This window comes from Onychostruthus taczanowskii, unplaced genomic scaffold (genome assembly GCF_017590055.1).
Source record: "Onychostruthus taczanowskii isolate IOZ18803 unplaced genomic scaffold, ASM1759005v1 scaffold80, whole genome shotgun sequence".
In the NCBI taxonomy this organism is placed as follows: Eukaryota; Metazoa; Chordata; class Aves; order Passeriformes; family Passeridae; genus Onychostruthus; species Onychostruthus taczanowskii.
The window spans coordinates 135,954-272,887 of NW_024505893.1; the positions used below are offsets into that span (position 1 = coordinate 135,954).

The 136,934-nt window shown below is 49.0% G+C and overlaps 9 protein-coding genes across 13 annotated transcripts in view; 3 read left to right on the forward strand and 6 right to left on the reverse strand.

Annotated features, from left to right (window-relative positions):
* Window positions 1–5,870: 5,870 nt before the first annotated feature.
* ABHD12 (abhydrolase domain containing 12, lysophospholipase) lies at window positions 5,871–42,074 on the forward strand. Its single transcript, XM_041424070.1, has 13 exons — window positions 5,871–6,114; window positions 24,554–24,678; window positions 28,030–28,135; window positions 30,302–30,421; window positions 33,311–33,341; window positions 35,369–35,414; window positions 36,631–36,760; window positions 38,236–38,273; window positions 38,440–38,519; window positions 39,067–39,149; window positions 39,836–39,914; window positions 40,201–40,328; window positions 41,534–42,074. Exons 1-13 carry the CDS (start codon window positions 5,960–5,962, stop codon window positions 41,571–41,573), a joined length of 1,161 nt encoding a protein of 386 aa, XP_041280004.1. The 5' UTR covers window positions 5,871–5,959; the 3' UTR covers window positions 41,574–42,074.
* Window positions 42,075–43,987: 1,913 nt separating this feature from the next.
* On the reverse strand, window positions 43,988–61,043 carry LOC121346340 (glycogen phosphorylase, brain form). Its single transcript, XM_041424069.1, has 20 exons — window positions 60,726–61,043; window positions 58,391–58,492; window positions 56,456–56,534; window positions 55,485–55,588; window positions 54,042–54,173; window positions 51,863–51,974; window positions 51,392–51,474; window positions 50,345–50,488; window positions 49,928–50,020; window positions 49,670–49,816; window positions 49,387–49,550; window positions 48,975–49,089; window positions 48,181–48,282; window positions 47,900–48,047; window positions 47,335–47,393; window positions 46,502–46,643; window positions 45,971–46,178; window positions 45,461–45,595; window positions 45,286–45,352; window positions 43,988–45,049 (listed from the first exon to the last, which is right to left on the reverse strand). Exons 1-20 carry the CDS (start codon window positions 60,969–60,971, stop codon window positions 44,897–44,899), a joined length of 2,535 nt encoding a protein of 844 aa, XP_041280003.1. The 5' UTR covers window positions 60,972–61,043; the 3' UTR covers window positions 43,988–44,896.
* A 222-nt stretch (window positions 61,044–61,265) lies between these two features.
* Window positions 61,266–75,424, reverse strand: ENTPD6 (ectonucleoside triphosphate diphosphohydrolase 6). 5 transcript variants are annotated; one of them, XM_041424163.1, is made up of 15 exons: window positions 75,381–75,405; window positions 74,888–75,184; window positions 73,602–73,943; window positions 72,234–72,310; window positions 71,580–71,723; window positions 71,074–71,149; window positions 69,117–69,152; window positions 67,867–67,955; window positions 66,510–66,589; window positions 65,503–65,567; window positions 65,048–65,149; window positions 64,444–64,584; window positions 63,523–63,579; window positions 62,852–62,964; window positions 61,266–62,600 (listed from the first exon to the last, which is right to left on the reverse strand). In XM_041424163.1, the coding sequence occupies exons 3-15, from the start codon at window positions 73,858–73,860 to the stop codon at window positions 62,511–62,513; spliced, it is 1,329 nt and encodes a 442-aa protein (XP_041280097.1). In that variant the 5' UTR covers window positions 73,861–73,943; window positions 74,888–75,184; window positions 75,381–75,405; the 3' UTR covers window positions 61,266–62,510. The 5 variants fall into 5 exon arrangements, with proteins under 5 accessions (XP_041280097.1, XP_041280096.1, XP_041280094.1 ...); XM_041424162.1 differs by lacking the exon at window positions 74,888–75,184 and having other exon boundaries at window positions 75,381–75,424; XM_041424160.1 differs by lacking the exon at window positions 75,381–75,405 and having other exon boundaries at window positions 75,119–75,307.
* A 26,948-nt stretch (window positions 75,425–102,372) lies between these two features.
* On the forward strand, window positions 102,373–105,506 carry VSX1 (visual system homeobox 1). The gene is made up of 5 exons (XM_041424168.1): window positions 102,373–102,742; window positions 103,103–103,181; window positions 103,439–103,562; window positions 104,457–104,637; window positions 105,241–105,506. The coding sequence occupies exons 1-5, from the start codon at window positions 102,373–102,375 to the stop codon at window positions 105,504–105,506; spliced, it is 1,020 nt and encodes a 339-aa protein (XP_041280102.1).
* A 378-nt stretch (window positions 105,507–105,884) lies between these two features.
* On the forward strand, window positions 105,885–122,034 carry PEX6 (peroxisomal biogenesis factor 6). Its single transcript, XM_041424109.1, has 19 exons — window positions 105,885–106,010; window positions 107,126–107,229; window positions 109,043–109,385; window positions 109,459–109,619; window positions 109,917–110,000; window positions 110,678–110,780; window positions 110,931–111,067; window positions 111,143–111,254; window positions 113,855–114,063; window positions 114,207–114,399; window positions 114,756–114,832; window positions 114,916–115,048; window positions 117,234–117,439; window positions 117,536–117,597; window positions 118,038–118,146; window positions 118,844–118,960; window positions 119,493–119,570; window positions 120,967–121,106; window positions 121,415–122,034. Exons 1-19 carry the CDS (start codon window positions 105,885–105,887, stop codon window positions 121,549–121,551), a joined length of 2,631 nt encoding a protein of 876 aa, XP_041280043.1. The 3' UTR covers window positions 121,552–122,034.
* Window positions 122,035–123,322: 1,288 nt separating this feature from the next.
* On the reverse strand, window positions 123,323–125,596 carry GNMT (glycine N-methyltransferase). Its single transcript, XM_041424152.1, has 6 exons — window positions 125,325–125,596; window positions 125,061–125,188; window positions 124,643–124,756; window positions 123,998–124,140; window positions 123,724–123,845; window positions 123,323–123,629 (listed from the first exon to the last, which is right to left on the reverse strand). The coding sequence occupies exons 1-6, from the start codon at window positions 125,528–125,530 to the stop codon at window positions 123,458–123,460; spliced, it is 885 nt and encodes a 294-aa protein (XP_041280086.1). The 5' UTR covers window positions 125,531–125,596; the 3' UTR covers window positions 123,323–123,457.
* Window positions 125,597–125,869: 273 nt separating this feature from the next.
* CNPY3 (canopy FGF signaling regulator 3) lies at window positions 125,870–129,484 on the reverse strand. The gene is made up of 6 exons (XM_041424153.1): window positions 129,355–129,484; window positions 127,532–127,655; window positions 127,304–127,400; window positions 126,791–126,913; window positions 126,489–126,606; window positions 125,870–126,352 (listed from the first exon to the last, which is right to left on the reverse strand). Exons 1-6 carry the CDS (start codon window positions 129,455–129,457, stop codon window positions 126,147–126,149), a joined length of 771 nt encoding a protein of 256 aa, XP_041280087.1. The 5' UTR covers window positions 129,458–129,484; the 3' UTR covers window positions 125,870–126,146.
* Window positions 129,485–129,974: 490 nt separating this feature from the next.
* Window positions 129,975–131,210, reverse strand: PTCRA (pre T cell antigen receptor alpha). Its single transcript, XM_041424110.1, has 4 exons — window positions 131,159–131,210; window positions 130,714–131,025; window positions 130,442–130,477; window positions 129,975–130,084 (listed from the first exon to the last, which is right to left on the reverse strand). Exons 1-4 carry the CDS (start codon window positions 131,208–131,210, stop codon window positions 129,975–129,977), a joined length of 510 nt encoding a protein of 169 aa, XP_041280044.1.
* A 447-nt stretch (window positions 131,211–131,657) lies between these two features.
* Window positions 131,658–136,934, reverse strand: part of POLR1B (RNA polymerase I subunit B) — a 14,438-nt gene continuing 9,161 nt past the window's right edge. The window contains exons 11-15 of the mRNA XM_041424053.1: window positions 136,232–136,402; window positions 135,484–135,640; window positions 134,678–134,874; window positions 134,015–134,268; window positions 131,658–133,190 (exon numbers count right to left, since the gene is read on the reverse strand). Of these exons, the coding sequence (XP_041279987.1) occupies window positions 132,314–133,190; window positions 134,015–134,268; window positions 134,678–134,874; window positions 135,484–135,640; window positions 136,232–136,402 (1,656 nt within the window). The 3' untranslated portion in view covers window positions 131,658–132,313. The remainder of the gene's footprint in view (window positions 133,191–134,014; window positions 134,269–134,677; window positions 134,875–135,483; window positions 135,641–136,231; window positions 136,403–136,934) is intronic.

Sequence of the window (136,934 nt, forward strand, 5' to 3'; positions counted from 1 at the left end):
TGCGGGAGCGGCTCTTCCGGGGCAGCGGCCCGGGCGCGGGTTCGGGCTCGGCTCCTTCCCGCGGGAGAGACCCGGGACGTGCGGGGCTCCCCGGGACACCGCCAGCGCCTGCCCGGGGCTCTCGGGTCCCCGCTGCGTGCAGGTGGCTCCTGGAGAGCGGAAGGAAGAGTGTCTGGGCTCCTTGTCCTGCCCGGCTCTCCTGTGCATCGCTCGAGAAGGAGGAGCCCCAGCAGCCTGAGCCGGCCCCAGGGTCTGCACCCCACCTTTGCGGGGCGGGTGCTTGTTAGTGCTCCGATACACAGTTTTGGGGAGGCTGCCGGTGGGAATAAGGGGGCGAGTGAGGCTGGTGGATCCAAGGGTGAAAATGTGCCTGTAAGCACTGCAAGGCCCAGCACAGCCAGAGCTTTTGGCCGCTCATACGGAGAAAGCTGTTCCTGGGACAGGGGGTCAGGACCCTGCTCACATGGGCTGCCCGATTAGCTCACTGGCAGGTGGTCCTGCATCCTCACCGTGGGAGGATGGTGTCCAACAGCCTGCACATGTCACCTTCAAGCTGGTGGCTCAGTGGCAAGAAGCACTGGGTGGTATCAGAGGTGCTTCAGCAGGAGCACGGTCTTTTCAGTCCTTGGGTGAAGTAACCTGGCGTGGCATGTGGGGAAGAAGTTCCCTAAGAGTGTTTAGAAAGATCAGTGCATCAGCTTATTGTTAGCACGCTTATCATCTTCATTGACATCTGACAGTCACTGGCACTCCACAGGATCCCCAGGAGCAGAGCAAGGTCCTGGTTTCTATTGTTCTTCCTCTATGTCATGCACAAGTGACCCTGGCCACAGCCCCAGCATGACCATCTGGGTGCTTGTGAGCAGGAAACCGTGCCAGTGTGGGCAGGGAAAAGCCACTTGCTTGAAGATTTGTAGCTATCATAATTCCCTGTCAAAAGCTGTCACATGGAATTCTGGATTGGCTTTCCTTGGTCCTGGAGGTTGGTGAAATTCAGCTTCACTGAACTGGTATTTGGCCCCTGACTTTGTTCTGGTGTCAAGTGACTGATGTTTGTGCCTAACTTCTGTCTAACACTGTGGCCATCAAGATCATCTCCAAAAAGAAGACACTGGAAGAAAATCTCAGGAAATTCCTGCCCCACTGGATGCAGGCAGGGTGAGAAGGTGGCAGTATCAGGGGGCAGCAGGAGAAGCCCCTGAGCATCATGAAGTTCTGCAGGGCAGAGGGCAAATCTGAGGGTCTCCAGGGCATCAGGGGCTAAGGGGAAATGGGAGCACCCTTTGGGGAGCTTCATGGGCAGCAGTGCTACTGGGTGGCTCAATGGGGCAGGGTTTTTGAGGTTCAAAGGAGCAGGGAGTGGTTTGGGGAGTCCTGGGCATTGAGGGCACTGTGAGGCAAAGGGCAGGCATTCCAAGAGGCAGGGAGTTCTTGGGAGCTTTGAGAGGATGGAGGCGTGGTGGGCACTTTGTGGGGGACTGACAAGGGTCAGGGGAGCAGCGGTGGGCAAAGGGGATGGGGGTGCAAGGCAAAGGGGAGCCAGCGGGGGGCAGGGCCGTCCCATGCCAAGCCCGTGTGTCCCCGGATCCCGAAGGTCTCATCCCGCTGAGCCAAGGCTCAATAGGAAAAATTCATTATCTCCTCGTGGAGCCGGCCCCATCGGGGAGCATCCTAGAGCAGGGATGCTCCCAGCTGGGGAATCGTGTTCCCCAGCCCAGGTAGTGAAGGACTTCCTGGAAGCCCCTCTTCATCTCCACATCTCTGACTGCTGCACCGCACCCTTACCTATTTATTCTCCCTCCACACCACTGCTTACCAGTCCAGGCTCTCCTCCCCTCTCCTCATTTACCCACAGCTCCTTCCTTGCCTCCTGACCTCTCCTGCCCCACACCTTCCATCTGCCCCTGCCTGCCCACAGCACATGGTGCCTATTCTCTGCAGAGGGTTAAACCTGGAAAACATTTTCCTGGACAGTGAGGAAAACATGAGGGTCCCCATCTCCAGATTTTCCAGAAGGGTGGTACTGCAGAATGCCAGTGGGGAGTCCCTCGAGGTCTCGAACATCAGGGATTGCCCACCAAGGCAGCACTGAGCCAGAGCTTCTGCCAATCCTATACTTCTGCACGTACTGATATCCGGCAGGAGAAGCCCTGTGACCTCTTCCTGGCAAACACATGGAGTCCTGAGGTCATCTTCTGCACCCCGCTCTGGGGCTACAAGCCTTGTTATGCCACCAGCCTGCAGCACCTGCTGTGCCAGACCCAGCCGTCCTGTCTTGCCACAAAGTCAGCCCCTGACCTAGGACTGCAAGGTGGGGAGCTGGGAGCAGCTTGGGATAGGGAGGCATGTGGATTCTCCTGCCTTCAGGAAGGATGCATTCAGCATGAAAGGATGGCTCCATCTTCCATCTGAACTCTGCATAATTTTCTCTACATGGTCCAGCTAGGAGACATTTGGGCAAGCAGATGAAAGCTGTCCTAGCAGGTCTCTCTGCATTTCCAGAGCCTGCCTTCAGCAGCACATTGCAATGTCTGCTCTGCCTCAATTCACCTCTCCTTGGCTTTCATTCCCCTTTCAAGTACCATTTCAAAGAAGATGGCTCTGCCCCTTTTCTGATTTCTCTGCTGCTTTGAATATCCTTGTGCTCTCCAGAGACTTTTCTCACAGTGGTTTCCTAAGCAGAACTTTCTCCTGGTCTTTCCAGGTCCCTTCAGTATCTCCTGCTCTGGTTTCTGTCCTTTGAGATTTGTTTGAGCTCATCCACAGCCAAACACAGCTTTGATTCCTTCTCTTGAAAGTGTTACTTAGGATCAATGTTCATTTGCTGTCCTTTGCTTTCCATCAGTCTTCTTCATCTCCAGATCAGACTGGTAAATCCAGGTGCAACTGCCTCTGAAGAATACAGGATAGGAAGGAGCTTGACACTGGTGTAGTCCAGCAGGCTGTATCCTCGCCCCATGGTCTGTCTCCAGACCTCTTTGGGATCACTCCACACATACAGAGACTCTTTGGAATGCGTCCTTGCCCATAGCAATAGTTTCTACTAATGCTCTCTTGTAATCTTTGTTCATGCCTTGAGCTAAGAAATCCCAAATTCTTTCCCAACCTTTACTCTGACTTGATTTTCCTGTTCTTCCTGTACATGTTTTGTAGAACTACATGAAGTTCCTGGTAAGAAATCCTGTGTCAGCACATTTCCTCAGCTGTTTTGCATTGTTCAGATACAATATTTGTTGACCACAGATGGCAGAATTTCACCCTGGGTTGCTTATAACAGCAGCAGAAGTAAGGTTTGTAGTGGACTATTGCCTCAACTATCTCTCAAGTTAACCAGAATTCCACCATGGAGGTTAATTTGGAATTCCACCATGGGGGTTAATTTGGAATTCAGAATGGATCTAGTGCATTGATTTCTGGTGTGTGTGTGTGGTAATTTCTGAGGATAACTCACAGAAAGGCCCACTACTCTCTTTCAACAGATCAGAAGGGCAAGTACTGATCCCAAATGGAAGAACTTCTCCATACTGGTGGGATGACTCACACAACTGGAGTGCTGCAAGGGGTTCCTATAAACTCTTCATCCTGGAGAAAAGGAGGCTCAGGGGAGATCTTGCTGCTCTCTACATATTCCTGAAATGAGATTATAGTGAGGTGGGGGTTGGCCTCTTCTCCCAGGTCACAAGTGATAGGACAACAGGTAAGAGCCTCAAGTGCCATTTTCCTAGGGGAGGTTTAAAGTAGGAAAAATTCATCACTGAAAGGGTCAGGCTCTGGAATGGACTGCCCAGGGTGGAGTCACTATCCTGGAAATGTTCAAAGAATGTCTAAACGTGGCATCTGGGGACATGGTGAACATGGAGATGCTGAGCTAGTGGTTGGACTCAGTGATCCTGAGGGTCTTTTCCAACCCTAATGATCGTATGGTTCTACAATTCAATATTCTGTGTACCAGCAGCACAGAGGACATCACACAAAAAAAAAAAACAACAAAACAAAAAAACCCCAAACAAACAAACAAAAAACCAAACCAAACCAAAAAAAAAAACCCACAAAAAATCCCCAAAAAACAAAAAACAAACAAAAGAAAAAAAAAAAAAAAAAAAAAACCAAAAAGAAACAAAAAACCAAACCAAAAAAAAACCCCAACCCCCCCCAAAAAAAAACCACCCCAAAAACCTAGTGATTCCTTAATCTTAAATATCTTCTATGATGAGAGAGACCAAGCAAGCACCTGTTTATACACCTATGTAATTAAGGAAGGGAAGCATTTAGATATGCTGAGGTTAGATCAAGGGCTCCACAAGAAAATGCTTGTTTCTTTCTAGCACAGAGAAAAAGCCATCTGGTATTAAGACTCACCCCAAAAAGACTGACTTGTAAGTAATTTTCCTTAGTGGTCCCCAGTAGTAATCTTCACTTTGGGGCATTGAAGAGGATTTATGACAGCTGAGTCTATTCCCCTTGTTTCAAAGCCTGTGGAGCAGCTTGCAATTCCCTCCTCACAGCACTACAATGTCACTCCCAAGCCCCATACAGCCTTTGCTTTTGGAGTGGCCACCACTCATGGTGTTGTCACCAGACAAAGCTCCTGACAATGCTCAGTTGCAGAACTCAGTCTTCCCAATGAGACCTAGAAAATGGAACAAAATCAAATGGACAAGAACACAGCCCTTTGCTGCTCAAAGCATGCAAAAGTACAACCAGTCGTTTTGAAAGCCTGGCTGAAAATTTTCACAATTATTATCTTATCAAGACAAAATTTCTAAAAATCTAAATGTTAGGAGAAGCTTGTGGAAAAAAGATAAAACACATATCACTTAATTACACATTGCTTTCTGCTAGTTATCTGTGACTGCTGGATAGTACAGGCTGGTATTTTAATAATTGCTTCCTCCTTCTTGGTTCAGTACCTTCTGGGATTATTTAATTTATGCATTTCTCTGGAATCTGGGGTACAGGATCACTCGGCAACAATTCAGAAGAAATGCTTCTCATGCTAATTATTTTGCACACCCACTCTTTCTCTTCTTATGGATCTGTGTCTTTCTTAGCCTCGTGATGGCCACAGATGTAATTCCCTGACAGAATTACATTTTACCCAGTTGCAGTTGATTACAGGACAATTGCTAAGTTGGCTTTATTAATTTCATACTTCCTTTGGGAGTTCTACCAGGTGTCTTTGTGGCCCATAAATTGTGTCCACTATAAGCGGGTGTCCTTTTCCCAAATTTTTGTTAATGCCTCCCTAGATCTGAGATCACTGAAGCACCTCAAGACCTAAACTTTAACAAGGCAGTTAATTTTTCTAACACATGAAAAATCAGCTTTCTTGCTGACTAGGCTTAAAAGTATAGGAAGATCAAACATCTAAGACTTGCTTTTTTAAGAAAAATTTGACATATTCCACACCTTGCAGCATCCGCACAGAGCCAGGGAAGCTCTGTACCTTCCTTGCCTTGCCTGTGTGGTGCCTCTTTAGGCAGAAGTCAAGTGAGGATGTGCTTTCCAGTGGTATCATAGCACTTCTGTGCCATCCCAGAGCCTCCTCCCTGTCCCCGTTCCACTGCCGAGTCTATCAGCAGCGGGGCTCTGACTCTCCCCACATCCCTGAACCAGCCGTGCCGTATCTCCGTGCCCAGGGGCGTATGGCCGCCAGACCCTGGTCTCACGGCCCCACCGGACCAGGCGGGGCGCTCTCTCACGGCTCTGTCACGGGCCCGCAGAGCTCCCGCCCTCAGCGGCGCCGCCCCCGGTACCGCGGGCCCGCCCCGGCCCACAGCGAAATGGCGGCCGGGCTCGTGCCCGCAGTAGAGATGGCGCCGCTGCCGCTCCGAGGCGGGGATTGGCGGGGGCGGTGGAGGGGCGGCCGGGTAGTGCCGGGCAGGGCGCGCGGCGAGTGAGCGCGGCCCCGCTCCGCTGCCGCCGTCTCCGCCGCCGCCGCTGCCGCCCCCGCCCCGGCATGAGGAAACGCAACGAGTCGGTCACGGTGGAGCATGAGCGCGCCGCCGCCGCCTCCGCCGCGCCCGGGCCCCTCGACAAGGGCTGTAGCCTGAGGCGAAGCCTGCGCCTGCCTGCCTCCGCCGCCGCCGAGGGCATGAAGCGACCGCTGGGCAGGTGAGCGCCGCCGTCGCTCCGCCGGGCTTTGTTATCCCTGTGTCACCGTCTCGGGGGCACCGGGAGCCTGCCGGGGAGCGGGACGGCGGCGGGGCTGGGCTTTGCGAGCAGAGGGGAAGGGCCGAGGAGCCCGCGGGACGGACAGGTACGCGGGCCCGGGATGTTGCCCGGCTCAGCCCCGCTTCCCCGGATTTTCCCTGGCTTTCCCTGGTTTCCCTGTGTGCCAGGAGGGCAGGTGCCGGCCCCGCGCTGCCTTCCGTTGTCGGGGCAAAGGAGTGCTCGGAGAGCGGGGCGGTAGCGGGACCGGCCAAGGATGGGAGCGGCTTGGTGTTCGTACCTGGGCGCCGCCGCCTCCAGCACCCCGTGGAGCAGGCAGTTCTCCCGGAAAAAAAGGAAAAAAAGGCTATCACGAAATCCTTCCATCAGAGAGCGTATGTGGAGCAGCAGGGCCCTGCAGGTAGGATGTCTGCGGGTTTGGGAAGGAGCTGGTGGCTGTCAAAGTGATCTCTGTGCCCTAAATGAATCAGATTTAGGGGTCAGTAGGAGAAGCTGGCACGCGTGGCTGTTGGAGGGAGTTTAGCCGTGGCTTTTTGCCAGGTATGCTAACGTTTTAAACGTTCCGTGCATATTTATAGTGGGGAAATGGTTGTGTACCTTTCTAAAAAGACTGTAATAGAAGGTGCTTATCACCTGGGCCCTTCGTCGTGCTAGATTTTGGAGGGATGCTATACACGATGGAGACTTGCCTCCCTGGCCCTCTGCAGCTGCGAGTCAAGATGCAAGCTTTTAGTTTCCCCTAAACCAGTATGGTGGTGTTCTTTGTGTTTTGGAAGTGTGAAGAATGTGTAAAATAGCTGTGTGGTTTGGGTAGCTGAAACCGAATTGCTGTGCTTCAGCAATACATCAGCCAAATTTAAAAAAAAAAAAAAGGTGCTTATCAGTGCATTTCTAGTAAATGAGCTATTGTGGATGTTTCTCTGCTAAATTTTCTGAGGATTTTTTTTCTGTTCTCATAGACAAAATTAGCATTTGAAAAGAGCCTGTGGATACTTGTCATGTTCAAAGACAGAGGCTTTAAAATATGATTTCTCATATTGGGTAATAGCTATTTAATTTTGTGCCCTGGAGGTAAACCTTTGGGATGCTGTCACTGCTCTGTACATGTTATGACAAGCTTTTGGTAATTGAAAATGGCGCTGAGTTGATCTCTCAGTTTCCATGACTGTGCAGTGGATCAAACTGCGACAGTGCTCTGCTTTTATAACATTTTGAAATTTGGCACATCTATTCTCTTTGTCCAAGTGGATGTCTCCTAGACCAGTGGCACTCGAATGATGGCTTGCTGGCTTCTTCAGCATTATGAATGGCACTCAAGCACCTTCTACTCAAATGGAAATGCTCAGTCGGTGGTGAGCATTGAGGAAGCCCTAAGAGCACTGAGTGCAGGCTGTTGGCTTGGTCTGGCAGGCAGGTGCTTTGTGGATCCCAGACACAGCACAGCTGTATTGGGAGGGCCAGGCTAAAAATAGGGAAAGCACATCCTGTCTGCGAAAAATATTCTCGCTTTTATTTCTCCATTTACACATTTGAAAATGGTCAGCAGTCAAGCTTTCCTGGGTTTTCTCCATGTTCCGCTTTTGAAGCCTGTTTCAGAAATTCCTGAAGTCCTACATGGATTCTGGCCCTTCCTCCCTGCTTTCTGCCCCCCACCTCCCCCTGTTCTTTTTGGGTCAGGTACTGTATTCCACACAGCAGTGTTTCTCAAACTCGTGACATTGTAGGAAAATCTTGTTTGAAGCTGGCTTTTCCTTTTCCACATTTTGAAATACCTGTATTTCTGTGATGGATTTTTTTCTTTCATGCTGTCCTGTGTTGTCTGCCTTTCTTACTGACTTTCAGTGGACCTTCTCTGACTGTCTCACCTTGTGAGCCTTCAGACAGTGGTTTGCAGGCAAAGTGTCTGTGTCTGCCAGTACCTTCCAGCAGTGCTTTTTATGGGATAACAAACATACTGCTGAATCTGAGCGTGCAGGAAGGGGAGGTCCAGGCAGAAGAAGGTATGATGCCCAGAGATAAGGTTCTTGTCCAGACCAGTCACCCTGAGTCAGGCCAGACAGTCTTTTAGCTCCATATCCCTGCTTTGGTGGACAGCAGGGAGTGTTTAAGGAAGAACATGGGGGTATGCATGCAGTGACCTCCCCAGGGCAGTTACCCTGGCTGTGGTCAGTTATGTGGCCAACAAGTTGCTGTTACACCATCTAGATCATCATATTTTAATATGCAAGGTCATGCTGTTATTGCAGCATTCCTTATAGGGCTGGAAATAAGAGTAGTGTTTGATTGCTGTTTTCAATGGGCTACATCAGTTTTACTCCCCAGCTTGCCAAAGCTGTAAGGTGAAAATTCAGCTGCAAGGTTTCTTGGGTGGTGGAGGTGGCATAATATCTGAAATTGGAGATTTGTACCACAGCAGACTATTCTTAGCTTTCTCCTTGATGAAATAGTTAAAATCAACACATGAGTGCTGTGTTAGAGGGGAAGCTGGGCTGTCTGCATTCCGTGCCGCTGTTCTTTAGCCTCTGCAGGCTTGGGGAAGCAGAAGCAGCACATAGCTTTGGCTTCATCCTGTGGGTTTCCATCTCTTATTTGTAAATGATACAAGCCACTGGCTAGGAAGGCAAACCAATCCCCGGCAGAGTGGAGTGGCTGCGTAGCTCTGCAGCCAAGGGCTGATCATGTGGCATATTCCATGGGTCAGGAGCGCGGCCGGGGGGGCTGCAGAGGCAGCTGTGTCTGGAACTGCAGCACTGACCTGCAGGCTGTGGAGCAGCAGCAGGGCTGCTGTGTGCCCTTCTCCAGCACAGCTTTCCCTCCTCAGCAAAGGCTAAATAGCACCCTGGGTGATGTTTGTGGAATACAGTGCTGGATTACTACCGGCAGCAGTTTGTTCTTACGGCAGTATTTTTGAATTTTACCAGCACTGTGTTTGCCCCTCAGTTTTTGTTCGGTCGTACCATCACAATGTGCTCATTCATCCAGGAGCTGAAACTCATTCTAAAGAGGTGGCTGTGCATTTTGAGTGGCAACCAAAAAGTGTGTGCGTGTGCTTCAAACTGTAATGGAGATGGATATCTGATAAATAACATTTATGTGGCTTTGGCCAGTGCGTAGTGCAGTCGGTGTGGCTTTTCTTAAGTGGTTTACAACGAGAAATGTACAAATATAGGTATTTCCATTTTCTTCCATAGATAGCAGTAATATCTACTATGATGTTTACTTAAGCACTTTATAAGTTGCTCCTTTAAAAGTACATGAATTTTTTTTTTACAGGAGCTGTTTTGTCTGAAATTATTAAATGCAATAATGAAGTAAATAAATAATAAGCAGTGCTTGCTTTTCCTGGTATATGTGTTTTGTGTGGATGGCCATTCCTCTAATATTTCTGTTGTGAGGCGTTTTCCAGGTGACAGTGTTGGAAGTACTAGCTTGATATTAGGGTAGCATTGTGTTTTGGGTGCTTGCTGTGACTCATTTTTGTGGTCGGTGGCTGTGATGTTCTGAGGAAACATGTTTGAGCAGCCATAGATGTGGAAAACCTTTATGTGGGAGTACAGAGAACAGAGAAAATCAAATTAGCTTAATACTGGCATTAGATACCAGAGCAAATTCTCCTATCTTATTTCTGCTGAACCCTGATCTTGGTGATAAAAGGTCACATGCATGTTACCCTTCACTTCTGTGACCTCATGGTTATCTGATCCTCATTTAATCCCAATCAATAGCCAGACTAGAGGTGAAGTGTGAATTTTGCCATTCTCCAATTCTCCTACAAACACTTGTTTGCTACAAATGTTCTTGTCTCTCTCCATGCTGTGGAGCAGTGAAGTGCTTCAAATCCCATGTGTGTGAGCTTTTTTCCTTGATACTTTTGTGCTCTGCCTTGCTGGAGAAGCTACTGTCCTTTTGTCTGTCCCTGCTCCCTTTGCTGCTGGAGACCCCCCTGCTGCTGGCACAAGTCCCTGCAAGGGGCAGTTTTGGGACCCTTCTGCTGGTTGTCCAGCCTGTGCACCCCACAAGCTGGATGTTTTTGGGCTGACACTACAATTTGGTGCAGTTTCAGTTCCACTGTAGTCAGCCTTGTTCTTGTTGGTTGCGGTGCAGCTTGCTCTTGGGAGGCAGAAGGTTGCTTTTACAGCATTTCCTGGGTATTTTATGAAAATGCAGAGAGGTGCTGAAGGGAAGAGGGTGCAGCAGCCTGCTCGTGTCTTCCCCTCTGATGCAGCTGAATTTTCCTGGAACAGTGAGTGTGCTCAAGCGTGTCAAATGCGATGTGTGGTGACCCTTGGTGCCATCCTGCCCCAGCAGCTGAAGTGCTTTGTGCCTTCCCATGTCTCTTTGGATTTAACCAGTGGGATCTTCCCTCTGACAGAAAACTTGGCCTTCTCTGTTATCTGCCCCTCTGTCCTCTGAGTGCCCCATCCTTATATCTCTAGACCTGGCCTCCTTTCTTCTGATGTTACTTTTTTAGAAGCATTTGCAGAGTCTTTTATGATTATTCCAGTCTGTTCCATTGTAGCAGAGATGACAAATACTTGAATTGTTCTCCTGCAAGTTTTCATCAATATATTTAAGGGTTTTTTTTTCCTCAAGTGAATTTTATGCTATTGTCTCTCTTAATTGCTGTCTTCAGGTTAAACCAGTTACTTGTCAGGGCTTTCAAAAGAGGAAGGAGGCTGCCTGCATAGAGATATTTCATCAATCATGCTGCTTTTTCACCAATTCCACCTTCCTACTGGGTAACTGGCTCTATTTCAGTTTTTCTTGAGCAGAGTTCACAAAGGAGCTGTGAAATGGTTTCCAGTTGCTTGCCTGTTCTTTCTTTCATAGTAAATACAGGTTGAATCACAGTCCCTCCAATGGGTAAAATAGGAAAAAACAGTTTCCTTTGTGTGAGGACTTTTTTTAGCATGTGGGGCTCTTTTTTTGTTGTTGGTTGTATTGTTTTTTGGTTTTTGGTGGTTTTTTTTTCAGCTCCCTTGAAGAGCATGCACAACAATATTTTGCTCAGATATGTCAAAAATGGAGTTGTGTAACTTTTTCCATGTGTATGTCTGCCTTTTTAAAAATTTTTTAAAATTATTTATTTGAATGGTATTACAGTAGCTCAGCCTCCTGTTTTGTCCTGTGCATTGTCAGCCATTTTGGCAGCTGTGGCTGGGGAATGCCTCTGAATTGCTCCCAGGTTACCAATTTGGGCCAGTAGGTATTTGTTCTCTGCAGCATCTTCCCAGTTTGCTCATCTTTTCCAGCCATTATAATTCTCTTTCCTTGTGCTCATCTTCTCCCCACTCTTTCTCAATGACACATTAGTCATTCGGCAGAAATAGCAATATTTCCTGCAATGTGGGGAATTATTTGTTTTATTATTGTGGGTTGTTTTAATTTCATAAATATTTTTTTTTTTAGGATTTAAAGATTTGTGAAGCCACAGTGTTGACCTGTAGCAGTTGTGTGCCTCAGTGTGTTACTGTTACAGCCTATCTTTTATTCACCATTTTCATCACTGACTTTGGAGGTTTTTTTGATGTTAACTAGGTGTGGTTTACTCTCTTAAGCATCCTTTGAGACTCACAGCATCCTCCTGCAGGTCTCTCTGTATGACCTAAAATTTCTTTCTTTGGATCCAGTACCCATGAGCCTCTCTGGATTTTCTGTAATAGAGCAGAGCATTTTTTCTGCTGCATCTGCTCTGTTGTGTCTTTTAGTCTCTGAGCAGTTTGCTCAAGTCCCCCTGCTTCTCACAGAGCCCTGTGCTCAAGCAGGCGTGTTCAGGCTGAAGAGAGTTTGCCCTCTGGTTTTGTGTTGGTCTCCTTAAACTCCTGATTTCCTTGCGGTGCCATATTTCTGACATCATACTTGCCCCTGGGTTCAGTTGCTCTGCTTTGATGGCTTATGTCTGAATTAATAATTACCATGGTATTGCTAATTGCTACTACTTTACAGTACTTTCTGCTTGGGAGCTGTATGAATTGCCTCTCTTGTTTGATATACCTAAACTTCCCTTGGGTTTGGTAACTCCTGGGACCAGCAGGGCTTCCCAGTCATCTCTGGAGTGAAGGTGCCTGTGGAGATCAGGGTCTTCTCAGCATTGTCACGTTCTCTTCTGACCTTTCTGGCATGTGGTTGCTGAGCCAGAAATCAAGTTCTCTGCAGATGCAGCCACAGGTCACTGCAGTGAATCTGTAGATTTTCTCCAGGATGCAACGTAGACGCGTTTCTTTGTGGTGAAAACAACATTGTGGTGTTTTCATTAAAACTAATGATGGTGACATAATTTCCTCTCCAGAATCCCCTTTCTGCTGTATGTTCAAGAGGCCTGGTGTACCCCAGCAGGACTTGTGCTGTATTTGGAGAGTGCTGCCAGCTGAGTCTGGGCTCCTTTGAAAGGAGCAGTGCCTACTTAGGAGGCTGCAGCCAAGTTGCTTTATCCTCCTAGGCCTGAAGGGCAGGTCAGATTATTTTGGTAATCATGTCAGGATGCGAAATTAGTGAATTCTACAGCAATTCCCCTATAAAACCTGGGATTTTGTGAGCCCAGTGGGTAGCTGTGCTGTGTCCTGTTGTTGGAGCTCCAGCAGCAGCTGGCTTCTGGCATGGGGAGTGAGTGACTGCAAGCAAGGGAAGTTTACTAAGGATGTAATGTGAGAGCACTATGTTAATGTAGCCGTGACTGAATCAGTACCTCAAGAAGATTAAAAGAAAGTGCTTCAGCTGTATTAAAAGGGTAACAGGAGACCTAGGAGACTTTAAAGCCATTAGCCTGAGGTGGAGTCAGTGCAATTTAAATTGCAAGACTTAATTTGAAATTCAGTGGAAGAAGATTTAACAGCTATATATATATATATATATATATATACACACTAATGAAAGTAGATCTGTCCTGTGGAAGGACACTGTAAAATGTATAGGTTTGTCAAGATTACAGCCTGGTTGATCAAAGTATCAGCAGTAAAATTGTTTCTCCAAAGCACTTGACTTTGTACTGTAGTTTTATTGACATTGCTTGCACTGCTAATGGAAAGCGTGATATCTCTATTGAAAATTGGCTCAATGGAGAGAGAAACAACCGGGAAATTAGAGTGGGATTGATGCTTGAGTTCAAAGGTGTGCAATTTTGTATATCAATCATTCCAAGGATGAGCTGGTTATCAGTTACTATTGATAAACGTGGGAGGAGGAGAGGATTGATAAGCGTTGATGGATAGGGGAGTCAGCAGTTCAGAGCAGATGGCCAAATAGTGAAAAGGTCACCAGGACACAAGTAAAGCTGGCAGGATGGTGGGGAGAGAGGGTAGGGGTTGTAACAAGGACAGGAATGGTGGCAGAGTGTGAAGCTGTTCTAGGTAAGTCACCTCTGTAAGCTGTCATGTGTCCCTGGATATCCCTAACCCAGACAGTGAGGCTGCCACCTAGGCTGTGGACTTTTGCCTTGCTGGCACGCATCTCCTTCCTTCTCTCTTTCTCTCTGAGCAGCTGGTGAAACTAGTGCAACACTTGGCTTCAGAAATCTGCCTCTTTCTCATTGAAGGCAATTCAAACTTTCAAACAGAATTTCCTAATTTTAGACTCCATCACGTGCCTTGATCATTCACTGAGCTAACAGGAACCATGACTATTTACTTTCCAAATCAAAGTGTTTATTTAACCCAGATTTATGTCAAGATTGTAACTCTTACTGAGAAATAGAGCAATAGAAAAGATTGTTAGACTAGAAGATTAACTTCTAAAATGCAAACACTTGAAAACATTCGAGATAAGTCCCACAGCTGCCCATGTTCAAAACTATCTGTCCAATTTATACCCACTTAAAGTGGTTGTTAATTCCTCTTGAAAAAGAGATTAGTGTTGAGTAATAAGGGCCATAAGGTCATGCGAAGTCTCATCTCCCTTTTTGCTAAAAGTGTGCAGAATAAAGGATTTCATGTGGCATAACTGAACAAATGAATAAACTGAAGAATATGTGAATAACTGAAGAAACCCTTTAGGAAGGGTACTCTTCAGTGGCATTGTGCAAGCTTAGAGCAGAGAACAGAAAAAGCATTTAACCTATCCAGAGCCTGGTTTCCCTTCCCTGGGCAGTAAAGCTTCCCCTGGGGTGACTATTCTGAGACAGAGGAGCCTGCACTAATGAGGATGATGTAAACTGGAAACTTGGAGTCAGAGCTTCCAGGCTGCAGCATCCTTGCTTTTGGAGCAAAGTGTGTTCAAGGTGTTTAAGAACTGAATAGATGTTAAGGCTTCTTACAATGCTCAGGAAGGGAAGCCTGGCACTCTTTTCTCCCTTAATGCAGTCTGATTTAACTTTTTGTAAAGTTTTGATTAGTTTCAGAGCAGCTTCAGGAAGCAGGAATAAAGCTGACAATACAAGTTTTATACTGCTGAATGTGAAAATTGTGAATTGCACACAGTCATTGGAAATAGCCCGTTCTCTTGTTCTTGCAAATTCAGCAGAAATGCAGTGACTGACCTTTGCTTTCAGTTTCCGATAGCCTTGTGCTGTCTCTTAAAAAGCATTATTTTCCCCTTTCACTACCAGAGTAGGGAGCACATTTCATTTTAAACTCTGGCAGGCTGATGTGCAAGTGCTGCTTAGCACAGTTGGTCAGAGCACGGTGCTAATGACACCAGGGTTGTGGGTTCAGTCCCTCTATGGGCCATTTGCTCAGGAGTTGGACTTGATGATCCTTGTGGGTCCCTTCCAACTAGGAATATTCTGTGGGTCTGTTTCATTTCCCTGCAGTTAAGTAAAAACTCCAACACCTGGTTTTCACCTTGGAGTTTGTGTTTTTTGGTTGGCTCTTGAAGGTTTTGTAGTGTTAGCAATGGCTTTGGTTTTAATTGTCCTTAATCTTTTTAAGCCTTTGTCATTTTGGAATTCTTTCCTCCACGAGACAGCAGCTAGAGCTGGAATCCCCGAATAAAGCACAGATGAACACAGAAACAGATTAATCTGCCTGGCTATATGCAAAATGACCCCCTGTTCAAAGTATGTCAGGGCCAACAGCAGTTTTATATCTGCTCATACATCTGTTCTTTAGCTATGGCTGTTGTTTTATGGCCATGCACTGTTTGTTAAGCCTCCCTTTTTAAACGGGTCACAATTACAGAGGACACTGTGACTGCCAGCTGAATGTAACTGTGCTGGGCTGACAGTCAGCATATGTAATGTTTTGGCATTGTTTAATGTTCTTGTTTGCTTGTATGCTTCCAGCGGGGAACAGTTGGTCTATTGTAATCAAAATGTATTGCAAACGATGTGTTCTGAATCTAAAAGGTGGCAGTATCACTGCTAACACAAAAACATTCTTTTTCTTCAGGCTTCTAAGGAATGGCTTCTGATCTCTGCCAGCAAAAGTAGAGCTTTTTCAGCTGGAAAGTATAAGATGACCATTTTCATGTATTTGGAAGGAAAAATGTCTACAATACACCAATGAATCTTTTGCTCAGGTGATATAGATGAAAGCCAGAGCCACAGAGCCTGCTACTAGTGGTAATTCTCAGGCTGTGTGGCTGCCTCACAAGAACTGCTATGTGAAAAGATTATTTCATGCTTACAAAGTTGTGCTGCTTGGAGATACAGATCTGTTCCCTCACATGTATCCACAAGAACAAAGAGGGAACCTGGATTCTTGTTCTTGCTGCAAGGTTAACCCACGCTATGGTCTGTCGGGTTTACAGCGCGTTAACAAGCGGTAATTGGTGGTGGGGGAATTGGCTTGGCTCTACTGCGTGCTGCCTCAAGTATGATATGCATTCAGCAGGCAAATGGCTTTAAATGCAGGTTAGGAGCTGTGGTGGAGCGTTATGTGTCCGAGCTAGTTCTGCTCTTGAACCTCTGCTGGTGCACCTTGGTACTCCCCCCGTGAAGGTGAGTATGATTGTTGGGAGAAATGAGAATTTCCTGCTGCAATGAAAGCCAGACTCGGCTGGTCTCAAGCTTCTGTTTTGCGCTTCCAGTTGTGTTTCAGTGTTTTGGTGTTTATGTTCTGTTTTTACTGCTTTCATTAGCAGATAGCTAATGTGTTCCCCAGCTCACAGAGTAGTGAGAGGGCTATGCCTTTAATGTAAACCTGCTGTCAGCTGTGAAATGAGTAAAAAACTTAAGAATTCGGTAAACACTGTGGAGGGAGTGTACTTGCCACCGCCGTTGTATCTCAATGCCAAGCTCGACTAAAATCTAGTGTGGGTGACTTCAGACTTGATTAGTGTCAGCAGCATTGCTGGGGAGCTCTGGAGAAAGTATGTCCTTAGAATTTAAACAAGGGCTCCTACCAGAAAGGTTTGGGCACAAATGAAGCGGCTGTTGCAGAAGATGCATTCAGGAAAAGTCAACAACCTTAAAACCCTAATCCCCAAGCCTGCTCTTCTGTCCCAAAAGTCAGTTGTTCAGTTGCTGAGGGTTTAATTATTCATTGTTTGCTACATACTTAAAATGACAGTAGCATCTGCCCCTTCCTTTTTAAAATGTAGCTTTCAGGTTAATCTTGTCACATGCAGTTCACACTAATGCTAATACCGGTGTACCCAAACATTGAGAAATAACATAGTTGCTGCTTAGGCCATGCTGTCAGCATATATTTTAAATAAATTGGTGCTGTGTTGCCAAATGTTCAGCCCATTCTTGTCTCCTGCTCTGTGAAACATGTAGATTTCATGCAATTGGAATGTTGTTATCAAGACTGATGTTCCAAGCTCCTGTTCTTCAAAGGATGTGCCAATGCATAGTGATTTAATCAGACAAGGTGTGTTATTTCTGTATTTAGGGTAGTCATCTTAGACAGTGGTTGTGAAGAGGAGAGCCCAAGCCATGGCATTGGGAAGTGATGGGGTGCTGATGTTCCATGTCCCTGTCCTGTTAAATGTTTGTGAGAGCCTCGCTTAATTTGTTCTGCTTTGCAAGCGTGTTCCATGGACAAAGACGCATACATTACCTGCAAGCTGCTCTGCTATTTCTGCTCATTAATGCTGTACACTGACTTGCCTTTCCAAACTCCCTTCATGGGCTTGTTTTTGTTTTTTTCCTGCAGCGCTCTGAGTCCTGGCATAACCTTTGCTGGCATTTCAGTGCTATCGACCTGATCAGCAGTGCTTTCCTCTTACCCTGAGTGCTGATGCCACATTTCCCCCACTTGATGCATCAGGATCTTGATTCTTTCAGGTCCTACCCTGATCTTTCCTTCTTCTCCAAGATGAAATGTGGTTATGAGGGTCTCAGTAGCTGGAGCTTGACGGCCCCTCCTGAAAAAATTAATTGAGATGCTCTCATTTACTTTGCAGTTATATCTCTTGGAGGGACAGAGCTAAATTCTTGACTGGCTAGATGCTTCCTTCTTGCTGTTTACTGTTTTAAGTTAATACTTAACCACTTGATATTAATCAGAAGGAGGCACAGAAGCAGTCTGTGAGTCTGGGCTGTAAGAGGGGAACAAGGTAGTGAAGTAGGGGAATTTGTTTAAAGAGATTATCAAAAAGCTCAGCTTGCTTTTCTTTTGTCTTTTTGCTTATTTTTTAATGAAAACCCATAGGCTTTAAATTTGTTGCCTTTCCCTCACCTTATTAAGCCAATTATTCCTGTTAATTTGTCTTTTAATTTAAAGAGAAACAGCAGAACATCCCAAATCTTTGCTTCTGGGTACAGACTATGGAGTGCTGTAGCTTTTCTGGGGCTGGGTCTCTGCTGATGGAGGCTTGAATACCTTCCTTCATCCTAGTTTTTAAGGCAAATATTTAAGAAGGTTTGCTTAGTGTTTTATTCACCTCTCTCTCCCACTTTTCCATTGATGCAGATAGAAGCATTTAGCAGCTTTAGCCAGATTTTGAGGTTTGGGTAGCTTTTTCTGTTTCTGTCCAGTGGGCAAATTATTCAGATTTCTTTGTATTCTTGTAACCTTCTTATTTTCTGTGAAAAATCACTGTTCAGTGAGAATGCAGCCAGTCTGATTTGTTGCATGAACCTGGCAAACTTTAGCCCATTCAGCTCAGCTCAGGTTGTGAAGTGTGGGCTGTCACACTTTGCCAAGTGTTTGTGGGAGGAATTAAGTGGACAGCTGTGTAAGATACTCTGTCTTTTCTAGGATGAGGAGAAGAGACTGGGTGACTTCTTGGGATCTCCTGTAGCCTCTTTGCTGTTCCTGTATCTGTGACATGACTAAAACAGTCCCTGAGTTAAAATGCTTATTTTAAGTCAAGTGATGAACATTTTAGATGCCACAGTGATGAGAGCAGTAGGATCAGGTATAAACTTGCCTGTTGCATCTTCTGTACCTTTGATGGCATAGAATAATAGTATATCTTGTATTAATTGACTGATGCTTCCACACAACAGATCTCTTAATGCTTGGGTTTACATGCAGATGGATTTGTACTTGAATTATAGAAGTTATCAAAGAACAAATAAGGTACCTGGACTTTCCTACCTCATGCCAATAGCTGAAAGATCAGACTGTCTTTTGAAACATCAAAAAGCAAATCATGTCTTTCACAGATATGGCATGTGTCAGTAACAATTAATTCCACTGCTGGATGTCTGAAAAATTGCTGAGTCCTTTATCCTTATAAAAATATGCTCTGCATGGCTCTGTGCAATAGAGTACCTTCATTATTTTGAATAAGTGATACTTGTGTTTTAGCCCCAGCTGTCAACTCAGCACCATGCAGCTGCTTGGAATAATCACATTTTAAGACTAGTAGTTGTCTTCCTAAGAAATCCAGTGATTATTTAGGAAAACAAGCACCATCACTTTGAACATCCCTCCTTTCCTACTTCTTTGCCCAGCTGTGTATGCTGATCCATGATGCCATATGGTCTGGAATATCCCTTTGGGCAGCTGGGGTCAGCTGTTCCAGCTGTGTCCCCTCCCATCCTCTTGTACACCCCCAGCCTCCTTTCTGGTGGGGTAGTGCTCTACTGTAGTTTAGTTTTTGAAAGGGAGACTACAATATTTCTTCAGAAAGAGCAAAGGTTCAAGATTTTAAGGAACTTATTGTAAGAGATGGCAAAGGAATCTAGTAGAGGTAATTTTCTTTTTATTTTCCAGATCTTTCCAAGAGCACAAGTTTTCAGGAACCGGTTGAAACTAAAGTTCTCTGAGAATGCAGTTTACCATGCAGTTTTTGTACATGATATTTTAGTTGTTTTATGAAATAAGTTTGGATTAGGGGGGGAAAGAGCAATGCCTTTACATTTGTGTCTTGTTTCCAGGATTGGGATTTGACCTTTTTCAGATGTTTGCTTAATCCCTAGAATAGGAAGATGTGTTTGGAGGATTTGATTTTTCTCTTTGTGTTGTTTTGCAGAGAACTCATCCTGTTAAAGGGATCTTAGTGCCAAAGGGAGGGATCAGTCACTCAGATGCTTAGAGTTCTGGCAAATACTACTGTTTCCACTGGCTTTCGTGGATTCAGGGAAGATCTCTTTCAGGATTGGATGAATTTTCTATAATTCTATCTCCCGTTTCTCTATACAGTACCTACAGTGAAGCAGAATTAAGAGTTGTCTGCAGCTTTCATTGAGAATTCTCTATAGCAGTGCCCAAAATGAGTTGTGTTTGCCTGTTTGCCCATGCAGGTTTATTCACTGTGCACAGAAACCAGGAGAGGGCAAACCCCTGGACTTGAGCATCTTTTCAGTTTGCATTGAGCTGCACATAAAGCAGCTTTTGCAGCAAACCCATAGGGTAAAGAACTCATATTAATCTTATAGTGGAAAATGACATTGTTGAGTGTTGCTGCTCAAGCTGTCCAAATGCTGCTGGTACCAAGTCCAGATGGAGAGGGGAGACACTGCCTGTGAACTCAAATTCAGGAGCTGAGAGGCTGATAGGTTTCTTCCTTTTTCTGTTTTAACTTTTTGAGAAGGAACAAGTGAAATACAATGAAAGCTTAATTGGATTGGGTGGCTCAGGTGGTGGAGGAAAAAGAGGTTGGAGGATCCTTCAGGACCTGCAAGGGGGCCTGTGCAGCACCACTGTCCAGGCTTTCTGCAGAAAAGGAAGATGAGTCCTCTTAATGACCCTACCTGGGCTAGAAACCATCACTTGTTCTAAACAAGGCTAGCAAGGAAAGCTGGAAGGCTAGCCAGGGACCTGATGTGTGGGCTTTTGCATGACTGCTGTATTGTTTCTTTGTGTTTCTTTGTGCCCCTCTATGCCTTGGGACTCTGCTGCAGTTTCCAAATTGTAGAATAGGTTGTTTTTGATACAACTCTGTTTACCCCCCAAAAAATCACCCCAGTCCTTTAAATTTCCTTTGGTCCTCATTTTTTTGAATCTTTTGCTCATGTCTTTATCTGCCTCCTGATTTTATGCTCTGAGGGAACAAATGTATTGATTTGGGTTTTTTAATATGTTTCTGTTAGGAAAGTGGGGGGATATGTTCTTGTTATGCCATGTATTTTGTTTTTTTCCTCTACCACCCATAAAGTCACTTCTGTCACCTGGTGATCAGGAGGTACCTTGCGTGATCAAGCTCTTGGCTCTCCACATCCTGTGCTCTGAGTTCCTGCTGGGAGAGCTCTGCTGGTTTGGAGAGCTGGGGACACGAGGGGCTCCAGAGCCAGCCCGAGTGACAGCATTCACTGAACAAACAGAGCCTCATGCTCTGGTGTCTGCAGGGGTTTTGTTTCACTCTTGCCCCAGGCAGTCACAAAGGGCAGGTGGGCTGTGGGTGCATTTGTCTCTAGGTCCTTTAGGGACTGCAAGCACAGCCTGTGTGTGGTTCTGATAAATGTTGTCCTTGCTCTGCTGCAGCTCTGACGGGATCAGTTTTATTCTCTTGTTTCACCCTTGGCCTGCCCTTTCACCCTGGTAGCACATCTGATCAGGAGATGCTAATGGAAACACTCCTGGTGTAGAAATGATTCAGATGATCTGCAGGAGAAATTATTTTAATCTGAATCTGGATGCCACCAGGGCATGGCACAGGAGTGTGGTGGTTGGACATTGTTCATGAAAAACCTCCCAGGTTTGCTGGAGAGGAGGGGGCTGCACTCAGGAGAAGCTGTCACGAGGGGACCCCCAGCTTCTCCTTGCCAGCCAGATACTCACACTGTGCCCAAAGGCAAAATGTGCTTGTTCTGGGTGAATGTGGGACCTTCATCCAGGTGTAAGCCATGAGGAAAACCTTCTGTTTCTGATGTCACACTTCCAGGAAAGACTTCCTTCTGTCAGACTTAAGTAAGTCTGGAGAGGGAATGTGCTTTTCCATATTCACTTCAGCAAAGTGCATGAAGCAAAAACTACTTCATGTTTTGCCTGTGTTTGGACAGAACCCAGATGCTGGGAAAAAGCCTTTGGTAAAAGGGGAAAATGTGATGCAGGGGGGAAAATGTGATGCTGGGAATTTGATTTTATTTTGAGCTGACTTGGGATTGGTTGTTCTGTGTTGTTGTTTTGAGGTTTTTTACACATTGCTTTATATTGTTCCAGGAAATCAATTTCTGATATTCTTAAATATCTTCAGTTTGCAGCTTCTTATTTTCTACATCACTTGTATTTTCCAACTAAGACCTGCTGAGTTTTCTGGTGAAAAGATGGTGACAAGTATGTTGCTTTTGCCTGAGCACACCAAAATTTCCTTTTGCAGGGCACATATTTCCTGAAATAGCTTTTCTACCAAGCGATAGGAGTTTAATTTAGCTAAATTGCTCACCTGATAATTTCATAATGTCTGTACTTCAGCGTATATTCTTGGATTTATCAGGAGAAAAGCTGTCTGGTGGATAGGAGCTTTGCCCTGGTTACATTGTAAGTAGACATCTCCCTGGAGATGAGGTGTAAATGTCATGTTGCTCATTAGCATCTGACGTGGGGCATGGGAGCAGAGAAAGGGATGCCTCAGTTCAGTCTCCAAAAAGGAGAAACTGGAATCATTCCTGAGCTCTGACAGCCTTACCTGGGCCATGTGCTCCTCAGTGCTTTGTGTTCCTGGTTCCAGCTGGTGGCTGGGCTGTGGGAAGTGCTTTGCCACCCAGATCTCTGGGGAGCCCCTGTTTTGGCATGCTCTGGTTGTGCCTGGAGGAGTTACGACCTGCTCCTGTTGTCTTCCTAAGCGAGTAGGGTTTTTATTCTGTAGGAGAAATCCTGGCATATGCAAAATTCCCCTGGGAATTTTGGCTCTTTTTGCAGGATCTAGGCCCCAGGCAGGAAAACTTGCTGGAAAGCCCCATCCTGCCTGGCTGCTCCCCTGTACTTTGGTTGTTACTGGGAAGGATGTGAGGACAGAGTGTCTTGGTTTAAGGCAATTGAAGGCAGGGACACTCCAAAATGAGTTACCTCCTCTTTTAGCTTCAACCACTCCCTTTTTGCCAATAAGGAGAGATGAATGGGAGTAGATCTAAGTGAAAAAAGATAACTAGACAAAGTGTTTTAACAAAACCACACACTTTTCTCATTGAAGAGAGCTAAGTTACATTTCAGTTGCTCAGCAGTTAAATGTCAGCTATCCTGTAGTGATCCCCCTTTGTCTTCCACAAATCCATTCAAGGTGGTAGGTGCTGATGTAGAGGTAGCTGTGGAAAGCTGGGTTTAATCTGAGAGTAGGGAGCAATGATCAGCTCAGTGGTTAGCCCAAACCAAATGTTGTGTGGGTTTTTTACCCAAAGTTGTGGGCATAGGTGGGTCAGTCTGAGGCTTTGGTACTCACTACTGTTCTTCTAAAGCCCCTATTTTGTATAATTTCCTCTGCTAGTCCTTTGCTGTTTCTGCTTTTCTTACTTTGGGAAATTGGGCTTGAGGTGTGGAAATGTCACTGGAAGCCTTGATGGAGTTCTTTACCTCTTCATTGTCAAATTTGCAGTGGGAAGTATAAAAATCTGTTGAACCTTTCAACGTGGGTTTGTAGCAGCCACAGCTGGGTGACAGTTTCTTAGTAATAGATTTTTCCCCCTTTGAAAAATGACAGGTGCTTTAGCTTGTGAAGAAAAGGGCTTTAATTTTGGCAGTACGTGTTTCTGAAGTCCAGAACGTGGTTCCAGGGTGAGAGGAGGCAGACAGGCACTTGCAGGCATGTAGTAGTGTGGTGAAGGCAGGTTTTGGATGAATGAGAGGATATCCTCTTCCCTGTGAGCACCTCGGCAATCATGCCAAAAACTTAGGGGGAGATTGGAATGTCTCCATTTTTGCTGTGCTGAAAAAGTGTTCCTGAGAGTCTTGGCTTTTGGACCACAAAAGCTATTGAGATTTTGAAAATTTTGGTACATAATTAAACTATTTCCATCCCAGTTCTGTGTGTACATTCATTTTTCTTGCACAAATGTGTAAAAAACAGACCTTTAGGCTCTCTATTTGACAATTTCAACTAGCTGACAATGGGTAAACCCTCTTAGCTCTAGTCTAGAGCAAGTTTAGTGTGTCAGCTCCAAGAATTGCCAGATGGGAGATTAATAATTTCATGCCTTTTGGAAAGATTGTTCTCTGATTTCAGCTGCCTGCAGTTCCCAACACTGAGAACTGTTTGCTCACTGGCATGGAACATGATTCTTGCTCAAGACTGTCTGCTGAAAAGGAACAGAAATTGTGTTGCCTGAAGGCTTCCCATGGATTTTAGTTCTTGATTGCAGGGCTGATTGAGAAACCTCAGTGCACATGAAATGTTAGTCAACTAAATCATTACACATATGCCTTTATGTAAACATATGTGCATATATAGAACACATCTGAGCATGTATTTGGTAGTTATTCTGATACAATAAAGGGAATTTTGAGATATATTGCTTGATTAGCTGCTGTGTATTACTTGATTTTTTTTTTTTGTTAGTTTTTTTTGTTGATTAGGATTTTTTTTTTTTTGGTACCTTATTCTTAATAAGAGTACTCAAGAGAAAATAGAGATACGGTGTTGGGGCAATTCTTAGAGAATAATGCTGCAGTTTATGAAATTTATTATATATTTATCCTTTTAGCTGGACAAGGCAGAATGTCTGCTCCAGTCTGTACATGAGATCATGTGTAACTTTATCAGTCTCATTATACACAGTTCTTCAAAATATGTGAAAATCTAACTGAACAAAATCTGATAGTGATCTAAATGGAAGTATGGTTGGGTTACTTTTTGGAGATGAACATGTGATATGCATTCTATTGATTCTGAAATCTGCTAAGTTAGCAGGAAGAAAAGCTCTTGTTACAGAGTCTTTTAAAATGTAATCAGTAGGGAGTTTCTATTCCCTTTTTCTAAGCTGTATGTCATCAGCTGGTATTTTGGTTACTTCTGCTTCTCTCAAACAACTGAGGCTACACAAACTGTTTGAAGTTAGGTTTTGTTTAATGTGTAAATGACCAGATTTTCAAAACCACCAGGCACGCAGATCATTGTGAAAATTGCTTCATAAAAATTCTGCTGTATTCAAATCTGTCTTTCTATTTTTTTTTCTTTTATACAGGCGATACGGATTATGGTTTCGATTGAGGAAATTATTACTCTGGTTGCTGGGAGTGTACATAGCCATCCCATTTCTAGTAAAACTTTGCCCTGCTATTCAGGCAAAGCTGGTCTTCCTAAACTTTGGTAAGTGATGGGTGGGTCAGTGTGTGGGTGAGAGGACAAGGGGAGGGGTGTCTTGGGTTTGTTTGCTTTCACTTTCACCCTGCATGTGAGCAGCTTGTGAAGGACATGAACTTTCACAGGTTGTAAACTTCCCCAGACTGTGGTTTGGAAAGCTTTCTGTGTGGCCCTGGTGGTTGCTGTAGCATGTCTTTGTACAAATAGTGACCAAACTGAAGCCAATTTTCAGCCAAAAGAGTTTTCCTTCAGGAAAACTGTGTAGTATGTCAGATGTGTTTTTCTGAGGGGTTCCACACAGTTGTGTGAGTAGACAGCAAGCAAGTGAAATTAAACCCAGCAATCTAAATTTGTATTTAAATCTTGTATTTCATAATGACATTTTGAAAAATATCTTCCTCTCTGTCAAAGCTAGAAGGACCAACTATGGATACATTGTTTTTTACATAACTTGTTTAATTTTTGACTGCATGCTTTGCATCTTCTCACACCTTGGATCGTGGCTGCTGTGAAGTGTGCACGTGTGCAGGGCAGCTCTTGTGCTTTGATTGTCAGAACTGACGTCCACATAACCTGAATAGTGCAGGTTTCAGTGATTTTGCTTTTGCAGAGCTTTGTTAGGTCTCACCGAAGTTCCTGCCTCTGCTCATTGACAAGTGACCAAAATAATTGTCCTGTAGCCTGTTCTTGTTGCTGTGTTTGCCAGGTTTCCTCAGTATGGTCTACAACGTGTTTAGAGTCAGGACAGAGATCTCTAGGGAAATTGTCCAGAAACCTGCCCTGGAGGTGGATAGTCAGGAGTAGCATGGAGAATGGGCCAGCTTTTGAAGGAGTATTCTGCTCCAGTGGTTTTGGAAGTTCACCCCTGAACAAATACAAGACCTTGGTAACGTGGCAGAATATTTGGAAGAAAATCACCATGGCAGTTCCAAAAGGGGGGAAGTTGCTGCAATGTGTTGGGCCCTGGCTGCTAATTATTGGACTGCTCATCACATTGACTGCAGCTGAACCGGACTGAACCTGTGCCAGGAGCAGTTGGCCCTGCACAGAACAAGAAATCCAAGACCAAACCAGTTTGTGTAGTGAGTGATGAAGAGGAAGCAGGGCCCTCACAAGCAGAGGAAGAGGCAGGGCCAGAGATCCCTACCCTATCCCTACCCCCAGGTGAGCTGTGAGGTGAGTCCCTGGTTACCTGGCTGCTCCAAGGAAGCCAGGCAATTGGGTTCCTGTCCCAGGATGCAGGCATTGGCTGGGGATTGGGAAAAGACCAGGAACTTTCAGCCTCTGGAAGTGGCTCGTGTGGAGCATGAGGGAAAGATATCTTTGCAAGGATGACCTTTTAGTGCACTGAGACAAGTGGGACACCGTGGAGCAAGGTATCCAGTACATGAGAGAATCAGCTGTGCTGGAGGTGATCTGTAAGGATTCAAAGAAGGAGCAGTTCCTTGTGAACCCAGATGACATCCAGTGTACACAAACCGTGCGTTGGAAATTCCTCTGGAGCACACCAGCGTCATGTGTCAGCTCACTGGCACTGATGTGGAAAAGAGGAGACCAAAAGGTGGACAATTTGGTTCCCAAACTCCTGCTGTATGAAGGAAACATCTCCTCCCTGGTATGGGCTGAGTCTCATCTGTGAAAAGACTGTCCAAGGAATTAAAAGTTTAAATTAAAGGAGAAATTTAAGAGGACCAAATTAAGGAGGATGATCAGCAATTCAAGGAGGAAATGTCCCATGTCCTGCCAATACAGACCAGAGTCTCCACTGCTGAGAGCAGGCACATCCCTGCTTGGGAGAGAGGGTTCACACCACGAGGCACGCTGTGGTTTGACCTGCCATGGTGGTAAAATGTCAGTGATGCCACCATAATGCAATTTTCTTCATTCCTTCAGTAGCAGAATACAGGCCACAGTTTGCCTTCACCTGGAGAGGTGTACACCTGGAATTGACTGTCCCAGGAGTGGAAACAGTCTCCCTGTCTGCCATGGACTGATCCAGACTGCACTGTGAAAGGATGAGGCTCCAGAACACTTGCAGTACAGTGATGACATGGTCATTTGGGACAATACAGCAGAGGAAGTTTTTGAGAAAAGGGAGCAGATGATCCAGATCCTCCTCAAGGCCAGCTTTGCCACAGAACAAAGTAAGGTCAGGGGACCTGCCCAGGAGGCAAGATGGACATCATCAGATTCCAGAGGACATGGTCAACAGAATAGCAGCCATGTCCCCACCAACCAGCAAGAAGGAAATACAGCTTTCCTAGGAGCTTTGGGTTTTTGGGAGATGCATATCCCAGAGGACAGCCAGACTCTAAGCTCTCTGTCTTGTGACATGGAAGAAGAATGGTTCCAAGTGGGGCCCTGAAAAACAACAAGCTTTTGAACAGATCAAACAGGAGACTGCCCATGCAGTAGCTCTTGGGCCAGGCAGGACAGGACAAGATGTAAATACCGTGCTCAGCTGCTGGGAGGATGGTCCTTCCTGGAGTCTCTGGCAAAAGGTACCTGGAGAGACTCGAGGACAACCCCTGGCATTCTGGAGTTGGGGATACAAAGGATCTGAATTTCTGGCTGATGTTAGACACCACAAAGGCACAGAGAAGTTGCATGATTTTCCCAGAGCACTGGTAGAAGTGACTTGTGTGGATCCAAGAGGATCCACAGCCCTCATGAGGTGCAGCAGGTGGTGGTGCCATGCATGGCTTGTCTGGGACACTCCCAAATGCTTTTGCATAAGAGCAGACACTTGCACAGATAAAGATTTGCAGTCTGAGGGCCCACATTTGTCAGGTTAACATTGGCTGTTGTCTGCATTGGTTTTTATGTCTGTGTGAAGTTTAACAGTTTTTGAGAGGGTAAGTGAAGTGAGATTTAGCTGTCACCATTATCAGTATTTATTTTTGTGTCAATAGCACAAAAGCTTTGGTGTGTTAATGGCTGTACCACTGAATCTCAAGGAGACAGACTTCCTGGTTCTGCTGTAGTGGAGCTCCATTTTGTGGGAAAAGACTGAATCCAAATCAGCTAACCCACGCCACTGATGCAGCAGAGATTTATAAAGCAGACTGGACAGAGATGGTTAAATATTTCTCAAAGGAAGTTCTGTCTTCCCCACCTTCTCTTAATTTTAGCCTGTTCCCTGGTTTTTTGGTAGTTTCCTGTGTCTTCTTACCTTGCTCTCTTTGCTGTTCATGTTTTAAATCACAGCTGTAGCAAATTCATCCTTTTACACAAAAAGGTCTTCCCAGCACAGCAGACCAGTTAGTACAACTCTCCAGTGCTTTGGTTAAGCAGTTTTGTAAGAAAATAAATTACAATTAAAATGTTTTTTTTTTTTTCTTTCTTTTTTCATTTCAGTGAGGGTCCCATATTTCATTGACTTGAAAAGACCACAGGATCAAGGTTTAAACCACACCTGTAATTATTATTTGCAGCCAGAGGAGGATGTAACCATTGGAGTCTGGTAAGGAATCCAGTTCTGTGCAGTATGTGCCATGCATCTTTATCCTTCTCTTTGTTCTAGATGTTGCCTGTTCAAGTCTTTTTGCTGTGCATGCTCTCATTTGTGGATGTTTGTATTTTCCTCTGCCAAGTGACCGAGTTCCTGTTCAGAAGTATGCAAATCTCTGGGGCTCATCTGAGCTAGGATCAGTAATGCAGAAAACACAGTCAGACAACCTGTGCATTCAGAGAAACATCCAAATTTGGAATTATAAAGGTTACAGGTCTGCATCACTACAAAGATCCTGCCTCCAGATCACACCAGACCCATGGAGTTAGATGTTTTGTCATTCAACTCTGATTTGTATTTTGTTTTGTAAAATACATGTGGGGGAAGATATGAAAACAGATCAAAGTGTTCAGAGTAGGAGGAAGAAAATTCTGTTCATAAAACATATGTAAGATTTGGAGAGTGGGTGAGAACGGAACACACAGTTTACACTCTTCACAAAACAAGTGACAGTGTCAGAGCTCATTTGTCATTTCTTTCTCTCAGAGATGATTTTCTGGTCCCAGGTAAGGACAATTCATTTTAGCTCCTTGTTACCCTGGATTGTGTCAGGTATGGAGGGACGGGGGTGTTTGCTTAATGCAGACAGTGCTGTTCAGTTTGTGAAGTGCAGGATTTGGAGTTTTCAGTTGTCTGTGTAACTTAGATGTGTCCTTTAATGCAGTAGAGATTTTCTCTTCACTGGTACATCACCTTTAAATGGGATAGAGATGTTCTTGTAATTATCATTAGGATGTTTTCTTTCCTTTAAGTATATTCTAGTGAAAAATATGTTTAGAAACTTGAAAACTTCAGTCTTTCCAGGATAGCCTGATAAATAGTGGTTTGATTCTTCACTTGCACAATTAAAATTCTACATGTTAAGCTGTTAAATAAGTTTTTATTGCAGTCTTGAGATTTGTGTTTTGTTTGCCTTGCAAGTGTACTGTGTGTCTTTGCTAAAACAGAACTTTCAGCTTGTGGGGGCAATTCAGAGGCTGTCATTTATCTTGATATTTATGGAAAATTTTCACAAAAGTTTGGAACCTTGCTTTTAAAAGCCAGTGCAAGGTCTTGTGTTTGGTACATTTGTGAAACAAAGTCCTCAGCCTGCTTTGTTTGTAAGTTTGCAAAAGTCTTGGGGCAGAACAGTTGTATATTTGAGTCTCTCAGTTACTGAGGCTTTTTACCTCTTCAAGACCTTGGTGTCTGCTGGCTGCATGCGATCAAGTCCACTTTTGACATTGCTTTCCCCCTGCTGGTTTGTGCTCTGAGCTCTGCATTTGGGAGGATTGCTGTGGTGGGTGCAGGCTGCTCTGCCTTTCAGGTGAAAAGGTGTGTGAGTGCTCAAGTTACTTCTGATGGCTGTAAGCCAGCCCCCTTCTCACAACTCAGATGGTTGTGGGCATGTGCTTGCTTTGTGTTTGTATTCTGATTATCCAGTTTAATTGCCTGCCTTCTGTTCAGTCTGTCATTCCTCTTTCTGTTCCACCGCTGTTGAATTCTTTCTCACAGGCCACCTAGGTACATTGTCTGAAGAAGAACTGCTGGGAGTTAAAAATTCCTGCCTCTTGTAGATTGTAACTTTTTCAGCTAAAATGTTACACCTTCAAGAACCTTGTGCCTGGAAACAAAACATTTTATCTCCTCCTCAGAGCCTAGGCTCCTCCTTTTCCTCAGATTGGCTGGAAAGTCAGATATGCCTCTTAATCACTGAACATTCTTTCCAAGCCCAACTGCCTTTGATTATTCTGTACATCTGCTGACCTAGCAGTGAATCTTGTTTATGGTATATAAGTATGTTAATTGAAGTAATTAAGTGCCATAAAAGCTGAGGAACTGTGATTATTTTGCCAGAGCAGCAGGAAGTTCAGTAATTGTGCCTTTGAAGTTCAGTGCCTTGCATAGACAGCTCTACATTTTGAAGGCAGTGGTGATGGAGGTAAAATGTAGAAATAAGTGTAGCCACTGCCTTTACAATTTGACCATTTGTCAGCTAATTGGGACAGTTTTATGAACAGTGTGTGAGAGATGTGTATTCCTGAGTGGAGTTGAACAGAAAAAATCTCAGAGTTCAAGTGGCAGACACTTGAGTGTTGAGGAGCAGCAGGAAAGTGTAGATTTTCCTTCTGTTCACAGGCACACAGTCCCTGCAGCCTTATGGAAGAACGCCCGAGGGAAGGACCAGCTGTGGTTTGAAGAGGCTCTGGGCTCCAGCCACCCTGTAATCCTTTACCTGCACGGCAATGCAGGCACAAGGTGAGGCACAAAACACTGGTGGCTTTGTTTCAGGATGTGTTTTCCTGGCTTGTCACAGCTTCCACACCTTCAGAAAGACAAAAAACTCCTTAGGGGCTGTAGTGATAGGACAAGGGATAATGGTTTTAAACTAAAAGAGGTTGATTTAGATACAGGGAGGAAGTTGTTGACAATGAGGGTGGTGGTCAAACACTGGCACAGGATGCCCAGAGAGGTGGCAGAGGCACCACCCCTAGAAACATTCAAGGTCAGGCTGGATGGGGGTCTGAGCAAACTGGTCTAGTTGAAGATGTCCCTGCTCATTGCAGGGGATTTGGACTAGATGGCCTTTGAAGGTCTCTTCCAGCCCAAACTATTTTATGATTAAAACCAAAATAAAATCTAAAATTAGTTTGGTGCTTCTCCTTTTAAAAGAAGGCACATACATTTTATGGGATGAGCCCTCTCCATTTTTGAATGTGTGAATAGATTTACTGCAGTTGTCAGAGATATCTGATATTCTAGTTTACCTTGTATCCTCTGCTAGAAGCCAGGAGGCTGTGATCCTTCCTGAACCAGGTGATGGAAAGTCCTTCTTTGCAGTACAGTAGTCTGAATTGAGACAGGGGATGGTATTAGTGCTTCTCTGTATGTGACTCACAGGCATTAAATAAACCTTCCAGTTCCTTTTGTGAGTTTATTTTGGTAGTTAACACATTCTGAGGAAGGAAAATCAAAAGGAAAGAGGAAGGTTTTGTGCTGATCTTGTTTCATTATTGCGTCTGTCCAGGACATTTGTCTGGACCAGGAGCACTTCTAGCACTTCTAATTTTATAGTTGACTGTTTATTGGCTGAAGTAGCAGATCAGTTCTCTGTAATTTGTTGCTGGTTGCTAAATACCATTAATGCAGTGTGAAGATATTTCTCAGGATCATGTTCTTCCTGACACCTCTCCACATGTTACAGTTCTTTTGTTTGTTTATTAGAACACTGTCCTTTCTCTTAAAAATATGCATTTACAAAAGAGTATCAGTCTCCTGATGAATTTTGAGTGCCAGTTCTTGGGATGTTTTTCCTTGATTGCATGTTCTTTTGAAGCTGATGTCTGCCCATAGATACTCTTCAAGAGCAGCAACGTTGCAGGAAAACAAGTTCCATGATGTGAAGTAAAGAAACAGTTTTAGCTGTGCTGGTAGTGAAGGTTTGCTGGCCTCTACATCACAAGAACATTTTTCACACCAATTCTTGTCTCAGCAGTGTGCTTTTCATGTTACAAGGGCACAGTGTGGAACTGTGTGCTGCAACCCAGGAAATGCATGAACAGATGGGTTTTTTGCAAACTGCCCTTGCCTTCTTGTGCTGATGCATTGCAAGGTTTAATCAAATTGTAGCATTGTTTTTCAAATATTTCTTCACTTTTTTTTTTATTTTTTGCCTTGATTGGGTGTAGCAAATGATACTAAGGGAAGCTGGTCTGCAGCTTGATGGTGTCTCTTTGGGGGCAGTATCTCTACTTTTTGTGTATTGATTAGATTTCCTTCTCAACTCCCCCAAGTTGAGCTAAAGGACTGAACTAGGGATCAGTTGCATATTTCCCATTTCACTCTGTGCTCTGGAGGAGCTGGAGGTGTCTTGGCTTTGCCATTTCAGATTTAATGTGTGTCTCTGTATGTTTGTTTCTGTGCTGCACATTCAGTCACTTGTCCCAGCGCTGCTTTACTGCTGCAGGCTGCATTAACCACGAGTAAAAGGCACTGCCTTGGCTTCCTGGTTTGGCTTGAGTGATCTGAGGCTGAGGCAAAAATGTTGTGTACTCAATCCCCTTAGAAAAAATTCCTCTGTTGCACTTCAAGAAAAGCATGAAAAAGCACAAACGTGTGCATGTGGAAGGTGACTTTTCAAGCAAGTGGATCATCATCCTCAGGCTTGTATGATTCAAAATGACTTACAAGCAACCCCTTGCATTTTGCCCTGAGTGTTTTTGACTGGATTAGGTGTTTTCTGGCATGGTTGGAGCTGACAGCTTTTGGTTGGCAAGTGCATGTGTTCTTAGAGGGAGATCTGGCATTTTGGATTAGAGGCTGACCAAGCCAATCGTAGTATGAAAGTTCTGGAGTCTCATAAGTGCAAGAGTACCTTTACTATTATACCAATACTGGATTGAAGTTTGAGTATGGATTAGCCATGTCATGTTGTGCATATATTTTAAGGTATGTAATGGCACACTCATATTCCTTTCCATTGTCTAGGTTTCAGGTTATATTTAAAAATAAAAGCAAATTCTTCCCCTGGACTTTACAGTTTTCATTTCTGCTTCTCTCTGCTCATCTTTTTGCACATGTCCTTTCTTTCCCTGTGCTTGGAGCCAGGTGAGAAAATTTAAGGGCCACCTGCTTGGCTTAATGTCATGATTTCTGCTGGGAGCATCAAACTTCTGAGAGTCAGGGCTACTGGCTGGGGCAGCACTTGTGGCAAGAGATCAGGGTAGGCAGAGCAAAAAGGGACAAGCTGTTCTGGATGTATTACAGGCTTTGGAAAAGGCAGATGGCAGGGTGGGTTGAAAAGTTCATTTTTACCTGCTGTGAGGCAAGACTTACATTCAGAAGTTGACTTCAGAATTATGTCCTGCACAGCTCAGCAAAGCCTGGCTGTCTCCTTGAAGCCTGTGACAGAGCATTAATGGTGTTTCTTATGTTTGGCATGTTTTTGTTAGATTGCCTGAGGCAGCTGGGAAATATGTTTCTGGAAAATTAAATGCTCAGATGTGGTTGGTTTTTTTTTTTTTTTTTTTTTTTTTTTTTTTTTTTTTTTTTTTTGTGTTTGTTTCTTTTTGTTTGTTTTTTATTGTTTTGTTTTATATTTTTCTTTTTTTCTCCTCTCCTTTTTTCTTCATCGATGGCTCTTGCCAGAGGAGGGGATCACCGGGTGGAGCTTTACAAGGTGAGTGGCTGCCTGTGTTGTCCAAACTGCTTTAACAGCTGCTTTAACACCTCAGGTGTGCACAGTAGACTGCTCAAACAGCCCACTGCCAACAGGCACAGCCCTTGGGGCTCTCAGTGTCCTTCCAGTAGGAAGCCTGTAATGGAAAAGGCTCTGTAAGCTGTGAGCAAGCACACTTCTCCCATCTTCAAAGGTGTTTGAAAGGTCTTTTATTTGCTGTTGTTAACTGCCAGCTCCAGCTGAGCTAACCAGCACATTTTCTGGGAAAAATCAAAAGTTTTATTTAATTACAGCCCAAATTTGATTTATTAGTGTACTAATTTAAGCTACCATTTAAGGGCATTCAGCCTGGATTTCCCCTTTAATTAAGGCACAGTGCATTTGTATGAGTGGTGCCATCTCAAGTGCAGAAGCTTTTGTAGAAAACCCAATGAATTCCCCAGGTGTAGCACTATGGTGTGAGTTATATGAGAACACAGCTGCTTTGAGTGTTTTGTCTAATGATTTTAGGGGCAATTTACTTTATTAAACTCTTTTGGGTGAAATTCCCACACACAATTTCTTGGTCTCCTATCACACGTTTCTAAAAGAGATGTAATTGTTTCTGTTGGTTCATTTCAGAGAGGTCTCAGTCTGTTCTTCTCTTTATTTGTGTCAGTGTTGGCACTCATAAAGCTTTATTGCAATTTAATGCAAGATCCCCTGCTACAAAATCTTTTAAATTCAGGTTGCTTAGAAAATAGTGTTTAGCAACTCCAAGAAGGCAGGTGATACTTCATTTCCTTTAAGAAACTCCAGGTTTGTGTTTATTCCAGCAGAGTGAATCATTTGGGATGCTGTCCTTTTTGCTGGTCATTTTAATAGGCCTTCAACACACAAAACATGTGTAGAAGACAGGTGAACTCTCAACAGATTAAATAACTTTTAACGGCCTGGGAAAAGTGAGATTGTATATGATCTCTTAGCAGTAAAATCACATTATAAAGCTAATAAACGTTTCAGGAAGAAACTTCATCTTCTGCATGTCCAGTCAGGGAATTCAATGTGTGAGTGAACATATAAAAATGTCATATCATGATTCCATTGGAAACAGCTGTCCTGCAGCATCTAATTTGTCTGCTGGGACAATGGAAGTGCTCTCTCCCTTTCCAGTCAGTTGTCTGATACTGTGTGCCTCAAAGTGGTTGTGTAATTGTTTATAAATCTACCCAATACATGTAATCTCTTAAAATTGTGCTATAAGTAATGCTCAGTTGACAAGTGTAATTTCATTTGTAGACTACAGCAGTCCCAGTACCACCAGAAAGGGTGTTGGTTTTATATTTCCTCTTTAGAGTATAGCATAATACTAATATTGCTTTTTTTTTTTTTTTAAATAATGTATCATACATAGACCACAAGAGAAACATTTTAATAATTTTGTAACTTTGTGTTGATTTTTGTCTGCCACAGAGCTGTTAGGTTCATATCAAGCAATGGTAGCTTGGAATGCTTGTATTGGTTTTACCAAGGCACTTTTTCCAAGCAAGGTGGTCTAACATTGAGTGGTTTTACTGACTTTTAACAGGTTTTGTTGGGATTACCATTGGCTATAACATGAATATTTATAATAGAGCAACTGCACATTTTTGAGCTATACATTTAAGCCGTGGGCTCCTATATGTTATTCTTACATTTATGCCAATTTCAGTAATGTAATTGAAGCAGTTGTACTCTTTTACTGGAAAACATGAAAGTCTTTGTAGGGGAAACAGTAGGATATTTGCAGATCTTAAGGTCAAAGCTTTTAAAGGGATAATCAACATCTTAGGTAGCCTGATATGAGCTCCAGGAAACAAACAGAGAGTAAAACCAGTGGGCTGAGATTAGGGTTTGGAAAGCTCTGTGCCTGCTACATTGAAAAGCTGTAAATTGGCCATTTACCATGTCAATAATTTTATAAAATGAATCCCTGCACCTTGGCCTGATGCAGGAGCATGGCTGGTGTGCAGGACTCTGTAAGGGTTCTGAGTTTCTCTGCCTTCCAGGTTCTCAGCTCCCTCGGGTACCACGTGGTGACGTTTGACTATCGAGGTATGTGGGCTTCTTCTACAAACCCTGCCTGCCAGCTAATTAGGTGTGGGTATTGCTTCTCTTTTCCCCCCTCTTGGGTGTCTAGAGAATTTCCAGAAATTTCTTTCCAGTGCCTTCCTGTGTAGCAGTGCTTCCTGATGTCCAGCTGGGTGGGCTGTGGCTCCTGTCTGTCCTCGTGCCCAGGGCTTGTTGATTTGGGAGCTGAGGAGCAGAGAGTGAGCCAGGCACACACAGGCTGTCACAGCATCCACTGAAGGCACTCCCCAGGGGCACATGTGGAAGCTGGTGGGCTTGCCTAGGTGTCGTCCTTTTGGATAAGATCTAGTTGACTTTCCTAAGATCACACAGGGAACTGAATTTGCACTTACTTCCTTCTAAAAGCTCGTAGATGAGATAAGACAGAGTAAATGATTTGCTAACAATACTTGGCAGAAGCCATGACTGCTTTGCACCTCTGCACCAGCAGTCAGGCATCTGCTGCTCCTTTTTTACCTTCTTAGTGTTTAAGCCATGGCTGCAGTGTAATGCCACTGCAGATACAGGAAAGAAATTAATCCATTGCATTTTTATCAAGAAGACACCTGGGAGAAGTTTATTTGTAGGAGCTTGTCCTGTTTTTCAGTCCTGCTGGCAGCTGCTTCTCTGGCTGCTTATTGAGCATCAGAAGGGATGTGGGGTGCTGGCTGCTAAGAGCATACAATGTGTGGATGTGCTGCAATGGTGATGGAGCCAGAACAGTCAGGAGGGTGGAAAATTGCTGGAGGGCACTGATTGAACAGCACAGACAATCTGATGTCGCAACAGCTCTGTGAGACACGGTTGGGTTTTGGCCCTAAGCATCCAATCCTGTGCTGTCAGAGACTCCACTTACAAATTGGTTACATGCATGCAGAAGCAGGGGAGGTTTGGGAGCTGAGCTGTTGCAGGTGGGTACGTGTGCGAGAATGCTGTTGCAGCAGTGTTTGAGATCCAATCTTTGGTTTTGTTGTTGACTAAATCTACAAAAACTCCTTGGCAGACAGCAGTCACCTGGATTAAATGACTGTGAGTCAACCAGGGCTTACAGCCCCAAATCATGGAGGTGCAAGTCATGGAAGTGAGCAGCAAGTACCCATGTCCCAGGCCCCTTTGCAGTTGCAGATGGGCTGCATGGGAGGAGCAGGCTGGTTCTGCTGAGCAGTTGGAGCGATTCTCAGCAGGACTCTTTGTGTTCCAGGCTGGGGTGACTCAATAGGCAGCCCTTCAGAGAGGGGAATGACCTACGACGCCCTTCACGTCTTCGACTGGATAAAAGCCCGGAGCGGAGACAACCCTGTCTATATATGGGGACACTCCCTGGGCACAGGGTAAGCATCTAATCTTAGTGGCACTTCTAAAGAAGCAGCTTCTAAAGAACATTAAGCACTGACCTTGGATGAAGGTGCTGTTTTGCAGTAATCCCTGGGCTGGCTTGGCTTGGCATCTGTGGCATAATTTCTGGAGGGTGGCTTCCCCCTTTGCGCTGTGCAGAGTGAGAAGGGCTACAGTGAATGACTGCAGCAGTGGATCTTGAACCTTCATTGTCCACAGGGTTCACACTAGAGAGACACTTAGAATAATAGATTGCAGGTTGTCTTTCAGAGCAGAGCATCAGACTTCTCTGGTATTCTAAAAGTCTCTCAGACCAGCCACGCTTGTGTGTGCCTTGTGCTTTCCTCCTGTCCTGATGAACATGCTGTGTGTAATCAGTGCTTGGGCAGATGCTTTCATGACTATGCTGCTGGCCACCTCTGATATTTGCGTGATCATGCCTGGCACAGGGAAGTTCAAGGTGTCAAGTGCCTTTGCCTTCATGTTTTTATTTCCTTCTTCCACCCTTTCCAAGTGCCTTTGCCTTCATGTTTTTATTTCCTTCTTCCTCCCTTTCCATGGTTGTCTGGAGGCGAGTCATGTTCAGCACCACATGCTCTTGTCCTTGTGATTGGTGGAGGAGCAGAGGGCAAACACAAGAGTTGCCTTTGAGTTGAGCTGTGTGCATATGAACTGTAAGACCACAAAGGCTGTGAAACACATGATGGGACAGGGAGGCATTTCAGGGAAGTGGCTCTTCATTGCTGTGACACTAAACACCCTGCTTAGTTTGAGAGAAGACAAAGACTTTTTCTTGGCTCGTCCTCTATATTTTTTGCCCTGCTCAGAATCCCTTTCTGGGTCAGAGCATGCTTGTGATGTTTCCCAGCACTGCAGTCAGAGTGTCCTGACACTGGTCCCCAGCTGAGTTCTCTAGTGACCGCAGCCAGTCTGGAGTTCAAGGTTTGTGAAATGTGCTGTGCTTGGAGGACTTGGCAACTTTGGAAATATCCCTGTCCCATTAGGGTGATGCATAGGGGAGACCTTGCTGCTTTCTGTCCCAGTTAGGGAAGCTCCTTGCAGTGTAGTAGCCCTGGGATACTGCACTCCAGCTGCCTGGAACACAGCATCCCTCTGCCTACACCCTGCATTCCCCTCTTGCTTGGTCAGCCCTTGTGGTCTGGAGGTAGGAGGCTGTGTCACACTGCTGTGGATGTGCTGGGAGCCTGAGAGTCACCTGAAAGGAGTCCATCCGAGGGGATGCCTGGTGTGTTTCTTCCTTGGACTTGTTCACTTAAACACAGGCCCTGATGTCACTTGGGGCAGTCGGGTTCGTGAGGCCGATGGGGACACAGGTCGCTGTGGGCCAGCTGCCGGACCTGGAGCAGTGTTTGGGATGGACCTTGTGGCTGTTGAGTTGTACCTGTGCCACCTCTGGAGCTGCTGCTCTGCAGAGGGCCTGTGCCAATTCGATGCTCCTTCTTCTTTCCAGAGTCGCAACAAATCTGGTGCGGCGCCTCTGCGAGAGAGGTGAGTGTGACACGTGGATGGCCTCCCGCCAGCCGGCCGCTGTCCCACATTCCCGCAGACGTTTGGGACACTGACAGAGCTGTTCTTGGTGCTCTCAGGAGGCAGAGCCTGAACTTGCTGGCTGTCTGCACCCCTGAATTTCAGCACATTGCCTTTGGCTTTTCAGAAACGCCCCCGGATGCCCTGATCCTGGAATCTCCGTTCACCAACATCCGGGAGGAGGCGCGGAGTCATCCCTTTTCTGTGGCAAGTACACAGTGACGCTCACACTGGTGGCATGGAACTGTGTGCATGGAAATGAACCTTCAGAAGTGCTGGAGCTGAGCTAACTGCATGACTTGTGGGGCAGTGGTGGTATCAGTGAACACTGGGGGTAAAGAACTACACTGGGAACAGCTGCTGGGAACACAATGAGCAGTGCCAGAGCCATGTGTCCTGCGTGGGAATGGACTGGCTCTGAACTGAGCAGACACCCAGTCAGGCCTCGGATACAGCCAAGCTGGTGAGGTGTCCTGGAAAAAAGCTCTTCCAGGAAGAACTGCCAACAGTCCTGCATGACACCTGGAGACTTTGACCGTGCAAGCACCCTCAGGGCCTGCTCCTGAGCAGGCTGGTAAGATAGGCCTGAAACAGGGGAGGAAAAATAATGCTGGTGGAAACAGGGGCAGTTTTACTGCAAAGAGCCTGGTCAGCAGCCAAGGGATGTTATGGGATGGCAGTGGCGTGCCCTGTTAGTGCTCTTTGTATCAATGGCCTGCTGGTGCCTGCCACTAATGCACATTTTTCCTCTCAGATATACAGATACTTCCCTGGATTTGACTGGTTCTTCCTTGACCCCATCACAACAAGTGGAATTAAATTTGCAAACGATGAGAAGTGAGTTCCCTCTTTGCTGTGGGTTTCAGCTGTGGCTGCAGTAAGCCATGGCAAGCATCAATGAGGAGAGACTGCACTCTGTTTTTTTTTTTTGTTGCTGCATTGCTCTTACTGGAGTGATTTCAATTACTCTCACAGCCCTGAGAGCAGCACAGTGGAGCTCTGTCTTTTTCAATTGTTCATAGTAAGGACAGATGCAACAGAGAGAACAGAGACTACTCAGGGATATGCTGACTTGGTTCATGCCATTTCATGGCCATTTCACGCTTTTCGAGTGTACCTTGCACATTAAACAGTAGCATTGGAACATAGAAGGAAGGTTTGGGAAGATTTCTTTGCTGTGTATTTGCCTAAGCCTTTCACTGAGTCTTTCATTGAAGAGCCTGAGCATTTGTGAGTTTCCAGTATTGAAACCAAACCAGACCTGGGGGGGAGGGGGGTGATGATTTACAGTGGAGTGAGCCACATTTCTCTGGTCTAAGCCGCAAGAAAATGTTATAAGCATGCCTTTCACTGGTAAATTTTCTATAGATCAAATGAATGGTGCCCAGATAAGGTTTTAAATTGTAGTTAATATCCCACAGGACATGCTTGTCATTACAGTTTTCTTTAAAATGTACATGTGTTGGTGTTAGAGAATGATGGGATTGCTCTGAGCCTTGGTGACACTGTTTTCTGTTTTACAGTGTGAAATACATTTCTTGCTCCCTGCTCATCCTTCATGCTGAGGATGATCCAGTGGTACCATTTCATCTGGGAAAAAAGGTACACAGGTGGCTCTGCAAACTGATCTGGTGGGAGGAACTGGTGTGGATAGAACAACATCTCAGCCAGGCAAGAAGTCAGTAATGGAAAGGTGTAAAACACATAGCCCAGAGGGACTGCAGATTCTCTAGTGTTGGAGGTGGCAAATCAGTAATGAAATGAGGCTGAAGCTACCAAAGCTGCTGAAGCCAGGGCCCCTCACCCATGCCTGAGGGGGCTGTGGGTTTGGCAGGGGGAGCTGGGTTGCAGTGACACGAGTCCCTCACCTGCCTCCCCTTGGGTTCAGCTTTACAACATCGCAGCGACGTCGCGGAGCTTCCGGGACTACAAGGTGCAGTTTGTGCCCTTCCACACAGAGCTCGGCTACCGGCACAAGTACATCTACAGGAGTCCAGAGCTACCTCGGATACTGCGGTAACTGCGCCCTGGGCTGGGCTGGGCTGGGCTGGACACCCGGGCACCCTTCGCTCTCCACAGCGGGGGACATCCGGGGGTAACGTGGCTCTGGGGTTTTCAGGGTCTCCCTGAAAATGTGTCCCAGACAGCGAAGTTTAGTTAAGCACAACCTGTCTGGGCCCCTTAGGCAGGCTCTAGAGCCGCAGGCAATCTTAGCAAGCTCAGCTCTTAAGTGAGATTGGCTCTTTAGTGATTCTCAGATTATTAGTGGTTTTCAGCTCTTTGATTGCTAAGTGCTTCAGCAGCAGGCATAGGGAGGGAGAGGAGAAGCGCTGTATGAGGTTCTACAGTGACGTCTTTATTGGCAGCTTCTGCAAAGGGTCTTAGTGACTGCTTTTTAGTGGTTTTCAGCTCTTTGATTGCTAAGTGCTCCAGCAGCAGGCATAGGGAGGGAGAGGAGAAGCGCTGTATGAGGTAAAGCGATGTCTTTATTGGCAGCTTCTGAAAAGGGTCTTAGTGACTGCTTTTCTGCTGAACTAGGCAGAAGTAGGGGTTTATATAGGGCACAGGAGTTTTGGGAAACAGTCTAATAGTAAGGATTGAGGTGAAAGTGCCTTATCGTCTTACAGAGAGATAACAAGGGACCGAAGGCAGAAGAGGGGCTTCTTAGTCCAGTCATCATGACCAGGCATTTATCTTAGGCACCAACTGACCTCGAGGGAGGCCTTGCAGACCCTGTGCCTGCTACACCAGGGCTGGCTTAGCACAGGAGTCAGAGCTCTCCACCTCCTTGCAAAGCAGGTTTTGGGAAGGGGAGCCACAGAAATCTGGGAGCACTACCTGGCTCATCTGTGCTGTGAGGCGGATGCTCTGGAGGAGCTGTTTGCAGAGGGGTTGCTTCAGTTTGGCTGGCTTAGCACAGGAGTCAGAGCTCTCCACCTCCTTGCAAAGCAGGTTTTGGGAAGGGGAGCCACAGAAATCTGGGAGCACTACCTGGCTCATCTGTGCTGTGAGGCGGATGCTGTTTGCAGAGCGGTTGCTTCAGTTTGACTCTTTGAGTGGGAGCCTCTGATGGGTGTGAGAGCAAAGCTCAGTGCTGTTCCCTGGAGCTGCAATTGCTCGAGCCATAGTATTTGCCAGGGGAACGGGAAGACCTGCAGGCTGTAGCATGCACCAGAGTATAGGAGAGCCAAGTGTCACTGCTTTGTCATTTCCTTTTCTAGGGAATTCCTGGGAAAATCTGAACATGAGCATCATCACTGAAGACTGTCTGCTTGTCAGCACAGAGATTTTCATTTCCTTCCTCTCTCTTTTTCCTCCCCGCTCCCTGTGGGTCAGTCTGCCGTTCTTCCATCCCTGGCACTAGAGGAGGTCAGGGATTCCCATTCCAGTCCTGATGTGTACCCTTGGCAACTCCAGCTTCTGGCATCAGCATCTGTGACGGCAGAAGGAAGAAGCTGTTGGCTTCTTTTTGGACTTGGACGGAGGGGTGGTAACAGCCCAGGAGCCAGTACCAAACCGTGAGAAATGTAAGCGCAGTGAAGCCTCGCCCATCCCTCGTGGTGCTGCTGAGGACAGATGTTCCTAGGACACTGTGTCATGACCAAGGATGTTTCTTTTTCTTTTAAACACTGCTGCTGTTTTTGGATCATGTAGAGATACATTTGTAGGCAAGTGGCTTTTGCCACATCTCCTTACTGCAGGTGTCTTGCTTGAGTTTGAGGTGTTCTCTTTCTAGAAAATACATGTTTTGCCTTTCCTTTTTGATCAGTGGCTGTAATTACAAATACATGGAGGATCCAGGTAGTGAGAGGTATTTTTATTTAGCTCTTCAGTCACAAAGTGCTGCAAGTGTTGGGGTAATTGCACACATTTGGAAATAAACTGAAAGATTTTCTTTTTTTGTTCTTCCTTTTGAAACATCTATTTAATGGGAAAGGCTAGTGCCCTTTTATCTTTCCTGTACCTTTTTCCTTCTGAATGTTATTTTTTGCTCTCATACCTGCTATCCTCTGTGGACCTCCTCCCATTCTTCACAAGTACTTCCTATTAGGATTGGAATGACACGTATATAAACTGCAGATGTGGGTGTTTAAGCCAGAAACTGAGATTACTTTTTTGCTTGATCTCCTTTTCCATGGACAGTGTGTGCCCAGGCTGCTGGAATGGATGTCTTCCATTACCCCTGTACAAACCCAGACAGCCATGTGCTGCTTTTAGGTGAGAAGGGCAAGGGGTTTTTTTTCCTCTACTACTTTTTAACTCCTTGGGTCAGGTTTTCCTGTTCCTGGTGGCAGTGCTGTTCCACTTCAGTTAAAAGCAGGCAGTGATACAGTTTTTGATGCAAGAATAAGTCTGGGATATCATTCCCCATCTCTCCTCCCTGTCTTGTGTGCATTTCCAGTAGCACATCTTAGTCCCTCTGACAGCCATTGTTCAGGAGGCAGAAGTGGAAATGAGCCTTTCCCACAGGAAGAGGTTCTGCAGATGTCCTTGCCCTGCTTGGGGCTAGAAGTGGGGCTGGTTTATGCCACTGAGGAGCTCTGCACTGAAAGAGGAGTCAGTCACACACTGCCTCGCCGGGGTCCTGCCCCTTGTCAGTCCATACAGACAGTCCCAGGTGCTGTAGGTTTAGTCACCAGTGCTCAAAGGGAATTGTGCTGCCCCAAGGATCTGGTCAGGGGTGCACAGCATAGTAATAAACTGTTCAGCATGCATCAGAGTTATAGCTGCAGGCTCATACTAGTTGCAAAAGAGACAGTAGCTTGTTTTTGTACCAGGATTCTTCTGCCATTAGTGCAGTTGTCCCTGAGGTTTCTGACCCTCTGATACTCATGAAGTAGCTGTGCCACTACAATACAAGTGCGTCAACCTTAATTTATCGCACTGACAGACGAGAAATACTTACCTGGCTCTGGAGAGTAACACACACATTCCAGTCAATGCTGCTGCTGGCAGCTGGCTTGGGGCAAAGTGCAGCCTGAGATGGGCCTGGCTGGCTGCCTTCCTCCTGCTGGGACAGAGCTGGGAGTCCAGCACGAGAACTGCTGCTCTTGGTGGTCCCACCACCACCATTCCTGTTAGCAGCTCAGTGATACGTTTGGAAATTTAAACTGAAATGTTTATCTAAAAGTGGTGTAGTTTTAATAAAGGCATTGACTGCTGATCACTTCAGCTTTACCAGTCTTACCTGGCAGTTTTTGGGACATTTTCCCCACACTGAGCAGGTCAGCTGGGTGTGGGGCTGGGCTGCAGTAGGGTTGTGTGTGGGAGGTGAGCTTGCAGCTGGGAGTGGGCAAATTTTTGTGGCTGCTGCCAGCTCTAGGAGGACGACTCTCCTGGAGCCCAGAGGGTCTATGCCTGTAGTTTGGCTGCAGCTGAGGCTATGCTTCTCCCCTGGGAATGGGGGAGATGGGAATTGCATGTGTGACTTCTAGTTCAGTAGTCCTGTGTGCCATTAGCAGGGCAAACCCAACACTAACCCCCACCCCAGCACAGAGAGTCAGCCTGCCATGGGCATGTTCCCTGCCATGGTGGTGCCAGCGCCCTGCCAGCTGCAAGGGACTACAAACCACAAAGCCACAGCTGGGCAAGGACAGCAGTGATTCAGGCATTGTGGCCTGAACTTGTTGCAACCTGACCGCAGAGGCATGGAGTAGTCACAAGTCAGTCTGAAGTCAAACCAGCAGGTGTTTGGGTTGTTTTAATGAGTTGGTGTCAAACAGGGTAGTACTGGTGCACTACACAGCACTATGGGTGTTAAACTGTGACCCCAGCACTGGGAGGGACATGTGCAGCAGCATGATCCTGCTATGGAAGAGTGCCAGGGATGTGATCCATGTTCATCCCCTGAGTAGCACATACACACAGCTGTATCTGCAGAGCCAAGAGCCAGCAGGCTCAGCTACCCAGCTGGCAGTAGCAGGTACAGCCCTCCCTATGCAGAGATGGAGGCTGAAAATCCCTGGCGTGGCTTGGTTACTGGGCCTTTAGTTAGGTAAGAGGTGTGGTAGGAGGCTACAGTAAGCTCTGTGGCAAGGAAGTGGCTGATCCCAGGCTCTCCTGCTTGTGGCACAGTGTTTGACATTGGTGCCTGCCATGGGGCTTTCACAGCCAGCCCCCCCTTCCTTAGGTGACACTGGGGAAGGAGATGGGCAGGGATTGGCCTCTCTCTCCCAGCTTTGGGCCCAGCAGACCCCTGCAGGAGAAAGACACACTCTGTGTTGGCTAATCCTACTTTAAGGGGCAGGGTCAAGGAGGCCAGGCCCTTGCACACAGGGGGAGGGGAGGGTTTACTTGGAAAGCCCTTGTTAAGCATGGAGCACAGCTGTGGAAGACTTATCCATGGTCATCTCTCTAAAAGCACTATGCAGCACATGCAGGCTAGGTAGGTGCAAACACAAGGTCCTTTCTCCTGCCCTCCAGCTCTTGTTCCTTAGTCAGGGCTCCTCCTCAGAGCATCCTTCTATCCCTCTGAGGGAAAGGCCTTGGTTCTGCAGAGCTGAGCCCATCTGACTGGTGGTGAAACGCAGGTGAGGCCTCCTGCAATGGGAGCATATCACTCCTTCCTTCCCCTGGTGCTTGCATCAATTTCGGGGCAGGTTGGGCGGGGGGATTGCTGTGGCAGAAGGCTCCACCCCCCAGATCTCACGGGCATACTCAGTGATGGTTCTGTCACTGGAGAACTTGCCCGAGCACGCAATGTTCCTGATGACTTTCCTCGTCCATTCACGGGGATCCTGGGAAGAGGAGAGGCAGTGTCAGTACTCAGTTGCTCACCCAGCTCCGTCCTGGCTTGCAGCCTTGCAGGACACTGGCTAGTTTAAAACACCATGGTGTGGGGCTGCTGAAACAGCCAAACCTGCCTCACCCTGCCCCAGGGCACCACATGCTGCAGTGTTCATAAGGGCTCCACTGTAGCACACTCATCCCAGTTAACCCCCAGTCTTCCCACTCAGCAGTGGGCGAGTCTTACCATGAACAGCTGGTCCACTTGCCCTTGGCACTTAATGTAGGCCTCATAGTCTGCAAACACCTTAAACCTGAAACCCAAAGCAGAGTCTGGCTGGGGCTTGCCTTCTGGGCAGGACAGATGTCTTCCCATGAGCAGCCAGGGCTTCCCCTGCACAGGGATGCTTCCCAGGACTCACCTGTCGTGGTACATGAGCATGTTCACAACATCCTTGAAGCAGCCGGGGTCTCGAGGGGAAAAGAAGCCGCTGGTGATCTGGTCGATGGCCTGGCGCAGCTCGGGCAGGCTCTCGTAGTACTCGCGGGCGTTGTACCTGTGCCAGCAGAGACAGCCTCTAGGCACTGCTGCTCTTCCTGGGGCCCTTGTGTCTGGGGCAGGGAGGGCAGGCAAGGATGTGCTACAGCTCCTGAGTGGGGGGCCTTGCTCCCAGGGCTGTGCCCATCAGAGCACGCTGCTCGTGGCTCAGACCAGCAGCAGTGTCTGATACACTTTGTGTCATGTCCCACTCACAGCCAGTGTGCTTGGGCAAGCTGCATCCTTGCAGCCCAAGGCAAAGACTGCCTCTAGCCCCCTGCTTTTTCCTGCTCCAGAGGTGATACAGAGGAAGGTGTCCCTCCCAGAGAACATGGCTCTCCCCACCAGAGCTGAGCCCTGCATCTCCATCTGACAAGCCCTGGTGTTCACCAACCCTTTCCGATCCAGGGCCTCCACGTCCTCCACCCGCATGCCAAATATGAAGAGATTTTCTTCGCCTGCCTCCTCAGCCATCTCCACGTTGGCCCCGTCCATGGTACCAATGGTGAGGGCCCCGTTCACCATGAACTTCATGTTGCCTGTACCTGAGGCCTCCGTGCCAGCTGTGGAGATCTGCTGGGAGAGATCCGCTGCTGGGATCACTGCCAGGTGCAAGAGAAGTAAGAGTTAATCCTTGGCACATTGCAGCTCCCCACAACCAGGACTGGCATTTGCCACTGGCCCTTCTGACCTCGCCCTCAGCCCAAACTGCACAACTCTGAGGCCAGGCTCAGCTTTGCCATGACCCCAAGCAGCTGCTGCCACTCCTGCATGAAGCTGGCTTCCTGCCCTATGTGGAGCCTTCGGGCTGTTCCTAGGGGACAGCCAGGTGTCCTGCCACAACTGCCTCTCAGGCCAGCCCGTTCCTAGGCTCAGCTGGGACATGCCCAACTTCTGACACGTGCTTACAAAAGACCAGACATACCCTTCTCAGCCAGGGATACCCGGTAGTTCTCCAGGAAGATGACCTTGAGCTTGTCCCCCACATAGGGGTCGTTGTTGATGACCTCACCAATGGATGTGATGAGTTTGATGATCATCTTGGCCATGTGGTAGCCAGGGGCTGCCTGAAGAAGAGCAGTCCAGAAATGGGGAAGGCTTTTAAGGAAGGGAGAGCATAAGAGATGACAGTATGGGGTTCTCACTGCAGTGAGTCTGAGCCTCACCTCTGCTGTTCACATGGAATCACAGCATGGTTTGGGTTGGAAAGGACCTTTGAAAGATATTTAGTCCAACCCCTCTGCAATAAGCAGGGACATCTTCAACTAGACTAGGTTGCTGAGAGCCCCATCCAACCTATCTTGAATGTTTCCAGAGATGGAGCACCTCAGGGCAACTTGTTCCAGTGGGTCACCACACTGACTGAGAAAATTTCCACCTTAGATCTAATCTATATTAACCCTTCTTCAATTTAAAACCACTATCTCTTGTTCTATCACAACAGGTCCTGCTAAAACATTTGTCCCCATCTTTCTTAAAAGGCCCACTTCAAGCCTTAAAGGCTACAATAAAGTCTGCCCAGAGCCTGAACAATTCTAATTCTCCCAACCATGAATTAGCAAAAACACCCAATTGGGAGGAGAAGTCCTGAGCCATGGGGTAATAGTGACAGAGCCTTGCTCAGTCCAGTTAGTTCATGGAGGTGTTCCCTGCTGCTGGCTAATCTACAGCAGGCCCAGCAAAGCCACAGAAAGGAGACAGGACCTTCCCCATCCACCCCCCGAGCCACACATGCATCGAGTCTGGAATGCAGGTTACCTTTCCTCCAATCATAATGGTCCTGGGCACAAAGGATTTGGAAGGATTGCATCTGATGCCTGAAAGAGCAGGGATCTTTCTTCAAAATTTTTTCAAATTTGAAAGCTCAAATTTTATCTTAAAAAAAAAAATTAAAAATCTTCAGAACTGAAGATAAACTGGGCAGATCAGATCTGCATGATCAGAGGCAGGCTGGGATCTCAGCCCATGTCACAAGGACCCATCAACCTTGTAGGACCCTGACGCCCAACAGACATCTGCTGGAGCTGTGGTCAGCAAAAAATGGCCACAGAATCCTTGGGGATCCTTGGAGTACTACTCAAGGCAGAACAATGCAGAGCTCCAATGACTTGCCTCCCTTTGGGAATGGGCAGGGGCCCCAGGTATACAATGGGAAATGGGGTCTTGCACCAGGTCAGTCTCAACAGCTGTAGAACAGGTGTGGAGATTACCTGGGCTGGAGATTTGGGCTGTGAGCTTTTTCCCAGAGCTCTGTATGAGCCTTCAGACACTCTGTTTTCCCTCCTGGAGAAAAGCCCTGGCAGTGAGAGGCTGGGGAACTTACGGTTGTAGAGGGTGATGGCATGCAGGCAGTTCAGCAGCTGCCGCTTGTACTCATGGATTCGCTTCACCTGGACATCAAACATGGACATAGGGTTGATCTTCACCTTGTACTGCTCCTCCAGGTAGGCTGCAAACTTCAGCTTGTTCTCCTGGCAGAAAAATTTGAGGAACAGGCATGAGTTGCCAGAGCTTGCCTCAGAAGTGAGCATTTGCTGCTGGGATGTTCCTGGCAGCATGGTGCTTTTAGCCTTCTTCCCCCAGGCCACCTCCTGTGCACGTTACCTGCTTGACTTTTGCCACATCCCTGATGAAAGTCTCATTATCGATGAACTCCAGTAGCTTCTTCAGCTGGCTCAGATCTGTGATAAAGCCTTCCCCAATTTTCTAAAACAACAAATCAGGAATGTCATGAGACACATCACCCAGTCCACAACTGCCCTTTCCCAGCAGAGGTGCCACAGTCCCCTTGGAAACTGGAAGAGGCAGTGTGGCCAGGAAAAGGCACCGTTTCTTATCGTGAGATTATTTCTCTGCATCACAAAGAAGCCCAATGGAAACAGGGCACTTGTGAAAATTCAGACAAGACCCCTTTCTCAAGGAGTTTTAGCAGGAAGAGGGAGGATGTGTGCACATGTGCCATGACCTCCTGGCAGCTGGAGAAACCAATGGGCAGGATATGAAGATTCACTTAACTACAGGATGATATTCAGTCATGGCATGTTGCAGTGTGATGTAAAAACCTGTCCTAAAGGGCCTGGGAAATACAAGGGACAGAACTGGGGCTGGGCCTCCATGGGAGGAGCTCCTTTGTGCCTATGAAGCTGAACACTTGTCCAGACACCCTATTGTTGTGCCTGTGTGCAGCCCCTGCAAGGGCAGGGACCAGATTTCCACAGCTTTTTTTGGCCAACTCTTCATCAGCTTTAGAGCCCAGCCAATCTCACACCTACACGTACCACAGCATGGTCCTCCCAGGCTGTCCCCACACAGCTGCCAGGTGTCACTTTTAGGTGACCACAGAAGAGGTGACCAAAGGGATCACACTCACCTCCTCACTTCACATGATCACCACTCACCTCAGCAATAATGTCAGCCAATCCTGGGTTGCACAGCAGGAGCCAGCGCCTCGGTGTGATCCCATTGGTCTTGTTCTGAAACTTTTCTGGCTCCAGCTCATAGAAATCCTTGAACCTGGAACACCACGGAGCTGTGAGCCACCCACCACCACCCGAGCTAGAGCTGGGCCCCGCAGTGTGTGCTCCTGACTCAGGGCAGGCTCTATCAATGTCCCTGCAACAGCTGCGAACTTGCTGCCTCTCACCCCCTTCCTCAGCTGTACTGCCAAGAGTTTCCCCAGCTCCAAAGGGTCTCCCCCGCAAGGCAACCAAAGCAGACCTGGACAGGCAGCTGCCCCAGCTAACCCTTCCCAGCTGGCAGGCAAAGCCCAGTGAGCAGAGGGGGTGCATGCCTGGGTGTGTCCCAACTCACACCGAGTTCTTCACGATGTCGGAGTGGATGCGGGCCACGCCGTTGACGGCGTGGGAGCCGATGACGCAGAGATGAGCCATGTTGATCCGCTTGCAGTCTCCCTCCTCGATCACCGACATCCTCCGCAGACGGTCGATGTCCCCTGGGTACAGAGCTGCCACACGCTGCAGGCAGGGAGAGGGACATGAGTGACACTGATTGATGGGACCTAGGAGCATTCCCATCCTAAAGGTGATCACACCAAGATGCCCAGAGTTCCCACAGCCTGGGACCAGTCCCTTACATCGAGGTGCATTTGGTTGAGGGCATAAATGATCTCCAGGTGCCGTGGCAGCAGCTTCTCAAACATGGAGACCGGCCAGCGCTCCAGGGCTTCAGGCAGCACAGTGTGATTGGTGTAGGCACAGGTCCTTTTTGTGATCTCCCAGGCCTGTATTACAGATAGCAGGTTAATGCACGTGCACCCAGGCCAAGGGGGAAAAGGAAATCCCAGAGATCCTTCCCCTGCAAGGTTCAGCATGGTCCTCCCAGCTCTGCTCACCTTGTCCCAGTCCACTTTCTCCACATCCACCAGGATTCGCATGAGCTCTGGTATGGACAGGGCAGGGTGGGTGTCATTAAGCTGAATAGCCACCTGCAACACAGACTTGCTGGTCTCAGTTCTGGCAGTGACATGACTGTGACAGTGCCCTGCATGCATGGGGTTGGGGTAAGGGTCAGCCCCAAGGCTCTTCTCATAACTCACAACCCAGAAACAGAGAGAACTCTTGGTAATGGAGCTATTTCAGGTCTTGCTCCAAATGACAAATTTTTCCCTGGGAAAATAGGCCCAGAGATCATCTGTTTTGCAACCCAAATTGCCAGGGTGTTTGTATAAATGCCCCCATTTAGTCCTGCTCTCCCTCAAGAGAGGCAGGTCTGGCTGAAGTTTCCCCAGTGCTTCTGCCCACGGACTCACCTTGTCTGGGAAGGTTTCAAAGCATGTTCTCACAGGGTCCCGGCAGCCAAATTTGGAGGACTTGAAGCGGCGGATGATGTCCTGGAGGGTGGCAGCCACCACAAAGTACTCCTGCTTCAGCCGCAGCTCCTTGCCTTCAAAGAACTGCAGGGCAGGGCACCACATCCATCAGAGCTGCAGCTGCCATCCCCACCTGGCAGCCAAAGCCCTGGAGATGCTCCTCTCCACCCCAAGGGGCTTCCCAACAGGCTTCACACGTTTGGCTCCTCACCAGGGCAAATGTGGATGTTTCTCATATGTCTCTGATGTGGACAGCAGCTGTAGGGACTCACAAAGGGCTTGGCATCCCAAACAGCTGCTTCCAGAGAGAGCAACTGAGAGAGAGAGAGAGAGCCTGCCCCATCCATGTTACTCCTACAGAGCCAGCATAGTTCCCGCCCTCATGGCAAAATCCTTTGCAGGGCTTTCTGACAAAGGATTTTGGGCTTTCTGCAATAGCCAGGAGTGTGTCTGGACACATCAGCTGCCTCACACACACCGTGCTTTCTGCTGGTCTATTTTAAAACACTAGCAGGTTTGATAGGGTGTGGGGCAAAGTGCAAGGGATTTGCTTTTCCAGAACAGATGCCAATCCATGACTAGATATGAGGGCTCTTCCCTTTTGAACCCAGAACGCAGTGAGTGCTTGGCCTGGGACAGCTCTTGCAGTGAGAAATCCCTTGAACTGGGGATGGAAATGAGTCCCCACTGTGTAAACTGGCAACTGCCTTGAAGTTGAAGGAATAACGTCTTCCCCTCCCTGCAGCATGGAACAGAGCAGCTACACTATGTAGGCCAGACTGTGCTGTCAATCAGTTAATCAAAGACCCTCTGGAGCCAGCAGAGCCATACCTGTTCATTGGGAATTATAGGGACAACCTATAGTATATTAAAGCCAAGCAACAAGCATCAGATGGCCATGACCTTCCAGTGTTTACAAACAAGGAGACAGAACTCCAGGAAGGATGATTCTGAGCAACAGGGAAGAGAGGCAAGAAAGTCACTCACGTTATCATTTGGGTACAGGACTCTGGATATGTTTTCTGCCAGGTTTCTGTCCAACACTGCCTCGATGTAGTCACCCATATTGACTGCAGGGAGAGAAACACACACAGCACTGCAGCAGCTGTAGAGATTCAGGCAGATCCCTGACACCACACTTTTCCCTCTTCTCTTGTAGAGAGGTTTTGTAACAGGAATATTCAGGCTGGTATTAATGGAACAGGATGGGAATGTACATGTGTGAAAGGCACTAGAGTGACAGGAGGAGACGGGTGGGTGTCCTGGGGTAGGAGGGCTCTGGAAGCAGCTGGGGAGTAGTGTGATCCATGGATGTGCACACAGTGCTGTGGTTTGGAGATAGCTATGAAATAAACACAAAGCAGGCCAAATGTGAAGTGCTGCTCCAGGTGCTGTGCACAAAGGGACAACTGTGTCCCAGCCTGGCCAGAGGAGAGGCAGTGGAGGGACAGCACTTACACTCCTGGAGGTTGAAGTCGTTTGGGGCCTTGGCAGACCAGAGTCTCATGGTGTTCACAGTGTTGTTCTTGTATCCAGGCACTGGGGTGTCGTAAGGCATGGCAAGGACAACCTGGAAAGAACAGCATTCCCTCCTGGTTACAGCACAGTGACCTAGAGAATGTGGGACAGCGGCTGAAACCTCTGCAAGAAGAATCCAGAGGACAAAGACAAGTCCTGGCTGTGGAAGGAATCTCACCTCACTAAAATACACCTGCTGAGCTTCACAGACTTCCCTGCTATCATGGGCACTTCCACCACCTACTGGGAAAGCATTCATAGGAGAACCAGAGCTGTCTGGAGCTTTACTGACCAACTTGACTTTCAACCCCTTCAATGACATGCAAAAGAGAGTTGCAAGAAACCTGCTGACCTTCCTGTACCAACTGGGGTACCTATCAGAGCACTGAAAGCACCCTTAGCTGCCCACTGGGATTCTGTCTGTGCTAGGGTAAAGCCAGGACAGCTTGGACTTTTGTGTTTCCATCTGGGATTAACTCCACAGCCTGAATCCTGCCCATTAGCCTTCTGCAACCTGCCAGGACCAAATCCTACAACTGCAGCACCATTTCCAGAGCCACCCACCCAATATTCAGGGTTTGTTGAACCTGCCTGGATAACTCCACTGAGATCTCCAGCACCTGAACTGAACATGAGTGTGAAACTCCTTGTGCAGTTTGCAGATGATACTTAAGCCTCAGTAGGCTGCACACATGGCTACAGGGAGTAATCCTGGACCTCCTAGTTAACACAGCAGGGAAACCTGGGCAGATCAGCATGTTGGTCATGAACAGCCTCTTTGTGCTGGCATCAGCAACAGCTCCCCTCTGGGGAGAATCAGCAAGAACTCAGGCTCTCCAAGCTGCTGTTACCAGCTCCGAACATGGAAGCAGGCAGGGAGCCTGCCCAGGGACTGGGGCACACATCACATGAACTCAGCCATGCTATATTTGGTGACTGCATCTTTGTTTTTTTTGAACTTTTCCAACTTGTTCCCCTAGCAGCACTATCTGAAAACTCACCTCCTTGTAGGAAGCAGTGTTTCAGATCCCTGAAACCCCAGACTACCAGCAGGATCAGAAGAGACACATGTTGAAATGCAATCCCCAAATGGATGCATGCACTTGGGGGCCAGAGAGCTCTGGCACAGTGCTCCCAAGATGTTCACTGTGCTAGGGCTGTGATATTGAACCCCTGCACTGTTAACAGGGTCACTTCATGGCCTCTGACAACCAGAAATAAAATGGTTTATTTCTCTTCTGAGCAGGCCCAGGTGACTGTGTAACTGAGCTTCAGCTCTCGGTGCTGAAGAGAATGGCTGGGCTCTGTGGCTGTGAGCTCCTCGGATTAACTGAGCTGGTTCATCAGGCTGAGAGACCGCTGAACACTATGGGAACAAGGCTAGGTCATCTCCCTGAATCACAGAGAAATTAATTGTCCTTCCTTCCTCCACCCTGAGCAGTGCTTACAGACAAGAGGCTGAAGCATTTTCCATCCTTTTAATAAACCTGTGCCTTTGTTAGAAGCGAAATGGGAATGCACCTGTGATGCAGTAGCCTGAACAAGCACAAGCTCCTGAAGTACAGCATTATCTCCTCAACTGTGCAAGAGGCTGAAGGAGTGTTTGTGCTCCATGATGCCACAAAACAAGGCCTTCAGGCATACTGGCGACTGGAATCCACACCTCCAGCCTCCCCTGACAGCACTCTGCTCATTGGGCTGCTCTGGGGAGGAGGAACTTGCTGTCATGACAAGAGTTAAACACCCATGGGATTTCTCCATGCCTCTGCACAGCAGCAGCATCAGAACCTGCTGAAATTCCACAGAGTGTGAGCGAACAGTGGCCAGGAGCAGCATGGAAGGAGCCTACAGTGCTCCAACATAAATCCATGTAAGACTGTGCAGCTTAGTCCCAGAGATCAATAGATGTCTCTTTTTTTTCCTCAAATCCTGCTGCAACAATTCAACAAAAGCTTTTATCTCCTCAAACCCCATAGGCTACAAAGTCACCTTTGTAATTGCAAGGGCAGCAGAGGGAGTTTGGCCAGTCTAGGAGAGAAGCAGAGCCTGAAGACCTCAGGCAGCCCAGGGTTACCCTGTCTGGCCTTCCCCAGCCCAGCAGGGAGACTGGTGGTGGTACCTGGGTGTCGATCCACTTCACCCCCTCGGGAGTGTGCTCCACACGGCCGTAGAAGTGCACCGGGAGCATGTACTCGGGGCGGGCCTTCTCCCAGGGATTGCCGTAGCGCAGCCAGTCGTCCGCCTCCTCCACCTGCAAGAGGAGGAGCAAGAGGCACACGGGGCTCAAGGAGTGCCTTGGGCTCCATGAGAAGGCTGAACAGGGCTCTTGGAAGGGAGACTGGTTCAAAAGCAAAGCTTCAGCAAGCTGGCTTTAAAAATGGATGTGCAGAGGCCTCTAGAGGATAGCCGGGCTTTCCAAAACTTGGATGACTGCATCCCAGCTGGTATAAATAAATCAGCCTCTATGGATGTTTGCTAAGGTTTAAGCCATGCAAAATGCACAGACCACTGCACTCAGTCTGTCTCCAGGCCTTCACATCCAGTTTGACTGCGGATACTGTGGAATAGGTGGGATGAGGCACCCAGTGGCGATGTTCCTGGCCACAAGCCACACCCTGTAAGCCAGGTCTTGTTAACCACTCTGCCCCCTGCCAGAGGGGGTTTCTCCTCTCAGCTCACAACTGTGGCAATGGGAGCAAAGTGAACCCATCAGAGCCACCTAGGCTGGTGTTATCCAGAGATGCTTTGTGCCTCCACACATTTCTCTGCTGTGGGGGGAGGCACTTAAAGGAAGGGGGAGATAGTGGGACAAGGAGGGGAAAGGCAAGGGGGAGGGCCAGAGCCCAGCATGCCACCACCCCTGTTCTTTTTTAAGAAACATAAAGTCAAACACAGGGGAAGCTTTCCCCTCCCTGTTTTCACCATTTATGGGGCCTAGCATTGCAGCTTCTTTGTGGAGAAGCAGGAAAAAACAACCTTCAGACCTCTCATGGTCCCTGACTTACGGAGCGGTATTTTAAGGGGAAAAAGATACTTTATACTCCGAAGCAAGGTGAGTCTCCTAATGAAAACCATTTCTAGACACACACTAAGGAAAACTGCCAGCTGAGGCAGTTTTTTAGCCTATTTTTACTGGAAAGTAGTATGATAACTAATGCTACAGGAAAATTCCTGTTTAATCCCTGTCTGCCACTGACCAGGGAACCCACAGGAGCAGCAATCACCCCAGACACTTGTCCATGTTCCATAACAATCAAACAACTGATTTGCCAGACACCTTCCTGAGGTATTTAGGCACATCTCCATCCTTAGTCTGACTGCTTTGCTGACTCACTACCAAGCTGGATGGGACTCTGGGCTTGTTGCAGCTGCACTGTGGAGACCCAGACAGGCAGATCTCTGGTCTCAGCCATGCCCTGTGGATCAACTCCCACATCACCTTGCCCAGTGATGGACTCAAATGCTCAGTTTTAGAGCTCAAGGCACTGCAGTGCCTTTTACATCCAGCCTTGTCCACAGCATGAAAGAGAGGGAGAAAGAGGGACCCGAGTTTTCCAAGTACCTGCCAGCCGTCGACAATCTTCTGGTTGAAGATCCCAAACTCGTAGCGGATGCCGTATCCATACGCTGCCAGCCCCAGTGTGGCCATGGAGTCCAGGAAACAGGCTGTAAGGGTGAAGGAAACAGGCTGTAAGGGTGAAGGAAACAGGCTGTAAGGGTGAAGGAAACAGGCTGTAGGAGCAGAGCATGGGCACTCTGCAAGGAACCTCACTCCTCACTTGCTGCACGTGCTACAGCCTGCTGTGCATGGAGATGGAGCTGCCACAACACTGCTGCTGGAAATGTTTATTACTCAGAGGAAACCCATGTGCAGAAGGGAGACAAGGAGACAGTCTGCAGCAGGACTCTCTGCATGTCCTGCTGAGCAACCACAAACCCCCAAAAATTGCTGGTGACAAGGACAGATCACCAAAAGCCCAAATCCAACTTTTTTGCAGTGAGAGCTCTTCTAAAATTGCCTTGCTCTAAGCCTGTCTGCCCAGTAAAGCAGAGATTCTGACCCTGACCTGCTGCACCACCAGCTACTTAACTATTATTGCTTCCAAAGGAAACCCTTCCAGCCCTCAATCCAGGCAGTTCTGGTAAAGATCAGTTCCAGCATTTACTCCATGCTGGGGAGCTCTCATCTCCAGCTGTCCCACAGGACAGGCAGACTAAAATAGCAGCCAACAATCTGCCTGTGTGAGAGCTGTTGAGTGCCTCTGAGAAGTGAGAGATTTCACGGGGAGGTGAGGGGAAAGGCTCCAGACAGCCTCTTCCAGCCCTGCCTGCTGCACTGCGGAATGCACACCTACAGCTCTGGGGTGCTCTCACTGGGGAGGGGATGCTTCTGGCCAGCCAGGAGCAGGCAGGAGGGTCCCACACTGCTGAAGGCCTGTGGGGCAGATGCCAGTGGTGAGGGTGTGACAGCCATGCCACCCTCGGTCCCCATGCACTTTGCATGAGGAGGGAACTCCCCTCCCCCTGTATTACCTGCCAGGCGGCCCAGGCCTCCATTTCCCAGTCCAGCATCTTCTTCAATTTCTTCCAGCTCCTCCAAGTCCAAACCCAGCTATTGGGGAAGAACCACAGCAGAACATGTCACCAAATAAACCCCATGTCCTGAGCTGCTCTTCAAGGAGGACAAACACATCCCAAAACCACCCACACTGAGGGACATTAAACCCACAAGGTCTCTGCATCCCTCCCCACAAAGCATTTCACCAGCACCTAGTCCTTGGGCAGCCTAATTGATTGTAAAACAATTTAGCCCATCACCAGATGTTGTTTTCCCATGAAGAAGGTTTCCTTTGAGAGTTCAGACAAAACTCTCATACCCTAGCAGCCCCTCAGGTCAGGATGCCCTTTGACCAAACTTGACACTGGAGACTGAATGGGGGGAATGGTCAAGCCAGTGTGCAAGGGACCCCCGAGTCTGCCTGGGCAGGGGAGGTCATCCCTCTACTCATGTATTGAGTCCTTGAGGAAGGGCATGGCCAGGCTGGCAGCAGTGACTGCAGCATTCACCATCACTCTGTGCTTCCCACATCCTGCCCAGCCTGCCACAGAGCTCCTTGGCTGCAATCCGTGGCTGGAAGTGGTTGCCTGCACCTCTTGAGCCATTTGTTCTATGGCCTGGGGGCCCCTGCCAGAGGAAGGCTAAGGCTGCCAGCAGCAAGGACTCTCCAGGAGTCCAGGGGTGCAGACTCAGGGGGCAGCAGCAGCTCACCCTGGTGCCAGGGGGAACAGCACCGTGTCAAGCCAATACCACAGCTGCTCCCCAAACTGTTTTCCCAGCACTTCAATGGTCTGCAACCACAAGATGGGAAAGCCTCATGCACAGAGTGATGGGGACACAAAAACTGAGATGAATTCTCTCAGTGACAGAGCCATGCTGGATATGAGGACCTTCGAGCAACCTGGCCATGGGCCATGATGAGCTCCACAGGCTGGAGGCTACAGCAAGGGAAGCCTTGGCACGTCAGGCCAAATCTGCACTTGGAAACTGTCTTGCAAAGGAACTTAGAGGATGCTCCTGAAAAAAGCCAGCTGCTCTCTGAGGCACAACACCTCAGACAGGAAACAGGTGCCTCCCTGGAAATCCCTTTGGATCTCTTGGCAGGGAAAGTGCTTGCCAGGATGTTTCAACAGCAACTGTAGCACCTCATTTAGAGAGACAGTCTCTCTAAAAAGTGCCCAACTTCTGCTACAAAGTGTAACATGGATCAATCTGGTAGGGCAGAGGGAGGGGAGAGGGGAAGCTGGGAGAAATAAAGGCATTGGGTGAGAAGGCCAAAAGCTGCATTCTGTCAAAAAAGGTCACTGTGCTGTTGCAGAGGTGTCTGCAAATAACCACATAAGTAACAATGGCCTCACATTAGTGATTGCGTTGTTAGAAACACACTCAGCTGTGTTTCTTTCAAGATGGAAATCATCTGAGGACATTTTATTTCCAGCAACTTATTTCCCTCCTTTCTCCTTTCCCACCAATTCTACCTGCCAGTGCTGCTGCTGTGCCTTGTGTACCTCAATGTATGAACTGTAATTTGGTGATTTGCTGCCCTAGTCCCAGTCTCTCCCATTACACTACATCTCCTGTGATAAACGATCATCTCTCCCACTAATGGAAAGCTCTTTGCAGCCTTGTGACTCTCATGTCATTTAGGATACTGGGTGTAGTTTTCAGTATACACTTCTGGTTTCTCCCATTCACTACAGGGAAATGGTGGTTTGTACTCCAACTCCAAGGAACCCCAAGCCCCTCACATTGTCTTCTCTAGGGAATGAAAAACACTAAGAAAGCCAAGCTTCATTTTGTGTAGTCCAAATAACAACCTTCTCAGGTGAAGCCCTGAGAAATAAAGATACTCAACCATCTGTGTGGAAAAGTTTAGCCTCAGGGGGACCCTGGTATCCCCAAGACTTTACCTGGTAAATGGCTTCGTCACAAGCATTCTGCAGGCCCAGGTTCACCATGGTGTTCTGCAGAGTGCGACCCATGTAGAACTCCAGGGACAGGTAGTAAATGCGCTGGGGAGGCAAAGCGAGACGCTTACACACAGCACAGCACTTTGCTTTCCCTGAAGCTGCTTCAAATCAAGAGCAGACACAAGCATTTTCCAGAGCAAGGATGTCTTCCCAGACTGGTTTTTGGCGCCTGCTCCTGAACACCACGCACCAGAGTTGTTTGTCACAAGAATTTCAAGCGGGACGCCGGCCAAGCCTCCACCACGCATCTCCCTGCCAACAGCCTTCTATAGAAAAATCTCGCTGCCTGTTAAGTGTTTCCCTAATTAACCCAGGGCAACTATTATCTAGGATGCTGAATGATATATTTATACACTGTCAGGCTCAGCTGAGGTGATGTTTACGCTGGGCTTTTAAAGTTTTCCTAGGCTGAGCTGATCCAGCCTCCCAAAAGCCAGAGCAAGCCCCCTGCCCCATGCAGGCCGGCTGGGCTGAGGGCCAGCATCTTCCTGTGAGTAATTTTCCAGCACTCCCATCTCATGGGTCCTCCTGCTCACCCCACGCTGAGTTTCACTCCCATTTCACCCTCTTGAAGAAGTAAATTGTCCCATAGGTGGCAGGGTTCCTGGCACAACTGTGCAGTGACCTTCCAAGTTTGAGAGGAGCCGTGTCTGTGCTGCAAATGCTAACGAAAGCCTGTTTGCGGGATGAGAAGCAGGCTGTGCAAACTTTTGCCCTCCACAGGCTGGATTCATCCAGCCCTCCACTCAGATTCATCACTATGGATATTTTTATAAATAAACCTGAACTCTTAATGGAGCAATTACCTCACCTCAAATTGTGCTTTCCTTTGAATCTCTTTCCACTGTAGTGTGGATCTTTCCCTGCTAAGCAGCAGCATTCCTCCCTCTGCCACCTCTGCTGGGAGTCTGAAAGGGTCAGTCTGTTCCCTGGGGCTTATCAGACAGACCAGAATCAATCACACACAAATGCTCTGCTCCTTTCAGTCTCTCACAGGAGCGCATTTCTAATGAAAATCTAAGTGTAGAGGACAGTAAGCAAACTCACTCCAGGCTCCTCTGAGCCTTTATGGGATCTGTGCAATCCCTTCTGTTGGTGCTGCAATACAGATCAGGGCACATTTGTGCAAGTTGGGACAAAAGGGAGAGTCCCATGCACCAGTGTTACTCTCAGCACTCATGCAGCCATTCTGTCGTGAAAGTGCACTTTGTTTCTTGTGTCAAGGCAATATTCATCATCTTGGGAAAAGAGCTGACTCAGGGAGGTGGCTGGCTGCCTGCACCCTGGGAAGGTACTTGCCTTTCTCCGTACACACCTGCTCTCTGTGGCTCTCCAGTCAAGTTCTGGATTGGGTCTTAATTCAAAAGGATTAAATCTGAGTTACGTCCTGCAGCCCCCAACACCTCCAGTATCACTGTTCCTGACTTGGCAAGTGGGGAGGAACCCCAGCGTTTGGTGACCTGGGAGAGCTTATTTGGTTTTTCACAAGGCAAGAAACTCCTCTCCAGCCCCAAAGCTGAGCTGCCTGCATGTTCTGCAGGAGTGAAGTCAGGACACAGCTGAGCCACGGAGGTGATGATGCCCACAGGGGACAGCACCGCAGCAGTGTGAGTGCAGGACGTGACCATGTTGCTGAGCCATGGAGGTGATGATGCCCACAGGGGACAGCACTGCAGCAGTGTGAGTGCAGGATGTGACCATGTGGAGCACACAGAGGAGCTGGCAGCAGCAAGGCCCATGCAAGGACCTGCTCTGAGTGGGACTACAGGGTACATGGTGGTGACAAGGTGCAGGGGGACACAGTTATGAGGCTGTCTGAGGGGGGACAATGCTGCAGCAAGGTTCAGTGGAACCAGACTGCAGAAGAGTTTGTGGAGACAGAGTCATGGCAAACTGCACAAGGGACATGGCTGTGGTGATGTCCGTGGGGACACAGGCATGGCAATATGTACGTGAGGGACACAGATGAGGCAAAGCTCATGGGGACACTGCCATGCTGAGGTGTGTACAAGGGACACAACCACGGTAATGCCCATGGGGACACAGCAACAGCGGGGTGTGTGTGAGAGATACAGGTGTCACGATGCCCGCAGGGAAGAAATCACGGTGGGATGCATGAAGGGCACGGCCATGGCAAGGCGCCCCACAGCCAGCTGCCTGCAAGGGACAAGGCCCAGGGGTCACACCCACAGTGACACCTGCCAGGTAGCCGCGGAGACACCCTTGGTGAAGGCACAGCCGCCCAGCCCCAGTCCCTCGTCCCGCCGGGGCTCACCTTGGGGTCCCGCTCGTAGTAGTGCTGCTGGGTGCGGATCCAGCGGCCCACCAGGTGGTCGCGCACCGTGTGGGCCAGTGCGAAGTAGTAGTCGCGGGGGGTGGCGACGTTGCGGTCCTTGACGAGGGTGAAGTGCAGGTGGCGATTGAAGCTCTTGCGCACCTCGGCCACGTCCCCCAGCCCCGCGATGCCCCGCACGCTGATCTGCTTCCGACGGTCCCCGTCGCTCAGCGGCGCCGCCGCCATCCCGCCGCCGCCGCCCCGCCGGCTCCGCCGCTGCCTCCGCCGCAGCCGGGCTGGGGCAGGGCCGGGGCCGCCGCGCCTGCGCCTCCTCCGCCCGCGGCGAGGCGGGGCCGGCGCCGCTGCCGGGGCGGGCCGAGGGGACCGGGAGGGCGACTGGGGCTGGGATGGCACCGGCGGGCTTGGGTGCCGGAGTGACTGACGGCACGAGGGGTCAGGGATGGCGTCAGGGCAGTGAGTTGTCATCCCACCCCCCGTGCGGGCTCTGGCGCTAAAAGCCTCCTCACCACCACGTTCTGATTTCAAATCGGGGGTTTATTGTCGGCACAGTTCAAGTGTCCCCACACAGCAGGTCACTGTGTCATGTACTGCTGCCCTGAGCCCATGAGTCAGGGCTCTCGGGGAAGCTGGGCTCTTCTGCACCCCCAAAAGACCACTTGGTTCTTCTGTATACATTAATTAAATACATCACAAATCCACAGTTAGATTACAAATAGCACAGCATATCTGCTCCAGACCCTGTGATCACTCCCTGCCTGCATACCAGGCACTGCTGGAGTGGGGCACATCAGCTACCTTGCCCTGGCTCATTGCAACCACAATACATTCATTTAGCACAGATGTGTCTGCAGTAAAAGACACCCAAAATACCATGCAAATGCATTAATTCCCAGCCCTGCATCAACCTTGCCAGGGCACAAAAGCCTGCAATGTCCAGTAAGACATGCTCAGGGTTTATTTTTGTGGCTGCATCTTGTTTGTCTATCTTCCTCTGACCAGCTCTAGAACTGTCAAATCCATCATTATCCTTGTACCCAGCTCCCAGGCCTTGCTCATTCAGCAAATTTGATGTTGCCTTCCATCATCCACCTCCCAACAGCCAGGGAATCAGCTGTAGGCTTTGATCCTACAGGGCACACAGGCTCCAACTAATGCCTCCAAGTCCATATGCAGTTCTAGAGTCTTCCTGAGCTTTTCTCCTTCGGCAACTGGAACACAGAGCTGTGACTTCCATGCTGCATTTCAAAGCTGCTGCCCGTCAGCAGCATAATGTGTAAATGCACCATTTTTGCACACACACAAGTTCACCTTCAAACACAGGAGTAGTAAAATAAAAATCATCACCGAAAACTGCTGACAAACAGGAAAAAAACACCCTGAAATCAGGACAGTAAAGAGTTCCTTCTGGAGTGACCGCTCAGCAACTTCAGCACACTGCGAGCACATAGTACAGGCATATTCCAAAAAAGGTGTGTTTTTCTCATAGAGATCATAGATGTCCTGCAGAGTCCTGGTTTTCCTTCCAAAAGAATCAAGTTTTACGTTAAGCTGACGGCACATGCTGTCAAATCAAGGCTTTTCCTTTACACTCTGCACTGTAAAAAAGCTAGTGAGGGTGGGGGCTTGGCAGGGGTGGGAGGAAAGTAGTGTAGTTCATGGTGATCTTCCAAAGGACTCTGGAATCCAAAAGCACACCCTTCAATAGGGTCTCCCATGCTGGGCTTCCAAAAAAAGGAAATTCCAAGAAGTCACCTTCTAGGAGTGTTAGTACTGCAGTCTATTCAGTGAGTCGATATAATGGAAAGTGGCTCCCAATGCCCAGCTCGTTTCAACATTGTCAATTTTCCGGGCAAGCTGAAAAAAAAAAAAAAGTCAGAAAAGTTAAACCACAATTTTTTGGGAGAATCTGAAGCAGGCAAGGTGGATACAGTGCTGAAGATTATGACAAACAGTTACCAGCATTGTGGGGAGAGTGTTGCTGCACCCACCATTGCAGACCATGTGTTGTAGCAAGAAGGTAAATCAAGAACCAAGCTCCTGGCAGGATGACTCCTGCCTTGGCACCCTCCTGCCCACTCTCCCCAGAAATCCACTTTGAGCTTCACCTTAAAGCTTTGGCTCTTTGGGAAGCCCAGTTCCTGCAGCAGGAAGGTGATGTATGTGAGGTCCATGCAGAGAAAAGGGTTGTTTCCAGGGCTGATTTCCATGGTCTTACAAACTGAAAAGAAAGAAAACAGTGTCTGAATTCACACTTTGGGCTCAGGTCTAACAACAGCCCCACTGTGAAAAATCTCAAATGAAGCCACAAAACAGCTCTTGTCAGTGATGGAACCTGTTACAATGGGGCTGAAATAACATACACAGATTAGGATAAGTACATAAGCTTTGTCAGGAAGTCAAGACATTCTGTCTCTCCCCTAAGACAGCAGTCTCTCCAGGAAAAGAGCCTTTCTTCTATCTACTTAGTCTTTGAATATCTGAGCAACATCAGGTGTGTTATCTTTCTTGAGCACCAGCACATAACAAATGTTGACTAAACCAAATTAAAAAATGCCTAACAACATAAAAGAAAAGACAAACTCAAAATAAAACCCACTGCAAAAGCAAAAGTTAATGTAAAAATAGGTGATATTTTCAGAAATAAGCAGAAATGTTGGTTAGATGCTAGTTAGAGGGACTCAATATTTACTTAAAAGCATCAGGCTTGTTAGTGTGCCTCACATTTGCCACCTGGAATGAATTTACATACAATTACTGGTGTGTGTATTTTACTCACCATATTTTGCTGCAATTTCAAAGTCACTGACAGTTAAGCTTCCTCCTTTTTCTTTATCTAAAAGAAAAAAAAACCCACTTTTTTACGGTCTTTGTATAAAGGCAATTGTAGACTCAAATCATAAAGTTGTTTGGAAATTAAACCTTGAGCCACTGAAATCAATGTCAAAATTCAGACTGATTTTAAAGGTAGAAGAACCTTCAAAAGATTCTCAGTATAGATCCAAAAGCCTTGGTTTATGAAGAACCTTTAGCCTTGTTTCCTACAGAAACAGAGCTTACAGACCATCTCACCTGACCCCGATTTCTTCACTGCCCTGTCCAGTGGTGCCTGGACAGTGAACACCTGTGACCAGATCTGACAGGGCAGTGGTGCTCTGCAACACATTAAATCTGAATTATTTGTAAAAAGAGAGTGGCTGAGAAGGGCGGTGTGTTTGTCTAAACTAACTTGAGATCTCATTTTCTGCTTATTACCACTGAATATGACAGCCTTTTGTACATAAGCACACCACTGGAAAAGAGATGTGATGCATTCTGAATGCATGTGGAAATATCTGAAAATCTTCATTCCATCACAAGATCAGTGGAGCAAACACACAGCCCAAATAATTTTTACTGCTTTACTGCCCAAGAAATTTGTTTATCATCATGAAGTTTTTTCTATTTTGGATTGTAGAGCTAATTAGGCAACAATCATTTCTGAAATGCAAGCTGTTTAAGAACAATTATCAAAGGCTGTAGGTTGTATTTCACAGGCCCAGTATCTTCTCTATAGACATTAATATCAAGTCAATGCTGCACAGCAGTGTAACAGACTGATTTCCATGACAGTTTAGCAAAGCATTATGATGTGTGCAAGTGTTCCCACTGCTTCCAGAACTTGCCATTTAAAAAGAAACCAACTCAGAAGCAGACATACCTATGAGACCAGCCTCTGCTGCACAGTCATAGTAGTAGGAGAAAATGTAAAAGTCCAGGTCCTTCACTTCCCCAGCTCTATGCACTTTCTTGTAGAGCATCTTTGCCACTTTATTAGAACAAGACTCATACAGAGGCTCACCTAAAAGAAGACAAAAAAACCCCATTATATTACAGGCTGAGAGTTAAATATATATAGAATTTATTTAGGATCTGCCAGGAAACAGGCACCTTTTTGCAAAATAGCAAAACTATTCACAGAGAACTGAAATCTGAATCTTCTTCTAGAGGCAGACACCTACCATCCTCAGGTTGAGATTATGTGATAGATCAGAGATGGACAACATCATTTGAGGCAGAAGGGTTTTGAAAAAAGACCTGTTCAAGGACTGCTCAACTCCATCTGCATCATTTCTAACAGCTTTACAGACTGGACAGACACATCATGGCACAAGACAAAACTGCAGGATCTCTTTGACAGCACATCAAGAGGAGCCAGACAGAACAGTAAACAGAGTCTGGTGTCTTTGAAAGAGGATGAGAGTGTATCATTTACTGTGCTAATAGCAGCTAACCTAGATAGCAAGAGTGATAAATCACTATACCTGCCTTCTGTCCTTTAATTTTGTACACTATCTCAGCGTGTTGCCATTCAGAATTGAAGCCAGGTGGTAAACAAGGGCTGATCAATTCCTCTCCTTCTCCTACTGCAGAAGTAAAACAAAGCCACATTAGGAAAACCTGTAAGGAATAAATTCAGATCCTTCACCCCCAGCCCTGTTCCATACTGTCCTGCAGTTCAGCAAGGCCCCTCCACAGCCCAGTCATGGTTTGGATGTCCCATGCCACCCCCAACCTAAGGCTGGCAAGAATCCAGGTTTCCTGGGATCTGTCAGTGTCACCTCCTGCATTTGTCTCAAATGCACCCAGCCATGGTGACAGGAGCCCACATGCCACTCAGGAACTTCGAGCCAGTGGGAAGGGAATACACAGCTCCTCCCCCCATAGGACTAGACATCCTGAGCTCAGAACCAGGATCTGAAGACTGCCCATAACTTACAGGGTTTTCCCTCAACTCCTCCCAAAATGGCAAGCCTTGCTGACATCAGCCCAAGTCCCAGGTAACTGCAAAGGGAGAAAAGCCTCTGTGAGCAACAGACATCCTTCCTCTGATACTCCACTGACAACCTAACTGGGACATGCCAGTCTCCTCTTGACAGCCATGGTAAAGTGGCTCAAGTCAGCAGCTCATGCACATGAGTGGAACAGTGTGACAGCCTGCTCTCATATTACCTTATCCAGAAGGATAATTTATCTTTGAAAAAGCTCAGGCAACAGCTGTCAGTTGTAATCTGGCTCTTGGAGAACTGGCAATGGCATTTCTCTAACTCTGCTCCTAGTACCTCACTGGGTACTCCTACCCTCCTCAAAGGCAGCACAGACACTTGCATACAGAATTGACTTTCTGAGCCCAACCACACTCCACAGCAAACACAGGTGAGAAGAAGCTGCTGGTCCAAAAACACTGGGAGCAGAGAAGATATTGAGGAAGAAGAAATAACAGAGATAAAGCATTATGAACTGACTGCAACCCCCATTCTCCATCTTCCTGTGCTTCTCAGTGGTGAGAAGGTATAAAAGTTGGAAGTGAAGCTGAGCCTGGGAAGGAGGGAGAGATGGAGGGAAAGCATTTTTGATTTTGTTCTTATTTCTCATTATCTTACTGTTTAATTTGCAATAAATTAAATGAAATACTAAAATATTAGATTAAAGTCAACACTGTTTCACCCATGACAATAACTGGTGACCTCCCTGTCCTTATCTTCACCCATGAGTTTTTCTCATATTTTCTTCCCCCTGTCCTATTAATAGAATGAAAGTGATAGAGGGACTTGGTGGGCACATGGTGGGCAGCCAAGGTTAATCCACCAAAATCACGTGGCTCAAGTTTCTCTGCTTCTTCATGGTATTCATTTGCAAGGACCCCACTCCAGAAAAACACCTCAGTCTCCCTGGCTTCACAGAAAGCTTCCACCTGAGCACTGTGCTCTCTTTTCCACAACTAACCTGTAGGAATACAGCTTGTAGGTGTGGTTAAACATCTGAAATGAAGTTGTGTGGCCAGATGGTGATGTCTGGAGAGTTGCCTGGAAGAAAAAAAAGATGCCACTGTCAGGTTTCTGCCAGCCAGCAGCAAACATCAACAAGGTAATCTTCCAACACATTAGGAAAAACATGAAACAATCCTAGCATGAATCAGAGAGAAATGATGAATTTGCAAGGATTTCAATTTGACTACTGATGCACAAGACAGCCACAAAACCTGGAGCTGTCTTCATGACAGGGTTCAAACTGGTCATATTTGTGTCCACACCAATGTGCTGTATAAAAGAATGACTTGCATTAAAAAAGAATCCTTGCTCCAGCTCTGAACTGCTTTTGTCCAGAGGCTCCAGCAACTGCCTCTTCACATGATCCCTACTACAGGAACTGTGTGCAAACTAATAGGAAGGCCAGGCACGCATTAACTTCCTACTCAAGTGAATTCATCTGTGAACTTGCACAAGCCAGAGGAAAAGCACATCCCTGTGCTTGCCAAGGAACAGAGTGAGGACCAGCCTGTGGTCTGAAGGAATGAAAGGGTAGCCTGTTCCCCAAGTGCATCAGCTCAGCTAGAGTGTTTGTGGGGAGCAAAGCTCTGGCCACAGCCTCAGCTAGAGTGTTTGTGGGGAGCAAAGCTCTGGCCACAGCGCTGCTCATATCTTAACTCCTTCTCTATGTCCAGAATTTCCACATCCTGGACCCTTCTCTTACCATTCTGCTGAAACAGTGCAATGTGTTGATTATCCCAGGCTAGGACACTCCCTCTGCTTTTGTGCAGCTTTACTATGAGCACTATCTCTGCTCAGGCCAGAGCCTTACAATACCAGAACCACAGGGCTTCACAGAACAGCAGAAAAACTGTCAGGAAGCTAAAATGGCATTAATTTGCAACTGAGTGAACTCAGGACAATCAGAAACAAGGATTGAGAAGGCACCTTACTGTGTTCTTAAACCTCAGTGTAGACCATATGCTTGGATTTGAATTCATTATTAGCCTTGGGTTTTGTGCTCCTCTTTGTCATAGGCTGTACAAACTGACAGTCAAGGATTAAGACACTCAGAACGTGGTGTCCTCCATGAGATAAAGCAGCCCTGGCAGACTCACCACAAGCACCACTGACCCACGGAGCTGGACGAAGAGGATGGACAAAGAGTTGTGAATGCTTCTGGGACTGACTATAAAAAGGCACATATGACCAAGTCACATGTGTGGCTTCACGTCACACTGACAAAACTCTTGCTCTGTTTCCAAGGGAAAGAAATCTTAGCAGTTACAGATTCCTGCAGCAGCATTTCCCAACAGTGTGCATGCTCACGTTACCTTGGTACGCGGAAGGAAGGTGATCTGTGTTGATCCACCACCCAAATCCAGCATCCCTACACTTCTCCTCTGTGGGTCATCTAGCCTGCCTGAAACGTGTGACAGAACAGAGAAAGCCATGGTGGGCACTGTGAAAAACTGGCTATGAACAAAACCAGAAGTACAGTGGTAAGGAAAGAGAACAATCTAACTCCACTCTCAGCTTTTGCACAGCTCTAAATTACACTGTTATCTGCTGGGCACTGATTTTGGCTTTATCAGACCTGAAAATCTTAAAGTGACAAGAGTCTCTTATTTCTTCAGTGGCTGTTCCTGCCCTAATCACAGCAGCTTTGGTTATTGCTTTCCTAAACATTTTGGATGCAAAGACCTTTTGCAAACTCTGCTCTGGTAACCACTTTGTAACAGAGAGGAATGTGGTTGTCTTGGCCACCTCTCCCTGATCCCTTAGCAATATTTTGCAGATTCCTGTGGCCAAAAGGATGACAGACTGAAAAGAGCTGGCCTAAGAGACTCAGCTCTCTTGGAATTCTTCCTGCTGCCAGCCAAGACCTCTGCTCTCATTTAGATCTAGTTTTTTTCAGTTAGATCCTTCAAATGCACCCTTCTGACAAGGAGAGTTTGTGCCAAGTACCTCAGTATACCTCACGATAGCTGATGTTTGAAGATTGCTGACCTTTCTGGTATTTCCTGGGAGCATAAAAAGCTCCAGAGCACATTGCCCCACACACTGTGTGCTGAACAGAGCACTTGGATGGCAGAGTGCTTTATGTATTGTCAGAGAAGTCTTCAGCTTAGTTTTCTCTCTACTCTTCAGCTACCCTTTTCTCACTCAGCACTGTAAACATCTGTGGCATTTCTGTGTTATAAATCTGTAAGGAAGTACCACAACACTTTCTTTTACTCTCTGCAGCTGCCAAGCACATCTAGAATACTTACACAAAAAATTTAGCCCAAGTCACAGCAGGCTCTAAAAAGGAATAAAATGCTCTGGTACCCTCCAGGGAACTGAAAGAAAAGCTACATTAAACATCTAGGAAAAAGGATTAAACTCCTCACTCCATCAAGTAAATGGACAAAATCCTAATGACATAAATAGGCCAGACCAAAACCAAACTGCTGACTTATTCTCAGAGCCTTCTTTCTCCCATTCCACCCCAATGAATGAGCAAATTCCACACAGGGACAGAAAAGAGCAGGAATTTCACAGCATTGGTCACATCTTTATATACATGCTCATGTACACATACCTGTCAAAAAATTTATTGTGATCCAGGCTGAAATACCTAATAAGGAAAAGATTCAGAAGACACATGCTTAGCTCATAACATTTAATTTTATCTAACAGCAGCAACAAGTAAGTCAAGCCATATTACAAGGCTCCCAGAACTGTCAGTGGCTGACAAACTCAAGATTAGGCTATTTGAACAAAGAGAATGACCTTCTCTATCAGAGCTTATGTGATATTTGGGAGAGAAGCCCCATGTATGAAATGCCTGGAGAACTCTGTATTTCACAGGTCAAAAACTTAGGCAGGAAGTCACAAAGGTGTCAGTCCTTAGCTAAAAGACAAAGAGATGACTGAAACTCACACTGTTCGTTTTCTAGGAAAACATTCACTGTTGGCTTTTGTTTGATGTCAGGCACTCCACTTTTCTTTATGAACACTAAGAATTTTTATCTTTCAGTGTTCTAATTTTGCCTGTTTTCCTCTAAGCAATTTTGTGAGCTATGCTGTTTTTGTTCCTCTTGTTTTATAAACTGTTCCCCATAAATTAGGTGAATCAGTGGCCTTATGTTAACAAATTCAAATATTTACTCATGTGGTTAAAACTCAAGGCATGCCAGAGAGCATGGCCTACTTCAATCCTTGGCTGAACCTAGGCTATCACTGCTATTACTGATTTTAAAACGAAAGAAAAAGAGTATCTTTCCTCCATTAAGCAGCAAGAACAGAAACTCATAAACAGCTTCAGCTATTTTAAAGCTTGGTTTCTGAGCAGATTTAAAACACATTTCAACACTTAGAATTTTGGCATTCTGTCCTCAACATTTTTGGATTAACATGAACTTACTTCAGCATGTATTTTCTTCCCTATATAACATTTTCTTTCAGATTGAACTCACATTGTCACTTGTTATATAAGTTATAATTAACATTATGATCAAGTGCTTCCAGAGAGCTCTGATAAGAATTGTCAAGACCAGAGTGGACTAACCCAATTGTTGAAGACCATTTCAAAAAGCAGATATTCAGAAACTTCTCCAAAAGTGCTGACTGCACAGTGGCTTTCTGATGATCCTACAGGAACTGCTCAACACTAAGAGCTTTCAAAATCAGAATAGGACTTCAAATTGGAAAACACTGCACAAGATTTCTTTGGCACTGCCTGTGGCTGCATAAAAACTCTGCCTCTGTCAAACCTGCTGCTTATGGGTTCCCATTACAGCAGGCAGGGACTTGTCACAGTGCAGCAGGAATTTCCAGGACTGCAGAAAGAGCCTCCATAAAGCTGCTTACCTTCATCAGTTCCATTCATTATCGACACGCAATTGTCCCTCACAAAGAAGGGGGAGGCCTGAAAAATCTCCTTCACCTGTAGTTCAAATAAAAGCTACATTCAGAGAAATACTTTTTCAGCTGAAAAACAAGCTTTTTAAAACCCCAGTTTTACACTACTACTCCTCTTCTTGGGCCAGATCCTGACTGCTGCTCACCACTTTGAAGTTCAAGAGTCCAACAAGCAGCAGCCTTTATGTGCTGGCCTTGCAGTGTGGTGCAGAAACAGGGATGGATGTGATGGCTTTTCAAGCATGAAGACTGCTCAGAAATGCCATTAACAAAGGGTGAACATGGATAGGGAAGGGAATCCCATTTGCTTTGTTGGAATTGGCAACAATTATCAAGGTATTATAGATAAATGGGAAAGGCATGGACACTCTAGCTTGCAGGAATGTCCCAGGGTGCTGTATTATTAACAGGAGCATATTTTCTGGAAAGCAAATAGAAAGACAAGAGATAATACCTTTTCCAGCAACTTCTGAGCTTTCTCTCCTGCCAGCAACCGTAGGCCAGCTGTGGCTTTCAGGACCAGAGGCCTCTGTCAAACCTGCTGCTTATGGGTTCCCATTACAGCAGGCAGGGACTTGTCACAGTGCAGCAGGAATTTCCAGGACTGCAGAAAGAGCCTCCATAAAGCTGCTTACCTTCATCAGTTCCATTCATTATCGACACGCAATTGTCCCTCACAAAGAAGGGGGAGGCCTGAAAAATCTCCTTCACCTGTAGTTCAAATAAAAGCTACATTCAGAGAAATACTTTTTCAGCTGAAAAACAAGCTTTTTAAAACCCCAGTTTTACACTACTACTCCTCTTCTTGGGCCAGATCCTGACTGCTGCTCACCACTTTGTTTGAAGTTCAAGAGTCCAACAAGCAGCAGCCTTTATGTGCTGGCCTTGCAGTGTGGTGCAGAAACAGGGATGGATGTGATGGCTTTTCAAGCATGAAGACTGCTCAGAAATGCCATTAACAAAGGGTGAACATGGATAGGGAAGGGAATCCCATTTGCTTTGTTGGAATTGGTGACCCTCAAGGTATTATAGATATATGGGAAAGGCATGGACACTCTAGCTTGCAGGAATGTCCCAGGGTGCTGTATTATTAACAGGAGCATATTTTCTGGAAAGCAAATAGAAAGACAAGAGATAATACCTTTTCCAGCAACTTCTGAGCTTTCTCTCCTGGCAGCAACCGTAGGCCAGCTGTGGCTTTCAGGACCAGAGGAGTAAACTTCCACAGCTCCATAGGAACTTCTTTCTTTGCCACCTCCAGGAGTTCTTTTATTCCGTGGCCACTCTGTGAGCAAAGAACAATAAAATACATCTTAAAAATTATTTTGAAAAATCAAAAGGGTGATCAGAGCTACGATTCACTGTAAATGTGAAACAGAGACAAGTTAATACCAAAAGGGGTCAAGAGGAGGTGCAGGACTCACTATGTCACCACAGCATAAGGCCTGGTGGGTATAATGGGAAACATTGAGCAACTGGTCCAAAACAGAGTCACTTTTTCAAACAGTGAAACAGAATTCTGCCACCAAATTTTTTGGCTACAAATGGCTCAAAAGGCAGTATGACAAATTCTCAGAAAGCAAAGGCTTTTGTAAAACACTATGAATGTAAAACATCAAACAGTGAAACAGAATTCTGCCACCAAATTTTTTGGCTACAAATGGCTCAAAAGGCAGTATGACAAATTCTCAGAAAGCAAAGGCTTTTTGTAAAACACTATGAGCTGGGTCTAGGAGTCCCTAAATCCCTGCAAACCAGAAGGTGAGGGAGACAGGAAAGAAGTAGCTTAAATTACCTTTTCTACATCATCAGCATATGCAGACAGACCTGGTTTCAGTGCTTTAAACGTCTCATGGGTTAATCTGGGAGTCTCTGTTCAAAAGCAGTATTCCAAAAATAAGTAATGGTACAAATAAATTTGCATGCACAAAAAGAAAACCATTTAAAAAGTTCCATTATTATGTGCTAATAGAAGTCAATTGAAGCCTCTGTCTAATGAACTATTATCAGCCACCTGACCTAATTTAAATACAGCCCTAGCTGTGGAATTAGAACCTGAGAAAACCACTTTTAAAGCCATGACTGGCTGTCAGGTGCTGCTGTCCACACAGCACATCAGTCACCAGATGCATGCAAGCTCTCTTTGGGGCATTTCACCTGCCATGTGCAGCTTTTCAAACTGCACCTGCATAAAAAGACCTCCTGTTTCAGCCTACCCTGTTCTGGCTAAACTTGATTCCAGCAAAACCTAATGGAAGCTTTTCCCTTATTTTTAATGGCAGCAGAGGGATGCAGACTTCAGTACTTTGGAAAGCTGCAGTACCTTGTATGAGCCATCAGACCAGGCAACACTTGCACTCCATAAAGTTTGCTGTGATACATTCTGAAATTGTGTTTCAAATGAAGCAGGCAAGGAAGAAGCAAAAACTTGGAGACACAGGAAAAGAAGGAAATCCATGGACTGTTGTTTAACCTAAGGGGCTCTCCAGAGGCCAATCACACACACTCCACACTGCTAATCCTCCACAGAGCCTTTAGATCACCTACTAACAGCACCCACACAGGCTCTCTGATCTTCAACAGTTTCACAAAGGGAAGCTGACAACATAAAAACAAATAAAGCTTACTACTGCAGAGGAAAGCTGGAGATTTTTTTTTTTGCACACTTTTTCACTTTTCCTCAGTTCTCAGAAGTAGTTTCTACCCAGATGCAATACACAGCAATTTTAATCAAACTATTTGCAATTTTTGTTTAGTTTTGCAGTTTAAACACAACAGTAAGCCAAGGATGCACTAAACCAAACATTGTAGAGAGAAGCAGCTCACTGCCAGGAAGTGGAGACACCAAACAACCTAAAAAAATTGGGGAAATAAGGCAGTTTGAATTTATAATTGCCTCTTCCATCAGTGTGACGAAAAACTGCCTTTCTTCAAGACACTACTGCTATTTACTTCATATTTTGACACTACAGCTTTTTCTCCTTGTTGAACATTTTCATAATTTAATCCAAAAACACACACCTGAACCATTTCATACCTCCTGATGGCTCTCTGGAAAGACCTGAAGCATGTGTGTTCAAGTAGACCCTAGAAAACTGTCATCAATAACCTCCTCCACAATTTATGGAAAGACTTAATCTGTCATGCAATGAGCAAGACATACCTCTTGGCTGCTGAGCAAATTTAAATATATGGATGCGAGTTCCCGTGCTTCCTGCGTCAAACATAATTCCATAAAAGACAGAGAGATCTGTGGTCACTGCCTGATGGGTCAGTTTATCTCCCCTGCTTTCAGCAACTCCTTCTGTGGCTCCCACAAATGATTTGGAGCCCAAGTGCCATTTTACATATGCAACATAAACAGCTATGCATGTCAAAATCCCAAAAGCGAAGAACCGCTTTGATATCTTCATGGCTTCCATTTAATGGGATGTTTTGTTTCTTCCCTTTACCAAGTGGTCTGTTCCTTGTCCTTCACGCAGAACAGGTGGCTCCCACATCACTCCTACATCCAACAGAAGAGAAAGGAGCTGTTTTATTTTCCCAACCTGACAGAAGGATCCAAAAGTATGATGCCCACGGCACTGGACACTACTCTCGCAGTGAACAGAAGGAAAGCAACCTCCTTCAGCACCTCTTCCAGTCCCACAGCTCACTTTAAGGCATGGAGCAGCACAAATCTTCTTTTCCCCCATTTCTACAGAGGCCAAATAAGGCACAAAACAAGGAGGGTGCAGAGAAGCTATGTACAGTGACTAAGGTGGGAGGGGACCTCATCCAACATCCTGGGGCAGCTGTTGGGACCCTCCATGAGGCCAAGGGCTATATCCAAGAGCATTTTGAAAAACTCTGAGGATGAATATCCCACAGCTTCTCTGGGCAGTTATCTTTGTTAGTTCCTGGATGGTGAGGGAGGTTCCAGAAAACTGGACAAGGACAACTTAAAATTAACTTTGAATGGCAAGATGCAAGATCCAGGGAATGGAGTGCCCTCCTCCCCTATCTCCAACACCAGGAAAGAAACCACAGCACAACCCACAAAATCTACAAGCCCTCACACAGCATCATTCAGATGATTAAAAAGTAGTCAGTGGTAATTTATGGGGAGAAAAATTACACACTATTTTCCCTTTTTTGACAGATTAATGAAGAGAATGGAAACCAATTGATGAAGTTGAGTTAAACAAGACTTTTTACACACATGTAACCTCTCAATGAAAATTCAGGAAGCATACAGAAGGCATGAAGGGGAAGAACTTAAAGTGATTACAGAGCATTCCCAAAACCAGGTAAGACAACATTTCATAAAAATGGAGGAAAACAAAATCACAGGCACATATACACATAAAGAACGGATCAGCTTAAGGGAGGGTGAACTGTACATTGTCATCACACAGAAATCAGGAAGATGGCATTGCAAGTAAATTAAAAAATCTTCCTGGCTTCTACCAGCAGGCAGAGACACGCAGGTGCCGATGGCTGCAGGTCTGTGGGGCGATCGCTGCGATGCTCCCGGTGCCGGGAAGGCCTCAGCTGCAGCTACACCAGAGCTAAATGGCACACGGGGGAGGAAAGCCGCAGGCACCGGGGAATCCTTCCCGGAGACACGAGCACCACCGTAGGAAAGCGGAGGCTGGAAAAATGAGGCGGCACAGCAGCCTGGAAGGGTTAACCCCCTACCGCCGTTTGCCTGGAGAGAATGGCGACTGCTCCTTCCCTGCCTTTGTCAGGGGACGCCAAGATTTGCTGCAAGGGAGAAGCTTCCCGCTGGCGCCCTGGAGCCGGGAATGCCGGCGGGAGCTGGGAGGCCGGCAGAGCCTGGGCCCGGCCTGGCCCACCCCGCGGGGTGCCCCTCGTTCACACACACACAGACACTGTCCCGCCGCCCGCACTTCCTTCTTCCTCCCGGCTCCCTCTATCCCTCCGTCCCTCCCAAACTCACGCCGCCCCCGCCGGCCCCGCCATGGCACCGCCGCCCGGCTCGCGCCCCCACGGCGCAGGCGCGAGGCGGGCGCGCGGCTCCGTGAGGGGAAGGGTGGGGGGGGGCGGTCCCGGGAGCGGCCGAGCCCCTCAGTGCGGGGATTCCGCGAAATGTCCTTAAAAAAAAAATTAAAAAAAGAAGAAGAAAAGGTGAAATGCCTCAAGGTCAGAAAGGTGTGGAGAAGCGGTGTCGGAAAATGTGGAATGTGTCAGAATTATTTCAAATCAGGTGGTAGTTAACGTCACTTAGGGACACCGTGGAGCTAACAAGCTCTAAGGGTGAGGTACATCATCAAGATGTTGATATATCTATGGCCAACTTGGCGAAACACTCAAGGTCCGTGTATCCTATAGCTGAAATATGTTCATTATAGTGCTAAAAAATCCCACCTATAGGTCAAAAAGGTGATGGGCACGTGAAGACCCTTCCCCTGAGCATGTATGGAAATTATGTGGGTCACATAGTTTGTATGATAATTACTAACCAGTCTTAATAAAGGGGCTGTACTGTCTTGGTTTAAGACAAATTAAGAGGTGGATGCTCTAAATAAGTTATCTCCCTTTAGTTTTAATCAATCCCCTTCTACCAATAAGGAATAAATACAAATAGATGTAAGTGAAAAAATAAGTTTACCAACAAGTGAAAGAGCAACATGCAAAAAAAAAAAAAACAAACCCAAACAGTAAATAACTACTGGAAACAGAATTGCTAAATCTCATGAACAAAGACTTTAAAAGGGCATGTGACACCGCCCACTCCAATTCTCTTCTCTGGTTGCAGGGTCTTAGAGATAATAACAATTTTGGGCACAGAAAGATATGGAATACAGTAGCATTTTGGGTTGCCCTCAACATGTATGTGGGGAGGGGGGAGGTTACTAGTACTAAATATCTGTGTATAAATAATGGCTCACCCAAGTGATACACTTACACTACTGTGTATAATCTATTTCACACTTTTGTGGATTCTAGTCTATCCTGAAGTCTAGGAAACTTTCTCCATGAATGAGAGTCAAAGTCAGTGCTCCCCTGGGGGTCAGGGCACCCCAGAGCAGACAGAGAAATATTCCCTGTGCCCTGGGTTTCCACCGCCTGGAAAGTCCTGAGGGGCATCCTTTGTTTGTAGAACACCACCAACCATCCGTGCTTGTGCAGCTCTGAAACAAATAATCAGATGTCTGTCTTGAGTGTGTAACTCTTGGCTTGTTGCACACGGGGAAATTAATCTCATTTTTGTGGACAATAACATGAGCCGTGCTCGAGGTGAGGGGGGACAGAGCAGAGCGGGGCCTGTGTGGGTAGTGACAGAGATCCCATGGCCCAGGGATAAGGCCACCAGGAGATGGCTGGCAGGGTGTCAGAACCCAGGACACCCAGAGGAGTGCCCTGGGTGACACGTGCCCCTGGCAGGGAGGCAAAGACACTTGGGATTTCAGTCTTAACTCATGGAGCAAATTACCAACCTTGTATGAAGAATTACAAGTCACAAAAGTTTAAGTAGCACAATAATAGTTGTCACAGGGTGAAAGGTGGAATTTTGAAGAATTTTACTATGGGGGTCTAGGGGACAAGATGGAGGAATCTGGGCGTCTTCCTGTCTTTCTTCCTTCTTCTTCCTAGCCTCCATCTTCTGGGTGATGTTAGCATATTTGGATTGGTCTAGAGTAGAAGCAGACTGTCTAACATAGGTGATAGGTATTGGAAAATAATTGTAAATAAAGTACAGGTAGTTTTTAGTATAAAAAGACAACACCAGCCCAGGGGTGGGTACTGTGCCCTTGACAGACCTGCAGATCAGAACTCTATGGGTCTGAGGGAAAATATTTTAGATAACAGATAATAAGCAACCTTGTGAACACGAGCCGAAGAACTCTGACTCTTTCTTTGGCCACCGGGCTAATAATCAGATGTCTGTCTTGAGTGTGTAACTCTTGGCTTGTTGCACACTGGGAAATGAATCTGATTTTTGTGGACAATGACATGAGCCGTGCTCAAGGTGAGGGGGGACAGAGCAGAGCGGGGCCTGTGTGGGTAGTGACAGAGATCCCATGGCCCAGGGATAAGGCCACCAGGAGATGGCTGGCAGGGTGTCAGAACCCAGGACACCCAGAGGAGTGCCCTGGGTGACACGTGCCCCTGGCAGGGAGGCAAAGACACTTGGGATTTCAGTCTTAACTCATGGAGCAAATTACCAACCTTGTATGAAGAATTACAAGTCACAAAAGTTTAAGTAGCACAATAATAGTTGTCACAGGGTGAAAGGTGGAATTTTGAAGAATTTTACTATGGGGGTCTAGGGGACAAGATGGAGGAATCTGGGCGTCTTCCTGTCTTTCTTCCTTCTTCTTCCTAGCCTCCATCTTCTGGGTGATGTTAGCATATTTGGATTGGTCTAGAGTAGAAGCAGACTGTCTAACATAGGTGATAGGTATTGGAAAATAATTGTAAATAAAGTACAGGTAGTTTTTAATATAAAAGACAACACCAGCCCAGGGGTGGGTACTGTGCCCTTGACAGACCTGCAGATCAGAACTCTATGGGTCTGAGGGAAAATATTTTAGATAACAGATAATAAGCAACCTTGTGAACACGAGCCGAAGAACTCTGACTCTTTCTTTGGCCACCGGGCTGGGAAAAAAGGGCTCTTGGGGTCATCCTGACTGCAGGAAACCCGAGAGCAGGGCTGCTGGGCACCCTCTGCACCCCAGTGAGAACCAGCCCTCCCAGGAGCTCTTGTCCTGCAATTTTGAGCTGGGTCTGAGGCAGGGAGCATGAGTAGATGTGAGGAAAGGATGTCCTGAGTAGTTGCTTTGTACCTACAAATAATCAGATGTCTGTCTTGAGTGTGTAACTCTTGGCTTGTTGCACACGGGGAAATTAATCTCATTTTTGTGGACAATAACATGAGCCGTGCTCGGTCCTGAGTAGTTGCTTTGTACCTTTCTCCATACCTCATGTACAAAGAATTAATTTTTTTTTTAAAGATTTGTGGCTCTTCTGTGATTTGATTGCAACAGAATCTGTGTTAAGTTTCTGGTGGTTTGTAAGCAAGACCCTGCTGGTGTGGTTTCACCACAGAAACATGAGTCTGCCAGCTGCTGGAGAAAAAGAGACATCTGATAGTGCTCTGCTAATTCCCATAGGTGTTCATCACAAAATTGCTGCTGTGGCATTCCCGTCAGTCACAGCATCTCAGGAGCTGCAAACCCACCGGGGATAAGACAGACAGGAGAACCTCAGGAAAGATGAGGCCTGACTGCTGGGTAAATGCCCTTTATCTCCCAGACTGAGGGGAGGATGGTCATGGTCATAGCTGGGCATGGTCGCTGGTCTTGGTGAGTCTGCAGCATGGCATCACCTTGTTCTGCCCCAAAATATAAGATGTTGACAGACTAAACCCAATTTTTGTGGTTCTTTTTTTTTTTTATGGGTCATGTCAGGTGTAGCTCAGTGATATCTAGTGGCAGTGTGAAGGTAAATTCAATGCAAATAAGCTGGTTTTCAGTTAGCTTTGTTCTGAGTGATGCTCTTTTGGTAAAACAGAAAAAAAATGGGGATAGGAAGTAAAGATACTTCAAGTTTTGGGCTAGGGAGCTACTCAGGTCTGGAGTTGTCCTTCAAAGTAAAAGACTAGGGAGCCCCATCTCAAATTCTGTGGTTGTCACTAGGAATTTGGGCTGCTGTGAAAACCCACCTAGGAGCAAGTTTCCTGAAACCTAGAACAGGACTTGAGTCCCTTCTATTTAGAAACACACAGTCATCTGAACTCATGACAACAGACAGCCTGCTACATTAACAGCCCGGCCCGTTTCTTCTTTTCCAGGTTGCAAGGAAACAGGAATACTTCTGGAGGGTGACTCAGGGTGAAGGACTACTTGCATTTTTTCTTCAAGACAGAAGATTTCAGTGATGTCAGCATAGTTTTCCTTAGCAAAACAATTTTTTTCCATTCTAAATAAAGAAATGCTCCTGTCACCGGTTGCTAGGTCAGCAAAAGAGGTTTTTTTCCCTTTTCACGGGGGAAGGCAGATCTCAGGAGGTGAAGCCCTTGAGGAAAAGCAGGTCAAGGCCAGCAGAGAGCAGTATTTTGTCAGGAACGCCATTTTCCCAGGGACGGGGGGCAAAATAGTACAGTATTTATTTCTCTTAGTTGAAATAGAAATATCTTGCATATGTGCTTATAAAGAGTGCTGCAGTTAGGATTAGAGATTCCAAAGAAATGGGACTGTAATACTGAGTTGTTTTTTTTTAACTCCCTCCTGTGAAAAGCTTATAAAGAGTGCTGCAGTTAGGATTAGAGATTCCAAAGAAATGGGAATGTAATACTGAGTTGTTTTTTTTTCCTCCCTCCTGTGAAAAACATTACTTATGTGCATGGGAACAGTTCTCAGGCTGTTTGTGGAAAAAATTCTTCCCTCAGCTGGGATGGAGTGTATGTGGTTTAAAGGGTTTTGGATCCATTCCTGAAACTGTCACACACAGTACTGTGGTCATTGCTAGAATTAAGCCACACAGTCTGAGATTTGTAACAAATTTTCAAGTATGATATCTACATTTTGTACGTATTACTTATACTTGTACATTTAGGTTCATAGCTTGGTGTATTATATAAATCAAACCTGAGGTAGAATGCAGATTACTGGGAACCAGTTTGGGAACCATTTGGGATATTACCTCTGCCACTCCCATGTTATAAGAATAGTTGTTTTGGATGTTTGAATGAAAATTAATAAACAGGGATCAAAGACAAATTGTACAGCTAGAAGAATCTGTATAATTAAAAGGTTATTTCACCAATTTGGTCACAACACTTGTGAACAGTAACAAGATTATGTTGTGCTCTAAGCACAAAGTCAGTATTTTTGGCACAGTGTGCCCATGAACTGCACGTGATTGACGTGTGCAAGCCAGGTAGCAACATGTGCCAAATCCCACTGAATGATCCATGTCCCTACATGCTCAGAGAGGCACATGGGTGTTCAACCAGCTGATGTGTACTCAGTGAGAGAGTTGGTCTGCTGCAATACTTGGAAATACTAAGAAGAAGGAACAACATCTAAACCTACAGCTCAAATTTCCATTCAGGTTCCATCTTCTCCCTTCATCTCAAAGAGCAAATTATACTCGTGCTGACCTGTAGCGGAAAAGTGTGATGCTCATTGAATCCTGAGCATTAAATTTGTCTCCTTGGTGCAAACCATTCATGTGTAGCTTTTTCTGTGGCCATCTCTCACTGCATCCTCCCCATATTCCTGAGGACAGGTAGTTCAGAGGCCCTGTCACTTACCTGAAACCCCACACGGCACCTGCTGCTCTCTGATGCTCTCCACTGTGGTTCTTCATCATTCCTACCCAAAACTCCTAGCAAGGCAGGATTTGGCATGTACTGCACCTTCTCTGCTGCTACATCTGTTCCTGGTTGAGAGGGCCATGATCAAACATACCAGACAAGTGCTGAGTTACCACTTCCTTCCCTATGGAGGAAGCATAAATAACATATTTCTCTATCTCCCCTCTGGATACCCATCAGTTTTTGACAAAGTCATAGAAATTAAATATCTTTGAGACATTTATGCTTCTGGCAATTTTGTCTGAAAGTAGTAACTGGTCCACTATTTTGGAGGGGCAGTTCTGTGCTTGTATCATGGGGAGGGTCTCGCAGGGGATGCTGCTGATGTTTTCCTTGATGGTTGTGGCTATAGTACCACAAACCAGAAAAACTGAGGAGATCTCTGCTGTTCCTTACTGCTGCTCACAAACCACGTGCAGAAATGAGCTGTAACTTTGGAAATGCTGCCTCAACGTGGTCTTTTTGGTGCCCTACAGGCTGAAGTTCTTCGTAAATTTATCATGACCTACATAATTGACCTATATTATGTGTCTGTTTGTTAAATAGATTGCACTAATTATAAACATGAATGGGGATGGCTTAGAGGTTATTTATTTATTCTGAGGTGTGTGCCTGCTCTCTGAAATGGTGAACAGGAGGATCATTGCCAGATTTTCCTCCTTGGCCCCTCCATATTTGACATGCACCATGGACTGTTGTAATAAAACATAAATAGATTCTGCTTTCAGAGGAGGAAAAAAAGGAAAATGGTTTTTATTGCTTTTCTAAGTAAGGGGGTGTATGCAAGATCCTCCAACAGGTCTGTATGCAAGAAAATTAAGCATGAGGGAGAAAACACCACACAGCAAAATTTGCAAGCCCTTGATTTATAGGGCAGTGGGTAGGGGCTGAGCATGCTTTGCACTTTGATCACTTTTTGGAGACCTTTCTAGGCTGGGAAGCAGCATTACTACACCTTGCTGACAGCTGAGTGTTTTATGATGAATGGGTCTATTTCTCCTTGTGCTTCTGCCGCACTTGCAGACTGCTGGAGCTGCTTGAAATCCGGGGTGCCGTTGAAATGTGTTGAGTTTAGTGCAACTGCACCTGCTCCCAGCAAGGATGAATTTTGCTTTTAACGTTTCAGACTGACATCCACAGCCTGGCTGATTTGCCTCTAGGGACAGATTTGGATCACGGTTTTAAAACAGATGTCTGCTGCCACAGACCCCCTCGGTTGCATTAGCGATGCTGTCAGGTGGTTTCCACTGCCGTGTCCTCATTCAGATAGACAGGGTGTGCTGAGTGTAATCTAATTAAGGAGAATTCCCCATATTTTTATTTTGTGTCTGCTATCACTGTGGTTTTAACTTCTCCAAATTCATTATAAATGCACCCATCTGTGGTGCTGTCACATAGCACTGACTCAAGTAGCTGGGTTTGGAGAAAAAATTAGGTGGGGGGGATGAAAAAAGTGAAAACAAATTGCTGCCATTTTTAACTGTTTCAAATTTCAGAAGTTGTCCCTTGTGTTTAATGTTGGGGATGAATTTCCAGGCAGTCAAAAATATATGTTTTATGAGCAGGTTGGTGGGCAAAGTGTTTGTTCAAATATACTTATTATTAATTTGGTAGGCCAGTTGTTGAGTGGCACAGGTTTGTCTGTTGGAATAGACATGCCCTGAACAAGCTTTTTTTAAGAAAGATTTTTCTGATCTTGTCATAATCTTGGAGTCAATTGTGAATATTCTGAGGGAGAAGGAAGTAATTTCTCGCCTTATCATTCTGCTTCCTCTGCAGAAGATTGATCCCAACCTCTTCTATAGTGCTGTTAAAAGCTATTATTGGCTTATGTATGATGTTAAGGTTCAGCTTTTGATAAAAATGCTCTGATTGAAAAAAAAAAACAAACCAAACTTTTTGAACATGACATTTGAAACCCAGGCTAATTTAGCTTTGAGATGACTCTTAAGGTTCCCATGCTCCAAACAGGGCCAAATTTCATGTTTGATTGGATTGCTCAAAGCCTTGTCCAGCTGAGTGCTTTGTACCTCCGAGGATGGAGACTCTTGGGGCCCTGTCCCAGGACTAAACTAAAGTGAAACATGCTGTGTGATACCTAACTGGAACTTGGCATGTTTTAGTTTGTGACCTTCACTTCTCATGCTGTCACTAAAGATCTCTGGGAAAAGCCTCCTTTACTATTCAGCTGCCAGTCAGATTTTGACTACAGACAGTAGTCCTGGGATTTTGGAAACTATTTTCATCTTCAGATGATTACTTGTTTTCACACTGTTTAGTTTCATGATGAATTTTCTGTGTGAGTCTTGTGATATTTTCAGTGACTATTATGTAAAGCATGTCAGAAGCAATTTAAAGTTATTATGAAAAACAGAAAACTGAAAGAGTCTGTCTTTGCCTAATATTCATAATATTCCATTGCTTGATACATGTAGAAATGTAAATAGGGACATAGCTGGCTGCCAATTCTCTCCTATGTATATAATCCATTTTCTTCTTTGTTGAATGTTGCTTCTTGCATCCTAAGAGACAATTTTGAAGCTGAATCTCCTGCCTTGAGAGCCATTTTTGGAGGTGCTCGGCTGTCCCACTGACCTTTGAGGATGAGTTCACTGGTCTCAGTCCTCCATGTGGAATTGCACTGTATATTAACAATGGATGCTTCGAGTCTCATAAGGAACAATGATCCTGAAAGTTACTTTTTGCTCTAGAAAGATATGGACCTGTCATTTGTTAGGAGGCGTTAAAGTTCTGTGCGTGAAATAATCATTATACACCTATTCTCCACTAGTTTTTCCATGTCTTGCACCAGCTACTGGCAAATAAATATTAGTGGTAGCCTCTAGTTAACCTTCAGTCATCTATGCTTCAGGAGCTGCAGGACTGTTCTCCAGTATTTCTAAGCTTCATTGAAGAAGCAAACTAATTTTCAGTAGTTCAGTTCCTATAAATGAGTGTATTTTCTGGTGCTCCAGTGATAAATTCACTGTTGCTAAAGCAACAGTGATGATGCTCAGAGAAGTAAACACTGGAAATGTCTAACCTTCAGCCTGAGGCATTTTAAGACTTTCCAACACCAGTCTCTCTGCTCTTTAAGAACTGCACTTTTAGGAGCACCCACCCTGTGCATGCAGAAGTGCAGACACCAAAATCCATTAATTGATTTTGAATATAAAGTCTAGTCTATTGTGCTATATTTATTTTCTCAGAAAATAGGGTCATCTATGTGTCTTCTAACATAACTTATCAAAATAAATCTCTTCTTGCAAAACGTTATCTCATTCTCTGTGAAGAGCTCAGTTACTTTTCTGCGATGCAGAAAAATTATGATGCTGCAAGATTTCCATTTCTTTCCAGAAGGAAAAGACTTTGATGTTAGGCACCTGTGTGCTGGTTTGAGCCACCTTCATGCTCAACATGAAGCAGAAACTGCATTTTTTAAAAAAAATGAATAAATGGAACAATCTCTACTATTTAGTAGAATGTATAACCACAGTTGTCTGGAAAGGTAATGTTTTAACAAGTTAAAATATTTTAGTTGTGTATCTCTGTAAATTTGTAAAAGCTATTTTTTAGTTCGGCTAACAAAATGAAAATCTCATCAGTTGTGGTAGAGTAGTTGAAATGCCCCAGAGGGACCCATTTCTGGAATTTTCATAGTATTGTCTTTGGTGCATGGTTGGGCCATGGTTTTCAGGCAGTCTGCATGTTGAGTCGTGGTGCAGAAAGCAGTTGCAGGGAAGATGGCCCAGCAGAGCAGGCAGGTGTCCTGCTGGTCTGGAGAGGGCTGCTCAGCCCCAGGGAGGTGGGAGAGGTTGGCTTACAGCAAAGTTTGTGAGAACAGAGAGAGCTCATCTTTTGCACACCTTGTTTGTAATCAAAGGCAGACACTGGAGAGAGAGGGGTGGGAAACAAGGCCTTCATCCCTGTCGGTGTGGGCTTGAGGGCTGGGTCACATCACAGCAGGGAAGCAGAGCACAGCAAAACCACGGACTTTTCTAGAAGCAGCAGAGCTTGCTTGTGTTAGGGACCACTGCCAGAGGAGATCAGCAGAAACCTGCTCAGTAAATGTACTGGCTGGCCTTCTGCAGTCAGAGGGGCAAGCCCTTCTTGGGGACAATTCAGCTGTTTGAAGAGCAGAGCATCCCCGAGGGATGGTGGAATCAAGTGCTAAATTTGCCCTTGTGCTCCTGGAGTAAAGAGAAAGAGAAACGCATTGGAGTTGACCTGGGGCCAGCCGTTTGCCCACCACCCATGAAAACCATTCGCTTATCCTCATGAATAACAGGGGTTTGAATTTACCAAGCAAAGTGATGGACCCTCCAGCCTGCTATTCATTACTCCAATTAACAATCAGTTGCCTGAAAAATGGGCCAATCTGTTTCTTGGGGAGCCACATAGAAAATCCACAAGGCAAGCCAATTAGCATACCAGTCCTCACCGTCTAGGGAATCTAATTTAGTTATTTGGTTGATCTAAGTACCAAAATATTGTTGTTTTGTTATGGAGCATATAATGTTTGTTAAATGGCTGAAATCCCCCGGGGTCCATATGCTGCTGATACTCCCTGCGTCCTCCCAAGCTGGCAGAGGCAATAAGGCAAAACTGTTTTGTCCCGCACATGGCCTCTGTATTTTCCTGGCACAACGCGGCAGCTGGACGAAGGCAGAACAAACCTTCACCACCCAGGGTGGGCGGGATAGCTTCCCTCCGAAATAGTTGCACACTTGAGCAAGCCCATTGTCTGCCCAGAAAGTATTTCAACCGCCTCTTACCAGGCAAATAGTGCGCAGAGCCAGTGTTTGGACAACCTGTCTGCACAGCGCATTGTGCAGGAGCAATTAGTTTGCAAATTGCCCATTTGCACATCCGCGCATGAATTAGTTACATTGCTCCCACAGGATTTGTTATTCTTATCATTGCTGTTAAGGAAGGCCCATGAATAAAAAAAGGTAATTTGGATGAAAGCCTTTCTCCCCACCAGTGTGAAGTTGGAGCCTCTTCCTCGGTGAGGACAGGCAGAAGGAGTCCCTTAGCAGGAAGAGTGATTCTGCGGGGTGTTGCCTCTTCGTGTTTCTAATTCTCTGTGTTGATGCTGGTGTAACGGGCTGTGCAAAGTTTTTTGCTCATTTCATAGCTTTTTTTTTTTTTTTTTTTTTTTTTGAGAAAGAAAACACATGACAGCTGTCAGCTTATACTGCCATTCCTGGTGCACATTCTCTGTGCTTGGAGAGGTGGCTCCAGTCCTGTAACTGAACTGCTCCTTCTTTTCTGGAGAAGTCCCACAGTGGGATTTTAGCAGCCAAAGAAACACCAGAGCTTCCAATATATTCCGACTGATTTAGTGGCATTACTTTTATTCTGGTCTGAATTTGCTGGAGCTGGTGGAGAGTGATATTGGAAGGAAAGGGATCTAACAGAATGGACAGTCCTTCTCAGCGTTCACACCATATTTAGTTCTCCAGTTCAAAAACCCAAACTGCAGATCACTGCAACCTAATCAGCAGAAGGACAGAATAGGTGAGGGGCGACTGTATCTGTCATACATGGGCATTTTGGTCAGACACTCCAATTAATCTCTGTCTGCTGAGGAGGTTGTGCTCTCACCAGCTTTGTTAATTTGTGCAGGTGCCTAAGGGTTCAGCTTTGAACATGCTGATGTTTCTCCACCATCCTCTCACTGTCCTGAGCTGGGTTTTACCTCAGCTGCTCACCTTGCTGGTTCTAATTCACAAGTATTCAGGTGCTGCTATATGATCACCTTTTGGACCACTCCATTCCTGCCAGATGTCCAGAGCCTTGGTAGTCCAGTGGCTACTGCCAAGGCTGAGAAAAGTTACAGAGAAGCAAGCTGTGGTCAGGTGATGTGAACGTCCTGCATGGACATCTGCTTTTCTTCTGGGAAATCTCAGAAGCTGATGTGGTAGATACTCTGTGGCATTAAAGTTTTTAACTTCAAGTCACCAGAGGCCACATAACAACAGCACTCCCAAAAAATAAAAATAATAAAAGGAAATCCATCTCTGCCTCATATCTTTATGCTGTAGATTCTGACAATGTCTTTCCTGAGGATGAATAGTGTCACTCTACCCCATGTGCACATGACACTGTATGAACAGTCAAGTTCATAGCTGGCACAGTTAAGAACAGCACTTTTTTTTTTGGCTGCTGTAAATAAAATTGGGGAATCTATGGTGAAAAAATATGCCCCTTCTTTTTTTACCCAAATTCATCTTGCTTCTGGGAGACAATGTTTTCTAACAAAGGCATTTTATTCAACATTTTCTTAGCTATTTTAGGTACCATCCCAAAGGACTGTCTCCATCACCATCTTTTCCACGGAGAGATAGATATGTTTGTGATAGAAAGCAAAAATCTATTTCTGCAAGTGATTCAATTTGCTTGCACATCTGACCTGTGCTATTTAGTGTTGATTTATCACCTTTGCAAATGTGATGGAAAATCAGTAACATTTCATGCTTCTTTGCAGCTCAGTGTTGACCAAACTCCTCTAGGATGAGAAAAGGCTGATGTTGATTTGAGGATTTAGCAGTCAAATAGATTGAAAACCTGCCAATATAGGCACAGCCAATTTTATATTACACTAATTTCTATTTAAAACAGAATGAAATGAACTTCCTTTGAGAACCTGCAGTAGTATTTTAACAGCATGTTTGCAATCTTTGAGCCAACTTATAGTCTCATGGAAAAGGGTCATTTGTCTGTTCTGAAACCATAAAAAGCAGGACTTCCTGATGCTGTGTTAGCTCTCCCAAATTCTTTACACATTGAGTTACTCACTTTTCCTCCTTGTAAAGGAAAGAAGCAGGTAGTCACCTGTGGCTTTCTCCAAAGGATGTGACCACGTCTTCTTTCCTTGTTTGAAACTACAGACGTTTATTGGCTTAAAGAAAATAGTTCTGAACTGTGAATGGCAGCTCAACAATCAGCATCTTGTAGAAAGGCCAGCTAACAAACAGGAGATAAATTTGCTCTCGGTAAAAGTAGGAACTTCCTCTTACTTTCTTTGATTCTATCAGTCATGGTCTATTTCAGTGCTGTCTTTTTATTTCAGTGTCTGTCCTTGCCAGTTCCTGCCTCCTAGTTGGTACCCACTGGTGTGATGGTTTCCCTGGAGCTGCTGCTCTATAAAGCAATTGTGCCTGTGATCCTAAGTCTCACCCCTTGATGGTCCTGAGATTTGAGGAGCTCGGGCAGTGCATGGGGTCAAAAAGGATCGGGGTGCAGCTTTGCTGCTACAGGTCACTGCTCTTCGATCATAACTGTGGTCCAAATGCTTTGGGGAATGGGTGACTGCTGCATTTTATTAAAGGCATGCAACTGAAATAATAATCGGATAAAAGGATCATTTATTGTCAAACGATTATGGAGCTGCATTATGTGATTTCGTATATTTTCCTTCAAAATCTCTGCATTTCAAACCAGCTTGCGCTTTTACTCTGGGCCATTAACACTTTGGTATTACACAGGAGTATATTTCACATGGCAATTCAGTGGGATATGGATTATGTTATCAGGAAATAAATAAAATTTTGTCAAGTTGGCCTTGGCTCTGCTGGTGGTAATCATTAAATTGTTTGTCCTTAAGCTATGGCAGAGGATTGGATTCTTAAAAACTGGATAGAGAAAAATGCTTTTAGAGTGATTTCTTTACAATAAAAACATGATAGTCTTAAAGCTAACTGATAATCTTTGTGAGTCCATTCCATGTGAAGCAGGAGAGCAAACAGATTCCCAGCTGATATAAGTCAACATAGTCCCATTTGCTGAGAAAGCTGGGTCAGTCCACAGCAGCTGAGGATCCAGCCCCGTGACTGAAAGAATCCTCATCTTGCTGGCAAAACAAGGGAAAAGACTGTAACAGGATTTTGTGAGGACAAATAATATTACAGAGCAAATAAGATGGGCTGGGGACCAAACAGGATGATGGTTTAACTTGTCATTTCTCAAGATTTTTATTTTTTTTTTAATATTGGAATATGCACCAATAGGGACAAGTTGTCTCATGGGGCTGCTGAGGGCTGTTAACCTCTTTTAGTACTGTTTAGTGTCTCCCACTGTAGTGGAGTTAGGCTCATGAATGGTACACCTTTAATAACAAAACTCCTGGGTTAATCTCCTCTAGAGGTCTGCGTGACATTACTAGCTGTAATCTAACCCTTCCAGGTTATTGTCGATGCACTTATGGGCATAAACCCTTCTTTGGGAGAATTAGGTATTTTCTCATTATGGGTGCCAATAGCTTTTCACTGAATATCCTCAATTTCCATGAAAATCTGAGTTACTCTGGCAAGTTGCAGTTTACCTAGCCTATAAAAACGGATCTTCAGAATTTTCTACTGATCTGTGCTTTACCTACCTCTGCATTAGTCAGGTGAGACACTCTCTGATGGACTGCTGGAAAGTGAAAGCAGTTTGTTTTCGGAATAGGCAGATGCAGGATGGGCGTGGGGAAGGAAATGCTGCAAGCAGATGAGTCCCTGCTGTATGTGGAGTCATTTCAGGACAATGGCCTCGTGGTTGAAGCATCATCCATTTCTGTTCCTTCCTCTGCCTGCAGGACCTCGTTGCCATGTGTCCTGGGAAAATGTGCAGCTGCTTGGGCTTACCGCTGACCAGCTGCTCAAAAGGTGTTTAAGGTTTCCAGGGTTGCATGCAGACACCCAAAGTCTGAGCCCCAGGCAGCCACATACTGGATCCACACATTGGATCTCAGCTCCTGTGGGGAAAGTAATGCTTAATTTCCCTGCCCTTGTATGTCCAGGTTTAGCAAACTCTCCAAGAAAGGAACCTTCTCTTGCTTTGCTGTCATGTTAACAATAAACAACCACAGCACGGAGACTGGAGTGACTGCAGCAAGAGGAGCTGTGATTGCATTGCTCTGTCACCCCTCTTTGTGCCAGAGATGCTTCACTGATCTTCATCTGATGTCTGGGAATGCACAGGCAGCAGGGCTGTACCAGGGCTCAGTGTCCAGGTGCCTGCCCTCTGCCTTGGGAGGCAGGAGCTGACCAGTGCCAGCTCTCACACTCCTCACAAGGTGGAGCGGGGAAATCAGGTCACAGCAGAGAGGGGTTGCAGTTTTGCCATCTGCAGAAGAGTTTGTGGGAGTTTGACATGCTGGGTCAGTGGCAGGTGTCCAAGGCACTGGGAATATTGGACAGCCTTGTCCCTACTGGGTTATGAAAGGCAAGAAGAACTTTGCTGGGAGATGATGTCTCTACTCAGGTCTCACCTGCACCCAGCTACAGCTGCAAACCAGGGCTCGTCGTGTGCTGCCCAGATTTTGTATTGCTGAAATGTTTGTGTGTATAGAAACCTTTGTGAGAGATGATGACCATTGCTGAGGTGTGTTCATGTGCCAAACTCTGCAACACAGAAATTGAACAAACTGGTGCATTCCCATTTCCTGCCATGGCCTGAGCATGGAGGAGAAGCAAGGTGGGAGATGTTAGTGTTTAGTACTGTGGCTGTATTGTGAATAAACCTTCTCTGTTCCAATGCACAGGAACACAGGACAGAACCTGGCTGGTATGTCTCCATGTCCTCCATGCCTTAGAGAGCCAGTTGTCCAAGAGATCACTGAGAACTCATGGATAAGCTGGAAATGAAATTGAAGCCTCTCAGGTGCTCGAGACCAGATGCCTCCACCTTCTCTTTCTAACTAGCTCATCTCAGGTCCTGTGTGCTATTCAGGTAAGGGAGCTGCCCAACACTGGAGAAGTCCCAGACTGATCTGTTTTACTCTTGCCAGCTAGTTTTGTTTTGCTTTAAATTCATTACTTTTTCTTTTCTGAGACTTCTTCAGTGGGGCTTGGCTAGAAGAGGGGCTGAAATGCCATCACACATTCTGTACCTTACGACAGGAAGTGCAATTAAGCCACCTACCTCTTAAACACACTGCCCACCTTTGAACATTCAGGGAAAGCCACCACCACAAGGGTTAAACACTTTATTTAGATGGCTTTGTTTGTTACGTGTGTGCTTTGCTTGTTCTGAGAATTAACAGAAGATAAGCTAAAAGTTCATTTATAAGAGTATTAAAGGATAATTATGATGGAGTAAATGCAGCAGGTCAAAAGGCATTATGATGAACAGAATCATAATATAGGGCTTGGGAAAATAAGCTAAAATGTACAATGCCTAACATCACTCACTGAATGCCACAGAAAGTGTTCCTCCTGGCAGTTTCTCTCTGCTTCTTCATTCCCACTGTAAATTAAAGTTCCTCCATCAGTGCTCTGCTGTTTGAGCATGAATATGTCATGATAATCAATTGCAGTAACTTAAATTAAACTTTTGGGCAGGCATAAATATGTGACCTTTTAATATCAACGAAATGATAAAAAAGATTTGGTAGGAAATCTGTTTCAATCAGATTAGAGGAGAAGTGGGTAAAGCTGATTACAAGCCCACTAAACACAGTATTTGGGCAGTATTTGTTCAGAAACAATAGCGTTAATTCTACTTTAACAAGTATTATCTGGAAAATCAATAATTAATGGTAACCCATTATCAACTTGTAATTTAGCACAGAGATTAAGTTGGGGAAGAAGTGAAAGCGAGTGGGCAACCTGCTTTTACTTGACCTGTCAGGCTGATGGATTAACAAGTGACAGCAGGGCTTCATATTTTTTTAAAGGAGAGGTGGTAGAAATAAGTCAATTTGGGCATCTTGCTGTTTGGCACCACCTTTCCCTCCTGCCTCCTCAAGCTTTTCAGAAGAGCTTCCTTCTGCAGCCAGGTCGCTGCAGCCGGAGGGATGACATCTTCAGTGGCACTTGGTCCTGGGACAAAGCGGGGGAACATCACCCCCAGATCCAAGGAGAGAGGTGAACAGAGGAGGGGGAAGTGCTGTTTGTAGGTGGTGTGAGCATGTGTAGCAGCATCATCTTGGCTGGGCTTCCTACAGGGGCATCCCGCTCTTTTACATCTTCATGCAACTCCCAGCTTGCCAAAGTGCCCCCTACCATGCTTCCCTCCTTGACTGACAGGACTTGTAGCGACATGTGGGAATGCATGTGAGCAGCCAGATTTTCCTCTGCCAGCTCCTCCCTTCCCCTCACCACATCAGCTCTGTTTGGGGAAACAACCTTATTTGTCGTCTGTGCGGTGCTGGTACTCAGATGCTGCCTCTGTGTGTGTGTGTGGGTGGGTTGGAAGTGGTGTGCACAACTTGTCCCTGCATCTGGTCATTGCAACAGATGCCAAACAGATGATGGTTTTGTGAAGGCAGCATTCTTCCAGAGGATGCAGATGTCCTGATCAAGGATCTGTGCGTGTGCACGTGTGCATGATTCTCTCAGGGTGTCTCTGTGTGTGTTTGCTGAGGCCAGAGCAGGCTTTTAGAAGAGGAACATCACAAAATTTCAGGTGGACAGCAGTGAGCCAGTGCTTCTACCTCACTGCTGGTCTGCCCATCTTCTTCTTCTGGGCACAGGCTCTTTCTTCCCAGAGCTGAGTTACCTACGTGGTTTTGGGCAGAGTGGGATGCAGTCTGTGGGCTATAGTGGTTTATAAGAGTAAAAGGATAAAAGGAGGTGGGATGAGGACAGTGGAAAGCATGAAAGCCAGTGCCAGGGGGCTTGTGGAGGCCCTGGTGCAGCTGGACATGGCTCTGCAGCCACCCACAGGTGGGATGCTGTCTGCCTTGCTCAAAGGGCACTGGTCACAGGTGACAAGCAGTGGCCCTTGTACAGAAGAGAGGCAAGTGTGCAGGAATATATCACCTCTTTTAGCAGAGTGAGAGCTGGAAATAGCGACCTCTTAGGCTGGTCTCATATTTCCCACCAAGCTTGCCCTCACTGCTGATGTGGGTGAGGAGCACCATGGCAGGGTGAGAAGCCCAAGAGCTGTACTTATCTCTCTGTTCCCACTGGCTGCATCCTGTGTTTCTGAGCTGCCCTGACAGGGCACTGGAAGGCTGTTGTACCGGCCCTGGCTGGACACAGCTGGCTCTGGAGCACAGTGTGCAGCGGGGTGGGGATGGGGGTTTCATGGCAGTCAGCAGGGTGGGATGCTCTCAGCAAAGGGAACAGATTGAAGGCAGATTGTGCGGGTGAAGCAGCACCGTGCTACACAGATAGGGAGTGGCTTCAGAAATGGCATTTAATCATTCAACATTAACACAAGACATCTGTCACCACCCTTGGCAGTGATGGTGCTACACAGCAAAACAATATGTTCTGGTGCTCCTAATCACAGGAAAAACACTACTTTTTTTGCAGAGAGTTCTTTTAGTGCCCAGCACAAATCCTTCTATTTTATTATAGCAATCCCAGCCAAATCCTCCAATAAATGGAGTTTTTATTAATGTGCAGCTGTTGAATGAGAAAAAAATAAAACTCAGAAATAAAAATGAATCCCTGAATAATCAGGCTGATCCCATGCAGTAAGAACAAACAGGCCGACCACATACTTACAGCTTTTTGGTATTATTTAAAAATATGGTCAGGGCTTTTCTTTCCCACTTTTTTTTTTTTTACACAGACCTGATTAGATTTTGCTCAGCAAGATCCAAGCCACTTCTGTGAGCTGGAAATGCAGCAAGGAGTGAGAGGATCTAGGATGAGGGTTACATCCAGGATGTGTGCCTGATATTTGCCTGCTGCCATGGTCAGGAATTTGCTTCAGCCAGGGAAGAGAGTGGCGGGGTGGAACCGTGCCCAGGGCAGCTGGGGTTTGGCTTTGCAATGAAGTATGTGCTTGCAAAAGAGAAAAGAAGAGAGTGTCAAAAAAAGCAGGGTGGAAAAAGGTAAGCAACAAAAGTCCTCTGACCATGGCAGCTCTCAGCAGAGGATGGTGTGGTTTGCTTTAACTAGCTGCGGTTTGGTGCTCTTTGCCTTGACTTTGAGCTAGCCAGGTGAAATGCCAGTCAAAAGTGCTATTTTGCAGCTAAAAATGAAGGAGGAGTGATCCCATGGTGATGTGGTGGGTGAGGCAGGTGCTGAGCTGAGGGAAAGAGCAATGCCCACCCTGCGTTTAGCCCCAGGTCCTTTCCCTGTGCACATGTCCTGCCCTGCCAAAGCATCTGCAAGCTCTGTGTGATGAGTGCAGAGGCCTGCCAGGAACAGAACAAATCTCCTTCCTTTATGCTCGCTCTTGCTGCCGGCAGATCTGCTCCAACCCTGCTCCACCCACGGCCCGGCCGTGCGACTGCACGCGCGATGGAAGCCGGGCTAAAGCAGGTCCCAGGCTCCAGTCCAGCTGGCAATACAGCGACCATCCAGGGCTGCTCCCTGATGGCTCTGGCCCAAAGGAGAGTGCTGAGTGAGCAGAGATGGAGGAGAATTGCTGGAGCTGCCACGGGATGTGCAGGTGTATCCAGGTGGCTGAGACCTCAGACAGCCCCATGGAGGCTCATCTAGATTAAACCTCCAGCAGGAGGGCAAGCCAGCCTGGGAAGCACCCCCAGAGCCAACGGGGCTTTCATGCTTCCCGAGGCACCCCGAGGTTAGCTGTGGCCATTGGGACAGTGCTGTCACCAGAGCCAGACCCTGATCCCAGGGGTGCAGCCTGGCTGATGTGAGGCAGCAGGGAATGTCCTGAGCAGATAGCACCCTGCCTACGAAATGGCACGACCATCTCTGCTATTCATTCTGATTAAATCTGAGCCAAAGTAAAGCCCTAATTCTTCTGATTAAAGCTTAGAAGTTAAGCTCTTCGGACAGGATGTGTGCCTTGCCCTGTGCTCTCCTAAACCACTTTGTCCATTCCATGACAAGACACTAATAACACACTCCTATATGTTTCTTCTCAGACACTCATGATGCCCAGTCCAGAGCATGTATGATGTGCCTGGGACATCCCACCACTTCTCTCTGAGCAGTGGTATTTATATGTGGTCACCCAGCTATTTTGGAAGCAGGCAAATAGAAGGCAAGCAAAGCAGAGGTCCACATCTGCCAGGGTTCATCCTTTATGGATTAGATTTTTCCTGGAGGAATTACCCTGGGAGAGATGCCCCAACCCAGGCATTACAGAAATGCTGTGTTACCTCAGGTGCTCTACAAGCATGGGATCAGCCTGCTGTCACCATCCTGGGGAGAGTGGGTAAAAAGCAGCTAGCATGGTGAGTTCGGGTGCAGGGAAGGAGCAGATTTGTCACTGTCTTAGCCTCCATTAATAGGTAGTTTACCCAGGGTAGCTCTGTTATGAAGCTTTACTGGAGTGCTCTGTACCCTGCTTGTCTGCTCTGCAGGACTTTCTGAGGATGTGGGATAGGGCAGTGGATGAGGCTCACCTGCACCACTCTTGCCTTTAAGGAGAAACTCCTGGCACCTGCTGGGAAGTGTGGCCCTGGGCAAGACCTGGGCTGCTGTGGTTCCACAGACATTCAGCTTCGTGCAGGGAATCTAGGAAACTTCTGTCTTTAACATCTGGCATGGGGAAGCTCTCCCATCCTTTCCTCCTCTGCACCACAGCCAGAGGCACAGCCTGGTATTGTTTGTCACAGATCAATGCATTTACCCATGTGGAAAAATGTCATTACCACCAGGGCTCGGCTTTTCTTTCCCCTTGAACCGCCCCTGCTGTGCTGGTGAGGGGCTGGCTAATTGCCTCTTTTCTCAGGTTGCCCCTGGGGATGGCTGCCCCACAGCCTGCCACACATCTCAGCTGCAATCTCGGGGCTTCCCCCAGCCGAAGGGGCTGCTTTGCCAAACAAATGAACACTCAGACACTGTGCAGGACCATAGGGCTCTTTGTTACATCTCCTCCTGTGAGCTAAAGAAACAAAGGGGGAGTCACTTAAAAAGAGAGGGAAGGATGGATGATGGGCTGCCAGCCAGGAGGGGAGATGCAGGTAACCTGCTTGTCTGGGCATCCTGCTGGGATGGCCCCCAAAATGGGACTGAGGCACAGATTTCCTGCCCTGGGCAGACAAGAGCAGAGGGAAGGGTGTTGCCCAGGGTTTCTGCTGTCACTGCTGTGTGTTCACCTCTCAGGAGCCTGGGAAGTGCTTTGCCTGGAAGAGCTCTGCAGGAGCTGCAAAGGAAGTAGGAACTGGAGACTTTCTAGGTATCAAACAACAGGAACTAAGAGCAATTTCATTGCAACTCACTGCAATTTCCAATTAGGAAGAAAATATATTTGCTTTACTTTCAAAATCCATCATAACCTCAAGCCAAAAGGCAAGACTGCAACAATAATCCCACAAAGGAGAGGTATATTTCTTCTTATTATGACTTTTCTTCCTCTTCTTTTTTCCAGAGTGTGACAGTACCAATATACAAGTCCTGTTTGAGATGAATAAATAATTATTCATTGTCAACAACATCAAATATATTCATTTTGTACAGTATGTTCCCTTTTGGCATCAAGGCCCACCTTCACTATGTTAGAGGAATCCTGTCAAAGCAAAACCCAGGAGCTGGTAGAAAAGCTGGAAAGTCCTTTGTGCTAAAATCTGTCCTTTATTGTAGAAAAAAGAAAATTTTACAAGTTTTACAACTCAGTGCTGCCAGCGTAAGAGAACAGAGGAGAAGATGGTGTGGGAGTGACATTGGTGAGAGCAAGGCTGAGCTATAAAAGGAGAACCAGGAAGGGGAAGTCTCCACATGTTAAAAGATGCCCTTCCTGCATCCAAGAAGAAAATTGCAGAATGCAGTGTCAGAGCACAGAAAACACATCCCTGGGTACGTGGAGGAAAGCTGGGCAGGAACAGCTTTCCCGCAGGGTCAAGGAAAATGGGTGAAGTGAGCTACAGGAATGCTATCTGGAATTCTCACACCAAATAATGTGTGACCACAACCACAGAGACAGGCAAGCACGTGTGCCTTCAATCTTCTGGGAAGGAGGATCCATGCACATGAATATATTTATGTTATTTTTCTTTCATTTCTATAGGTCCTTTAGATGGTCTATTTGGGATGACATAGATGGGTCATTTGGTTGTGTAATGTCTGATGGGATTTGTGAGACTGCCACATCAGCCTTCAGCTATAAGACTCCAGCTTAAGTCTCTCAGGAGTCCAGTTGTTAATGGGGGAGAGGGAGGATACTGTGAAACTCATTAACCACTTAACCTGGTCCGTCTGAAAAGAGATGGTTTGTGTTGGGAAGCCATGCTTCGAAACCTCCCTGCTCAGCTGCACAGTGGAGATAGCTGGGAAAGCCCAGGTGCCATTTGTCACAGCAAGCCCAGGCCAGTGCTCAGAAAGGGATCTGAACCTCTTTGCAGAGCCAAAACCTCTGAATCCACCTGCAAGTAGAGGTGTCCCTATTTCAGCACCTGTTAGCACTCAGGAGAGCCGATGTAGAAAGCCGTATTATGGGTAAGAGTGAGAGTAGCTGCCTGTGTGCTGGTGTCCCCTGCTTTAATTAGGTTAGTTTCTTTCATGGCAAGTGCTGTCATACCAAGCTGAAAAATCAATACCATATGGCACAGCACTCAGATAGCAAACTTGGAGATTAATTAAAGGAGAAGTGCTTCTGTTAGGTCTCAGAGCACAGTGCCTGTGATTAGGCATGGCTGAACTGGTTTGGAAATGCAAAGACTGGGCAGCACCAGAGCTGAGCTGGACACTCTGCCACTCCGGGGTCAGAACAAACTGTGATCTCCCTTTCTTTACGTGCTGAAATCACAGGTTAACATGTTCTTCTCCTGGATTTTCCTGTGTCTTGCTTCCAGGCCAGGGGAGGGAGGTGCAAAGGGAAGCATTGCTCTGGAAGGCTTCTGCTTGGTGAGGTGCTGGGTATGAACATGGAAAAGGTGCTGCCTGGGGTCACTTTACTCCTGGACTGGGAGCTGGGAAAGCCATGGGAAGCAGCAGAAAGGAGGAGAGGAGAGGAAGAGGAGAGGAGAGGAGAGGAGAGGAGAGGAGAGGAGAGGAGAGTCTGACTCTGTTGCTTGGGAAGTTTCATTTCCAGGGCATAGACCAGAGTGGGACAGTGTCTACCCCTCTTTTGGGAGTTGCTGATTTAATGAATGTGGCAGCTATTGTGTGTGTTTGTGACCCTCACAGCCGTTTTTCTTCTGCCGATACTTTCTTTTCTTTTCGGCTTTAATGAGAGTTTCTCTAATTGACTTGATGATTTCTGTTTAATTAGCACATTTTGGAGGAATGATCAAAAAATAATAAGATAAAGTAATCAGACAAGCATAGTGCAAAGGAATAATAGCTCCTTTGTGGGGCTAATTGGAGTGGACAGTCCATCGGCTAGTTTGGGGCTCCTCACAGTTGGATATTCCCAGCCTAGTTGTGCCTTGTGCCCAGAGCTTCCAAACACCCACATAGACCCAGCTTTGGTAGTCATTTCAATTAGCTTTAATGAGCTGTGGATGAGCACCAAGGAGAACCGAGTCTGGGCCTGACCTGTTTTGCCACTGCCCAGATTTTGTTTAAGGCTGCGGCAGCAGAGTTCGCCCAGAACCTGCATCAGGTGCCAGGCCCTGGGTAGCACCAGGCACAGCATCTCCAGGGGGGCTGTGCTCCAGCTCACACATCCTGTACAGGACAAGAGGGGGTTGCCCACGGTGATGGGAGATGGGCAGACAAATGGTACTAGAAAGCAACAAGTTTGGCAGAAGCAAGAAGGAGGGGAAGCAAAAAGCAGCAGCTGAAGGAGCAACCAGAAATCAGAGCTACCGCTGTTGGGCCTGCTCCATCTGGGTTTCTTCCTGAACACTCTGTCCCTCCTGTTCCCACATATACACCTCTGGAAAAAGCCCCAGGCTCCTCCTGAGGAGCAGGAACAGCACTTGCCATGGGCTACATCACCTGTGGCTCCGTGGAGATACACAGGGTGAGCTCTGCTCGCTCACCAACTGCCAGCCATGCTCACAGTTGATGTTGTAGGTGCAGCACCTTGATGGCCATTTGTTTGCCCTGTGTTGGCTAGGAATTAATTAGGAGATGGGCTCCAGGCTGCTGTGACAGCTGTCTGCGTGCGGCACTTCCCAGCAGTTTGATTAAATCTGTGACACTCCAGATGTGAGCGCCCTGTGCAGCGGCACATGGTTTGCTCTTAAACTCCACTTAAACCGTGACTGCTCTTCTGGTTTTAATCAAAGGCAAATGCCTTAAGACAGAAATCTGTGCAGAGGAATTAGTAGGGATGTCTCTGGGGCATGTGGAGTGGGACAAGGAAAGGGACCCCCCGTGCCAAATTAGGGCTGACAACACTTGCAGTAAGCTGGGCTGGTGATGCTGCGGCACTGAGCGGGTGGTGCGTGGCCAGCTGTGGCTGCGCTCACCCTGCAAACCCTCTGCTTCACCCACACCCAGTCGAGCTGCCAAAGAAGCACTTCCCACAGCCTGACAGTGCAGGGAGCACAGGTTCCCTGATTCATTTAACCTGTTCATGCTGCCTGCCTCTGCAAATCCATCACCCCAAAATGGTCTGTACTTGGCCACTACATGTTCCTATTCCTAACTGGCCAGGAGTGCGCACACAATCCACTACTGAGCCCTGCTGCAGCCTGAGGAAAGTCTCATTGCCTGCATTTCAAGGAGGAGACACGTCTGTAACTCAGAGGTGGGGATTTAGCCTTGCAAAACACAGATGGGACTGGCTGCAACACCCCCTTCTTTGCTGCCTTCTCCCCTAGCTGTGGCCTGTTTCTCAGTTCCTTTTCACCCACGTGTTAGAGACAATGCTTTCACAACAGCCATCACTTCCCCGTGTTCCCAGCAGGATGTGGAGGAGGCAGAAGAAAAGCCCTTTTTCTTCTGTCCACACTTACTGAGGTTCCCACCCTTGCCAAACTGCCTGTGTTGCCATCAGCTGGCTGCTCACCCTGCTGCACTCCACCTCTGGGTCACCCTGCACCTCTGCCAGGCCCACCATGGCCACCAACAGGCTGGCTGAGCAGGTGATCAAGGGCTGTGGTGCCAGCATCATCCCTGGGGACAGGCTCCAGCCTGCTGCTGTGCTGGTGTGCCAGCAGCTGATGCAGGTGTGGGGTGTGGAGCTGGGGAGCAGGACTGGGCTGTGACTGCTGGTGCAGGTACCATGGATGGGTGTGCGGTAAGAGCTGGGCTTTTGGAGATGGGTTCTCCATCCAGCCTGGGGCATAGGAGCCTCTTCCACCCTGAGCTGCCTGAAACTGTCAGATGGTCCTTTATTATTGACCTGATTCATATCTAAACCAGGGAGGTGAAAGCTGTTTTATCCCATTACTAATCCCCTAAACCAGGCCCTTCAATACCTTCTCCTTGCTGCCCCCTCCTCATTGCTACAGCAGGTGGTTGCAGGCTCAGTGCACATCCTTCAGGGCTTTCCCTGAGCCCACGGTGAAGACAGGGACTCCAAAAACCCACCAAATGCTGGCTCTGGAGTTATCATCAGTTGAGGAGGGTCTGCCAAAATGCTGCATGTGTCTGTAATCCCCTAAGGACTTCCAAGGCTTGTTTCTGGGGTCTGAGTGGGACAGCTCCAGGTATCCATCCCGTCACGGTGCCCTCCATCCTATAGGTCATGGCTGGTGTCTGATGTGGTGGTGGAGCAGCCATGGGGAGGAGGGGACAATCTGGGGACTGTCCCACCTCGCTGTGTCCCTAGTCCTGCAAAGTGCAGCAGGGATGGGAGTGCTCCAGCATCAGCTGCAGGCAACACTCACCCCCTGGGACATGGGACTGCACCAAGGCCAGGGTCCTGTGGCCTTGGGCTGTTCTGGTAGAGCCTGATGGAGATTCTGGCTGCTGGGGCACCTTGAGGCTGCTGGGCCGGCTGGCACAGGCACCCTGCCCATGGAGAGGGGGGGCAAACCCCAGGGAAATTAGAGCAAGGGGCGATGTTTGATGTTCTGCTCTTTAAGCGATTAATAATCTTTCGGCGTCGGAGAATCAGCTGAAAATCTTCCTTAGAAAATAATGAGCAGAGAAACATTTACTGATTAGTCTAATCCCAGCTAATCCTATCTGATGAGCATATATCAAGATATCCTTTAACTGATTTATTGTCCAAAGGACTGGTGGAGGTGCCCATCTTCACCATGCCTGGGGGAGCTGGGGGTGCAGCGGGAGTGTCCCCACACTCCATCCCACTGTCCTGTCCCGGGAGCGGGTGTGTCCCCATCCCCCAGGGCACGGCCTCGGTCACCCTCGCCCTGGGCAGCAGCGCCATATCCAGGCCACCTTGCCAGCATGGGGAGATTTAATCGCTATTTCCATTTCTGCATCTATCGGCTTTCTCTTGGGTTTGAGCTTTTATGTTTCATAAACTGATTAGGAGCAATTATACGTGCTTTATCCCCAAACTTTCCAAATGCCTAGGCCATATGCATATTTAAGGCTTCATCATCTCTCCCGACAGCTCAGCCTCAATGTAAACTGCTGAAATCAAGCTGATTCTGGGACAACATCAAAAATTAGGGTTTTAACCACTAATATCTGCTCGAACAGGAAATTTGTTGTGGGTGGTGGCCGGATTATGACTTCTAATTACTGTGGCAGATCCTCCCTGCCTAGCAGTGAAAGTCTCCTATTCCAGCAAAACTGCAGCAAAACCACTCTGGAGAAGTGAAGATGCCCAAGGGGATCCCGGGGTGCTCTGTGTCCAGGCAGGGAGCAACCCTGGGTGGGAATGCCCCAGGCATCAGTTCACCCTGAGCACACGAGTACCCCAAATTGGTGGTCCCACTTCCACACCTCCCAGTCCCCTCACGCCCGTTTGCCTTTCTTGGTGAGAAGCACGATGGCCCAGAGGGTCCCCCCCCCGCCAGCCCCCAGTGCCGGCCACGGCAATTATCCTAAATGAAAGTTATTGTTCTGCTAATCCTGGGAACAGCTTGCGATGGGAGATTTGGGTCTTTCTTTAATAATGCAAAGTTAATGCGGAGTCCCCTTGTAATTATCTTTATCAGAAGGACCCTCGGTTAATCTGACCGTCCAATGAAGGCCTGGATCAGGCGGCCCGTGTAAGCCGGTTGTAAATCATTTCCATCAACAGATGAAGGGAAGAGGGAAAAAAATTGCAGCCCAGGTGCAAGAATCTGGGAGCAAAAGGGAGCCCAGAGGCCAGGCACCTCAAGGTGGCCCTGGCCCCGGTGACAAGGCACCTGAGGTCAGGGAGGCTCCTGCTCCACAGCCCCTGCCTGCTCCCATCCCTGTCTCTAGGGTCCTGAGCCCAGTGGGATGTCCCATCTGGGATGTGGGGCTGAAGGGTCTTGGGCTGGAAGGGGGGTACTGGGGAGGGTACTGCCCTGCAGTGGAAGAGGGGATACGGGGACATCGGGACACAGCAGGGGGTTCCTGGGAGGAAACCCGGAGAGGGAACCCAAGGGGATGCGAGGAGGATTTATGGGGCATGGAGGGGAACAGGGTGACCGGGCCGGGGCGGGATGGGCGCTGAGAGGGGGTCCTGGAGAGGGTCCGAGCGAAACCGCAGGGAAGTCTGCGGGGGGTGGTGAGGACCGAGGGGCGGGGGCCGAGGGGAACGGAGGGAGGGACGGCGAGGAGGGCGGCGGGGGCCGGGGGAGGGGCGCGGGACCTGTGCGGGCGGGAGGGGGGACAGAGGCTGTTAATCCAGGGATTGGGAGCGCCCCCCCGCCGGTCTGGAGTGTGATTGGAGCCGGGACCGGCGGCGGGACGATAAAAAGGACGGCGGGCGGTGGTGGCCGGGCCAGGCGGCGGCGGCGGCGATGCCGGGCCGGGCGGAGCCGTCGGGGGGACGCGCGGCGGCGGGGCCGGTGGCCGTGCCCGTACCGGTGACACCGGGCGCGGCGGCGCGGCCGGGAGGCGCGGGGCTGCGGGCCAAGGGCTTCGCCATCACCGACCTGCTGGGGCTGGAAGCCGAGCTGCAGCCGCCCCCCGGGCCCCCCCCGGCCGCCACCGCCGGCGGCTACGAGGGCGGCGGGGCGCTGGGGCTGGGGCTGGGGCTGCTGTGCAGCCTGGGGGGGCCGGGCGCCCCGTGCCTGCTGCCCGCCCCGCTGCCGCTCCTGCCCGCCCGCGGCCCCCGCCCGCCTCCCGGGCCGCCTCCCGCCGCCCGCCGCCACAAGGAGAACATCTCCGGTGAGCGGGGTCGGGGTCGAGGGTGGCCGCTGAGGCGCGCACGGTGACCCCCGTCCCGGGCCGCTGCCGGGGCTGCCTCGCACCTGCGGCCGCGGCCGGCATCCTCCCGCCGGCGCGGCTCCCGGGCTGCCCGTCCCGCCGGGATGCCGAGCGTTCGACCCTCCGGCAAGTGTGGGCTCCCACCCCCTGCCCCGGGATGGCATCACCGGTGCGGCACCGCGGGCTCAGCTGTGGGAGGGGACCCCTCCGTGCCCCGGGCCCTCTCCCCGCGGGCGGCTGGAACCGTGCTTGGGGAGCTGCGCTCGGTTGCCCCGCTCTCGACGGGAACGTGACTCTTCCCCTCCCGCATGCTGCTGCCAGATGAGGACAGCCTGTCTGGGGACGCCAGCGACCTGAAGATGTCCACCTCCCAGATCAAGAGGAAGAAACGCCGGCACAGGTAGCGCCCGGGAGCCAAGCTGGCCCCGCTCTCACCTCCTCGCTGCTGCCACCATCCTCTCGCTGCTCCTCCTCTCCCCAAGCTGGGTCGGTCGGTATCCCCAAGGGGGATAAAGGGAGGAAAGGAGGAAAGAGAAGGGCTGCCGCTGGGGTGGGGGGAGGATTTTCCGGGGGAAAACCTGAGCGTGGGGGGCTGCCAGCCTCGCTGTTTGCCCAAGGGTCCGGACGGTGTGACAGGATGCTCTCTCCTCTCGGCAGGACTGTGTTCACAGCTCACCAGCTGGAGGAGCTGGAGAAGGCTTTCAATGAAGCGCACTACCCCGACGTCTATGCCCGGGAGATGCTGGCTGTGAAGACGGAGCTGCCGGAGGACAGGATACAGGTAGGGGGCTGCAGCGGTCCTCTCCCTTCCGAGGGGTCTGCGGGCTGCCAGCATCCGGCCGTCTCCTCTGCTCTGCGGCAGTGGGTGCAGGTGGTGGGAGCGTGGTGGCACTGAAGCGCTGCAGGGTGCCTGGCAGGAGGCTCAGCTTCTGCCTGCTGGCACCGAACAGCCTCCAAATGGACATGCAGAACCAGGGGACTGAGCTGGCCCCAGCAGTTGCTCATTGCTGGCAACTTGGCTCTGTCCTCCCACTTAGGCAGGAGCTGGGAGCAATTTGGAGCTGCTGGGCCAAGCTGTGACACAGGAGCTTGCTCACTAACTTGTCCTTTTGAGGGACACGTGGCATTTTAGAGCCTGATCCTGCTCCCCTGTAAACAGCTCAGTGGCTCAAGAATGAGGTAGTGGTCTGGGCAGCAGCCTGGTTATATCTACTGCCTTGAACCTTCAAACAGAGAAGTGGGGTGGGAAGAGGGACCTGAGCACCTTCTGTCATCATTGATCACTGCATTATGGAGCCCTTTTTCTGGAGAGGTTGGTGCTTTGTGCATCAGGCAGGGAGTACCTGAGGGCAGGCAGAGCAGCATAGGGTGACTTTGGCTGGGATCACCCTCCTGTGTCACGATCAGCCTCATGTTAACATGTGCTCCCTCTCCCTCCCTTCCTCCCCTCTCTGACACCCACGTGTGTGCCCTCCCTCACACCCCTCCCCACACTCTGGCTGCCCTCCCGGTGCCGCCTGCGTGTCCACACCCCGTGTCTGCACCCCCAACCCCACCACACACCCCACGGCTGACTTTTGCCCTGGATGGACATTCCCCCGTTCCCGATGGGCCTCGGGGGCTGTCTCCTCCCCAACCCCACCCCTCCGTGCTCTCCTGGCTGTTACCCCTGAAGGTTTGGTTTCAGAACCGAAGAGCCAAGTGGCGGAAGCGGGAGAAGTGCTGGGGCCGGAGCAGCGTGATGGCCGAGTACGGCCTCTACGGGGCCATGGTGAGGCATTCCATCCCTCTGCCCGAGTCCATCATCAACTCCGCCAAGAGTGGCCTGGTGGGATCCTGCGCCCCTTGGCTGCTGGGTGAGTGGGAACTTGGGGTGCTGCTGGGGGCATCAGGGCTCAGCTTCTTCTTCCATACGGCTGCCCTTGCCCTTTTCCAGAAAGGAATGAGGCCTCCCTGGCCCTGAGCTGTATACAGGCTGGTTTTCCATTTTCTCCTTGCAAAGAACAGCTGGGAAAAGGAAAACCTTTTACTGCTGTGTCAGACAGGTGCCTGCACGTGGGTGGGTATCACTCTGCAGTGCTAGCAGGCAGCATGGGAGTTGCAAGGCATCTAAGAAGTGACCACCACCTCCCCCTAAACCTCAGAGCTACCTCAGAGCTGCCCTCTGCTCATACACAGTCAAAATCCAGGTTGGAATGGGCCATTACAGCACATCTCTCCCTGCAAGCCTTGCCTGCTACAGGGAAGGTACAGACTAACTTTGCCACAAGCCATCCCTCGGGCTGCAGAGAGCAGGTGGCAGGGCTCTGGGTGGGGAAAGGCTGGTAGTTAGAGAGAGCTTTCCTTGGGATGTAGGCAAGAACTGAGGGAAGCAGCAGTAATTCAGGAGGTTATTCTGAGCATTCCCAAGCAGAAATAAGCAACCAGTGCCCTTGGCTTTGCTCTCTCCCCTCTGCAAGGTATGCACAAAAAGTCCATGGAGGTAAGCAGGAAGGCAGAGAGCCAAGAGAAGCTGGCAGATGGCTGGCGAATGGAGCAGGAGGAGGAGGAACTCAAAGGGACGCAGGCCAGCTCCCAGAAGGGCTCCGACAAGCTTGGGCCTGCAAAAGACTCGGAGGACACAGCCATCGACCTCTCCAGGACAGCCAAGCATGAGAAGAGGGGTGTGCTGAGGCAGTACATCAACGGGGACCCCCCCAGCGAGCAGAACGACAGGGACCACTGAGCTTGGGCTGCCCCGGAGGAGGCCAGACCTCACAGCATCCTGGCGAGACCATAATATTTATTGATTAATTGATATATATATATTTTTTTTCTTAAATAACGGAACTTTTATCTGAATTCAGGGCATTTTAAAACTGGGCACACAAATCCCCTCGTCCCCTCACTTTCAAGCTGTTCACTTCTCAGCAGGGCCAGGGTGGAGGGTGGCAGAGGGGCCAGGAGCAGTGCGAGGATGGGAGCGCATTGTGGTCAGCACCGACTGCTGCTGGGGAGGAGCCCCCTTCCCCTCCGTGCTGGGACCACTTCCCCAGCTAGCCAGAAGCACAAAGAGGAGCAACGCACTAGGAGTTGCTCCCTCCTCCAACACACAGGTGCAAGGATGGTGCAGGAGTTTACAGACGCCTTCTCCAAGCGCTTCCACCCCGGCGCAGCGCCCGTGTGCGAGTCCTTCCACGCCGAGCACACAAACCTTCCACCTCGAGGAGCAGCAGGGTTTTTAAACATGGTAGGGTTCATCCTCAAGCTGGTGTAACCTGACAGCAAGGCAGGTTTCTATTCCCTGAGGATCTAGCCTGCCAATGCAGCCTTATCACTGGATTTACACTGTGTATCTTCCTTAACTCGTATTTGGGAGAAGGGGGTAAGGATGTTTTTGTTTATGCAGTGATTTTGTACACTCTTGAATGTCACTTGCCACACTATGCATGATAGGACAGACCTTTTTGAAAAGCAAGCCATAGTACCCTGGAGCAATTAAACAATTTTGTGAAGTGACATAAGAAGATATTTTGTAATTGTCTGTAAAAAGTGTTAATGTCAGAGCTGTTTCTTGGTCACCCTATATTTATGTCTAAAAGCACTTTAGTAATCTGGATTTTTGAATGTGGCTCTTCCTGTATTGTCCACCGTTTATTTATTACACATCCATAAATAAATTTGTGGTGTATCTTTGGTTTTCATGTATTGCAATTTATACCTTCCTTTGACACATCTCATGGCAGTTGCTGAACTGGCCCATGCACATGCCTCGACAGCTCTCCTGGAACACCTCCAGTTTCATCTACCAGCCAAAACATAAAATTATCAAAAGGTTTTATTAAAATCTGAGTAATTCCAATTTGGAAAGTGTCTTAATACAGCTCAGGGGGTGTGTGGCCAGGTACTGATGCTGTCACCTGGCCCTGCCTCTGCTGCTGGGCCTGGCTGCTCTCACAGATGCAGCTACAGGCTGTGCTGGACAGGGGCAGAGAGGGGGGACAGTTCCTGGGAAGAGCAGAGCAGTAAGTGGCACGTGCAGATTTCCTGCCTTTCCCCTCCTCTGCTTGGCCAGACCCCACCAGGCGGCCAGGGGGAGGGGTAACATATGCATGGCAAATACAAGCTTTGCAGGAAAAAAAAAAAAAAAGTTTGCTGGGGGGGCTGTGGGGAGCACAGTTCAGGAAAGGACCAGCCAGGGCTTATTGCAGCAGCAATTAGGCTCACTGAGAGCCGAGACTTAGCACATTGGAGGCCTAATCCTGCCTGAGCAGCATCTGCAAACCTTTTATTTGGGCTGTGCCACGCTGGCACTGAATGCTTGCAATCCTTTTTTTTTTTCCCTTTTGGTCTGCCTGTGTGCAGATGGCCTGGCTCTTTGCCTTGTGCTGGCTGCAGCGCTGTGAGAGCGAGCACGTCACCACCACCAGTGCTACAAGGGGAGACACTGTAGTTCCAGCCTGCACAGGGTGCAGACCTCTGGAGCTCCTGGTAGTGCCTGGTGGGATCCCAGCTCTCACCACAAGCTGGGAAGGAGGAGTCAAGTGGAGGGCTACTGGCCCAAGGAACTTTTCACGTGCTGGGAAGTGACTGTGGGATACAGATGCTGGTGGATGGCAGTGACTGCCCAGACTCAGCTCCTGGTGACAGGGTCTGGTGCCCTCCTCAGAGCAGGGCTGTGCCCACTGTCCTCCAATGTCACTGCTTGGAGCAGCAACAGGAGTAGGGCAGCACATTCTTGTTGCTTCAGGTTTGATCCATCTTGAGATCAGTGGCAGCCAGACCCAGCCATGGCTCAGCCAGTTCAGGCTGGGCCAGTGGCAAGAGCGTGACCCTGATGCAAGGCAATGGCTGCCACTCGCAGGCATCTCCACTGCTGCCCATGTGAGACCCCACAGCCGTCCTGGTGACCACATCAGGGCCTGGTGCCATGAGCTTCCCTCTGTAAGGAGCCCCGGGCATCCCTCTGCCACAAGTGCTGGGCTTGCTCAAGCAGAAGATCCCTTCCATGTGGCCCAGGCAAGAGACATCAGTAAATTCGAAGGCAGTGTTCAGTGAAGGGAGTGGTGGGGGTGCCCCACTCTCTTTGCTTGATTTCCCTTATTTTAAAGCAGAGATAAAATGACCCAACCACTGGTAGTCACATTTTTTTTATGTCCCAGTGATGGGCCCAGAGCAGAGAAGGCTGCAGGGCTGCATTTGCAGAAGCATCTTCATGGCGCCACTTCCTTACACTTCAGCAATATTAATATCTGTGTTACTTTGTTTTGGCCAATCCACCCAAGCCGCAGGTTGCATTTTCAGGCTGGGAGCTCAGGCAGCGAGTCCGAACGCTTTGTAAGCGCTCCCTCGTGTGGAGCGGGGCGATGGGACACGGCGATGGGAGCAGCCCAGGAAAGGAGGAGGCTCCTGGAGCCCAGGGGAGGCTGCAAGGCTCGCTCCTCGCCCGTACTGCCACAGACCCTGCGGGGGCGCGCCTGCTGTGCATGCAGAATTCGATAATCCTGCGGGGTTTGCGTTTCATTGCTTTCGTCCGGCATCCCCAACAGGCACTTGGTACAACGAGCAGTCTCTGGCAGAGGGCACAGGCGCTGATCGGAGCCTCTGACTTTCTCCAGACTGCTTCAGGTGCGGGCTGACCCTGTCCTGGGGGAATCAGGCACAGCATCGCCTGCTGGATGAGGAAGGGGATTGTCCCCTCTGCTCTGCACTGGGGCGGCCTCACCTCGAGTTCTGCGGGCAGTTTTGGGCACTGCAGTGTAAAACAGACATTAAAATTACTAGAGAGCTTCCAAAGGAGGGCTACGAAGATGGTGAAGAGTCCGGAGGGGAAGCCTTGTGAGGAGTAGCTGAATTCACTTGGTCTGTTCATCTTGGAGGAGACTGAGGGGAGACTCCATGGCAGTCTGCAGCTTCCTCGCGATTAAAGCAGTGGGACAGACGCTCATCTTTTTTCTGTGGTGACCAGTGACAGGACCCGAGAGAATGGCTCTGAAGCTGTATCAGGGGACGTTTAGGTTGGATATTAGGAAAAGTTTCTTCAGCCAGAGGGTGGTTGGGCACTGGAACAGGCTCCTCAGGGAAGCGGTCACATCACCAAGCCCGACAGAGTTCTGTGGGTGTTTGGACAATACTCTCAGGCATTCTGTGTGATTACTGGGGTTGTCCTGTGCAGGGACAGAAGTTGGGCTTTGATGATTCTGTGTGTCCCTTCCAACTCAGACTATTCTATGATTTCCTAGGTTAATTCAGCACTAACACAAGTCCATTCTTTTAAACCAGGTGCACGTGTCCAGCCCGCAAAATCTCCTCAGGCCGCCAGTGGCGAGGGCACCGAGTGTCCTTTCCCTCGATCCCACACTGCGCCCGTGAGGCTCGCGGGGGGCTGCAGACTCCCGGAGCCGGGGAGCTCGGACCGGGCGTCACCGGGTGTCGCTGCCGCCGCACGGCTCGGAACGAGTGCCGGAGCGCTCCTCCCCGGCACGCCCCGGGGCCGCGGCCGCCGCCCTGGGAGTACCCGCGGGCCGCCCGCCGCGGCCTGGCCGACGGCACCGCGCTGCTGGCCCCGGCCCTGGCCTTCAACCTGGGCTGCGACCCCGCCGCCGCCGCACACCTCCGCCTGCAGGTGAGCCCAGGCCCGGCGCCCCGGGGAGCGGGCCGGCGGCAGCCGCGGCTCACGGTGCCCGTCCCCTCGGCAGAGGTACGAAAGGAGCGGCGCCGCCGATGGGAAGGGCAGCCGGTCCGTGCTGTCGGTGCCCCCGTTCGCCAAGGAGCTGCACCTGGAGATCGTGTGCTCGCCGGCCTACAACACCCGGGGAAGCTACGACTGCGTGCTCTACAGGCACTTCGGAGCGCCGCGGTGAGCTGTGCGGGCGCTCGGGGCGGACTCTGAGATGCGCTGCGTGTCTGTGCCACACGCTGGGATGTGCACATCGACACCCCCAGGGCGGGCGCTGTGTAGTTTTAGAACATCCCCTTGCATTGTCCTATCGTGAGTGTGCTCTGCTTGGACACAACACTTCTTGTCCTGTCCTTCACAAGTCGTCTTAAAGTCTCTGTGTTTTCTGTAAAAACACAAGTGATGCAGGGCAGGGAGGCCAGACAACCAGAAGGATTTACTCTCTTTCACTCGTGAAACTCTCTGGGTTTTTTGTAGGCTGGTCCAGGAGGGAGACATCCTGTGTGTTCCAACATTTGGAAATGCTGAGTTTATAGAACTAAATGCAGACAAGTTCCTAAGGTAGGTCCACAAACACTGGCTCTATTACTTGGTACCAGAAGAGGAAAGATGCTTTTCCATGACTGACTCTTTTGAAATCAGACAATTTATTCCATTCTGATCTGTCCCTGGATTTTAGTGTTTTATCTGTCTGTTAATATACTGGTAAGAGGGAAATGTTTTTATTGGATTATGGAGGGCTGAAGCTAAGAGGGAGGCCTCCATTAGCTCATTTGAATAGTCAGGAAGGGAAGAAAGGAAAAAAAGAGGTAGAGCAACTGATGGGGATAAAGAGTGAAGAGGAAAGGGTGGCTTGAGGGCAGTCAGAGCCACATGAACAAAACAGAGTGGGAGCTGGGCTTCTCAACTTGTGACAAACAACAAAATGTACATATAGGCCCTCGGAGTTCATGTTAGATTAACTTTCTGCTTGGCCACCAGTTGTGCTTTCCTTGGTTTTGCTCATGTGGCTTTGGAACAGTTGTGCTGAATGGGAGAATATCCCCGTTGTATCAGGATAAGGGAGATCCCAGTGGCATTCCCAACATTCACACTGGCTGATCCTTGTGCATACTGCAAGAGGACAAGAGTTTCTCTGCTTACCTGTGCTTATCAGCTGTCTTCTTGTTGACATTTATATTGTTCCTTCCTTCAAGATTTTGGGTAAACGCTTCAGGGTGCTTGTTTTTTCCCCTTAGGTGGCCAGAGCTTTATTTCAAGGTGAAGAAGGTCGTAGGCATGGTGGAAGGCGAGCAGTCCGAGGGTTACCTGGTGGACAACCAGAACACGTCTCTCTATCTGGTGAGATGCTGGTAGAGAGCAGAGAGAGGAGATCTGAGGATGACGACTGTACCTGTGGAGGCTTGTGCCTCCTGCCACTGGAAAATGACAGGACAGATTTTGTCACTTGGCACCGGTCTTTACTTGGGTGGTGTTTTTGCTTTCTCACAGGTGGGTTCAACAAACAGCACCGTCCCATCTGCCCCAGCCTATAACAGCAATGAGTTCTGGAGCAGTTTGTCTCCTGCGGGGCTTTCTGACGTGGTGAAACAGCTCTGCGATGCTCTTCGGCCTCACCTGAGCCGTCGGTGAGTGAGAATTCCTTGGAGTGAGCCCTGGAGGAGGTGGGGCCGTGGCCACAGGAGAATCCCTGTCTGTTGCAGGGCCAGCGCGCTGAGCGGCGTGGGCAGCGTTCTGCTCTCGGGGCCGAGCGGCAGCGGGAAGCTGATGGCTGTCAGGGCTGTGTGCAGCTGCCTCAACCTGCACCTCTTCAAGGTAATTCCTCCAGGGGCCAGTGCATTGGTGGATTTACAACAGAGAATTATGGAAATGGTTTTAAGTTGGCCCTGCCAACAGCCCTACTGCAGCCATGACATGAACCCGTCCAAGAGCTGCTTCCTGTGCAGATGCAGACAAGTGAGACACAAGTGATGCTGAGATCTTCTTTAGCTGAAAGGCAAAAGAAAAGTAGCCCTTGGTTTCATGCTAGCATGTGTACCAGGCCTGGCTCAAAATCTCTTGTCATGTAAAGCAGCTGCCCTTGTAACTGTGTTCACTGCCAAGAGCGGTGAAGTGTCAGGTGAAATTCACTGGAGCTGGTTTAATGTGGAATATGATGCAGTTCCAGCTGACTGTCAGTATTAAGAATTTGGTTTTATGTCAATGGCCCCATGGAAACTTGTGCTGTGCTTTCCATATTTGTAAAAAATCAGATCACATTTTATGAAACAAACTCGAGAGTGGGTGCTGTTGCTGTGCAAATCCATGTCTTGACACAGATTGGGCATCATGCACCAGTTCTGGTCTCCCCATCACACAACCATAAAACTGAACCGGAAAAATTCGGAAAAGAGCACTGGATAAGATCAGGGGTCTAGACCAGTTTCTGTGTGAGGAAAAGCTGAATAAATTCTTCAGCTTAAAAAATAAAGAATTAAGGGAGAATCTGGTACAAGTTTTTGCAAGATCTTTTTGAAAGAGATTTTTCACAAGAGCTTGAGAGGTCAGCAGAGCATGGAAGGTGTTTATTTTTCCTTGTGCCAGCATGGGGCCTATGACTGGCAGATGAAGCTAGTGGGAGCAGGCAAGCTAAAGGAAATGTTTCTCAGTGTAGGTGAGAGTATTTGGATGAGAAATCTACTGTTACAAAACCACATCTGACTGGGAAAAGCTCTTTTGATGGGAATGGTATGTGCCTGGATGGCCAGAATGAGGTCTAGCACCTGTCTCTGTTCAACACAAAGGGTTCTGGGAACCAACAGTGTCTTCAGTGACTTGTTAAAATTGCTGTTTTCCTCCAGCATACCTCTTTTATTCACTCTGACAGTCTGGGATTATCCCACAAATGCTTTCATTTTCTTGACTCTGTAGAGATACGTTTGCAAAAGTGAGAGGAAGTCACGTAGTGACTTTTCTAGGAGGCTTTCTGAAATTCTGAAAGGACATGGAAGAAGAAGAAGAAAAGTGGAAAGAATAGGGCTGGAAGGTTCCTTTTTTTGCGGAAGGAAATTGTGGGCTTGCTCCTTCTTTTTGTGGATATTTTGAGTAAACACTTTTCCTGTTCTTTTCTCTCCAAGAAACGCTGTAACTCTGGGTGGGTGGAGCAGGTAGATAGTGCCTTGGCCCACTGCTGTGCAGCTCATCTGGACATGATCCTTTGTGGTGCTGAGCTCTGACTTTTCTGAGGATGTGCCACAGCTCTTGGGATCCAATGCAAGATTGCAGGGATTTCACAGGACCTTCAGATCCTGTTTAGGATGTCCTTGGGAGCACTCTGTCCCTGTCATGTCCTGTCAGGTGGCCTCAGGTTCTAGTGGGGTGTGTGTGCAAGGCTACAGCTCTGGTTTCAGGGTTGTGTGCTGCTTTTAAAGACTAACACACTTACTATTAAAGACAGAGATACTTTCTGTCCATCTTATTCTCCTGCCCCAGCTTTTACACTCCCCTCCCTTTCTCACTGACAGCACTGCCATCCCACCTGCTCCTCCCTTTCTCTCACTGCTGTGTCTGCCATCCCACCAGGACACAGTGATCCTTCCCCACTCTAATGTCCACCACTTGATAAGAAACAATTTTTTGTCCTTTCTCTCTGCCTTTCTGTCCTTGCATAGAGATACTGCTGCCATTAGGCCTGCCACAACCCTAACTCCTGGAGTACATGGAGCACAGGAGTTCCTCTGCTCTGTGTCCCTGTCCTTACCCTTTAGGGAGCTGTTCTGCCTGTTTCGGGTTGCCTTTTCTGAGGATGAAACTCAGGGAATCCTGGAGATGGTTTGTCTCCCTGGACAACCTTGCAGCACCAGGAGGCAGCACTGCCTCTTCCACGGCTGCTGTTCAAGGCTCATCAGTCACCTCTTCCCTTGGATGATTTCATCAAGTGTTTGCTTTGTAAACAGTGTCTGGGCCTCTTGTCATCTATAACTTCCCCCAAACACCCATCACCTTTACCTTCCTCCTACACTTTGAGCCTGTCTGGCACTGGTTGAGCAGTTTCCTGGGCCTCCTCCTCTGCTCACTGCCCTGTTCTGCAAGGTACTTTATTCTCCCTGTCTTCCACAGCTCTCACCTCCCTTCCAGCTTAGGTTGCTGAGCTGTGATATCCACTGTATTGATTTCTCTGGTCCCTTTGCCTCACTTTTTTCGAATAAGACCCTCTTCCCTACCTCACCTCTTGCAGAGAAGCAAGAGACAGCCATTTATCCATGCTAAGGCATCCAGAATGTGCCTCTTTTGGATATGACCTGAATGTGTCTCTGGGAAATACCAAGTCTGATCTCCTCTGAGCCGTGAATTGCCCTTGGGAAGCTTTGTGGAATGTTGTCCTAGGCCCCCCCAGCCGTGCATGTTGCAACTGCCTTGTGTGGTGTGTCTGGCAGGTCGATTGTGTCAGTTTGTGCAGTGACACCAGTGCAGCCACAGAGGAGAAAGTACAGGTGGCCTTCAGCCAGGCCCAGCAGTACCAGCCCTGCGTGCTCCTGCTGAAAGACATCGAGGTGCTTGGCAGAGACCGAGATGGGCTCGGAGAGGATGCCAGGGTCATTGCTACTCTGAGGCAACTGCTCCTGGACAGAGACCCAGCCCTGAGGTATGGACCCTGCACTTTTGCTGTGGGCATCCGAGGTAATTGCTTGCTTCTGCCAAGGGAGAGTGAGCTGGCATAAGTGATGGCAATGTAAGAGGGTACTTCCAGAGAGCTGAGACCATGCACTGTCCCCCTTCTCCCCACAGCCACCCTGTCCTGGTGATTGGCACAACCTGCCAGCCCCAGAATGTTCCCACAGATGTGCAGACTGCTTTCCTTCATGAGGTGAAGATTGAAGCCCCTTCAGAGGAGCAGAGGAGGTTGATGCTGAGCATGCTGACTGCCAGCCTACCTCTGGGCAAAGAAGTGAGCCTGTCCAGGCTGGCCCGCAGGACTGCAGTGAGTAAAACCACAGTGGCATGTGGGGATGGGCAGGCTGGGGGTGCTGGGCCAATCTCCCCTAGCTGGCCGTGGAGAAAGAGGATAGTTCCCACAGCCCAGACAACTTCTTCAGTGGTTAATCTTCATGCTCAGACATCAGCTTTTAAATGCAGATTTCTAGTCCACACCTTTTGCAGAGGTGTTGGCCAATGTTCAGCTCTGCTAATAAAAAAAAAAAAAACAAGCTCTAGAGCCTTTAAGCAGGAACAGCTTGCTCAAGGAACAGCTCTGCAAGGAATTTTTCCCTATGTTTTTTATGGCCTAGGTGTTGCTCTGGAGAGGGACTGAACTGCTCTTTGTTTCCACATCCACAGGGATTTGTGCTGGGAGATTTCTGTGCCTTGTTGTCCCACAGCAGCAGGGCTGCTTGCACCCGCATCCAGGCCTTGAGGTAGCACTTGGGGGTGAGGAGGGCAGGGGCTGCAGCCAGTAGTGGGGCAGAGTCTGACTCCTTTCCCTTTCTCTTCTCACCAGTTTTCCAGGAGGACTGAGCGAGGAAGTGGAGAGGGATTTTTGCACTGCAGGGTTCCCGGTGCTCGAGGAGGATTTTAGTGCTGCACTGGACCAGCTGCATGACGCCCACTCGCAGGCAGTGGGAGCCCCAAAGGTGAGATGTAGGGACACATGGAGGGGGTGGGTTCTGCAGAACTCTTGGCTCAAGATGCCCATCACAGATCTTGCAGGGCTATGTTCTGACACGTTGTTTCCTGCTCTGTCCTTCCATGTGTTTCCTCAGCTTTCAGTGGGAAACAGTCCTTTGGACTTTCCCCCATCAGTTTTCACCCTCTTGGCTTGGGATTTGTCAGGGAAGCTCAGGCAGTGCTAATTGCAGACCAGTGGTGCTGGAGGAGTGCCAGCTGTGCAGCTCAGCCTCTTGGGGGGCAAAGGCTGCCTCCCTGAGATCTCCCCAGCCACCTGGCCTGGGGGAACAGAGAGGCTGTGGCACAGGATGGTGAGGGAGTTTCTCCACAGATGTGATAAGTCTTACACTTGATCTCTGGCCTTGGATGCTGCTTGAGCTGGGATGGGCTTTTCTGACAGACAGGCAGTTTGAAGAACTTGGGGTTTCTTCAGGGAAAGTGACATGAGGAGTCTGAGAAAACCAGCAGTCAGCTGCTCAGAAGGGGTGGGATCTGCCTCTGGCAGCTCAGCACCAGGGAAGCAGCATTTGGGGTGACTGGTTTGGCTGGGTAATGTGGTGTTAGGACCAAGCAAAGTGATCAGAACCTCTTTTCCATGCCCATGAGTGCCAATAACTGAGTTCAGCACAGGACAGGAAGCCTTGGCCTTGGAGCAGTTCCTCTGCCACCTTCCCCAGCTGCCCACTTAATTCATGCAGCAAACTGTTTTATGGTGTTCGCCGAGTTTCCTGTAAGACAAATAACCACAGAGCATGCTCAGCAGTGAGCTGTGTGAATGGGAGTTCATTCTGTTTGTATTTTACATTCCTTTATTGATTTCTTAGTAATTGGCTGTGGTCAGGAAGCCCATTAGCAGACCTGGGTACTCTCAGCATTGCTTTCAGTTCCCTGCTTGCACTTTCTGGTTAGTCACACGTTTGTCTGCACTTCCAGCCTGAGCCTTCTGGAGAGAGCTGATTCCAAACCTCCATTTGTTAACAGTGTCTGCACTATGTCTTAGACTTACAGTGTGCTCCCCTGAAAACAACCTTGCTGAAGTTTTCCAGCTTCTGTGCTCATGTCTGTAGAGCTCTTCCTAGCGAGGCAGGATGAGCAAAAATGCAGAGCAGAGGGCAGCTCTTCCATTCATTGTCACTGCAGAAGAAGGGCCTGTGACCTTTTGTTTTAAAAGTTGGGGTTTTTTTCTGAAAATCCTTGTTTTGTTTGACCTAATTTTCCTTGTGGACAGCTAAAGAAATAAAATAAGATTACATCATTTCCAGCAGTGAAGGAAGGAGATGCAAATTGGCTGAGGGGGGAAGAATTTTGCCCTAATCTATTTTTAAACTCCCCACTTGTGCTGGCACCAGCAGCCAGCAGGTGGGGGGGAAGTGTGGGGCAGTCCCAGGAGAGCTGCTGTGACTCTCAGTGGGATGTCATGCATGCTGTGGCATTCCAGCTATTCCTAAAGTGTTGAGCAGAGCAGCAGCATGCTCTGGGATAGTTTTGCTCAGCACAAAATAACCCAAGAGGCCTTAGCTCACCCATCTCAGGTTTGGTGTCTTCTCCCTGTTCTCCATGACCCCTCATATGTCAGGGCTGACCCCCTCCCTCCCTGTTTCTCGTGAGCATACATGGACTTTGTTCTTGCATCCCCCCTTTCAAGAACAGTGAGTGTTCCATACACTGTCCTGCAGGATGTTTCTCCCTCACATCCTCCTTGCCATCACAGAGCTCCTGGCAGCCCAGGTTCTGTCTCTCTGCAAGGTGTGAAGCACTTGCACAATCTCACCCCTGTGAGGAACAAGGTGTCCTGAACACAAGTCACTCATAGTTGCAAGATTAATCTTTTTTTTTTTTTAATTCTTATTTTTACCTTCCCTCATGCATCCCAAAGGCTGCCTGCAGCAAGACTCCCCTCAAAGCTGTAGGCAACTCTGGCAGATACTTTTCCCTGGGGAATTTTTGCTGACAGATGATCCTAGGGGCAGTGGAGGATTGGAGATGAAGTGCACTCTGTGAGTGCAGCGTGCCTGGGGACGTGTTTGTACAGTTTGGTTTCTCCCTTGCAAAGCTCAGAAGAGGGGAAGTCTGGATACTGGATACTGGAGCTGCCCAAGCACGCCCAGGGCTCAGGAATAAGTGCTGAAAGGATTCTCCCTCTCTTGGCAGATCCCCTCAGTGTCCTGGCAGGATGTTGGTGGGCTGCAGGAGGTGAAGAAGGAGATCCTGGACACTATCCAGTTGCCCTTGGAGCACCCAGAGCTGCTGTCACTGGGTCTGTGCCGCTCTGGTCTGCTGCTCTACGGGCCTCCAGGGACAGGGAAGACCTTGCTGGCAAAAGCTGTGGCAACAACGTGCACCATGACATTCCTTAGGTGAGAAATGTGAAAGGGGGGTTCACACAATGGATCTGACTTCCTCCTGGCAGGGGATGGGTGTCTAACTGGCTTCCTCTTCTCCCTGCCCTACAGCGTGAAAGGGCCGGAGCTCATCAACATGTACGTTGGGCAAAGCGAGGAGAACGTGCGCAATGGTGAGGACGTGCATCCTGCTCCTGCCCCTGGGGAGATGGGCCTTTTCTGTAGTGCTGCAGGGAAGGAGGCAGTGCTTAAACCCCCCTTCCCAACTCCCAGCCACAGCTCTCAGCAAGGGCTTGAACCCAGCTGTCTCCTACAGTCCGTTCCCTGCAGCTTCCCGTCCTGATCTCTCTGCTCCTGTTGCTCCTGTCCCTGGTGTTCCTGATGGGACAGCAGCTCCTCAGAGACACAGCTGAGCTTCACGGCCATCCTGCTCAGTGCTGTCTGTCCCCAGTCTATTGAGCCATGAGACACTCAGGCAGGAGCAGTTGGTGGTGGTGATACAGTGGGCATCTGGTTTCCATCCACACCTCTTCCCTGCTGGGAATGTAGCAGGTCCTGTTGCTGCTGACTGCTCCTCCACGTCTTTTTCATGTTCTGTGCTGTCTCCTCACAGTGTTTGCCAGAGCCAGGGCAGCTGCTCCCTGCATTATCTTCTTTGATGAACTAGATTCCCTGGCCCCCAGTCGTGGGCGAAGTGGAGATTCAGGAGGTGTCATGGACAGGTGAGTGAGCATCAGGTGTCCTTGGGAGAGCAGGATTCCTGCCTCAGCTGCAGGCAGCGCATGAGATTGCCCTGAAAGGCATAGTCCGTTCCACCTCTCTCTCTGTTTTTCCCCTCTCTGCTCTCTTCAGCTCTCAGCACGGCCTGTCTCTTCTCTGAGCATTAGTACTGCTGTTTGCATTGCCTCAGGTTCCCGATTGCCCAAGCTAGTTGTGCAAACATTTGGTTAAGACAGTCTCTTCCATCTGCTTCTGTGGCTGCCAAGTGCTCCCTTTGGCCTCTCCAAGGTCATCCTTCACACCCCTGCTGTTCTGTCCTCCTGTTAGCTGCTGTTTCCCTGTGGTGGGAAACTTTTCACCTGCTTCTGGTAGAAGCAAAGTGTGTACAGCTTAGAGATGCCCAGAAACAGGCTTATTTTCTCTAGGCCTCCTCTGCTCTTCTGCTAAGCTGGCAGTTCCCATCCAGTCTTCTTGTTCTGAAGGACTGTCTGGGATTTGGAATACTTTGCAGTGAGCCCATGTGCTTATTGGCTGTGCTGATGGAGGAGTCTGGTTGGCTCTTCAGGGAAGAGAAATAGGAGCTGAAGTCCAAGAAATGGACCTGCCACTGGCCTTCTTCCTTTTTCATTGGTGGCTGAGGGGAGACACTGGGTGACTTGCCAAGGCCTAGTTCTAAGTATCCTGTCTTGCTCCCTGCAGAGTTGTCTCACAGCTCCTTGCAGAGCTTGATGGCCTTCATTCCACCAGAGAGGTGTTTGTCATTGGAGCCACCAACAGGCCTGACCTCCTGGACCCAGCTCTGCTACGGCCGGGCAGGTATGTCACATCCTACCTTGCCTCACTCCAGGGGGTTCCCCAGAGCTCCTCAGGCCGTGGTGAGCAGAACTGTGTCTCCAGCATGTTCCCTCTACAGAGATTGTTTGTGAAGGCCCCTGGCTCACAGGAAGCCATGACGGGGCTGGTGCCTGTGGCTGTAGCAGCAGTGGCTGATACCGCAGCTTGTTGCCCCCACCACTCTGGTTACTGCACCAGCAGCACAGCAGGGCAGTGAGGGACTTGCTGTTGCACCAAACAGTGGCAGGAATTGGTGCCCCAGGGCCCTTTCTGCACAGCTGCCCCCCAGCCAGTCCAGCTGCCAGCACAGTCAGTCCATTTCCCCAGCCTGCCGCTGTCCCTCCGAGCGGCCCTGCCCTCCGGCACATGGACTGCTTCAGGCTCTGCATCGTCCACAAGCTGCAGAGCAGAAGGAGCTGTCCCAGGGCCACCCTGCAGCTCCTGGAGCACTGGGCTGAGCACTTGTGGCAGGTTTGCTTTGGCCTGTTCCCAGCTGCCTTCTCTCTGCTGACAGGTTTGACAAGCTGGTCTACGTGGGCATCAGCGAGGACCGGGAGTCGCAGCTGCAGGTGCTGAGCGCCGTCACCAGGAAGTGAGTGAGCCTGTGCTCCTGCAGCGTCCTCCCACCTCCTTCCAGGAGGTCACAGCCCTTCTGGGGCTGATGCATAGCGTGCTCCATCTTGGCTTCATGTCTGAGCCCTGTGGGGCACCTGAGGTCCCTGAGCCACAGCCAGTGGGAAGGGCAGGAGGACACAGCAATTTCCAGAAGCTGGGCTGGGACTGGTTTTTCTACAGGATGAGTGGAGCTCAGCCTGCAGGTCCAAGTGGAGGGATTGGTAGAGTTTTCCAGCCACTGTGCTCTTCTTAAGGAGCTCAGCCAGATCCTGATGGTGTAGTGAGAGTGCAGTGCAGCTGCAGGACAGGAAGGTCCCATTTGATTCCTGCAAGAGTTCCCCTGCTGTTTGCCAATCCAAGTGTGAAGGCAGCTCCATTCAGCCTCTCCTCCTGTAGTGCTCAGGGGTGTTCAGACTGTGATCTGTGTGTCTTCCCAATCACTGGTTGTATGGGATTGCTGAGCATCAGGGTTTGGCTGCTTTTCCAGCTGCTCTGAGCTCCTGAGAGCATCTCTGGAGGGAGAAAAGCAAGCCCTGAAATTCGGGTTCAGAGGTACCACCCATCACAGCTGGGTGAGTGGCTGTGGCTGCCTCTGCAGGGACTCTGTCCTGGATAGCTGTGATCACCTCTGCCTGTGACCCTAAGTTAGTAGGAGAGGTGAGAGTGTGAGCTGGCTGCAAGCAGCTTGTCACACCCTGTGTCTTGGCCACCATGCCCTCCAGCAGCTGCTGGTCATGCTGAAGGAGGCTCACTGTCTGCAGCGTGGGCTCTGATGGGGTGGTTTGGTGTTACAGTGGCTTGTTCTCTATCATTAAACAGTTCTCATCCAACCCTGACTGTAGGTTGTTCCCAGACGTGTGGAGCACTTAATTTATCTAGGTGAGAAGTCAAACACCAGTGGCCTAAATAGATGGTGTTCTAGAGAGTTCATCCTGCACTGTGGCTCCAAGACTACTCCTTGCATCTTTTGTGCTTCCTAGCCTGGAACCAGAGAGGCCCAGAGAATTTGGATGCCCCATCTCTGGACATGTTCAAGCCCAGGCTGGATGGGGCTTGGAGCATCCTTGTCTAGTGGAAGGTGTCCCTGCCTATGGCAGGGGAGTTGGAATGGGATGATCCTTCCAACTCAGGCCATGCTATGCTGTGGTGCTGTGATTCAAAGTTTCCTTTAATCCTGCTTACCTGCTTAGCAGGAGAGAGGACCTTGCTGCAGGGATGTTTAAAAAAAAAAACAGTACAGCAAACTTTTATTTTTTTGAGCATTCAGAGCACATTCTGGAAGCAGCTAAACATGGGTACTCTGCTTGTTCCTGCCAAGTCACACTGGTCTGTTTTTTCTTGGCCTTTACACCTCTGTTTTTCTCTCTTGGCAGGTTTAAACTGGATCCTTCTGTGAATCTCACCACCATCCTAGAAAAATGCCCGGCTCAGCTGACAGGAGCAGACATCTATGCCCTGTGTTCAGATGCCATGATGTGTGCTGTCAAACGCAAGGTGGAGTGGATTGAGGAAGGTAGGAGCCCTGCCCTTACCTGTCCCAGTTGTTGGAGCAGCCCAGCACAGGGGCAGAGAGGAGAGTTACCACTGCTGGTAGCTGGGCTGTGTGAGAAGATCCTCAGCAGCTTTGGGACCACAGCGCTGGGCTCTGGGTTATTGCCAGGCAGGCAGTTTCTGCAGATGTGGTCATCTCCACCTCCAGTGCTTGGCCCTGGGGGGAAGGGAGAAACACAGCTTTTCCTTTGATGGCAGTCTTTGGTGGCCTTTTGGATCTTACCAGCTGCCCGTGTTCTCAGCCCTTTCTTGTTGTTTTCTCTCATGCAGGGCTGGATACTGAGAAGTCTGCTCTGATCCTGACCATGGAAGACTTTCTGCAGGCTGCTGCCAGGCTGCAGCCATCAGTCTCTGAGCAGGAGCTGCTCAGGTACAGACTCATCCAGCAGAAGTTTGCGGCCTCCTAATGCTCAGCAGAGCTGGAACTGGAGAACAGGCACAAACAGGCACTGCCTGCTCTTCTCTGATGCCTCCCAGGCCCCCTTCTTTTGAGCCTGGGTGGAAATAGTGTCTGTGCAGTTTCCCAAGCCAAGGCCTGGTGGAAGTGCTTCTCTGCTCATCCAGGAGGGTGGTGGGTTCTGTGAGGGTCCCTGACGTGGCAGCAGTGCATTGTGGCTGCAGGGGCATAGCAGGGTGATCTCCTTGCAGGAACAAAGCCATGGGCAGTGTAGTGGTGTCTCCATGACTGACAGGCCATTCTTTGGTGGGGGAGCAAGACTCAAACTGCACCTGGTTTGGCAGCAAGTGCAGGGCTGGAGGCAGCTGCTTGTTGGGCTGTCAGCCCTTAGTGGGAGGTGCTGGCCAGAGGGGCAGCAGGACACAGGGCACTGCTGCTCCAGCTGGCCTGGACTTGACATAGTATCTGAATAAACACAGTTTTTTTAGCACTAGGTGCTCACTGCCTGACCTCGTTATTGCTTCTGATGGTATCTGTAGGCTCAGGAAGGTCCCTGCAACTTTTGGGTGGGCTGGGTGGTACAGAGAAATCATTGTCCTGCAGGTAGAGAGGGGAGCACACCTGTGAACTAGACTGGGGCCACTCTCATCCTGCCAGAATGGCTGGAGCCCTTGGTGGATGAGGAAGGCCTGAGGAAGAGGCGCTTGCTTGGCTGTGAGCTGAGCTCCCTCTGCAGAAGGAGCCCAGTTCTTGCTGGAGACACTGAGTGACAGGACATGAGGCAATGGGAGCAAGTGGCAGCAAGAAATTCCCATTGGATGAGAGGAAAAACTTGTCACAGAGAGAAGGGGAGCTTCAGCCTTGGAAATACTCAAAACTTGTCTGGAGCAGCCTGGAGCTGCCCAGCCTGCACTAATTTGTGCTGAGCACCACTGAGGTCCTGTCTCACCTCCCTCTGTAACGTTACAGCAGCTGCTGGTGGCATTGCATATCCCCTGCCTTTTCCAAGGGTGCCCAACAAATGGCACTGGAGCTGTGTTTGACAGCTGCTGGCCAGGTGCCTGCAGCTGCCCTCAGCTTTGTGCAGCCCAAGAGGTTGCTGGTGCCAGGTTTTGCCCCACCTGTTGTAGGCACTGAGCCTGCTGACAGCTGGATCCCTGGGCCAAGCGTGGCTGTGAGGGCCTGCTCCCCCTGGAGCTCATCTGCTAAGGGCTGGTTCCACAGCAGCTTCTGACATTCCATGAGGGAGTTTGCAGCTGGTGCATGCCTGGAGCCCTGTGGCTCTGGCTCTGGTGCCTGAGCGTGTTCAGGCAGGGCTATCCCTGACCGCACTGCTCCGTGCTGCTGGATCTGGGCACCACATCTTCCCCAGGGTGGGAGGGAGGGAGGGAGCTGCAGCCACAGCAGAAGCATGGGTGGAGGGTTCAGCATGGAGCCTCCCCACTCTGGGAGCTCCTGTGGGGAGTGGGTACCCCTGTATGGGGCTGAGGAGTGTCAAGAACAGGAGACAGCACGTGTTTGAGAGGTGCACGTGAGGTAACGTTCCAGCACACTCCTGTGAGCGGTGCTGCAGGGACTCAGCTGGGCTGTGCAACCACCTGGGAGCCAGCTCACCCCTCCTTCCCACTTCAAGGGAAGCCCCAAGCCCCACCTGCAACTGTGCCTGCACCCATCCTGTGCCGCCCCCAGGCTGAGCACCTCCTTCCACAGAGTCCTGAAGAGGCAGTGGCCGTCCCCCTTGCCCCGTACCCTGCCCATACAGGGACACACGGACCATGATCGAAGGTAGCTCTCACAAGTGTTCTTAATTAAGGGGAGGGGTCTCCCAGGCGGCTCTCAGCCATGTCCCCACCCCCTGCTTGGACCCACAGCTGCTTGGAGCTCTCAGCCACCACAGTCCCATCTCCATAGCTGCCTCAGCCTGTCTTCTTCACGACGTGGATGAAGTAGCAGGGCACGTGGGCCTGTCCCGGTGTGTAGGGCTGGAAGTCGCCCAGGACGCTGTGCTGGCACTTTCCCTGGAAGGCACCTTTGAGCAGAGCCGTGAAGGCCTCCAGCCGGTGCGGGTAGTACGAGAGGCGAAACTTGCTGCAAGGAGGCAGTGCTGGTGAGGCGGGGGGACAGCGGGGCACAGTGCCAGCCACCCCCCCACGCCGGGAGCCACCTCTGCAGCTCTTCTCACCTCAGCTCCGGGTCTGCCCCCGCCTCAGTGGGGGGGACCTGCACCGTGTAGTCCAGGGTCACCATGTGCGCCTTGTTGTTTACCAGCAGCACCGAGGTGGTGATGTCCTTGGTCAAGTCGCTCTAGGAGACCACAGGAGGACATCTGTGTCCTGTGGGGACTCAGTGGCCCCCAGCCTGGGCACAATCCTGCTGCCTGCCCTGCCTGGCCCCCTTGAGGCCGTGGGGCTGGGGCAAAGGGGGTTGGGATGGGGCAGGGCCTGCCAGCCACCGACCTTGTAGTAGATGTTCTTGCCGGGCGGCGCGCAGCCCGTGGCCAGGATGTGATCGTAGTTGCGGTGGTCGATGACCAGGACACCCCCGGGCCGCACCATGCTGGCAATGTTCCTCAGGGCCAGCTTGTGGTCACTCTGGTCCCCTAGAAAAGAAATAACGATGTCTCCAAGCACTGGCTGTACCCCGTGGCACAGTCCATATGTCCTCATCTTACCCATACACACATACACATGTACGCACAAATACCTGCCCTACCATCTTCCCCTAAATCTCAGCTTGGAGAACCCACAGCCCCACCCATGGCATGAGCTCAGGCACGTTCTCAGCCTCACTGGAGCAGAGCATGCCACGTGGGAAACCCACCACCCGCCTTTGTGGCACAATTCTGGGTGAGCCTCCAGCCTTGCCAGAGCAGTGACATTGATGCACAAACCTCCACCATGACCATAGCACCCAACAGGCCCACTCATGTCACAGACTGGGGCAGTGGGGCCTCAGCTCCACCCTCCCTGAGCCATGAAACAGCAGCTCCACTGTGTGTAATCCCATCCCACTAATGCCATGACTTAGGACATGTTCTCAGCTTGCTGGAAAACACCATGCACACATAGGTGCTCCCCCTCCTCTCCCCTGCCTCAACTCACCTTTGAAATCAGGCAGGTGTGCAAAGGAGTTCCCGAGACAGATGACTGCATCAAACCCATCCCCTGGCTTCTCCAGGTCCTTCTCCAGTGTGAGCCAGTTGGCCTCCTCGATGACTGCAGCACAGGGAAATGGATGAGGGTAGGGACACCCAACAGCCTCCCCTGCCTGCAAGACCCCATCCCAGCACCACCCAGCCCTTCCCAGGCCCCTCTGGCTGCTGGCTCTTCCCTCTGGCTAGCAGCCAGACAAGCAAGGACCACGGCTTGTCTTTGCCGAGCATCTGGCACTATCAGGTCCCCGCAGCAAAGCCACCCGGCCAGCGGCAGTCCCAGATGAGTGGCCCGAGCACTGCGAGGATGGACACTGTGGGACAGTGCCAGTGTCCGCAGCCCCTCCCGGCCCCCACAGCCCCCGCACCCCATCGGTCGAAGGGCTCCTCCTTGCGCCGCTCCCAGCGCTCCTTCAGCGCGTACTTGAGCATCTTGTCGCTGGCATCGACGCTGGTCACCTGGAAGCCCTCCTCGAGCAGCATGATGGAGTCCACCCTGGGGACACGGCTGTCAGCGGGGCCGGGGGCAGCACAGGGGCCGGGGGNGGGGGGCACTGGGGATGGCCGGGGGCCCGGGTAGCCCCGGGCAGGGGGAAGGGACACCTGGGATGTGGGCGGGAGCGGGGCCTCACCCGGTGCCGCAGGCCACGTCCAGGACGGAGCGGCAGCGGTGCTGGCGGAGCAGCGCCAGGAGCCAGCTGCGGTACTCGGCCGTGCGGCCCCGCGTGTCCCCGATGTACAGCTGCCACACGCGGGCCGCCCGCCCGTCCGCGTACTGGTCCGGCAGCCCCTCCGCCGCCACTCCCAGCGACCGCGTCCGGTACACGCTGTCCACCATCCCGCCGCCGCCGACACGGACCCGGACTCCGACACCGACACGGACCCGGACACCGACACGGCCGCGGCCCCTGTCCGCCCCCGCGGCTCCGCCAATCGCCGCTCGCGCCGCTCATCTCCCGCCCCCGGGCGGGCCACGCCCTCCCCCCTTCTGCGGCCCCGCCCATGCGCGCCGCCCGGCAGCGCTCGCGCCGCGCCCCCTCACGGCCCCGACCTTTGCCTCAGGTCAGGGCCGGCCCGCGGGACCCGCCCGCCCCTCACGGCCTCCCCGGGCCGCGGCAGCGCCGATCCCGCACCCAGCGGCAGCAGCAGAAGCACGGCCGGCAGTGGCGGCGGCGACTCTGGGGAAAACGTCTTTATTTACAGTCCCGGCGGCGTGCGAGGAGCCGGCGGCGGGGCAGCACTCGCGGCCTCCCGGAGCTGGAGCCCCCGGCAGGGATGCGGCACGGCTGGGTCCGCGGCTCCGTGACACCTAATCACGGGATAGCACCCAGGCTGGCAAGGCGGGGCCAGGCGCTCTGGTCTCCCCCGGGTCACAAGTCCCTTTTCCTTTGGTACCCATAGGCACAGCGGGGTGAAAGCCCGGAGCGGGCGGCCCCGGGGCAGGGGCTGCGTGCCTACAGCTCATCAGCTGGGCTGTGCGTGAGCGGAGCCTGCTCCTGGACCCCCTCCAGGGCCTCCCCTGTGTCCGGAAGGCTGGCAGCTCCCTCGCGCTCATCCTTCTGGCCCTTTTTCTTCTTCTTCCCGCTCTTTTTTTTGCTCTGCTTCTCCCCCACGCTTGCCAAATCACCCTTCTTGCCAGTCCACTTCTCTGCCAGGCAGCCTACGGAAAAGAGGAGAAGAGAGGGGCAGAGTGGGCTCTGCTGGAGAGGCAGGACTCCCCATGCTTTAGCAAGGCTCCCCTGCCCTCCTGAGCATTCCTGCATTATTTCAGCCCCTGGAAGCAACCCAGGACTTACTTGTGTCCTTTCCTTTTAGCACGTGGTTGGCACAGAGAAACTGGGAGAGATCCTCCGTCTGGTGGTGCCTGTACCAATCTTCGATCACATCTTCATACTCCTCTACCAGCACATCGCACTAGGGCAGAGAGGAGAGCCCAGCTCCAGACATGTGCTGGTGTGGCAGGACCAGGGCCAGGCTCCTGCCACAGGTCCTGCCAACATCCTGCTCCCAGCAGCTCACCCTGGATGCTCTCCCTCCTTCCACTCCAGCCCACAAGGTCACAGCAGCCACTGAGGGCCAATCCCACGGGGCGGGGTACCTGCTTTTTGAGGTCGGCCACCTCAGCGGAGGTCTCATTCCACAGCTCGTAGGGGATGTCCATCACCACCTTGACACCCTTGTGCACCAGATTGTGCAGGGTCTCGAACGTCTCCGACATGCCCTGTGAGGGAGGGAGCAGCACTGCCTGGTGAGGCCGTGCTCCTCCTGCAGGGCTCCCCCTCTCTCCTCCCAGTGCCAGCCACACAACCCTGCCCAGCCATGCAGGAACACGCAAGCCAGATCCCTGGGGAATCAGCGTTACCAGGAGGGAGTTCTCCTCTGCAAACCTGGTCCCAAACCCAAGAGGAAGGCAGCCCCAAGTTCCCTCCATGCCTGCCCACCACCACCAAAGACAGCACCCCACATCTGACTTGGGGGGCAGCGTGGCCTCGCATGCCAGGCACTATCAGGGGATCCAGAGGCTGGGAAGAATGAACCTGGTTTGTCACTCTGGCAGTGAAGGGATGGGTCAGGCACATTTGGGAGCAGGAACTGGAGGAACGGGCCTCACCTTTGCGAATCTGTTACTGCCGCTCCTCTCCTTGTGCAGGTTGTAATCCAACAGCCGCTTGCAGATGTTCTCTGTCACCTCAATTAGCCGGATGTCCCTGCATGGAGAGAAAGGCTCAGGCTTGGTGTGGGCCCCCAGCAACAGCCAGGGCACAGGGTGAGCCTCCCAAAGCCCCCGGCTCCAGAGGCAGTGACAGCAGCAGGAGACTCCTGTCCCACTCCCACTTACGACTGTGTGTACTTGACAGCAGAGCCCTTCCCGTCCAGGAAGCCATACTTGGTGTCGATCACCTCCTTGGTCTTGCCAGTCTCCTCGAAAGCGGATTTCAGCTCCACCGCTACGTACTTGCACACTGTGGGAAGGAGAGAGCACAGGTGCTTCAGGGGGTGTCGCTGTTCAGACAGGCAGTGTCACAAAGCACCTGGAACAGCAGCAGGAACCAGCCAGGAACCGGGCATGCCAAAGCTGCTGTGAGCACCAAACAAATTCTGGCCATCCAAAGAAATAACCAGGAACGGCTCAGCTGCTTCCACTGGAGCACCCAAACCAATGTTTCAGTGTAAACCAGCTGCTGTGGCACAGCTGGAAGTCACACAGGCTCAGTTCTCCCTGCAGCTGTCCCCACAAAAGCCTCTACCTCTGTGCCACAAGCTGCTCTCCTCCTTTGGGAAGAGCACGGGGTCTTTTTGCAATGCAAGTCCCAGTGTGGCTCGGAGCTTCTCCTTGTGATGGCAGCACGTCCCACCTGGTACTGGTTCTGTGCTCTCAGTGCTCTGGGGACACTGGGGCTGTGCTGGGGACTGAGCAGCTGGCAGGGCTGGGTGACAGTGACAGGACAAAGTGCTGGCCGTGGCCTCCAGCAACACAGCCTGGGGCTCTGCCTGCAGCAGAGACCACATCATCAACAGATTTAGAACACAGCGTATGGTTATTTTTATAAAGCTAAAAAAAAAGGCTTTATTTCTTCAGTAAAAAGAGCCCAACAGAGCTGTTGAAACAGAGAGCAGGAGAAATATCTCAGGGGTTTACAAATGGGTATGGGGAGGAATGGAAGCCAGGCATGGTGTGGCTATTCCTCCCCCAAAAACAGGGTCTCAGGAGGCTGGAGAAAGCTTTGTCCAGTGCTGTGGGGTCCTGTTTGTCAGGAGCCACCTCTTCTTCGAGATCCACTTTAGGAGAAGTGCCAAGCTCCAGCAGGAATGGTCTGACAGCAATGATCCAGTGTCTTCTCACAGGCAATTATGTGAGTTGAGAGATGCCCAGGCAGGAAGAGAGCGAGGTGGCTTCTCCAGAGCTCCCATGCAGCGTTGAGAAGCCTGTGCACACCTCCTGCACAATCCTTTCTCTCTGGCACAAGGGGCTGGAGGCAGCTGTGGCCATTTCTCAGCTGGGATGATCTCTCCTTCCTGCAGACCCCGGAGCTCGGATCTCAAGGATGTCCCCCTCCTCACCACAGCTGCTGCAGTGTCCCCACACATGCCAGGAGTGCTCAGTGCTGAGTCCAGTTATCCAGATGTTTCCTGCAGCTTTTGCTGTGCACTGACACAGGTTCGAAGCCTGGGCAGGAAGAGGAGCAGAGTGCGGTCAGCGCTTGCTCTGATGCTTCTCTGAGGTTACGCTGCTGCCACAGCAGAACTCGGACATCAGCATCTCCAGAGCTGCTTCCCAGGCAGGGAAAGTTTTGTAAAGAACTCCCTATTTTTAAAAATTTTCTCTCTGCTGTCCAGCTCCACATGTGCCTGCACAACAAAGACAGAGAAACCGCACCAGGCAGCAAATGCCCGTCATGACCTACCCTGGACCGCCTGCGAACCAAAGGGATACTCAGATAGGAAGCATCACGGAGACCAAGCTGTAAGCAGCACACACAGCCAGTCCCAGCTACGAGCCGATGGGCAGGCGATGGACTGACTGCCGGGAACAGCGATGCCCGCGGGCAGGAGGCGGGCAGAGGGGCAGCCCGCGGGGGCGCAGCCCCGCTCCAGCAACCCCCGGCCCGAGCAGACAGCGGGCGGCCGCCGATCAGCCCAGCCCCTCGAGGCCCCGCTTACCCTCGCACTTGCTGGGCAGTCGCACCCAGTCCGAGTCGTCGCCCTCCGCCAGCGCCGCCGCCATCAGCAGCATCAGCAACGCTGCCCCCGCCGCCGCCGCCATGACTCCGCTTCCGGGGCGCGCTCCCGCCCCGCCACGCCCGGTTACCATGGCGACCCCGCCGCGCCGGCCAATGGCGGAGGCGCGCGTGACCCGCGTGACCAATCCCCGCCGGCCGCCGCCAACCAATCCCAGCGGCGCGCGGCGCCCGTAGCGCCGCCCCCAGGCGGTCCCGCCGAGCGCCCACGTGGGAAGGGGCGCGCACGTGGCCGCCCCGCGGGGTACCCGCAACCCGCCGGGGCCCTCCCTGCCTCTGGAATTCTGGAAACTTTCCCCCCGAGGTACCTTGGGGTCCCTTCCCATCCTTCAGGTAATTCCGGGGCCTTGCCACCCACAGAAATTTGTCAGCTCCTCTCTCTTGTCTGCTCAAGATTCCCATCCTGTACCTCCCCCAGCACTGGGTCTCCTCCCTCCTCCGCTTGGGGGTCCCCTCTCGTCTCCAGAATGTTTCCAGTGACTTCCACACCCCTACACCAAACCAGAGCACTTACCCTTCAGGCGTGGGCAGTTGCCCATGCCCTCAGCTCTGAGCGAGGAGGATGGAGGTGAGGACAGCATCAGAGAGCAAGACCTTCAGCAGCACCACGCGGACAGCCATAAGCAGCGCTGCCAGGGCAGGGGCCGGTGACACTGCAATGGAAGGGTGAGGTGCCTGCCACAGACACCCCACACACACTGCACCCACGTCCCTTCCAGGCCTGCCACGGGGCTGTGTTTGGGCAGACTTGGGATCTTTACACATTCCGGAGACACCTCATGTCACCCTCATGCTGTTCCCGAGGCCAGGCAGGCTGGCTCTGACGCAGTTTCCCCATTCTTCCCACCCATAAAGAAAAAACATGTACAAGGTGAAGCTTCCCTCCCTCTTCCCCAGTCCCCCAACATTGGGAAAACCCATCCCAACCACCACATAGCCCCAGCCAAGCCACTGCCAGGGCTTTCTCCCTGGTAGCTGACATTCCCGTCAGGCAGGGGCCAGAGACTCACCAGCTGTGCTACAGAGCTCTGCTGCCTCCTCGTTGCCTGTGGGATGAAAGAGCAGCTGGGGAGGCACTGGCAGCCCAGCACCAGGTGCATGGCAGGGCCAGCCACAAACCCCTTCCTGTGATCGGGACAGCAACGTTTGCCTCTAGCGCCTCACACCTGCTCCCTGCTGGCCCCAGAGGCCCTGCCGACCTCTCTCCTCGGGGGCCACCAGTGCACCCACTGGGCTGGGCAGCCGTGGCCAAGGCAGGCAGGGGGTGGCAGCAGGGTCATACCCGTGATGCGGATGGGGCTGGAGCTGTGGGACGGGGAGGTCCTGTTGGCCCCCACATGGCAGGCAAGTTCCCTCTCGCGCGGGGGGTCACTGGAAAGGAGGGAGACGGAGCAGACGGTGCCACCATCCTCCTGGGAGGCCCCATAGGCAAAGGACTGCAGGATGCTACCATTCCCACCGGAGATCCAGACAGCATGGCCAGAGCTGGGGGCCAGGTCGCTCACCACGCACACCACCAGCTGCCGGCGCTGCCCAGCCAGCACCATGCTCAGTGGCCGGGTCAGCGTAGGCAGTGGCACAGCTGCCCTGCCAACTGAGGGAGACAAGGTTTAGGGGCACTGCTTCCCTCACACATCCCACCCAGCACGGCCGCCAGCTCGGCGGAGCTCAGCCTTTGCATGCAGGCTGGGTGGCACCCGGCCTGGGCTTGTCCCGGGGGTACTCACGGGGCAGGAGCGGGAGCAGAGCGGCAGCCAGCAGCGCCCGGCGCAGCTCCATGGCAGCTGCAGCGCCCGGGGCCGCCAAGGGCTCAGCCCCCACCCGCAGCTCCGGCTGCACCGCCCACCGCCGGGGCTGCGGGGCCGGGGCTGGCGCGGCGCCCCCTCGCCGCCGGTACGGCCCCGCTCCGCCCCGCTGCTCCTTCCCGGCCGCGCCACGGAGCGAGTCCCGGCCCCGGGGGGGCTGCACATCAGCACCGCGCCCCCGGGACACCCCCACCGCCTCCCGCCCGGAGAGCCCCGGGAGCAGCCCCGGCCCAGCACCGCGCTGCCGGCAGGTGAATAAACTACACAAGAATTCCGGGCCGCGCCGCAGGGTGCCGGGGCGGGCACGGGGGAACGGACGGACACCTGGGACAGGGCAGGGTGGGTGGCAGCTGCTGTGGCCTTAAGGGGAGGACGAGCTCTAGTCCTACAATATCCATGCTGCACATGCACGAGCCAGGCTGGAAATGCCTCTGCTTTATTCTTCTTCAGCCAAATGCACCAAAACAAACCCCAAACCCCAGCACCGCTCGGCTTGGTGACACCAAACACTTCCAGGACACACCTGGCAGGGCAACCTTGATTACTTGCAGTCAAGGCTGTGGCGTAACGCAGCAGAACTTTGTGCCACCTTCTTTATGACTCAAGGCACATGTATTGAAATAAAGAAAAAACATGTACAATAACTTCAACACAAATCCATCATTAAGGCATACATTTTTCAAAGATTTTTCTTGAAAAAAAACAACAAAAAATTTTTTTTTGTGATTTCCAGCATTCATTTTATGTTGTTTTATGACCTCTTCATACCTACAGTTTCAGCCTGAATTCAAAGAATCCCATCACTCTCAACCCAGGAGCTTGGGCAGAGCAGCAATATCACCTGATCTTCATATACATCTCACTAGCTGGTGATCCTTTAGGAAGTCCAAACAAACCAACAGAGCCATCTTTCCTTGCCCTATAGCTTGGCAAGCACCCTGTCGCAATACAAACATCAAAATAATTTTGAATTCTTTGGAAGAACCTGAGAACTGACTTAATACCTGAAACTCGGGGACAAGGATGAGACTTGCTATGTGCCTCCTCCCTCCACCTATCACCATGCCAAGGACCAAGCTACTCCACATTGAGCTTCGTTTTTATGTTCATGGCCGCCAGCTCAGCCACAAAGTAGCGGAAGACATGGGGCACAGGGACAACCTCGATGGCATCCACCTCGCTGCAGACGGAGCAGGAATACCTCCTGCTGCTGGTCACAGAGTGGGACAGTTTCTCCAGCACAGGGGACGTCATGCTGCCGCAGCTCGTGCACACGTAGGCTACGGAGCCGTCGGAGCAGTTGAACAGGCGGTCCTGCAGCAGGAAGGACGTGCCGTGGGCCAGCAGGGCATCCCGCTCCATCTCGCCAAAGCGGATCCCACCTTCCACATTCCTGCCCTTGACAGGCTGGTTGGTGACAGCGTCTCGGGGCCCCGTGGTCCTCACCTGGAACTTGTCGGAGACCATGTGGCGCAGGCGCTGGTAGTACACCACCCCCACGAAGATCTCCGCCTCCAGCTCCACCCCGCTGATGCCGCTGTACATCTTCTCCGTGCCAAAGAAGTTGTAACCTGCGCTCGCTAAAGTCTCGCCGAAGTATTTCAGAGCAGACTTCTTCTCGGTGAAGGTGAAGGGAGTGGCATCATAGGAGACGCCATGCAGGGCTGCTGACTTCCCTGCCATGCTCTCAATTAACATCCCAATGGTCATGCGGGAGGGAAAGCCGTGAGGGTTGAAGAGGATGTCTGGAACCATCCCGTTCTCTGTGAAGGGCATGTCCTCGACGGGCCACAGCTGGCTCAGGATACCTTTCTGTCCGTGACGGCTGGCAAATTTGTCTCCAATAGTGGGATTTCGGGGAACCCTCACAGTAATGCAAGCCTTCTTGAACTTCCCAGTGCCACGGTCGTTGCTGCACAACCGAACGTTGTCCACAATGCCCACTTCCTTACTCCTGTGTAGGTGGAATCACAGCAAAGGTGTCGGGTTTGATAATAATTTTTAGTTTCAAAAGGAAAATGAAGCAAAAAACCTAAACCACTTATAAAATGCCTTTGGACAGCTGAGAAACACCATCATTCTTCAAAGTACTACTCAGTAGTAAGGGAACTCAGACTATGTAAGAATTAGGGCAAGGAAGCAATACAAAGGCATCTTCCAAGGGCCATTCAGGTACCACTTTAAGGAGATTGGGTAATGTGGCACCCATGATTTAAAATAAGGATCATTTCAACCTGGTTCATCTGTATCACACTTTATATCTGATAAACTGCATCCCACTGCCATTTCCATTGTGTTAAGGCAGCAGCCCCTCTCCCTACCACCAATAAATTCACATCATACTGATGGGATTCCAAAATAAAGAACCTGATTCAGTTCTTCAGTAGAGAGGGAAGTTCAGAGCAGAAAGGGAAGGCAAAGCGTGAGCTTTGACAAGTGCCTTGTTCAGGGCTGTGCTCCTTCTATAGATGAGCCCTCAGCCTGATATTCCATGTGCCAGGGGTCTGCTGCACGCTTAACTGTTATCATGTCCACATACAACCAGCAAAGGCAAATCACCAAAAAAAAATATCCTCTTGGGATAAGCCAGCTCTGCAGCACACACTGGCTTAGAGAAAAGATATCACACATGCCTGGGAATCACCTACAGCATGAACTTCATGCTCTCTGTCACGCCATGGACACTATCACGTGAGGAGAAAAGGGAACATCTGCAGGGAAAGGGCCACCTGCTCTCCCGTGGGATGAGCAGAGCCAGGAGTGACAAGCTGTACTTACGGATAGTACACAGTGAAGGTCTCCCCTGTGTTGAGGTTCATGAAGCTGTAGAAGGGGTCCCCATGCTGCAGGATAGACCCAACAAAAGGCAGTCCATCAGCATCCAGCTTCTCCCCAACGTTTGGATCGCCAGGCCTGATGCCAAATACTAAATTATCTCCTGCCCTGCTGGCTTTAAGGGAAAGGTCAATGCTCTCCGCCTTGATAACACTTCCATAAGCAAATCCTCTCTGCCAGGAAGATTTATTTACAATCTAAAAAGGAGAAACAAAATCCTGTTAAAGACTTGCTGATAACTTCAAAGAAGAAAACATTTACCAAGGTAAGAATCAGGTTCCCATCAAAATGGGAACACTGCCTTTTTAAAGTCTCCCAGTAAGTCACCATTCCAAAAAGCTCAAGCCTCATATTTTTCAACCCCAGTATTTTTCAAAGCTGGAAGGCCACAGCCTTGGACAAACAAAGCTCTGCTCTACTCCCAGCACTTCCAGCACTGCCTGCTGTAACAACACAACCACTGTGCTGCTCAATCTGCCCAAAGGGTGTGAGGACCAGCACAGACAGAAAGCAGGGTCTTCTCAGCTGAGTGTCACCCCTGCTCCCAGTGCCCCACATCAAATTCCTTCACAGGACAGCAGGATTTTTTTCCTTCTGGCGGCTTACCATTGCATCTTCCATGTCATAGCCACTGTAGGAGATGACAGCCACGATGGAATTGGTGCCAACGGGATAGCTGTCCATCCCATAATAGTCATACATGCTGGGCCTCACCAGAGGGCTCTGGGGGGTGTGCAGGTGGTACAGCTTGTTATCCGAGCGATCCTTGTAGTTGTAAACAGGAAACCCCATGGTCTGCTTTCCTGGAGGGAAGGAGGGAAACTGGGATTTATTCCTCCGTGCATCTTGTTAAGAAAAAGCTGGAAATACTTACAAATTTAGAGGGATTATCAATCTTAACCCCCTTGGAATTTAATAATTGTCCTAAGCCCAGCTATAAGTTTTCTATGAACCACAATACTCAATGCCTTTCACAGCATTTCATAAGGACTGCATCTAATTTTGTTGTCTTTTCTGCAGATTTCTTTTCTGCAATTTCAAAATTCCTACTAAGGTTGGTGTGGTGTTTCTGGTTTTGCTTACTTGGAGATTTTTTTTTGTGTGTTTACTTGTTCTATTTTGTCTTTTTTTGGGGGGATGTATGTGTGTCTTCTCCCCAGTGTTTCCCAGAGTGAGACCCACGTTATGCATTTCCAGGCCAAAATGCATTTGCTCCTGCAGCATCAATATCCTGGCAAGGGAATCGAGTTTTGAACAGTCACATTGCTACTTGCAGAAAAGTACAAGAAAGAGGTAGCGTTTTAAGGACATCTTTCTGAAAATGCTGTCAGAAATTCAATATACTAGAGGTGTTAATGAAGTGTTAATCCCTCTGCCCAGTGTTTTGCAGCACTGGGTACTTCAGCACTTACCCATCTGGCACTGGTACATGTTCCGTGGACTTTGGTTGTGGTCAGAGAAGGGAATGAGATTGGCCACCACGCTCAAGATGCTGTGAGGGAAGAGTTCCTGGTGAGTGGTCACTCCAGGCACCACCTCTGACTCCATCGTGGCCACGTTCATGAAGATCTGCAAACATCAAATTGGATAATGCTTGTTCACTTCCTTCTTTTAAAGGGAAGGAAACAAAACAAAGCTGTTTCCAGTAGTTTTCTGTCCATTTCAGTTTTAGCTTTGGTTGTTGCCTGCACTGTAGTTGTATTAGCAAGACAAATCAGACAGCTGGTAAACCACCTATCACAGATTAGCTGCATGGGAAGGAAGCCTGAAATACAAAACTGCAGTAACGTGTCCTCCTTTCTGTCTCCCACTTTAATAGTTCCAAGTGGATGAGCTCCCAACAATGCACTGCTTGGCTGCCCAGGAGCCATTTGGCAAACGTGATGCAACACAAGATGACATGGTACACACAACGCAGCAATCCTTCACCTCAAATCTGCACAAAGTTAATACTGAGAGCAGATCTGAAGATCTCAAAAAGATCTCTGCAGTCCAGTGATGACATTTAACACAAATCAATTTGCAGGAGTGAAAAACCCCCTTTCATCACATATTCTAGATCTTGAACACAAGCCTCATCCTCAGCTCCTTTCATAAATATTTACCAAACCCATTTTTGATGCCAGGTACCTCTGTACCATGGGAATATGCAAACCCCACCTGTTCCAGGGTGCCAATCCATTCATTCTTTCCATAGGACAGGTTTCTGACAGGCCGCACCATCCGGCAAGGGTTAGTGAAAATGAAGAGCCCAGGATACAGGCTGGGTTTTCCTGTCATTGGGATAAGGACCACTTCTGCTCGTGCAGGAAATCTCTTCTCTTGTGTTATCTGTTGGTGCAAAGAAATAACAATCTAGAAACACAGACCAAGTTTAACTAAACTGCATCCACCTGGTCATGCAATGATAATGTCAACCACAGGTGTAGCCACTAATAAAAAGCTATGGAGAAGAGCTCTTAGAAATACTTTTAGAAAAACCACCAAAAGAAAAGACAGAATATGTTTTATCTTGCATTTTCCAAGAAAATGTTCTTTCAAAAATGTTATCTGTTGGTGCAAAGAAATAACAATCTAGAAACACAGACCAAGTTTAACTAAACTGCATCCACCTGGTCATGCAATGATAATGTCAACCACAGGTGTAGCCACTAATAAAAAGCTATGGAGAAGAGCTCTTAGAAATACTTTTAGAAAAACTTCCACCAAAAGAAAAGACAGAATATGTCTTATCTTGCCTTTTCCAAGAAAATGTTCTTTCAAAACCTGTAACTTCATAAACTAACAGATGAAACATGTCGATTAATAAAAAAGGTAACACAAAAGCACACTCTAATACTAACATACAGCCAAAGATAAATTA

Excerpts from the sequence above, each read along its gene's own strand:
- PTCRA (XM_041424110.1), bottom strand. The coding sequence starts at position 131,210 with ATGGAGCTGCGCCGGGCGCTGCTGGCTGCCGCTCTGCTCCCGCTCCTG. Across the intron at positions 131,026-131,158 it reads TCTGCTCCCGCTCCTGCCCC|TTGGCAGGGCAGCTGTGCCA; the intron begins GTGAGTACCCCC and ends TGTCTCCCTCAG. Across the intron at positions 130,085-130,441 it reads AGAGCTCTGTAGCACAGCTG|TGTCACCGGCCCCTGCCCTG; the intron begins GTGAGTCTCTGG and ends CTTCCATTGCAG.
- LOC121346340 (XM_041424069.1), bottom strand. The coding sequence starts at position 60,971 with ATGGCGGCGGCGCCGCTGAGCGACGGGGACCGTCGGAAGCAGATCAGC. Across the intron at positions 48,283-48,974 it reads TGGCTGACATTATTGCTGAG|AAAATTGGGGAAGGCTTTAT; the intron begins GTGAGTGGTGAT and ends TTGTTGTTTTAG. Across the intron at positions 45,050-45,285 it reads AAGTGGACCAGCTGTTCATG|GATCCCCGTGAATGGACGAG; the intron begins GTAAGACTCGCC and ends TCCTCTTCCCAG.
- GNMT (XM_041424152.1), bottom strand. The coding sequence starts at position 125,530 with ATGGTGGACAGCGTGTACCGGACGCGGTCGCTGGGAGTGGCGGCGGAG. Across the intron at positions 124,141-124,642 it reads ACACCTGCCTGATTTCAAAG|GGGACCAGAGTGACCACAAG; the intron begins GTGAGTTGAGGC and ends TTTCTTTTCTAG. Across the intron at positions 123,846-123,997 it reads GCAAGAACATCTACTACAAG|AGCGACTTGACCAAGGACAT; the intron begins GTCGGTGGCTGG and ends GTGGTCTCCTAG.
- ENTPD6 (XM_041424162.1), bottom strand. The coding sequence starts at position 73,860 with ATGGAAGCCATGAAGATATCAAAGCGGTTCTTCGCTTTTGGGATTTTG. Across the intron at positions 66,590-67,866 it reads CCTTCCTTCCGCGTACCAAG|GCAACTCTCCAGACATCACC; the intron begins GTAACGTGAGCA and ends TTTTTCTTCCAG. Across the intron at positions 65,150-65,502 it reads AGGAGTTGAGGGAAAACCCT|TAGGAGAAGGAGAGGAATTG; the intron begins GTAAGTTATGGG and ends TTACTTCTGCAG.
- CNPY3 (XM_041424153.1), bottom strand. The coding sequence starts at position 129,457 with ATGGCGGCGGCGGCGGGGGCAGCGTTGCTGATGCTGCTGATGGCGGCG. Across the intron at positions 127,656-129,354 it reads ACTGCCCAGCAAGTGCGAGG|TGTGCAAGTACGTAGCGGTG; the intron begins GTAAGCGGGGCC and ends TCCTTCCCACAG. Across the intron at positions 126,607-126,790 it reads TGGCCGACCTCAAAAAGCAG|TGCGATGTGCTGGTAGAGGA; the intron begins GTACCCCGCCCC and ends TCTCTGCCCTAG.
- VSX1 (XM_041424168.1), top strand. The coding sequence starts at position 102,373 with ATGCCGGGCCGGGCGGAGCCGTCGGGGGGACGCGCGGCGGCGGGGCCG. Across the intron at positions 103,182-103,438 it reads AGGAAGAAACGCCGGCACAG|GACTGTGTTCACAGCTCACC; the intron begins GTAGCGCCCGGG and ends TCCTCTCGGCAG. Across the intron at positions 104,638-105,240 it reads CTGCGCCCCTTGGCTGCTGG|GTATGCACAAAAAGTCCATG; the intron begins GTGAGTGGGAAC and ends CCCCTCTGCAAG.
- PEX6 (XM_041424109.1), top strand. The coding sequence starts at position 105,885 with ATGGTGCAGGAGTTTACAGACGCCTTCTCCAAGCGCTTCCACCCCGGC. Across the intron at positions 110,001-110,677 it reads AATGCAGACAAGTTCCTAAG|GTGGCCAGAGCTTTATTTCA; the intron begins GTAGGTCCACAA and ends TTTTCCCCTTAG. Across the intron at positions 111,255-113,854 it reads TCAACCTGCACCTCTTCAAG|GTCGATTGTGTCAGTTTGTG; the intron begins GTAATTCCTCCA and ends TGTGTCTGGCAG.
- ABHD12 (XM_041424070.1), top strand. The coding sequence starts at position 5,960 with ATGAGGAAACGCAACGAGTCGGTCACGGTGGAGCATGAGCGCGCCGCC. Across the intron at positions 38,274-38,439 it reads GCGGCGCCTCTGCGAGAGAG|AAACGCCCCCGGATGCCCTG; the intron begins GTGAGTGTGACA and ends TTGGCTTTTCAG. Across the intron at positions 40,329-41,533 it reads GAGCTACCTCGGATACTGCG|GGAATTCCTGGGAAAATCTG; the intron begins GTAACTGCGCCC and ends TTCCTTTTCTAG.